Genomic DNA, 144,179 nt, shown 5'->3' on the forward strand with positions numbered 1-144,179 from the left:
ACCCCCAGGCCTGAGGTTCCCCATCCCTGGTCTAGAGTGTACCCATGATATACACGCTCCAGTGGGTCGTTAGCGACATCGCCTGTCGGCCCTACTGCAGTGCTGATAGAGGATGTCACTAACGATGTCATGCACAAGTCCCTTTCCCTCCCGACATCGGCATGTATGTATGCACTTTCCGCAAGCCGGGTCCAGTCGCCGGTGATGTCGTGCTGGGTACACATCGTCTAATATGTACCCAGCTATAGATTGAAATATTTGAGATTTTAACCTCCATTTAACACAACCAGCCACAAACTAAATATAATTATATCAGTCAGTAATTAACAAATGGCTTCAGCCAAGTCCCATCATTTATAAACAATTCCATATACAAAAAGTGACAAAGTTTTTAATTCCATCAGTGAGCCTGAGAAATCAAAGAACGGTGACAAAATCCATTTGCTTCACTGAATTTTCTCTGGAGGTAAAATGGAATTACATGTTTACTCTTCAAACTAAAATTATTCCATTAAGATTTTAGAATGAGTTAGGCACCCCGGAAAATGTGTATATAATGGGAAGGCTTGCTGTACTTTAAACAAATGTAGTCATTTGTGATCAGTTACAGGCTATTCAACAGATGACTCTCCTGAAATGTAGGATTTAAATAATTAAACAAATAAAACAAAGTGAGCAAGATAACACACCGCTAGATATATTAATAAGAAAAGCTCATTCATTTTGATCCATTCCTAAAACAAAACATAAGATAAACAAACTGTATATACTTTATAGTGTGTTTAATTGATTGGTGTTGTGTTACTATTACGCATTTGAGGGTTAAACCCAGTTTTAGAAAAGAGCACTGCACAAAATATTCCAAGACCCCCACTTGCATATAAAATAATATATACGTACCATTGGCAGCATGTAATTATGTGGACATAAAAACATTGTGTGTTTCGTGGATAGTCTTTGAATTTATTGCTTTTCTTTTTTAAGTGTCACTACAGTAAATCTGACTATGAAGTCACTCTTCCACTGTTGCGGAAAACACTATAGTACTTTAAGGCTAGAGTTAAAAGGAGGATATTTATGAAACAATTCTGTACAGAAAAAAGTGCCACAACTCAAAGCAACCATTTAGAGGTCTGCTTCTATTCCTTACAGAAATATTACAGTCTAAGGGGTATATTTACGAAGTGGTAGCTTTTGCAAGCTTGAGTTAAAAATGTAAAGTGGCATTAATATTAAGCTCAAAGTCTAGCGTACAATCCACTGAGAAGCATTGGCTTGAGAACGCCATCTTTTCGGCAATATACCCCAAAGCCGTATTGGCTGTTAATGAAATATGGAAGTTTTTTCTATACACCAGGACATAAAATGTCCTGCATAAATGATTAGCAAACATTCAAATAGAAGTCCTGGTACAGGTTCATATAAGAGCACTATGTATCCAATTGTGGAAAACTGTACTGTAAAGTTTTAAATTTTCCATCAATGTGCTGCCAACAGTACTGAGCAACACTTATAGTAGTCTCATAATTCAGTGCACTAATATTCATAATATATAAGTATTATATATAGACAGTGACCACATAAAATGCCCGACAGGATGACATATGTTTTATACATTATACATTAATGCAATTAAGAAAAAGCATATAAAACATAGTAGACTGTTCTTCAAAATGATAATGTCAGATTGACAGGACATATATAATAATACAATGACATCCTTTGTTACATATCAAGATCTGTGTGTGGCAGGTATACTGTAAACATGATCTTCACAAGGTATGGCTCTTTGCTCTTCACAATATAAACACGCCGCAGCTAAATTCTACATACAGAAACATACAACCCTGTAAACTCCATCATCATAGTAAATCAGAGAATATAAAGACATCTGAAGCAGCATTTAGAAGCAGTCTTAATGACAGTCTCCTTTGTGGCGTTTCAATAGTTAACAGCACTGTGATTTACTCTCTGCCGGCAAGGTCTCCCGATCAAGCTGTACGTTTCCAACATCATTCTCCTCAACAGGAAAATTCTTGGAGTTAGCGAGTATGTTCTCAACCAAACATCGAGCAGCTTCATCAATGTTAACATTATCCTGAAAAAAAATACATCAAGTTTAAAAATGTTGATGGTCTACAACACGTTTATATTATATTATATATATATTATGTAAATAAATCTGTGTCAAGTTACATCTCTCATTTTTGAGGGGATACAGTCACAATGTCAACACCACAATGTTGACAGTTATGTCATGAACATTATTGAAATGTCAACATTGAACATGTTGCCATCTGCAGAATATCTACATGTGAAATGCCAACATTATGCACGGACTGGCAGTGGAGGGTTGAGCTACGGGAGTGAAGGGTTAGGGTTAAGCTAAGTGGACGGTTAGGTACTAGGGGGAGGGTTAGCCATACTTGAGATTGGTATTTATTACCAGATATGTGTACTACACACTAGGCCAATGGGTCGACCTTTTGGCCAACCCGCTGACACACACTTACCAATTGTACGGGCTATGTGTCTGTGCTGTCAGCACGGACATCACAACTGAGTGGGCATTTGAATTTGCTCGCCTAGATGAGATGTCAATCCTTGCAGAGTCCCCTTCAGCATGTGTACAGGCAATCGACAGGTCGCCCGTACACAGCAGCAGATGCACTGATAGATCTGCAGATATATCGGGAATCTGCTGTGCTGCAGCACCGATCCCATATGTCTGTGAATGACGTAGTTCACAGATATATCAGGGGTACACACCCGCTGACGCACTAGTGATATATCACTCAGTATATCACCCAGTATGTAACCGGCTTTACATGCCTAACGTATCATGCCTCCCTGGCTTCACTTTTCACACCTCAAGAAAGTCTTTTTAGACTGATATTATTGAATCTAAAGCATGAAGCATTGTACCTGGATTTGCAATGTACTGTGGACCACTCTACAAGGTCCTAAGCACTAAACAACCTGCATAGAGTTCTACTACTCTTCCTTAGCCTTTTCCAAGGGAAGCAGTCGGGAAGCCGACCTCCGGCTTCCCGACTGTCTAATTCCGGCAAGGGTTAAATGACAGGCGTCAATATCCCGACGCCTGTCATTTTACCTACGCCGGGAGCACGACACCCAGCTTACCGATCGAAGGGGGGGGGGTTAGGTTTAGGGTTCCCAGGGAGGGGGGGAACTTAGGGTTAGGCACTTCCCCCGGGAGGTTAGGTTTAGGCTAGGGGAAGGGGAGGAGGTTAGGTTTAGGATAGGGGAAGAGGGGCGGGGGGGTGCTATGGTTAGGCACCCCCCGCGGGGGACTTCGGTTTAGGCACTTAGAGGATTTTCCTCCTCTGCCGGGATGCCGCTGACGGGATTAGAACCGCTAGCCATACGGCCGGCGGTAAATCGTATGAATTCCTTTTACAATCCCTCCACACTTCATTGGAAGCATTATGTAATGCACCTGACTCAGCTATTGCCTTTATTCTATTGTCATTCACACCTCATCTCTGACTCTAGACAGTTTATATGTAGTTTATTTGCTGTGTGCTGAAGATGGCTGCCTTGTCTGGTACTATTCTGGGTGGGATGAATGACCATCGTGTAGTATTCCATACTATTTCATGTAGTGCGCCTAAGATGAAGTATGGTTTATTTCTTGCAAATGTAAAGTGTTTTGAGCCCTTTTCGAGAGAGATGCTGTACAAATAATTATTATTATTAATAACATTATTAGAAGTAGAGCATCTGTCCCACACAAGCTTCATGCTCTATTCTTGTCCTGATTACTATGCTTTCAGCAGTATGCATGACGTTTGGTCCATTCTCCAGTATTTCTGCCTGGCACCAGGGTAGTCTCTAGATTCCCTTCACAGAGAGGACCCTGACGTCATCAGCTACTGTCCAACATCATTCTCTACCATCCACGTGGACATAGAGGGGAAATACAATCTTGTGGCGAGCGTAGCGAGCTACTGTGTCCAAAGCATGGCAAGCGAAGCGACCCCGCGAGGGGACAAGTTTTTCTCTAGGTGGACTTTATGGGCATGGAACCGCACTTCCGCCTCACTGCACATCACTTCCAGGTCCCTAGCGCGAAGGAGAAATAAGCTCAACCCTGGCACAAGATCCTCTAGTAACAATGCATTCTGCCAAGACTGTGCCAACTGAGGCTTTTCTGTGCATGTGACCAATGCATGCTCACAAGAGGCCTTGCCTTGTGCTTCTGAGAGCAGTGATAGGAACCCAGTAGGCTGGAACTGTCCACCTCCAAATTTTGCAATGGACTCACTGTTCCGCCCCTGGATAGCCAGTCACTACCAAGTTTCTTTTGTTTTTATGTATAATTGATAGAGCATTTAAATGCACATTGGGAAGTCATAAATCTATACCAACTCACGCACATTACCACACGTAATTCTAAAATGAATGTAAAACAAAGTGGGTGCCTCTATATCGGTTCTAAAGCCTATTGACTAGACAGATGTTTTCATAAATAACTTTCCCACAGTTTGCAGCGCAAGCATATGTAAGCATTTTATCTATATTGCTACAGCGTGATACTTTTGTGAGAACTATACCCATAAAGTCATGCGCACAGATCATCTTCTAGATTATATGCCTCCTTTCTGGTTTTTGACAGGTGACAGAAGACAGATTGCTAACCTATACAGAGAATATATATTGTGACACAGGTTAGGGGGTCCCTCTCCTGGGTAGAGGACTCCTTCCTTACACACACACACACAGCAGCAGGGAAGCAGCACACCAGTCTGGATGCAAGTACAAGCTGGTTGGCGCCAGTCTTTATTGTACAATGTCAGAAACATAAAGAAAACATAAAATATAAATCCAAGCCCTGTCGGGGCACTAACTTCAAAGGTAGTTCCCTCACTACCAGAACCTGGCAGGGCCTAATGCCCTCGCCAGCAACAAAAGCACAGCACAACACTCACAGTTAGGTATCCAAGTGTCTCTGAGCAAACTCCCTGCCTGCTCTCCCAGGTGAGACAATCAGCCCTAAACAAACTAGGCTTATATTGGCCACTCTCAGGTGGAAAACTAACAAGCCTGTTACCAGGCTGCGAGAACCAAAACCTGGAGTGGCCGTGGGTGGAGCCCTCCCTCTCCTCTCACCCACAACCCCCAGGTCCCAAACCGGCTTTTCAAAAAGCCGAAACTCAAGCCTGCTACACTGCAGACTTTCTCCTGGGGATTTAAAACACAAAAGACAGGAGTCTGGGACAAATGTACCTGCCACAGACCACTTTACCAGTGATCCTATCACAATATATATATTAAACTATCAATAAACATGGTTTTAAATTGAGGTTCTTGGTACATATTTGGCCAAAGATGTTTGCCCACCTACCACATCAAGGTGAACCTCATCAGGTGGGTCCCTAACATCCCTAATACTGACACATTGTATAACTGTAACTAGGACTTACCTGTAATAGCGCCCATTACATGTGTGTACTGCAATGTACAGGACCCATACTAATTAAAATCACCTGGTAAGAGGAGTGCTAGCACCAACAAGTGTATCTTAAATACACGCATACATAATTTAAAACCATGTTTATTGATATTTTATTATATATATTGTGATATTCACTGTTCTTAGTGCTTAGAGTGTGCATCTGCTTTCGCCCCCCTTCTATTTCTGCTGTTGAACTACAGACCTCAGCAAGGTAGCACCTCTTATTGTGTTTAATTTAGGATGTGCAGCCCAACCCCGCCCCCCTTTTTTAACCTATACAGAGAGAGACAGACAAGGAAAGCATTTACTGTTGAATGAGGAGCTGTCAGCGCTGCCTCCATCCACATGGTAGCAAAGCCGGCGTTCTTTAGGACCCTCCGTGACTCATTAGCAGGTCTGACCTCTGATATGTGCTACTGTGCATGTGCGGTACATGTATATGGATGTGCCCTCAGCCTTCCAGTATTCAGCCATCCATTTACAGCTCTACAGACCCTGGAAGTAACCTATATCACCAACACTTGTGTAGAAGGGCATAGCGCCAATAACCACTGTGTATACCATGTTAGCACCCAGAGCACTACAACACCCTTATGCTACAGACTGCATTCAATACACCTGTTTAACCCTGTATCTACAGTACATGACACTTATTGTTCTACCTAGTTAAATAAACCTGACACCTGGTTAAGCTGTACCACGTGTGGACTAACCGCCACCAGCACCTCTGCTGCGCAACTGACTTAGTACTCTGGTACCTGGGTGTACAGTATGTTATCTGTGGTTATATACATAAATTTACACCATGCCATCTATCACGTTACAGACCCCAGTGTCCATCCCTAGGCATTCTGCCAATAGGTCACATGCTCAGATGCACTCAGCTAAACTCGGATATATGTACTGACAATGCTCATGGGCACTTTACAGAGGCAAAGAAGAAGGTGTAACATGTTATACTTTTCCTATCAATGATGATCTGATGTTCCTGTGTGTACCATCAGTTCATCATCAATGATCTCAGGAGTAGTATCTGTCCTCTCTCGCTTGCTTATGTATAACAGAGACCACTGCCCAGGGATGGACTGGGGCTATTTAGCAGCCCTGGCAGTCCCCGCACACCCCCCCGCAAAAGGGGCATGGCCTCACTGAGAAGGGGTGTGGTTACGTCACACATGGGCATGCCGCTAGCCGTGGGGGGTCCCCGTCTTTCAGTATCCTGGACGAGTAGAGTGCCGGGAGGCGGAGATGCTCGGCCAGGGTTTAACACCAAAAAAGGCCCATCTTGCCATTGGCCCTTCTGGCATTTGCCGATCACCATTGACGTTAGATAATAATGGCCTGATTGAAGTTTGGAAGTAAATAGAAAATAGGTTGCTCTCAAACGGAAAAAATTGTACACATCTTGTGACGCGCTTGCCCCCTGTGTATGATCATCATATATGCACATTTGTACCTACAAAATACGTGGTGCAAAGATATGCCACTAAAAAGGCACTTTTTTGCTTACCCCCAACATAAACTGCATTTTCCCTCGCTCAACTTTGCCTACTCGAGGATGTCGTTACAACCCAGCTATACCTCTCCAGTAGTAAGTGTAGAGCATATGGAAATGCGTATGACCGAGTTATTCATACTTATGTGTTCTAGTTCCAGAGCACGGACAATGCACAAATCCACAAATTACACTCCGCAAGCCCTAAATCTGCAGTGTTAGACCTCTACAGTTACTAAGAGCCGAGAAGAGAGATGATCAGGAGCTATTTTCTGCTATATAAAAATGTGCCAGGATCCTGCTGAATCCAGCAAATGTAGAGTTTTTTTCTTCATTATCTCCCCATCACTATAATCATAATAATTAACACCCATCTTCAAAGCTATCACCAACTCCATCATCGTTATTAGCCCTCCGAATCTGGAGTCATTATTAACCACACCTTCTTGCATCATCATTAACCCTTCCACTGTGCATCATTTTTATATTTCTCTTTACTTTTCATCTCAACATTAACCCCCTCATTCTTTATTATTAGTGCCTCCCCTTCACTCACAGCCACACTGTGTCTCTGCATTTACTCAGAGGGAAACTGATCATATGTTAGTTTCTCTTTGAGTACTTCCATGCCAGAGTGTGACCAAAAACTACTTGAATGGATATGAGCTGATCTGTGCTCCCAACTCAGCAAGTTTACATGTGGTGTTCCAGTATGCTGGGCCGTGTAAATCGCATTCTGTTGAATCAATTAGATGCCAGTGTCAACAGTCAGAGCAGGGAGTTCACTCACAACAGAGTTTTCTGCAGTCAAGACAGTGGCGTATCTATAATGTCCAGGGGGGCCCCGCACCCCACACACTGCAGCCATATTTTTTTTAAACTTACCTGTCCGAGGTCCCGCGTCGGGTGTCACGGCTGCTCAGAACACCGGAAAAATGGCCACCGCAGCCATTTTTCCGGCGTTCTGCGCATGCGCAGTAGACTCTGGGCACACTCTAGTGCCCGGAGTCTACTAATGCTCCGGTAGCTGGCCAGCCGCGTCAGTCGGCTGCCAGCCACCAGGGAGAGAGGAGGGGACCCCGCACGAGTGCACACGGGCCCCATCCTCTCAAAATGCCCGTGTCAAGAGTGTTACATGACACAGTAGTGCTTGGAAAAGGAGTCACACAGGCAATGGCGGACTGGAGCATGAAGGGCCCACAGGGGAATGCAGTAATAGAGGCCCACAAAGGGGTGTGGCCAGTCACTGGAGGATGTGTGGCCAATTATAATGGGAAAAAGTATTGATATAATGTATGACCCTTTTATATACTAAAAATAGAAAACTATAAAACTCAAATATGAAAAAAATAAATAAATATATATATTAGTTGGTAAAGTTAGTAATTTTGTGATCTACTCCTGTGCATGGCAGTCAGTAATGTGGGCAAGGGAGGCTGTGATGGGCATTGAGGGGTCATGGAGGCAGTGCAGTGTTTGGTATGGAGGAGCCAGGGGGATCGTACAAACAGAGAGGTCATGTTTGGTATGGAAGTGTCAAGGGAACAGTGCAGAGTGGCAGTGGTGAATATGCAGGGGTCTGGGAGGTACTGTAGTGAAGACAAAGAGTGTTTGGTAAGAAGAGGGGTTGGGAACGGGATCCTGGTGGTTGGGATGCCGGCGGTCACAATACCGACAGCACCATCCTGACAGAATCCTGACCCAACTAGGTAAGTACCGTAACCCTAAACCCTATCCCTCCCCTGTAGCCTAACTCTAACCCTACCCCTCCCCTCTCGCAGCCTAACCCTAATACTTACTGCCGGATTCTGGCGCCAGGATTCCAAATGCTGTCGGCATTCTGGCGCCGGGATTCTGACTGCACCGGTATTCTGAGCGCCGGGATAGTAACTAAATCCCAAGGAAGGGTCAGGTGGGTAGTGCAGATAGGTAGTAGTGAGTATGGAGGTATCAGGATGGTAGTGCAGGGTGATAGTGTTTGGTAACTTGGGGTCAGGGGGTAATGCAGATAGGTAGTGGAGAGTACCGAAGTGTCATGGAAGTAGTGCAGAGATAGTGTTTAGTAAAGAGGGATCAGGGGGTAGTGCAGATAAGTAGTGGTGAGTATGGAGGAGTCAGAGTTAGTTGTGAGCCACCCAGTTACCCTTGCAAGTCTGGTCAGTTGTTAGTACATGTGTAGTGGTCTCATTTACCCACATTATACCACAAAATAATGCCCCACACGTTATACCACACTGTAATGCCCCTCACATTATGCCATGCCACCTGTAGAGCCCACACATTATGCCACTGTAGTCCCCACACATTTTGCCACACTGTAGTGCCCCTCCTACATTATACCACACTGTAGTACCCCCATTATGCCACCTGCAGTGCCCCCCACATTTTGCCACACTGAAATGCCCACACAGTGTACTCACCAGAGGCCACAGCTGCCAGCAGAGCAGCAGTCACAGCCTCACATGAGTCATTCCTATGAGGCTGCGCTGCTGTTAATCTCCACAAGTCAGAGCATGTGATGGGCTCCACCAATCAGAGCTCAGCACATGCTCCTCTGACCCCTCTGCAAATACTACTGGGATTTATTACCCAGTAGTGCAGTGCTGAGGGACTGCATTGTGCCCCGGTTCTCTGCGTGTTACTGCTGGCCGGGTCAGTCACAGCCTTGATGACTACCCGGCAAGCAGTTGCACTGCAGCCTGTGGTAGTAAACTGCGCCATAGGCCCCGCTCTCCTGCGTTAGAGACGTGGCTGGAAAACAGTGGGGCCCACCGGGGATTTCACAGACTCCCCGGCTACACAGTCCAAGTCTGCACACAGGACACCCCAGGCTATGGCCCAGTTTTTAGGTACGATGGCATTTGTCAAACCTTTGTTAAGCATTTTCAAGTAACCTATTTACTAGCTTTCTATGGCAGAACATGCAAAAAGAAATAGGACAGCGCTAAAAGACAAGAAATATATTTAATAGTATAACCCACATAAATGTGCAACTCACTATAGGGCAATATCAATTTACAATGATTAAAGAATAATGAATTGCAATAAAATCACCACTTATGTACCGCCCGTTATACTGTATATAATTAAGACTGATTGTAAAAAAAAAAAATCAAGCAATATTGCTCATAAAAAGCATTCGATGGAGCGGTCTTTTGTATTATTTTGTTTTATCCTTATGCTTGTAATTAGATAATTAGTCCCGAACTCCATAAGCCATCAGGTGTCAGATGCAGTAAAGATTTTTTAGCTGTAGCAGAAAAAAGTATGAAGCAAGTAGTTTAGTTAGAAAACGGAGGGGAAATAATATAGTTATTCAGAGATTGTTAGCAAGCTCTTAATGCATCAGTACAAATTCATGTCTGTCATTGTTGGCAAGCTGTTTTGTTAGTATGATTTTCCAAAAGCATGCATGCAAAAAAAGAAGGCAGTGGCTTTTGAACTAATATAAGTTTGTCATCTTATGAAAGCATAAGAATGCTCCATCTCTTAAAAAAATCTGTACTCACAGCTTTCTCCGTATATATAGTATATACCAGCTGGTAATAAAGCTCACAGGGTTCTTTACGCGTTTCTCCGCCTTTATGGGTAATCAGCGGCTTCCTCAGAAGTGTGGATCGTTTGTTTACTTCTCCTGGTTTTTAACTCCACAGAACAGCGCTATGCGCATGCGTTAATCATCCATATCCAAGCCTCTTTCTGATACGGAGTCACATGTTTCGTTTCAGGAACAGTTTTGCGTTCCATTTATTTTCCTTCTACTAATGCGCATGAGCAAAGACCAAAGACTGTTCATGCATTCCAGCAGTATATTTCTGCGTTCCACATATCCAAAGTGGATATATAAAATACATTATCATTCACATTTATTCATAAGTACCCCAGACATCTGATTTATATAGGAATAATAAATAATATATAATAAATATTGAAAACATACATATATAGAGAATTTTTAAAGAGAGAAACTCTATTGCTAAATCTGCATCTCATGAGGGACCACCACTTTCACATTGTATAGTTAATTTTGCAAGAAAGAACTCATTTTTTCATTTAACCCAAGGAATTCTGTATTGTTTTTTGGACTAGGGGTCACCTGTAAAGACGATTGGGTCTTGCCCCGAAGGTATAATAGCGCTTGGAGTTCAGTGGTGAAATGAAAGGTAATCAAAGTAGACCAGTGAGTATTTCTTTTTGGGTAGTGTGAAAGGTAGCATAAAGAGACATCATTGTGTGTGATGATGTCATAGAGCAAGTGTCCCACCCCCACCAACTCTTACAGAGTGGGGGACAGTCATTTAAACGGAGGGCATGTATAAATTTTAAAAAACTTTTATTTGGCTAATGTACAAAAGTGAGATTTTATATTCTCTGTGATTGCACCATCTGTCAGAAACTACTGTATTCATTCAGACTTTAAGCAAAAAAAAAATTAAAAATGTAAAACTGTTTTTGGAATATACAGTCTTGTGCTATAAATAATAATATTAAAAAAGTATAATTTGTGTGGGTACTGCTCAGAAAAATGACCAACCTAGGTGTTGGAATGTGAGCAGCCCAAAAAAAGTGACAAAATAAGTCAAGCACACTTACATGGGTTAGTATGTGTGCCATAATAAAGAATGACTAAGGATTTGATTGTTTTAGTTTACTTAATGTTGCTTATGTTATGTATGTGCAGACCAGTTACCTTTGCAGAGGTTTCAAACCATGCAACAAAACCATTTTCTTTACAGAAGTGGTCCATCTGAGAAGGACTTTGCACGTTGTTCTCCTTCTTTTGATCACATTTGTTGGCAAGAAGAATAGCTGGTATTGGACCACCACTGGGAAGGAAGACTTTATTATCCAGATCAGATTTCCACTTGGTGATAGCTTCAAAGGTGGATCCTCTTGTCACATCAAACACTACCATGGCTCCCACAGCCTCCTTATAGTATACTCTTGTCATGTTCCCAAACCGCTCTTGTCCTGTAAAATACATGAAATAAGATAGTCTATATTAGTAACCCACTTGTACTAAGATTTTGAAGTTTTAATTCTATGAAAACTAAGTATATATATTTTATGAGAGAAGAGGGTTGAGGTCAGAGTGGTTAGTACATACAGAGATCACTAGGATACATACTATAGCAAGATAAAATTCCACTTTCACACAGAACTGGCTTCTGTGATTATACCTCCTGGGATATCCTCGGTAGATCATTTTATAAGCTCTAATTAGGCTTATATTTCTACACTAATTAGGCTGCAGACCAAAAGAGTTTCACTATGTCAGGAGATTGCTCTAACTTGTCTTTTCAGGAACTTCGGGGAAAGACCAGCCTTTCTAAACTAGAAATTTTCTATAGCATGAAAACACAATTACACTTCATAACTATGAAAATATCTAAAACACAAAAAACCCACCTTACTTTGAAATTTGTATATAGCCCCCATAGGGATATAAAGCATAAACTGGTGTTGTGTGATGTTGCACACAGCCGTAAAAGTAAATGTTATGCGTGCGATCATTATTACCATTTATATTGTCTTTTCAACCAATGACCATTGCATGATACATGGTGAAATTATGTTGTCAATCTGACAAACAGGACAATCATTGTGAGGGTGTTCCTAAACAAACCTGAAAAAAACCTGGCATATGGATGGCATCAGTGTTATGCTTGTGAAACCACTGAGAAAGCACACACTGTGGATAAGGCATTAGTATTAAACATGCTGCCCTCCAGCTGCTGTGGAACTACACATCAAAGTTTTGCTATTAGGGCATGCTAAACCTGTGGCAGGACATGCTTGGATGTCTAGTTCCACAGCAGTTGGAGGACTGCATGTTGAATATCCTTTGTTCTAGAGGAGGAATGGGTACGGGATCCTGGCATTCAAAATCTCAACAGGGTTTAGATACAGAAACCTGTCTGTCGGTATCCTAACCCTCCCTCCCCGGTGCCTGAACCTAACCCTCCCCCTAGTGCCTAACCCTCACCCTAACCACTCTACTTACCTTCGCACCTGCATCCAGGGACCGGAGACCAGGGTCACAGTGCAGACCAGCTGAGCGGAGCCCCAGAGGACATCACCGGAGGCAAGCGTAAGCTAAGCAGGGGGGTTGCAGAAGGAAATGCAGGGGGGGTGTTTCAGACATATGTCTGCAACACCCCCTCCCCCCCCCCCCCCCCGCAATTAAAAAAAAAAAAAATACAGGAAGAAGTGTGCGGAGAACCTGTGAGTACAAGTCAATATCACCAACCCGATACCACAGACCGAAAGCTGTATCCTAGCTAATATGAATTGGCCTCAACAGGTAAAGCTTACACCGAGAGCATCGGCTCTGTCAGATGGGACTGCACTAGGTGTGACATATAGCCCCCGAAGTATCCACTTAATCCTGGGAACTACAGGTGCAATATAGTGGGCTTCAGGCCATTTTGGGCACAGCTTTGCCAGACGGATCTTCCACTAAGGTCTGATGAAACCGTTCCCGGTTTTACGAATATAAATTAGAGTGATATACACAACCATACCTCATCAAATTTGTCAAGTCAAGCTGAGGTTGTGATGGGAATACACTAAGCACAGTCAATGGTGCTCTTATTTTATAAGAAATTTGGAGTCTATACCTATCTTGCTATATTTTATTGTATTTAGATTACTGGGACCCAGTTTACAATATTGATAGATAATATATTAATTGTATAATTTAATCCATTTATAATAAATAATAGATTTATAACTTGCTTGGCCTTTTATCCTTGATGTTTTATATATCTCAATAAGACTCATACTAGTGGAGTGCAATCCCATACCCTTTGTTTCTGCTAGAATAACACTAGATTTGCTGGGAGGCTAGCTGTGAAAAAAAAATTGTGACCCTCTGTTCAAAGTAATTTCCTGGTACACGGCACTCCAGTAGAAGTTTGTATGAAAGGGTATTAAATTGCCTAATTAATTAAAATCTATACCTATGTAGAGGATCCTACTGTACTTCAGTATGCTTGGTGTCCCTCATTTATTCAGATGTATCCAATTGCTTTTGTGTACTACTTGTTGCAAGAGAGTCACATTAGATAATAAGAATTATGGTATAACATACCTTTGTTAACTCTTTTTCTTCGGGGTCCATGGGGTCCACAGCCATTACGTTGGGGATATCCCAAAGCACTAAACCTACGGGCGGGGACGCTCCTGACTCTCGGAAGAGAGGAGAACCCTACGCCCGAAGGAGGCATCCTAAGAGGCAAAAGTGTCAAAGGCATAACAATTGACAAAAGGTATGGACGGAAGACCATGTGGCTGCCCTGCAGAAGTATTCAGCAGAGGCACCCCAGCAGGCCGCCCATGAAGGCCCCACTGACCGTGTGGATGTATCTTTACTGAGTCTGGCACCACCAGACTATTCTGACCTGAGGAATCGTCATATGAATCCATCTGACCAGCGTCCGCTTATTGGCTGGCCAGTCTTATGACTGTCATACAGTACAAAAAGGAACCTACTTCCTCATGCTGTTGGCACGATCCACATAATTATGTAGCGCACGGCCAACATCCAAGGAAAGCCTCACCTACCGAGAGGCTTGTAGTCTGAAAGCTGGGACCACAATCTCTACATTCATATAGAACCAGAATACCACTCTTGGAAGGTATTCCGCCCTAGTATGAAGTACCGCTCTCACCCGATGACTTAGTAAAATGGGAAAGCGGGAAGAAAGTGCTGCTAGATCAGAGACGCTCCAGTCTGACGAGAAGAACATACTCGAGAATTCTAACCCCCTAGGGCCACATTTTCTCAGTTCACCCCGGAGAACATACAAAGTTTTAATAACTGCAGCCAGAAGTAAGTTTCTTATCCTCTGAACTACAGAACACCCTTTCTTCAAGGCAGAGGTCTGAAGAACCATGCCGTCCAAGATGGACGACTCAGGTCTAGATACAGGAAGGGATCCTGTATTAACAGGTCCGACCTTAGCCGAAGAGGCCACAGAGTGTCTATGGAGTGACTCTGCAGGTTGGCGAACCAGCAGTGTCTGGGTCAAGCAGGGGCCATCAGTATTACTGTTGCATATTCCCGTTAACCCTTAGAGGGAGGGATAGCGGGTGAAGCAAATACAATAGTTTGAAGTTCTACTCTACTGCCAGAGCATCCACAAACACTGTACCCGTACCTGGGGACCCTGTGCTTGTGACTCAAAGCCAGGAGGTCTACCTCTAGAAGACCCATCCATCCACAAGGCTCTGAAATACCTGTGGATGAAGAGCCCACACTCTCTAGCGTATATCCTGCTGGCCTAGGAAGTCCACTTCCAAATTAAGGACTCCTGGTATGAACACAACCGATCTTGCTGGAAAATGACATTCTCCCCATTGATAGCTGAGGCAGTCTACTGCGGTGGTGTTGATAGATTGCACCTAGACCGGCCTGCCCCTTTAGTATTTCCTGAGCTTGAAAAGCGCTCCTGAATACTGTCCTTAGTTCCAGGACGTTTTCCCTGGCCGGGCAAATAACAGCTCCCGACAGAGGAAGACTGCCCTGAAAGCGGCTTCCAATCTCCTATCAGTGGAACATTTAAAGGCGAATGCCAATGGTACTGGAAAGGGATATAAGGCCTCAACCTTTCTGGTAATATGGATTTTCCATGCCCGGAGAAAACTCCCTACTACGTTCCCCTGGTATCTCAGGTGGTCTCCCATCCAAGTACTAACTGGGCTCAATGCTGCCTAGCCATCAAGATCAAACAATCTTGGGCATGTCCAGTATGGTCTGGCTGTAGTCAGATTTGGGAGGCTTTCCCAACTTTCTGGCATTAGAACACTGGAGCCTCTCCTTATACCGGCTCCACAAGCATCGCTTTCACCCCTCTGATCAGGGAGGAGACGTACTGTTGGGAGACGGTCTTCCTCTCTTGAGAGTGACTCCTGGGAGGAGACCCGTGCCTAGACACCAGAAGATGTACCAGAATCTGAGGGCTGCATGGAGCGTGAGACCGACCGCCTTCTGATTCTTTAGGCTGTACTAGCCTAGCTGCTTGCCATAACTGCTGGAAGGCTGCTAAGGACGAAGTCACCTTTTGATCCGAATGAGCACACATGTCCCTCCAGGATAGATGCCCAGGAAGCCTAAACATGGTAGGTTGATACCTTAATATCAGGGTTAGCACAGCCTGTCGCCAACCTGTCCACAACCTGCGCTATGATCTGGTAGATTTGACTACTGTGGTGACTCTTTAGAACAGTGACCACCACAACCCATTTATATTAAGTCCAGTGAGGTCACCCTCATCGCCCCTCTCTGTGGCCTGGCCCGCGTAAGGGGCCGACGCCATCTGATCTTTGGCTGCAAAGACCTAGCAGCCTGTAGTAATTGTTGAACGGCTACTAAAGATGATGCCTGCCTCAACCACTGCCTACAGCACCTGGTATTCCCAGGTGGTCTCCAATCAAAGCACCAACCAGGACCAACACGGCATAGCCTCCAAAGTCAGATGAGACTGGGCATGTCCAGTGTGGTATGGCTGTAGGTGAAATGTCCATTCATGATGGAAATAGAGGGCATAACCATAGGGGCTACTGCTACAGGTCACACATGCCACCAACTCAGGGGCCCCAGCCATCTGTCTTACCTTTTCATTGGACATACAAGTTTTATCCAATGTCTAGTATTAATGTGACCATCATTTTACATCCAATGTACCCACATATCTTTGTAGCGGGTTACATGAGGAGAAACAGTAGTGATAGATTTATGCTGACAAGGCAGCATAATACAGCCAATTCCATAAGTCACATGTAATGCACATGATACATAGATATATATATAGATATATATATATATATATATATATAGATAGATATATATATATATATATATATATATATATATATATATACACACACACACACACACACACACATATATACATACATATACACACATACATACATACACACATATTCACTGTTCATACACACTAAGCTAACTACCAAACACCAGGTAGGACCTAGAGCTCTGTATGACCTGATCACCAGAGTGGAGGCATATATACAAACATGCAACAACATTTTTAGTCAACTACAAACAGCCGACAAGGCTAAGTAGGACATCAAGCTCTGTATAACCTGGCCATCCACAGAGAGGCACCCAGGAAGATGAACCAAATCTCCTGAGAACATTTGCAAGTAACCTACTACAAGCGTCGGCTTACAGAAAACATACATGTGAAGCACTCTCTAACCCCGAACCACAGTTTAGGGGTTTCAGGAAAATAAATTTTTTAACAGTAGCACATTCATGCCTAACTGACCAGTTTTGCAAAATCTACCTGTAGATTTGCATCAATCGGTACTGAATCCAAGCAACAAAAGTTGGTAGGATTCCAATGTTATGCACTTTCCTGGGAACAAGACATACTCAGGGATAGCCAACTTCCCTCCCCTCCCCAATCAGTACTGAACTCAGCTGAGTCTTCCTAATTAGGAGAGAGGGGGGATGGGCAACCCACTTACAACGGTTCCTATATGTGCCTCCCACTTTTTAAGGGGCCAAAAGTAATGGGACAAACTAAACAATCCTAAATCTAACTTTCACTTTTTAATACTTTGTTGCAAATCTTTTGCAGGCAATTACAGCCTGAAGTCTGGAATGCATAGACATCACCAGATGCTGGGTTTCATCCCTGGTGATGCTCTGCCAGGCCTCTACTGCAAATGTCTTCAGTTCCTGCTTGTTCTTGGGGCATTTTCCCTTCAGTTTTGTCTTCATCAAGTGAAATGCATGCTCAATCGGATTCAGGTCAGGGGATTGACTTGGCCATTGCATAATATTCCACTTTTTAGCCTTAAAAAACTCTTTGGTTGCTTCTGCAGTATGCTTCGGGTAATTGTCCATCTGCACTGTGAAGCACTGTCCAATGAGTTCTGAAGCATTTGACTGAATATGAGCATATAATATTGCCCGAAACACTTCAGAATTCATTCTGCTGCTTTTGTCAGCAGTCACATCATCAATAAATACAAGGGAACCAGTTCCATTGGCAGCCATATATGCCCACGCCATGACACTACCACCACCATGCTTCACAGATGAGGTGGTATGTTTTGGATCATGAGCAGTTCCTTTCCTTCTCTTCCCATCACTCTGGTACAAGTTGATCTTTGTCTCATCTGTCAATAGGATGTTGTTCCAGAACTGTAATGGCTTTTTTAGATGTTGTTTGGCAAACTCTAATCTGGTCTTCCTGTTTTTGTGGCTCACCAAATGGTTTGCATCTTGTGGTGAACCCTCTATATTCACTCTTGTGAAGTCTTCTCTTGATTGTTGACTTTGACACATATACATCTACCTCCTGGAGAGTCTTCTTGATTTGGCCAACTGTTGTGAAGGGGTTTTTCTTCACCAGGGAAATAATTCTTCTGTCATCCACCACAGTTGTTTTCCGTGGTCTTCCAGGTCTTTTGGTGTTGCTGAGCTCTCCGGTGCGTTCTTTCTTTTTAAGAATGTTCCAAACAGTTGATTTGGCCACACCTAATGTTTTTGCTCTCTCTCTGATGGGTTTGTTTTGATTTTTCAGCCTAATGATGGCTTGCTTCACTGATAGTGACAGCTCTTTGGATCTCATATTGAGAGTTGACAGCAACTGATTCCAAATGCAAATGTCACACCTAGAATCAACTCCAGACCTTTTACCTGCTTAATTGATAATGAAATAACAAGGGAATAGCCCACACCTGTCCATAAAATAGCTTTTGAGTTGATAGTCCCATTACTTTTGGCCCCTTAAAAAGTGGGAGGCACATATTAAAACTGTTGTAATTCCTACACCGTTCACCCGATTTGGATGTAATTACCCTCAAATTAAATCTGAAAGTCTGCAGTTAAAGCACATCTTGTTTGTTTCATTTCAAAACCATTGTGGTGGTGAATAGAGGCCAAAATCTGAAAATTCTGTCAATGTCCCAATATTTATGGACCTGACTGTAGCTCATATAGCCTACAGCTGGGGCCAATGTAATGTGTTCATCTTCACAGTCTTTCAGAAACAAAGGCAGCATAACTCAGCAAAACTCAGCAAAACTCAGCAAAACTTAACGCATTTAAGCAGTACGTTTGCCATAGACTCTTAATCAAAAATCACAGCAGCTTAATAGGATATTTGAGCATGTTCAACCTGCCCTAAGCAAGGTATTTTGGTCCATAATCTGGGAAAAGGAAACCCAAGGGAATTCCTATCCAGAAGCTGGGAGGTTTGTCTACTTAACACAGTAACCACATAATTCAGATTGTATGAAATCCTGTGGGGAAAACCCCCCCAGCACAGGGACCTTAGCCGCCTGTCCTTCAGACTCTGAGACATAATAATGACAAGTTCTGAGTACACATGTGATTTTGTTTCACCCTAATTACCCACACACCCGTAGGAAAGGGTTAAGGGAAAAGACAGTGATAATTTACAGGAGTCACAGTTTTTTTCGCATAAGAAACAGTATCCATAAAACAACAATCACATGTCATGCATAAACACTCTGCGGGTCACATGCATATAAGCTCTCACTACCACAATCAGCCTGAGCTTAGGTAGGATAGAGCCCTGTGAAAACCTGAACCAGCAGTAGGAAAGGTATACAGGGAGACTGCCCAGCGTCCTGAAGGAGCAGCATTCAGAGAGCAACTGACATACACTCTGGCTGCCCTATATGGAGGCTGGGAGGAACAACCCACAATCACTGTGCCAGAGGACTGAACTAGTGTGTGGATTGGGGAAGGGGCCGCCGGGGAAGCGCACCTCCCCTGCGCTGCTTGGACCCCTTATCCCGGCAGTCTAATGTAGGAAATAAGCTGTATGCCTCCCTACTGCAGCTTAACCTGCAGGAAAAAGGTTAAAGGGAAAGACAGTGATAGTTTACAGGAGTCACAGTTGTTTTTGTGGATACTGTTTCTTATGTAAAAAGAACAATCACATGTCATGCATAAACACTCTGCGAGTCATATGCATATAAGCTCTCACTACCACAATCAGCCTAGGCTTAGGTAGGATAGAGGCCTGTAAAAACCTAGACCAGCAGTAGGCAAGGTATACAGGGAGACTGCCCAACGTCCTCTCTTGTAGGAGCAGCGTTCAGAGAGCAACTGACATACACTCTGGCTGCCCTATATGGAGGCTGGGAAGCGCAATCCACAATCAACTGTGCCAGAGGACTGAACTAGCGTGTGGATTGGGGGAGGGGCCGCCGGGGAAGCGTACCTCCGCTATGCTGCTTGGACCTGCCCGGTAAACTGACCTGGCCGCCGCCACAAGCCCCGGCTGGTCAGGAACATCAAATCCCGGTGGTCTAGGCTAGGAGAACAAGTATGCCTCCTGACTGCAGCGCGCCTCCGGCCAGTCTCACTGCCAGAGGCCGGACCGCCACTTGGTCTCGACGTCAACGGCCGCCGCGACCACCTGCTTACCTGCCATCCCCTTGATCCGGTTGCGGTCCAGGGCCAGAAAGCCCCTGCCAAGGCAGCGGTGCGGCGCCGGAGGAGGTAGTTGCAGCGCGTGGCCGGTGCACCTCCAATCAGGCGCGAGGCTGCTTCCAGGACAGCTCAGACCACCCGCTGAGATAGAGAGTAAAACTTTTTTTTTTTTTTGTACTCGTCTGCAGGACTGCTCCAGCAGTCCCACTGTCTATGTGGTGAACACACCAAACAGGAAGAACAGGCTACCTGAGGCAGGGGGTGGGGTATATGAGGAGGAACCCCGATGCATCCTGGGAGCAGAGAGCTCGTTTGTGTTAACTGTTTGGTGACCAGGATTCATACCCCAACGTAATGGCTGTGGACCCCGAAGAAGAAAAACAGTTTATATAGAAAGCGCCTACTGTATGTCACATTGGGTTCTACCCAGAAACCTAAGAGTACTAGACATTTAGGATTATATATCTATATACATATATATACACACACACACATTATTATACATATATATTGGACACTGTGTATACCAAGTTGTTCATATAAACACAGATGAATCAGCGAAAATGAAAAAAATTATACTTTTATGAACATTTTCTATATTATTTATTTTTGCTCATTAATGTGTTTATATATGAACAATTTAGTACTCTCATAGCACCCAATAATAACACTTGTCCTAAATTTCTATTTCTATTAGAGAGTATCCAATTTTGCCTGCTTATTTAGATGCTTCAATCTATTAATTCATAATAGGATGCCTGCAATTATGTTTTGCATTTTGTTGCTGTTTTATGGTTGAAACATATTTGCACAGAGAAACAGCATTGTTGAATTGTGGCTGCCTGCCAAGTTCTACTCTTGTCAAAAGCAAAAAAAAGTGTAAATCGAGAAAAAAAAAAGATACATAGAAGGTTTTCTAGTAACTTTACTGGAGAGTTATGCCAAAAAGAAAACTTAATTTTATAAAAAGCAGTAGGTGCACAATACCAATAAAAACAAGCATTTTAAAATTCCTTGCTGCATTAAATCAGTAGAGAAATATTTCAAAAATGTTAGTAACTTATTCAGGTCATTTCTCTAAAGTCAAGAACTGTGGTTTAATCCAATTAGTGTATGGTTTGGGATTGCCGATTACACTGGAGGTTAAGATGGGTCATGTCAACACAAACAGTCACACATAGTCAAATCTCTTATTTCAAAAGGTTTTGCTAAATTTGGTTTCCTGATTAACAGGACAGAGTACAAATAAAACAAACAAATGAAACAAAAATATAAATACAATTTCATAACTGAATGAAATAGAAAGGTCTGTGACATGAAGGAGCTTATATTCAAATTGTAATCATTCACATTTACTGTGTAGTTTTAGTTTCCTGAAATTCTAAAGTTCCGTTCGCTGACCTAAAAGAAAGCGGATTACTTAAATTTGTTTGATTTGAATCTAAGCACATTATTGTTATAACTTTCATATCCTGATGAGGCCCCTTTCTGATGGACTTATTTGTAGGCAATTAGATAAATGGACTGGTCCTGGTTACTTAAGACGTATACCAGGAGATGTGTGCCGATCCTGTGGGTAGGCAATGGGCTGTGAATACACACTACAAGACCAAACGTATTTGGGATCCTAGTGCGTTTGGTTATTCCAGCACCACCCATTGCTAACAAGTGCCTAAAATCCAGCATACAGCCATACAATCTCTAGTCAAACATTAGCTGTACCAAAATCATCATCTGGTTGCAATGCACTGCATAGTTACAAACACCCCACGGAACCTACGTTAGTACAAGAACTGCTCGTAAAGAGATGCATGGAATGGAATGGCCACGCAGCCGTAGACAAGCCACAGATTCACCATGACCGATGCAAGATGGCTGTTGGAATAGTGTAAAATCACAAATGCTGCAGCATAAAATGACATTATAGAGAACTGTGACAACATTTTGGGGAATACCCTCCCCTGTTTCAGCATCCCATGCACAAAAGGAAATCCATTGAAATTGTTTTGCAGAGTGTGGAAGAAGTGAATTGGCCTTCATAGAGCCCTGACCTGAACCCAATCGAATACTTTTGGGATGAAGTGGAAAGGCGACTGCAATCCATGCCTTATGACCCAACATCAGTGTACAACCACTCTTCTATAGCTTAACGGATGCAAATCCCTGCAGCCATGTCCCAATATCTAGTTGGAAGCCTTCCCAGAAGAGTATCAGCAAAAGGGGGGACCAACTTCATATGAATGCCAACAAGCCTAAGTGATATCTGAGTGTCAACATACAGTCAGGTCCATAAATATTGGGACATTGACAGAATTTTCAGATTTAGGCCTCTATTCACCACCACAATGGTTTTGAAATGAAACATACAAGATGTGCTTTAACTGCAGACTTTCAGATTTAATTTGAGGGTAATTACATCCAAATCGGGTGAACGGTGTAGGAATTACAACAGTTTTAATATGTGCCTCCCACTTTTTAAGGGGCCAAAAGTAATGGGACTATCAACTCAAAAGCTATTTCATGGACAGGTGTGGGCTATTCCCTCATTATTTCATTATCAATTAAGCAGGTAAAAGGTCTGGAGTTGATTCTAGGTGTGACATTTGCATTTGGAAGCAGTTGCTGTCAACTCTCAATATGAGATCCAAAGAGCTGTCACTATCAGTGAAGCAAGCTATCATTAGGCTGAAAAATCAAAACAAACACATCAGAGAGATAGCAAAAACCTTAGGTGTGGCCAAATCAACTGTTTGGAACATTCTTAAAAAGAACAAACGCACCGGAGAGCTCAGCAACACCAAAAGACCCGGAAGACCACGGAAAACAACTGTGGTGGATGACAAAAGAATTATTTCCCTGGTGAAGAAAAACCCCTTCACAACAGTTGGCCAAATCAAGAACACTCTCCAGGAGGTAGATGTATATGTGTCAAAGTCAACAATCAAGAGAAGACTTCACAAGAGTGAATATAGAGGGTTCACCACAAGATGTAAACCATTGGTGAGCCACAAAAACAGGAAGACCAGATTAGAGTTTGCCAAACAACATCTAAAAAAGCCATTACAGTTCTGGAACAACATCCTATTGACAGATGAGACAAAGATCAACTTGTACCAGAGTGATGGGAAGAGAAGAGTATGGAGAAGGAAAGGAACTGCTCATGATCCAAAACATACCACCTCATCTGTGAAGCATGGTGGTGGTAGTGTCATGGTGTGGGCATGTATGGCTGCCAATGGAACTGGTTCCCTTGTATTTATTGATGATGTGACTGCTGACAAAAGCAGCAGAATGAATTCTGAAGTGTTTCGGGCAATATTATATGCTCATATTCAGTCAAATACTTCAGAACTCATTGGAGAGCGCTTCACAGTGCAGATGGGCAATGACACGAAGCATACTGCAAAAGCAACCAAAGAGTTTTGTAAAGCTATGGCCAAGTCAATCCCTTGACCTGAATACGATTGAGCACTTGATGAAGACAAAACTGAAGGGAAAATGCCCTAGGAACAAGCAGGAACTGAAGACATTTGCAGTAGAGGCCTGGCAGAGCATCACCAGGAATGAAACCCAGCGTCTCGTGATGTCTATGTGTTCCAGACTCCAGGCTGTAATTGCCTGCAAAGGATTTGCAACAAAGTATTAAAAAGTGAAAGTTAGATTTAGAATTGTTTAGTTTGTCCCATTACTTTTGGCCCCTTAAAAAGTGGGAGGCACATATAGAAACCGTTGTAATTCCTACACCGTTCACCTGATTTGGATGTAATTACCCTCAAATTAAATCTGAAAGTCTGCAGTTAAATCACATCTTGTTTGTTTCATTTCAAAGCCATTGTGGTGGTGAATAGATGACAAAATATGAAAATTCTGTCAATGTCCCAATATTTATGGACCTGACTGTACGTTTGGCTATGCTATGTACAGTAGATGCACAACAATAAAGAGTGGTGGAATATTTCTGTGTCGCTCAAGGCCCCCATACATCAGAGATAGATTGCAGCAATCGTGCAATTTGCAATCGATTGTGTATAAAAATCTGCAATGTATGGGCTTCACAGATCGCAGATTGCAACCAAAAAGTGATTGGAATTGTTTAATCAGATTGTCCAACATGTTGGATTTCACAGATGGATTGGGGCTGTGGATTGCTAGTGTATGGACATGATCAGCAGATTTGCAGACAGTTTCTAGCAAAATGATGGGCCTTTCAAGATTGCCAGATCTGTGTTTGCTGCAATCGATCTGCAAATCACTGAAATAGATCTGTAGTGTATGGGCGCAGATTGCTCGATTGGGAAATCCTAAGATCGGGCAAAAAATCTTCAAATTGTTCAATTGTGGTTTTCAGATTGCTGATGTATGGGGGCCTTATGTCATAAATTTCATTTTACCAAAAAAGCTCTTATAGCAACAGTGCATTCTGCAGCAGGCTTTTCAGTGTCGCCTTTTTTGCTTGTTTATAATCACACTTTTACATAAATAGACAACCACAAGACATGATTTACATGCAGACATATCATCCATGGTCAAATAAGAATGTGATTGATAAATAAATAAGCATATATCAGTCGATCTTCTTACATGGTATTAGAATATAAGTGCTTTAATTTAGACAAGTTTCGTTTTATTTTAACCATTTTACTTGACATGAATATAACACATTTCAATGGCAGCCAGTTGCACTTGTAAGCAGAACACCCAGAGGAATTTTTAAGCTTTAATACAGATGGGGCACATTTATAAAGCATTCTGTGCATAGAAAACTTGCGGTGTTGCTCATACCAAGCAGATGTTTGCTTTCCTTATCTAAACTACAGTACAAAATGAGTCAGGGGGGTATACAGTATGTAATAGGCTGCAGGCTTCAAGCATCGGTGATTCCCCTGCAAGACTGACCAATGTTTTAAAGTAGTAGTCATTGACCATTTAGGGGTAGGGAGTGGGCGAGGCCACTACCACTCCTGAGGGGCATATCACCCCCGTTTTTTTAGGTGTGCCGAGGCCAGGGTCTACGTCTTCCTATGCAGGTTTCCCGGCTCCGGCCGAGCTTACACTGGTGAGCGATGACTGCGGTCATTGCGACAAGGTGATCCGATACGGTGTCCATGATTTAGATGTAGCACTCGGATCTGAAATGGTGTCAACAGGGCATCTTTTGTCCTGAGATGCCTCCTGCAGCATTAAGGCCCCCCATACATCAGAGATGGATTGCAGCAATCATGCAATTTGCAATCGATTGTGTATAAAAATCTGCAATGTATGGGCTTCACAGATCACAGATTGCAACCAAAAAGTGATTGGAATTGTTTAATCAGATTGTCCAACATGTTGGATTTCACAGATCGATTGGGGCTGTAGATTGCTAGTGTATGGACATGATCAGCAGATTTGCAGACCGTTTCTAGCAAAATGATGGAGCCTTTCAAGATTGCCAGATCTGTGTTTGCTGCAATCGATCTGCAAATCACTGAAAAAGATCTGTAGTGTATGGGCGCAGATTGCTCGATTGGGAAATCCTAAGATCGGGCAATAAATCTTCAAATTGTTCAATTGTGGTTTTCAGATTGCTGATGTATGGGGGCCTTTAGATTTTACTATCCAAAATCACAGCAACAATTAGAATAGCGTACAAATCTGAATCAGGCCCTAATAACAGTATTACCAAGTCCAGCTTTCCTTCCAATGGTTCTTCCACTGTATGTAATGGTACCAAGACACACACTTCACTTCTTATATTTGCCAAATTCAAAGATTATTAATGTGGATGGGAGGGGTCACAGAGAGTTAATGACACCACATTGTGTGAGGGATGGTCCAATCATAGCAGGAACAAGCAGCCACTGGATCAGGAGGAATTTTCTACCCAAGATAAGTAACATTCAGTATTATTTGACTTATTGGGCTGCACTTAAAACTATTCAGTTTAGGAGGATGTATTTAATTGTGGGAAAATGAGCAGGAGAAGTAATTCCATTTAAATAGTTTTTTTACTTTATTTACATTAAAACATGTTTCAAATAATTATTTAAGGAAAACACGAACATGTGAAAATCATGGTATAGAACAAACACCCATTTACAATATAATAATAGATTAAAGCCTAATAACCTTTAAGTGGACTTTCAAGACTTTGTTCACATGTATGTCACAAGATGCGTAGCAAAATGTTAATCCATCTGCAGTGGCTTGTATGCCATAGCAGCAAACGCATTCTTTCATATTACTCCAAACCTCCTTTTTAGTTATAAATCAAACTGTTGTTCCACAATATAACATGACAAGCATAGAATTTTATCACTACTGTACATGCACTACTGCAGACTGCACATGCAGCGGCGGCTGGCAATTAAAAGTGAGATGATCGCTTATGCAATCACTTTACGTTTCTGTAGCTGATGGTACTTTCTTCGCAGATCGTACATATATTATATTATTCATTGGGTGTATGTTTTAATGTGAGAAGTGTATACCTACTGTATTGCAGAGGATGTTTTATTTACTCCAAATTAAATGTTAAAAAAAAAAAAAAAAAAAAAAACTTTACTCCTGTTTATGACCTGTGTATAAATATATGATACGAGTATATGCCTGACATAAACCTGGCGGGGATGCTACTGGTGCAGAAATGTAATCCTCTTGAGTGTTTATACTAAACTAGTTGCAGTACCCATACTCGGCTCGGGTGGAAGTCGGTGATCTCTCTCTCCTTAGACAGCCGGTTGCACTCTGGTGATCTCTGCCACTTGGACACCAGCTCCCTTGTACTGAGCTGCACCTCCTGCACAGGAACCACCTCTAGGGACTTTTACTGAGCTGGCTCCTCTGTTCTCTTCAGTGACTGCCCCTTGGTATTCTCATCACTGAGGGAAGAGCTGCAGCCTTCCAAGACAACAGGGAGCTCCACCGATCACCGCACATAACGGGTCTCTGAACAGCAAGTACACCAGCGCTTTTGTAATGGGTTTCCTCAGGTGGCAGGTGCCCTCCTTACTGCAGGCTCTGGACTGCTCTCATTGCTTACAGCAAAAGCATATGGCTGAAAATAATTTAGACTTGCAGAGAGCAGTGCAGGGGACCTCTCCCTGTGAAGCCCTGCCCACTGCCCCCTGACGACTGATCGGGATGATTCTTAGTCTAAAACCTGCCTGGGAAAATTACCTACGCAATGGTGAAAACAGCATCACAATCAATTCAGTGGTCCTTATCGCAATCAGACAAACAAGCAAATGGACGTTCTCATAAGATATATAGATAGATATGTCCACCTTGCTTTTTTTTTTTTTTACTCCTCTGCAGCAAGTGGTCATGTTAGGAGATCGGTGCTTTTCTAAGAAGATAGTGTGATTGACATCTTTACATGTGTATATTGGTCATGTAAGTCCATTAAGGTGATAATTATTGGATATGCTACAGATGTGTCCTTACACATCTCTGTTGCAGTCACAACAAAAAAAACCCTCTGGGCAAGCCAGGTCTCTTGAGACTCTGCTAGTGCAGGGCATCTTTTTTGCTGAGAACGTGTTTAAGTCGCAATGCGATGTGGCTAGGATACACCAGGAGACTGTGCTGATTAATTTGATATGCGACACTTGTATAGCGGTCGCAGCTTTATTCATTCCAAGTTCTGTCATGATTCATATTCAGACTCAGGTGTACACAGATATTCAAGTGTCGCATATCAAATTAATCAGCACGGTCTCCTGGTGCGTCCTAGATCTATAGCATTGCAACACATTTAAGCAAAAAAGAAGCCCGACGCTAGCAGAGTTGCATGGGACCTGGTGCCTCACTCACATTGCGTGGAGTACGAGGACACATCTGTATAATATGAAAAGAGAAGTTGTAACACACTAACTTGCAACATTCATTCATTGAAGGGAAGGGGACTTGGACTGCGTACCCCAATATGCAGCTGCATACTCTAAGCAGTAAAGCTGCATACACACGCAGTGATATTCTGGACGACGGAACGATAACAATATCGTTCTCGTTCAGTCGTCCAAAATATTGTTCAGTTTATGCCCCAATATGATGAACAATAATGACCAATATATGCTCCTGCTGGTCGATGGTCTTTGGCGTTCATCGCCCGAACCTGCTGTCCAACCTGACTATATTGTCAGGTTGTAGCATGTTCAGGGATGAGGGAGGGAGCCCGGCATTGAACGACACTGAGCACACCCCTGCCGGGGACACACTAGACGATGTCGCTCATGGAGCGAATCGTCCCCTGTGTATGCAGCTTCAGAATTCTGTCCAAACAATTATGATAAACTCTACAATTAATGGAGTAGAAATTAATTCTTAGCACATGTTTAGCCCAAAATGCTTGCCCATCCACCACAGCACGGTGAAAGCCATGTCCCTAACATCCCTAATAATAAAACACATTGCATCAATATATCCAGGATTTACCATAATAGAGCCCATTCTAATACTGTATGTAGACACCAACTTCTATACATTGGAATAATTTGCTGTAGAAAGGTTTCAGCTTTCTCTATTACTGTGGCGTAACTTAGCAACATTTTAAATCTCTGTACAACTTTTTAGAAATATATCTCTTGAATACACTTTATATAAAGGATTAAGTAAATCAATTTGCCACAGCAGAATCACATGTATTCCAAATGTGATTTCAATTTAACAGATTATAGCTGTATGGTTGTTTGTTAATGCAAGTTAATTTCAGTAAGAAAAGCTCCAAGATCAACAACTTGCAGCTTCTATCACATGTAGGAGCTGGGTTAAAAGAAAAGAAAAACCTAGAAAATGTGTAACAGTGTGTACACAGCTTTACTGCTTAGAGTATGCAACTGCATATTGGGGTATGCAGTCCAAGTCCCCTTCCCTTCTTCAATGAATGAAAGTTGCAAGTTAGTGTGTTACAACTTCTCTTTTCATATCACACAGATGTGTCCTCATACGCCGCGCAACGTGAGTGAGGCGCCAAGTCCCATGCAACTCTGCTAGCGTTGGGCTTCTTTTTTGCTGAAATGTGTCTAAAGGCCCCCATACATCAGCAATCTGAAAACCACAAATTGAACAATTTGAAGATTTATTGCCCGATCTTAGGATTTCCCAATCGAGCAATCTGCGCCCATACACTACAGATCTTTTACAGTGATTTGCAGATCGATTGCAGCAAACACAGATCTGGCAATCTTGAAAGGCCCATCATTTTGCTAGAAACGGTCTGCAAATCTGCTGATCATGTCCATACACTAGCAATCTACAGCCCCAATTGATCTGTGAAATCCAACATGTTGGACAATCTGATTAAACAATTCCAATCACTTTTTGGTTGCAATCTGCGATCTGTGAAGCCCATACATTGCAGATTTTTATACACAATCGATTGCAAATTGCACGATTGCTGCAATCCATCTCTGATGTATGGGCGCCTTAAGTTGCAATGCTATGCATCTAGGACGCACCAGGAGACTGTGCTGATTAATTTGATATGCAACACTTGAATATCTGTGTACACCTGAGTCTGTATATGAATCATGACAGAACTTGGAATGAATAAAGCTGCAACACTATACAAGTGTCGCATATCAAATTAATCAGCAGTGTCTCCTGGTGTGTCCAAGGCATTTAATTAAAAAAAAAAAAAAAAAAAAAAATTTACCCTGAGCAGTGTTTATACTAATACAATCTATTGTACTGGTAACATGCCTTAATGCATTTGAAATACGGAGTGTTACGTGCTAAAAATGTAAAAGCAGCATTAACATTTTAGAATGCAACAATCAAAAAACAGCTCACAAGAAACCATAAATCCCATTCTTAATGCAGTTTTCATGCCCAAAGCTTGGTAAACACGTATGGAGCGTACACACGGTCAGATTTGTCAGACTTGTCAGATGAACGACTGAACGATTAAACGATTTGAACGATTTTACCAAAGTTTTGAACGATTTGAACGATTGAACGATTTTTGACTGCATTAAAATGAATGGAATCGTCCAAGTCTGACTGCAAACACATCAGATATCAGAAATCGTTATCTGACCATCGGGAACGCGCATCGTTGATCGTCCATCGTTCAGGCATGTCAGATATGAACGATTTTCCTTCAGATATGAACGACTGAACGATTTTTAAATCGTTATCGTTCATATCTGAAGGAAAAATCTGATCGTGTGTATGCACACTTATGGAGCGTACACACGGTCAGATTTGTCAGACTTGTCAGATTTGTCAGATGAACGATTAAACGATCTGAACGATTTGAACGATTTTACCAAAGTTTTGAACGATTTGAACGATTGAACGATTTTTGACTGCATTAAAATGAATGGAATCGTCCAAGTCTGACTGCAAACACATCAGATATCAGAAATCGTTATCTGACCATCGGGAACGCGCATCGTTGATCGTCCATCGTTCAGGCATGTCAGATATGAACGATTTTCCTTCAGATATGAACGACTGAACGATTCTTAAATCGTTATCGTTCATATCTGAAGGAAAAATCTGATCGTGTGTATGCACCATAAGAGGGGTATTCAATATGAAAGGTTAACTTCCCTGCGAAGTTAACGTTTCATATCGGAGTTTTTTTCTGCGTAAAGGTATGGTGCGCGCTCCCGCTTATCCCCGTATTCAATATCAAATTAACGAAAACGGGAAACTCCGAAGTTGGATTTGCGTAAAGTTACGAATTTTTCCTTAAAATAATTGTAAGACCCCCCTAAAGTTGTAAAAACATGGGGGAACACCCCGTTTTAGCCTTTAATTGAAAGTCGGGGCTTTAAATAGCCGCAGCAGGTGTTTTTTTCCCGACATTGAAGAAGTGTTGCAGAAGAGCACTTAGGTTATTTTTTTCATTTTTTTAAGTGGTCCCATCAAATTTTGGGGTACATGAAAATGGGTACTAGCATATTTTGATGCCCCTAAAGTAAGTTTTTAAAAATTCTGTATTTGTGCACCTGCCGCTATAATTCTATTCTAGAAAACACCTGCCGCATACATGCAGAATAGCCCTGAACCTATTGTTTAACAATTTTTTCCTTTTTTTTTTTTTGCACCCCAATTTTTAAATAAATTTTTTGGGGTGTCCCTATTTTTTGTAAAACTTTTTTTGACACAGTTCTTTTTAAATGTCAATCTCAGGGGTGCAGGCTATTTTTTTTAAGCCTGCACCCCTAAACCCCAATTTTGCACTTCTTTTCGACACCTATTCGATGGTGAAAAGTTATCACCGTTTTTTATCAAAGACTTGTCAAAACTGCGATAAGTCTTTGAAATTGAATAGGGTGTAAAAGTAAAACAAGTGATATTAACGCAAAAACCTTAAAAAGTGCGATATTAACGCAAAAAACGATGTTATCGCAGCCATATTGAATACCCCTATAAGGTGTCTATGTACTAAGCAGTGATAAGTGACAGAGTGAAAAGTGATAAGTCTGTGATAAGTGCCAGCCAATCAGCTCCCAACTGTAATTTCTCAAACACAGCCTGTGAGATGACAGTTGGAAGCTGATTGGCTGGCACTTATCACAGACTTATCACTCTCACTTATCACTGCTTAGTACATAGACCCCTAAGATTATTGGTTCCATCAGGCTGGTTGGTACGAAAATGTGGTAATATATGGGAGCAAATGACAAATAGAGGATTTGTTCCCAAATGCCAGTGAGCGGCAGTTCTGTAGAGGAAAACACCTTGTTAATGAGAGAAGCCAGACCAGTGGTTCTCAAACTCAGGGCCTGATTCAGACCCAGTCGCTATATGCTTGTTCTCGCAAGTGGCCCGATGGTCTGCGAACGCGCATGCATCGCAGTGCGCGAACTACACATTGCGATCGCATACCGCCCGCTCACCCAGCAAAGGCAACCCAGCAGAGTGAGTGACAGGAGGGGCCGTTTGTGGGTGGTAACATGTGCAGTCCATTAAAAACGGGGGAGTGGAGGTGCGAACGCAGGAGTGCCTGAGTGTTTCAACGCCATTTTTAAGGTGTGCATAATTAACAGGCAGTGTCATAGTTCACGTCACCTGGCTGTTTTTTTACACTGAAGTCCTCGCAGTGATTGTGGTAGGGTAAGGCAATCTCAAGTGCTGCGTTAGCTTCCTATGGTGCTCAATGTACAAATGTTTTAACACACTTCCAGGAGATGACGTGCGCACTAGTGGGGGGCTCTGCATACTCTGATGGGCGGCTGCATACGCAGAGAGATTGCCTGCACAGCCAAAGTGGGTGTGCTTTTGTCTTGGCGAGTGATCGCACCCCATGACGCCAATTTTAAAAATTAGCATACGCAGGATGCAAGCGGGTCTGAATCAGGCCCTCAGTCCTCAAGGTACTCTAACAGTCCAGGTTTTAAAGCAATCCATGCTTGTACTGTGATGGTACATTATCAAATTGACTTAGGTACAGATATCACTAAAACCTGGACTGTCGAGCAGGTCACGTGCCCTGGGCACTGTGTCGGACCCAGGGGGCGGGGGTGTGTGTGTGGGGAGGGGGGGGTGCCACCCAGGAGCAGCCAGCAGCAGCCTATAAGAGTCAGGCAAATTTTATTGGCTGCTGCACCCAGGGCTGGCGCCGGGCTGTAGAGGCGCCACCCCTGCCTACTCCATTTGCCTGGCGCTAACTGGGACTTTGTTACCAGCAGGTGCCCGGCAGCTCCTTCCCTGCAGCGGCAGGCTGAGGCTTGCGTTCACTCCTGAGCTCTGCCTTCCGACTCCCGCAGTGGACATCTCTCCCATATTGGTCAGCGCGAGGACGAAGAAGTCGGACGGTGGTGGGCGCAGGAGCAGGGCTTCAGGTAAGTATAGTATTGTATTTTTTTTTGTGTAATAAGCATTACTACTGGGGGCACTGTATAAGGGGCACTGCTACTGGGGGCATTAAGGTGCATATGGAATGGAAAGGAATGTTCCTTTCCATTCCATTTTTCATCTTGCCTTGGGCATCAAAGATCCTAGTTACAGAGTGTGTGTTCTAGGTGCTGCTGCTAAGGTGTTGGTGGCGAATGCATTAATGGAGGGTGAGTGTCTTTGTGCTGCTCAAGTGTTGGTAGTGAATATTGGGGAGTGTGTGGAGGGAGGGGGGGGGAGAGTGTCTGGGTGCTCCTAGAGTGTTAACAGTGAATGTAGGGGAGTGCCTGGGTGCTTCTGGGGTTTTAGTGTTGAATGCAGGGGGAGAAAGTGTGCCTGGGTGCTGCTGTATTATTGAGGAGAGTGGGTGCTGCTGTAGTGTTAGCCGTGATTGCGGGAGGGGGTGAGAGTATATGTGTATGGGTGCTGCTTGGGTGTTGGAAATTTATGTGGTTTAGGGGGAGTGTGTGTGAGTGCTGCTGGGACTCGGGTGTTGGTAGTGAATGCGAGCGGAGGGTGGAGGATGCACAAACAAATTTCGCCTCCGGGTACCTGGTATTAACTTATGCCCCTATGTAGAAGAGTATCTCTGAACACACAGCACCACCTTGCAGTGGATGTTCTACAGCAAAACAGCTAGGAACAAGAAACTTAGGCTACTGTGGACACAGGTCTTGCTCACCAATACTGGATAGTTGAATTTTTGAAAGACATCTGGTCTGACGAATCTCGATTTCTGCTGCAACATGCGGATGGTGAAGTCAGAATTTTGCATAAACATGAATGTATTCCTACAGGTCATGGATGTGCACAAGAGCCACGACGTCCGGTGGAAGGAGTCCATCGGGAGGAGGGATCTTCGCAACCTGGGACTATTTCCCATATGGAAGGAGCTGGTTGTGGGAGCACTCGCCATCTGAGGATGGCGAATTCTCCCACAATCAAGCTCCGATAATATTGTATTTTCAGAGCTTGATGAATTCTGTCCCCATACTAATATATTGGGACAGCAGGCCATTCCACGAGAGGAAGGAAAGCGTGAGATACTGTATCTGTGATATCTCCTGCTTTACCTTCCTAATGAATGGCCCGATAACTTAATTTCTACAATTGCTTTTTTAGAAATGAAGTGATGATGAATAGGCCCCTATGTACTTCGGTGGTGGCACAATCTAAAAATAGGACTATACAAAGAAATACTCTCTCTTTCTCAACACAAGTGCTTATTAAAATTTCAATATATAGGCCTGTTGAGACACATCGTATCTAGAAAAGTAATACAATGCATCTCAACATGCCCTTGAAAGCCTTTTCTTTCACTGTATTTTACTACTATACCAAAACGGTCTGAAACAGTCTTGCTTTCTCTCCTAACTGCATGGTTCGGGGCTACATAGAAGATATGTTTCTGGCCCTTATTCAGTCAGCAAGCACCATATAATTATGCAGAGTATTCTTTTACGGATTAGATAGCAGCTGAAATTATTACATCAAAATGACTCATCATTTCGGTGATCCCCCCTTCATCTTCTCCCACTCCAAGTATAGTTATTAACAGAGGCTATTTTAATTAAGTGCTGATCTTCTGAAGTCTAACGTACAAAAGGTACTATTTCCAGCATCATTGCCAAGCTTCTACAGCGTGATTACAATAACGCTTTTATTAAATTTATTTGTATATTCAGACATACTTTTCAATATCTCTACAGCAAAATACAATTTGTAAGCCTTAAAATATATATTTTTTATTTTCACAAAAGTGCCCATTTATTAAAAACCACAGAAATGCTGCAATTTTTTTTTTCAATCTATAGTGCAATGGGAATAATTTTACATGATTGCCTCGGGAATGTACAAAACAATTTCTACAGGGACAGGGTTTTCGATAAAGCGATGTCCCTGTGAAATACTTTCCAACACATTGGAGGAGTCTTTCGGGTTTTAAAAGACTCCTCCATAGTTTCTGACACTCCTCATGCTCAAAGTGTCAGTTTGTTAAACTCCTCGGCGGCAAACTAAAGGTGTGTACACACGTAGCGATTTTAAAGAGCAATTTGAACGATATCGTTAAAATTGCTCATTTAAAAGGTCCCTACCAACTTAACAGCGACCAGCGATGTGCGGCCACGCACGGACAATAGCGATATCGTCCATCGGCCGTGCATGCCGGTCAACTTGCTCGATATTGAGCAAGTTACTACAGGGACCCGTGATCATAAGTTGGTGGTGTGCTGGATGATAGATATTGATCATGCAGCATACCAGGGAGGGTGCATAATGATCTGCCAGCGATATCGTATCGCTACGTGTGTACGCACCATAAGGCTGCCAGAGAGGGATCGCAAGACTTTTATTCCAAAAATGCATCTTTAAAGCAGCTACCGTCATACACCTACGGGACCAGGCTCCATAAAGTTGCACTCTTTGGATGTTGCATACATAGGGGTCAGACTGCAGTGGCAATTGATAATAATGGGGACTGTGGTCTTCAGCGCCAGTAAGGTTTTTGCAGGAGATTTCTGGATTTCTGTGAAATCTCCTATATAGCGGTGATACATAAAATTATGCTGAAACTGTAGTTCAAGCATGATAAATAGGCCCCCAATGAGTGGAAACTCCATCTCTCTGACAAAAGCAGCATTCAAGTGCATTTCATGTATGTCCAGGACTATGGATTTAACTCGCTTGTCTACAGCTGCCACTGATCATTATCAGGCAGAGGCTGCTGTATTAGTACCCAATATGGTCTTGCCTCAAATAAGTAAAAACTATAAAGTTAAACTGATGGGATATGAATTAACCAAATCAGGAATTAATATAGGTCCTATTCACTATTTGCCAGCTTGTAGGAACGATAGAAAAATTAGGTTCCCTGCTTTACATAGAAAAAGTTTTCACATTAAGATTGGCCTTCCCACTCAGCCAGCTGGTCAATACATGAATGCTGGTTTATACATGCAGTGTTATTATTGTAATATATTTATACGGAGGTGGTGATAGTAATGGAACTTCAATGGTGGTATTTGCAACAACACTTTTATTTTGATAAACAGATGTTAGCCTGAGGTCTTTAATAGCTAGGGGGAGATTGCAAGTGTAGGAGTGAACTCAGTGGAACACGTGCACAGCGTGATAAGGGATGTTGGGGTGGGAAGACACAAGTCCCCTTAATCAAGCATGTGTTTTGCCCATAACGCTTAGTCAGGAGGTTCAGATGACATAGGCATAAATAACAGCCAGTCTCAGTTTCCTGTGGCATACTATCATGGGATTTGCAGAAAGCAGTTATAGTGACATTAATAGCAGCAGGACATACAGTTTAAGTTTTACAAAAGAACAGAGTGCAAAAATAAATTTTTTGACCACAACACATAGTACATCTCCCCCTAAGCCTTAAAGAGAGATAAAATGGATAAAGATAAAGTACCAACCAACCAGCTCCTGTAATTTTTCAAACACAGCCTGTGACATGGAACTTAGGAGCGGATTGGCTGGTATTGTATCTCCGTTCCCTTTATTTCCATCCTAGGCTTAGTACATAGTACATGTGTTGGAAATATGACAGGAGCTGATTGGTTGGTGCTTTATCTCTCTTCAAGACTTAGTACACTAACCCCTCAGTCATGTCAGACTTATTTATATGAGAAAGTATCCCAGTATAAGTTATTGACAGTCATTACAGAGATTTACAGTACTCAGCCAGACAGGCATAATACAGCTCCTTCTGGAGTTAGAAGGATGGGATGGATCATACTGCCCAGTGACAGAACTATAGGAGACAATGGAGGCACCTGCCGCCGGGCGACAACACTGGAGGGGTACCTCCTCCATTGCCCACAATATATTCACCCCACTTAGGGTAGTAAATATGTACCCCGGAGTGTACCGTCACGGCCGCCCCATACCTGGCACCTCTTCCCAGCACCTGAGAAGCTACCATAACCATATACTAGTGTCAGACAATCAGATGCCGCTTCCATCTATAGCATGTCCCCACACATTGATGTTGCAGCTCCTCAGCAGCCTCTCATGCCAGTGTGACACGTCAGGTGCCCCCTCACCCAGCCACCCACAACTCCGTCCCACTCCTCCCTGGTGGCAGAGCTAGCCGCAGACCTGGGCGGCAGGCCCAAGCATAAGCGCGGCTGCAGATCTTCCAGGAGCTGGATGTCAAGGATACACCAGACGGAGGTAAGAGGGCATGAGAGGCGGGGGCCTGGGGCACCAGTGACTGAGTCTGGGGGCAGAACTTTGGTGGAGTCATTTCTCATCATGTGAAGCAGTCAGCAGTAGACTGGGCATTTTGTGATTTGTAGTTCCACCACGTAGCAGTCTTACAGTATCTTGACTTAAACTCAGTCCTCAAATACCCAACATCAGGTGGTTTTCCATTCTATCTGGGGTATCAGGAGGACTCCCCACCCACATCAGGGTGCTTTTGCCTCCATCAGCAGGACTCTCAGCCTCATGCTAATTGCACTATACTATCTTATCCGTGACTAACGCATAGCTGTATATACCAGAAAGTGTTTTGGGGGGATAGCCTGCAAATTTACTTTAATAAATAGGCCTAATAGAAACAGTAGAATTTATTTTCCCTTTTTTTTTTTTAGGGAGGGGGGGGGGGGCGGGGGACCGAATTATATCTTGCCTCCAGGCGTCTGGGATGAACTTACGCCACTGATATTGCCCTAATACTGTTTACTCCATTGTATTATTATGTGAATGCAGCATTATCAAAGCATTGAGGCTGATGTAGAATGAGCAGTTTGTCACAGTCTTGCTCCATTTGCAATTGGAACGTATTACAAACAAGAAATAAGAATTGGAGGAGATCATGACAACAACAAAAGAATCGGGATGGGTATAATTTTGGAGAAAAGCACTCTTCATCAATTCCATAGCATTATGAAAGCAAACAGCCCCTTCACTTCTATTTTCATGACGGTGGTTGTGATAGAATTCTTCAGGCCATTTCAGGCCAGGAGCCACCTGAAGCTGCCTGTTTTCCTGCCACTCTTATTTCTCTCAGATCAACTTTTTGGATTTTAAAAAGTATGTTACCCATTTCCATCTAGCAAGCAACATATTGTTCCTACATTTCTGTATAATGGAATTTATTTCTGTTAGCAAAGATTTAGATGTAATGACTTGATTGTATTTTGTATTACCTGGGTGGGGGATGTTGTTCAGTGATGCCTAGTTTATGGTAGGATACTGCTTGTGTTTACACAAACCCAGTGCCAAATTTCTTCATTGATTAGTTAGCATTTGTGCTCAGCTGTAGCATGTCTCAATCAGACTTTCTTTAAGTTTAGAATCAGTATAGAGGCAGCCATGGATGACGATGGCACTAAGTGTGTTATAACACAAAGTGTAATTTATATAACAGTTAAAATACAGTTGAACAAACATTGAACAACATCTACGACAAGGTAATTACAATATCATTCCTTACCAGTAGTTTGTGTGTTGTACATTTTTGAGTGTTTTGAAAAAATGTATCAGAAACGTCTATTAATGATCTCACTCCATGGAAACATCTCGAAGACTACTACATCCTTTACTCTCCCTGCAGCTCATCCTTCTGTACATATTGCTGCCTCATTACTTTCCTCTCCTCTTACAAACACATATGAGCTTTTAACTTATCTATACACACTGGCCGTAACATCCACAACCTCTTGCCATAAAAAACATTCAGACAAATCCCACAAATATATTTATATCTCGCTCCTGTTGCTTCTATTAGCTGGTGACATATCTCCAAATCCAGGCCCAACCCACATGCCACACGAACTATAAATCCAGCTAACCTTATAAACATTGCGTGCCTCCCTTCACCCTCCAAGTCACTAATGTGCCTTATGGAATGCACGCTCTGTCTGCAATAAACTAACATCCATCCATGACCTCTTTATTTCAACTAACCTCAACCTTCTGGCAATAACAGAAACATGGCTAACACAGTCAGACACTGTCTCTCCTGCTGCACTTTCACATGGGGTAGGAATATTACTCTCCCAATCTTTCACATTCACAGCTCTCCCACAGGTACCTTCACTCACATTTACATCATTTGAAGTACATTCTATCAGGACTTTCACCCCTTTCTCTCTGCGAGTTGCTGCTATCTATCGCCCGCCTGGGCCACCGCAACAATTTCTGGAACACTTTTCAGCCTGGCTCCCTCACTTCCTATCCTCAGACATCTCCACCATCATTATGGGTGATTTCAATATCCCCATTGACAGTCCACAATCTCCTCATGCCTCCAAACTACTCTCTCTAACCTCCTCTCTTGGCCTCTCCCAATGGACTGACTCCTCTACTCATAAGAAGGGCCACTGCCTTGATCTTATATTTACCAGACTATGCTCAGTTTCTGATTTCACTAATGCTCCTTTCCCTCTCTCAGATCACAATCTTATCACCTGCACACTTTCCTCCATTGCATCAACCTCAATGTCCGTAAAATCAACCAAACCTCCTAAAACCCGCAGAAATATTAATGCAATTAACTTTCTACAACTATCTACCTCTCTACAACAACGACTCCAATTTCTGCATTCACTTCTCCTGAGACTGCTGCATCACACCTAAACCAGATTCTAGTAAAAGCCCTCGATGAAGTAGCTCCAGCTACCCATCACACACCACGTAGACTTAGACGTCAACAATGGCATTCTAACTTAACAAGGCATCTACAAAAACTCTCACGTAAAGTAGAACGTCAGTGGCGAAAGTCTCGCACTCCACGTGACTTCCTCACATATAAGTCTATCTACAACTCTTATCGTACTGCTCTGGACACTGCCAAAGAAACATATTTCCAATCTCTTATCTCTGCTCAAGCTTCTAACTCCAAGTGACTTTTTAATACATTTAAACTGCTTCTTACCCCTCCCTCACCCAAGCCACCTGCTACTATCTGTGCACAAGATCTTGTCTCCTATTTCAAAGACAAGATTGATAATATCCGAAATGAAATGTTATTCTCTTCCTCAGCTAGTGACCTACTCAATTCCCTACCTGAACACTCTGGCACATTCTCTTTATTTGACCCCACAAATGAAGATGAAGCATCTACACTCTTCTCATCCTCCTATTCTATTACCTCTCCTCTAAATCCTATACCATCACAAATTAGTAAAGCTCTGTCTCCTGTACTCATCCCAACCCTAACTAAAATCTGTAATCTCTCTCTTTCTACTGGCATCTTTCCATCACTGTTCAAGCATGCAGTGATTACTCCCATTCTGAAAAAACAAAATTCTGACCATAACACTCTCTCAAATTACCGTCCTATCTCCCAGCTCCCATGCCCCTCCAAGCTACTGGAGAGACTTGTCTACACCCGCCTCACACACTTTCTTAACACCCACAACTTATTGGACCCACTTCAGTCTGGCTTTCGTTCCCAGCACTCCACAGAGACAGCACTGACTAAGGTAGTAAATGATTTGGTCACTGCCAAGGCTAATGGCCATTACTCACTCCTAATTCTTCTAGATCTCGCTGCTGCTTTTGACACTGTTGACCACTCTCTTCTCGTACAAACATTACAATCCCTAGGTCTTAAGGACACAGCTCTTTCTTGGTTCTCTTCCTACCTATCTGATCGCTCTTTTTCTGTTAGTTTTTCTGATTCTGCCTCCTCTTCGCTACCTCTATCAGCTGGAGTACCGCAAGGCTCTGTCTTAGGTCCTTTGCTATTCTCAATCTATACCACCTCTCTTGGCAAACTACTCCGCTCTTTTGGATTTCAGTACCATCTGTATGCGGATGATACTCAAATCTACCTATCCTCTCCAGATTTATCACCATCTGTATTGGTCCGTGTCACTGAATGTATTTCTGCCATTTCATCTTGGATGTCATCTCGCTACCTGAAACTTAATATTTCTAAAACAGAATTAATTATATTTCCACTGGCCAATAACAGTTACCAATCTGATCTCTTTATCACTGTTGATAACTGAACAATCCACCCCACCCCACAAGCTCGCTGCCTTGGTGTCATCCGTGATTCTGAACTGTCCTTTGTTCCCCACATTCAATCTGTCTCAAAATCATGTTACATACATCTAAACAACATATACAAAATTTGACCATATCTCACACAAGACACTGCAAAAACTCTAATCCATGCACTCATTATTTCCTGCATTGACTATTGCAATAGTCTCCTTACTGGTCTACCCAAAAACAGGCTATCGCCATTACAATCCATTATGAATGCAGCTGCGAGGCTTATCCTCCTTGCCAAACGTTCATCGTCTGCTGCCCCACTCTGTCAGTCCCTCCATTGGCTGCCGGTTTTCTACCGTATTCAATACAAAATACTGTTACTTACACATAAGGCCATTAACCGAATTACACCAACATACATCTCTTCACTCATCTCAAAATATCTCCCAACCCGACCTCTCCGCTCAGCACAAGATCTGCGTCTATCATCCCCGCACATTACTTGCTCTCATTTACGGTTACAGGACTTTCTTCGGGCTGCACCCACTCTATGGAATGCCTTACCACGCACAATAAGACTTACCTCTAGTCTTCAATCCTTCAAGCGTTCCCTGAAAACTCACCTCTTCAGACAAGCTTATCAGATTCCAGAACTGACCACATAACCTTCATAGCTTCCATGTCTTATTACATCCCCTCTCACAGTCCACACATAACCTCACATATTGTCTTTCCTTCACATACTCCTGACATTTGGCCGACATTCCTGTGTGACTGGATCATGCAGCCCACCAAGAAACTCTGCATTCTGGCTGGACCAAATTGCAATATATATAGCACCTATCCTTATGTATCAATGCCTATTTCCCTATAGATTGTAAGCTTGCAAGCAGGGCCCTCTTACCTCTTTGTCTGTCTGTTATTACCCTGTTTTGTTCTATAAATGTTTCCAATTGTAAAGAGCAACGGAATATGCGGCGCTATATAAGCAACTGTTAATAAATAAATTTCTCCAACCCACAAAGCATAGAATTATATGTAGCGTTCATATGCAGTGCATCTGGAAAGTATTCACAGCGCTTCACTTTTTCCACAATTTGTCATGTTACAGCCTTATTCCAAAATGGAATAAATTCATTATTGTCCTCAAAATTCTACACACAATACCCCATAATGTCAACGTGTAAAACATTTTTTTTTTTTTTAGATTTTTGCAAATTTAATAAAAAAAACAAAACTAAAGCTGCATACACACATACACACAACGATTTAGTAAATGAACGATTTTAGTAAACAATTTTCATTAATTTTTTCCAAGGGTTTTTGCATATTCCCTTACTGAAAATCGTTGAGTTGGTCAGTCTGACTGAACTACAAATGTGAATGGGCATGAATGATAATCGTTCATAGTTTTAACTCAGAAAGTGAACGATTTTTTCAACGATTAAACGATAGAGTTATCGATAATCGTTCAAAAAATCATTGTGTGTATGCACCTTAAGAAATAAGTATTCACAGCCTTTGCCATGAAGCTCAAAATTGAGCTCAGGTGCATTCTGTTTCCACCGATCATCCTTGAAATGTTCCTACAGCTTAATTGGAGTCTACCTGTGGTAAATTCAGTTGTTTGGACATGATTTTGAAAGGCATACACCTGTCTATATAAGGTACCACACTTGACAGTGCATGTCAGAGCACAAACCAAGCATGAAGTCCAAGGAATTGTCTGTAGACCTCCGACAAATCTGGGGAAGGGTACAGAAAAATATCTGCTGCTTTGAAGGTCCCAATGAGCACAGTGGCCTCCATCATCTGTAAATGGAAGAAGTTCGGAAACCACCAGGACTCTTCCTAGAGTTGGTCGGCCGTTTAAACTGAGCGATTGGGAGGGAAGGGACCAAGAACCCGATGGTCACTCTGTCAGAGCTACAGCATTCCTCTGTGGAGAGAGGAGAACCTTCCAGAAGGACAACCATCTATGCAGCAATCCACCAATATGGCCTGTATGGTAGAGTGGCCAGACGGAAGCCACTCCTTAGTAAAAAGCACATGGCAGTCCGTCTGGAGTTTGCCAAAATACCACTGAAGGACTCTCAGACCATGAGAAACAAAATTCTGTAGTTTGATGAGACAAAGATTAAACTCTTTGGCGTCAATGCCAGGCGTTATGTTTGGAGGAAACCAAGCACCGCTCATCACCAGGATAATACCATCCCTACAGTGAAGCATGGTGGTGGCAGCATCATGCTGTGGGGATGTTTTTCAGTGGCAGGAACTTGGAGACTAGTCAGGATAGTGGGAAAGATGAATGATGAATGTAGCAATGTACAGAAACATCCTGGACAAAAACCTGCTCCAGAGCGCTCTTGACCTCAGACTGGGGTGACGGTTCATCTTTCAACAGGACAACGACCCTAAGCATACAGCCAAGATATCAAAGAAGTGGCTTCAGGACAACTCTGTGAATGTCCTCGAGTGGCCCAGCCAGAACCCAAACTTGAATCCGAGTGAACATCTCTGGAGAGATCTGAAAATGGCTGTGCACCAATGCTTCCCATCCAACCTGATGGAGCTTGAGAGGTGCTGCAAAGAGGAATGGGCGAAACTACCCAAAGATAGGTGTGCCAAGCTTGTGGCATCATATTCAAAAATATTTGAGGCTGTAATTGCTGCCAAAGGTACATCAACAAAGTATTGAGCAAAGGCTGTGAATATTTATGTACATGTGATTTCTTAGTTTATTTATTTTTTTTATTCAATTTGCAAAAATCTCAGAAAAACTTTTTACACGTTGTCATTATGGGGTATTGTGTGTATAATTTTGAGGACAAAAAATAACTTATTCCATTATGGAAGAAGGCTGTAACATAACAAAATGTGGAAAAAGTGAAGCGCTGTGAATACTTTCCAGATGCACTGTAGGTATTGAGAAATAGGGAGATTTCCACAAGCACTCTCCTCATGCATTGATGCAGAGGAAGTAGGTATTGGACTTAACTTGCACTTCCTGCTCTGACAACAAAGATAAACAACTCTGAAAACAGGATTTAAGAACCTGCGAAGGACACAATTTAAATTACGTAGGCCCGTATTCAATTAGATACTTTTTCGCCTGCCGGACTTTTCACCTATATCGCGTGTTTTGGCTGCAGAGAGTTTTCGCGTGCGTCCACGCGATTCCCCGTATTCAATTTGAAAGTACGCGAAAACGGCATCCGTCGAAACTTGAACAGGCGGAAAATGGGGTAATCAGCCTGACACCCCCCCCAAAAGATGCACTGACATGGGGGATCACTATGGATACCCCCGAATTGGCCTGCTGAAGGTATTTGGGGTATTTAAATGGTCTCAATAGGTGCTGTTTTGCGTATTTGCATAAGGGGAGAAGAAAAGTATTTAGAATTTTTTTTTGGTGAAAATAACTAGACCCAGCAAATTTTGGGTACCTGAAAATGGGGGGTAGCATATTTTAAAGTTGCTAAAGTAAAGTTTTAAAAATCTTGAAAAATCCACCTTCCGCAAGCACCAGCAAAGTAAAAAACACCTGTGGCATGCTTGGGGGACCCCACTGAGTCTATTTCGCTAGTTTGTCCCCCAACTTTGAACTTTTTCGCCCCAAAATGAAAGTACTTCTTTGGTGTTCTAAAGTGTTTAATAATTTTTTCACACAGTTTACCTTTGGGGGACTGTCTTAAGCCTGCACAGGGGTTCCCGCAATGTTGCACCCCAAAACCCCAATTCTGCACTTTTTTCCGCCTGCAACTCATAGGCAAAACTTTTCGCCGGGTCCATTGCATTGACTTTCCGCCTAGGCAAAAAGTCTTTGAAATTGAATACTGTGAAAAGTTTCCGCCTGGCGAAATGACGTCACCCGTGATACTTTTTCACCAAAATGGACTTTTCACTTCAAATTAAATACGGGCCTTAGAAGCAGAAAACTACTGCTGAGTACACACTAGACCAGTGGTTCCCAAACTTTTTTGAATCACGGCGCCCTAGAGTATCAACATTGTTTTCGCAACACCCCTAAGTTTATTGAGAATTTCAGAACAAATATGTAGTAAAATTAAATGAAATAAATTGTGCTTACCTGTCATCCATAGGTTCAGTTATATAGTGGTGACAGGTTTGCGCTTCTGTTTGTCCACATATTTACACTACATTGACCATAATAAGATTTGGTGCTGGACCACCAACCTGAGGCACCCCTGCAAGTGTCCCAAGGAACCCCAGAGTGCCACGGCACACAGTTTGGGAGCCACTACACTAGACAATTTTTTTAACAATTTGTTAGATTCTGGCGCATCGGAATAACAAATCATTCAAATTGTCTAGTGCGTACCCACTATGTCGCTTATGATGCGCACTCCTGCGAGTTATCAGCAACATCCCCCGTTGTCCCTACATGCTGCTCCAATGTGGGATGTCGTTAGCGAGGGCCATACTGCCGTATGCAGCATGGCCCCCGCTGTCGCACCATTGCTGCCCGCATTGGCTAGTGTGTATGCACTTGCCGATGCCGGCTCCCCCGCTGGGTTCCGTCACTGCCGACGTTGGGCTGGGTACACATTGTCCCCCATTGTACACCATTGTGTACCCAGCTTATGGGTTGGTGTGATATAGTAAACATTTAGGTCCTCCCTGACCAATAATCCAATTGCTCATAGGCTAATTAAGGGGTCCATTGCTCTTATTGCTTGTAAAAAAGGTCCTAGTCCTATTGCTCCTTGACAAAGTTGGCATTAAGCACAAAAAGCAGTCGCCGGAGGAACTATTGCTCACTGCCTCAATTATCATGCCACCAATACAATCCATATGAACAAGACAAAAAAAGCATATGAGAAAGCAGTGAAGATAAAGCAATGCACTGAGTAAAGGCTACAGCACTACATGTACAAATTGCAAATTGAAATGAAACCCACCAATATTAGAGCTTTCCACTGTGGGTCTCAATGTCTTCGGCATCTATAGATTGTGTAGGAACCTCACCATTCTCATAGTCAGCAGACTAATGTATTTATGTTACAAAGAAAAACATATCTAGAAAAAGTACCAAGGAAAAAAAGTGAAACCTCAAAATATAAACAGGAGAACTAGTGAATTTGTTTAAAAGAGAAAAAGGAACAGGAACTTCTATACTGATAACTTCCTTTTTCACTTTCATACCATAGCAGACATGCAGACTGTATGCACAAGTTTATACAAAATATACTATTTGCCTGCACGTTATTTAATGTGTATTTTCTGTATAAGCCGTTACTAGGCCTTTAAAGTAATTCAGTGTCAGTATTTTATAAGCAGCATATTTTGTGCAGGACAATTCCACGTTTTGTGCTTGAAATGCATGAAATGCAGCATGTGACACTCCAGCTTCCAAATATAATTCACATGATAATGTTGTATTTAACAAACTATCTGGGTAGTAACAAATAATAAATACGGATCCAACCCAGGCTTGCCTACCCTCCCGATTTGGCCGGGAGCCTCCCGATTTTCGGGTGCCGCTCCCGGCCCCCCGGAAAGGCTGGCAAGCCTCCCAGAAGCCTCCGACCCTCCCGTCCTCCCCCCTGAAAAGACTAGAAACCCCCGCAGCGGGGGAGCCGGTGACGTGGTTTGCGTCATCGCGGCCCCGCCCCCTGCTTCACACTGCCAGGAATAACGGCATTGTGAAGAGGGGCGGAGCCACGATGACGCGATCGTGCGGCTCCGCCGCCGGCTCCACCCCCAATGTACCACCAACTGGCTGGCCCGCTCCCGGCTCCGCCCCCAATGACCGCCCCCGCCCCCCGCTGTTAGCCGACAATCAGCTCCCTCCCGGAAGGCTGGAGCTGATTGTCGGCAAGTATGATCCAACCGCATTACGATTTTGTAACCATCTTAGCCATGACTTTCAGCAATACAGTCGTCAAACTAGTGTTCATTCTTGGTCCAGCCCCGGCGCAGCCGAAAAAGCCATGAGAGAAGGGGGCATGTCTTTAAAACACACAGCCTTTCGTCACTCTTGGGGGCATGCTGGGCTACCCTCAAGTTCTCCCCTCTCTGTGAATACATGGTGAGTACATGAGCGCACAGCATGTTTTAGCAGGGCGTCGCCAAAAGGGCAGGGCGCATTCTGCCCTTTTGAATCGGGCAGGGCGCGGAGCCCCTCTAAAAAGCCTAGTGGGAACGCTACTTAAACTAGATATGTCTGGCCAGATATCACAACTGGGCGGACATTTACATTTGCCCACCCAGTTGTGATGTTAGTGATGGCGGTCCCTGCAGCTACTGTACGGGCGGTTGGCAGATCGCTCGTACACACATGCAGGTGCACAGATATACCTGCATGCTATATCGGCAACGGCTTTGCTGCAGGTCCGACCTGATATGTCTGAACGACGTCGTTTACAGACATATTGGGTGTACACACCCGATGATCTACTACCGATATATCGTTCAGAGTCCGATCAAACAATATATTTAGTAGTGTGAACCCAGCAATAGTGTACATATATTGATATATGCATACAGTATACACCAATGTAAACAAACATGAGGCTAGTTTCATTGCTGTATAACATAAAACAGATATTTGTCTGAAGAAAATAAATAAATTGTTAAAATTCTGGTCCAAGTAAAGCTAGTTACACACTTACCATCCTACTTGAAATGCCATTGTTCTTACAATTATACTTAGAATTAAAAGTCCAGGTGAACGTGCAGATTTGTGCATACACAACACTATTACAATCTGCTAAATTCATCTCCCAAAACCATCTGCTGAAAAGATTGTAACTTTTAGAGCATCAGCATAAGTATTGGACTGAATGGTTGGTAGTGCGTACACATCTCCAGCTTTGCCATCTCATCTCAGTAAGTTTAGGACTCCCATAAAACCAGATCAGCAGAGGCGAACGATTTTGTTGAGATAAAACATGATCTTGGGTGTGTAGACATACTTACAATATCTCACAAAGGGGGGATTCAATTGTTTTGCCAATGGGCACTAGTGCCATGGATGCCCATAACTTATCGCAAATGTTGTGCCAAAACTCTTGATTAGCCATGTAAAGAGGCTAAAGCCATGCAAATTACTGATCTTGCTGAGTTTGGGCCCCCATAGCTCGCTACCTCAGGAGGTTGCTAGCAGAAATATTGAGCGTCTGTGGCACTCACACCCATCGGCACAAACAATTGGTTTGCTCCTGGTAGACGGAAGCTTCGGCAGAGCTAAACAATTAAATTCCCCCCTAAGAGAACACAAATCTTATCTACAAAATGATTGTCTTGGTGTGTAACCAGCTTAAGTACTGTATATAGGCAAAACTTTCTAAATATTTAAGTTATAAAAAGGTCACCTTAAAGGGGACATACTAACAACTAAAAGTAACTAAAAAGGCTGTTTAGTAGCCATTTCACTACTAAATGTGCTCTAATGCCCATATATATTATATGGGCCTTATTCAATTAGTTTTGCATCATGAGAAAGTTCCACCTGCCTGACTTTTTGCCGCCTTCGCGTGTTTTGGACGCGAAAGCTTTTCATGCATGCTCCCGATTTACTTCGTATTCAATTGCCAAACAGGCAAAAATAGGACCTGGCGAATGTGAACCAGGCAAAAAGTGCAGGTTGAATTGGGGGAATCACTCTGTACCCCTGAAAAAGATGGGCTGACTTCGGAAATCGAACTAGTTAGGGTACGAAAGTGGTGGTAATTGCTTGCTATTAGCGTCTAGGAAAAAGTGGTGAAGAATGGCATAAAGCAGTGTTTTTTGGTTCAAATAAGAAGTTCCATCAAAATTGGGGTGCTTGATAATGGGTACTAGCATATTTTAATGTCTCTAAAGTGAAGTGAAAGTGAAAATGTAATTCTTCCCTCATACAAGCACCAGCAATCCCCAAAACACTTGACCCCTTCTCAGAGCACCCCCTGAAAGGTATTTAGCTCGTTTTTTAAGTAGTCCCCCCACTTTTTCCATTTTCGCCCCAAATTTCTAATTTCAGTGCATCGAATTTTCACATAGGCGAAAACGGACTGCAATTGAATACGGAGATAAATTTTCAGGCAAAATTTTCGCCAAAAACCATGTGAAAACGGCTTTTCGCACCGAATTGAATACGGCCCTATATTGGGTACTTATTCAGCGATTTCATATCATTGAAGTTGTTGCATTTACATCTTAAGAGGGGAACACACAGTATGATGTGCACCCAGCGATGTGATCCACGATCCAATGGCTGACATTGCGGTGGTCCCCCCACACGGATCGCCCGATATGCCAGCACCCTCTACCCCCCCACATAGACCAGCATGGGAACATTTGTCGATACTCCAGATGTCTTGTGCATGAAGAAAGATCTGGAGGAGCGGCGGATGACCCCACGGGAGCGCGCAGAGGACGAAATCATGCCCACACACAGAACAATATAGCTGCGATATTGTTCCATCCGCCGGATCGGTTGCCATATTACTCCGTGTGCGGGGGCCTTTAAAAATAAAATTTAACAGAGAAGATTGTAAAGTAACGCCCCCTTTCACATACACATTAAATATTAAAGCAAAGTCTGGGCAAGAAAATTAACAGGTTACCACACCCAGCTGTTTCATATACAAGTTTAGGAATCATCAGGGCCCTAGGCAAAGGACATCTGTGAAAAAACAATTTAGCAGACCCACACAAGCTCCCTTCTCAGACAGCTAAATTAAAGGGCTTTTTTACACCAAAAGCAGGGTTCATAAACACAATGAACATCTACATTCAAACTAAGGTTAAAAAGAATTAACAATCCTTACAACACAATTCAGGTATTGCTTAACCCCTTACAAGACCTTCTAACCCAGGTAAAAGTAGAAGGCACTACTTCAGATTTTCACACTTGTTTACTAACAATAACTACCTGGACTGAGTGAATTATCTTGAATTAATGCTGGGCACACATTGGCAGATATATTGGTCTCAGGGTGAGACTTAAGCTGGGTACACACTGACAAATATATCGGCAGATCAATTAATCAGCCAATATATCGGGTGCCGGTAGGTTAGTGTGTACCAGCGACATGTCTGAACGACGTCGTTCACAGACATAAAAACATTTAATTTGAGGGCAGATAAGAACCACTTGGTCCATCTAGTCTGCCCTTTTTAATTTATCCTTTTGGTAACTTCAACCCTATTTGCTCCTTAGGTCTCTCTTACGGGTATTCTTATGCCTATCCCAAGCGTGTTTAAATTGTTCCATCGTCTTTGCTTCAACTATCTCAAGTGGAATAGCCTCCCATCAATCGACTATCCTTTCTGTGAATTAATTTTTCCTCAAATTTCCTCTGAGCCTATTCCCTCCAGTTTCAGTGTATGTCCTTGTGTTCTTGTACATCTCTTCCTTTGAAGAATGCTTTCCTCCTGTACCTTGTTAAAACCCTTGATGTATTTGAAAGTTTCTATCATGTCCCCCCTTTCCCTTCTCTGTTCCAAACTATACATATAAAGATCTTTTAGTCTTTCCAGGCATGTTCTATGCTGTAGGCCATGCACCATTTTAGTTGCCCTTCTTTGTACTGCCTCTAATACAGGGATGGGGAAGTTCAGGCCCGGGGGCCGTATAAGGCCTTCAGAATCATTTGATCTGGCCCTTTGAGCTTTTTTTCTGCTAGCCTCATCTGGCTAGCATGGTGCCTAGAACGGCACTATGCAGCCAGAATCTATGCAGCAGTGCAGCCTTAGGACGCATCAGACAGTCACACCACTGCCCTTACAGCTCCCCAGGGCATCCTGAGGGTGCTCCGGGCATTGCTGTAATCACCGGCGATTGTAGCCCTGCCCCATGTGACATCACACAGAGGGGGACTGGCCTGCACCGGGCCCGCAAATAATGTTATGTGTATCAAAATGGTCCTCGGCAAAAAAAAGGTTTTGCACCCCTGCTCTAATGTATCTATATCCTTCTGGAGATATGGCCTCCGGAACTGAACACAGTATTCTAGATGAGGCCGTACCAAAGACCTATACAGTGGCATTATCACTTCTTTTTTCCTGCTACTGATTCCTCTCCTTATGCAACCAAGCATCTGACTTGCCTTTCTCAATGCTTTGGTGCATTGTTTGCCTGCCTTCAAGTCATCTGAAATGATGACTCCTAAATCCTTTTCCTCCTTTGTATTTTACAATATAGTGTCCTTGATACTATATTTAGCCTTTAGGTTATTGAGACTCAAGTGCATGATTTTGCATTTTGTGACATTAAACTGTAGTTGCCATGTTCTTGCCCATTCCTCTAGTCTACCCAGAACCTCAGTCATTTGTTTTACCCCTCCTGGTGTGTCTACTCTGTTGCATACTTTTGAGTCATCTGCAAAAAGGCATACTTTCCCTTCAATACCATTTGCAATATTACTAACATAGATATTAAAAAGCAATGACCCAAGTACTGATCCCTGGGGTACTCCACTGGTAACATTTCTCTCCTGTGAATACACACCATTTATTACAACTCTCTGTGTGGTATCCTGCAAACCAAGATCTTATCCATTTAACAGTAATATAATCCAATCCCAAGCATTCCAGTTTGTTTATCTTTCTGCAATGCGGAACCGTGTCAAAATCCTTATTAAAGTCTAGATAAGCTACATCTATGACCCCCTTGATCTATTACTTTTGTCACCCAGTCAAAAAAGTCAATAAGATTTGTTTGGCATGATCTCCCCTGAGTAAATCCATGCTGTTAGGGATCCTGTAAACTGTTTTATTTGAGATATTCCTCAACTCTGTATTTTAATAGGGTTTCCATTATTTTCCCCACTACTGATGTAAGGCTTACTGGTCTGTAGTCACTTGCATCTTCTGTGCTTCCACTTTTTGTACAGTGGCATTACATTTGCTCTTTTCCAGTCCACTGGATTCACTCCTGATAATAGCGACTGGTTGATTAATTCTGTTAATGGTGTTACCAGGACCCCTTTAAGCTCTTTTAGTATCCTTGGATGTATCCATTCTGGCCCCATTGATTTATCCACTTTCAGTTTTGAGTGTTCTGTTGGGACCCTCTCCTCTGTAAATGTACTTTCATGTACCTAATTTTTAGAAATGCCTCTGCATCTTAACTGTGTCCCCTTCCCCTCTCCTCCTGCAGTGAATACTGAACAAAAATAATTATTTAGATCTGCTATATCTTTGTCTCCCTAGATCAAGTACTTACTGTCTGTCTTATTATTCCTCCATTTGACTTCCTCCTTTCACTTATATACTTAAAGTTTTGCCCCCTTTATCTACTGCATGGGCCATTTTCTCCTCGGCTTCTGCCTTTGCACGCCTAATCACCTTCTTAGCCTCCTTCCTTCTGGCAAGATACACCTCTGTCATTATTATTTTAAGTCTGCTTATATTTCCAAAAAGCCATCTTTTTTGCTTTCACACTAGTTGATACCTCTTTTGCAAAACACACGTCTTCCTTTTCCTGGTGCCTTTCCTAACCCTTTTAATACAAAGGTCTGTAGCCTTTAGTACAGGGCTTGACAAGTGTTTCTAAAATCTAGGAGCCAGGATGAAAGTGTAGGAGCCAGACCCACCCTTCCTCTAGGGCAGCATTACTGAGCACCTACGACCCAGACAACCAACCCCCATGGCCACACCACTAAAGGGATACCCCAGGTAAACCCCCCCAGTAGTGGACCCCTATGCAGTGCCCCATATACAATGCCCCACTAACAGTGCCCCCAGTAGTGGTCCCCCCTATGCAATTCCCCCAGTAGTTGCCCACCTAAGCAGTGCCCACAGTAGTCCCCCCTATGCAGTGCTCCCAGTAGTAGTCCCCACTATGCAGTGCCCCCCCTAATACAGTGCCCTAGTAGCGCCCCCCTTTATACAGTGCCCCCAGTAGGGGCCACCCCACCTATGCAGTGACCCCAGTAGGGGCCACCCCACCTATGCAGTGCCCCAAGTAGGGGCCACCCCACCTATGCAGTGCCCCAAGTAGGGGCCACCCCACCTATGCAGTGCCCCCAGTAGGGGCCACCCCACCTATGCAGTGCCCCTTATACAGTGCCCCCAGAAGTGGTCCCCCTTATGCATTGCCCGTGGTAGTAGTCCACCAAGTAGAAGTCCCCCTATACAGTGCCCCCAGTAGTAGTACCCCCTATGCAATGGCCCCAGTAGTAGTGCCTACTATGCATTGCCCCTAGTAGCGCCCCCCCTGTACAGTGCCTCCAGTAGTGGCAGCCCCATACAGTGCCCCCAGTAGAGGTCACCCCCCCTATGCAGTGCCCCCTGTAGCGGTCACCCCCCTATGCAGTGCCCCACGCACACAAAAAAACCACAACTTACCCAAATCCCCGTGACCGCCACTGTCTGCTCAGAGTCCCGGCCCGCTCTTGTCCTGCACTATGGGAGAGACGTCATGTTGTCTATACCATCACCTGCTGCGGGGGGAGCCGGAAGGCGGAGCTCATGAGTGAGCTCCAGCCAGCTCACTCCGTGGACGCAGCAGCCAATGAGAGTCTGACGGCTGTGTGTTTGTAAACGGTGTAGTATGGACAGCGCTCGCGGTCTGCACTACACTAGCGATGGGTGCAGCGGCGGTAGGGGGTTGCTGCAAATCTGGTCGCCATGGCGACCTGGACCCTGGGTTTTGTCGAGCCCTGCTTTACTATTGAATTTTTTATTTCTTCCCACCTCTCCTGCACTCCTTCCAAGTTCCTCCAATCTGCCACTGACTCAGTAACACATCTCTACAAAGTCAGCATTCCAAAAATGTTAAAGAAAAATTTTGTATGGCATAAATTGGACCCGGCCTTTATACTAAACCATACTGCTTGGTGATCACTGGATCCTAGGTTCTCACCCACATTTACATCTGATATTCTGTCACAGTTTGTGAGTATCAAGGGCCTGATTCAGAGCCGGACGCAATTAGCGCTCGCTGGTCCTGAAAATAGGGGGGGCTATTCAAATGAACCGTTCGCTGTTTGCGGTCTATTCACGCCTCTAGGTCTGAACGAGCGAACAAAACTTGCCGCTTACGAGTGGCTCTGAATCAGGCCCCAAGTCCAGAATAGCATTTTTGCCAGTGGGCTCCCTCACCAATTGTTTGGAAGATGCTCCCTGAAGGGAATTTAGAAAGTCACCACTTCTAGAGGAACTTGCAGCAGGCACCTCCCAGTTTACATTAGGAAAATTAAAGTCTCCCATGATTATGACCTCTCCTTTAAAAGCCATTCTAGTAATGTCCTGCAATAGGTACTTGTCCAGTTCCTATCCAGGGGTGGGATGCAGTCAACGAAAAATGCAGTAAACTCTGTTTACCGCATTTTTCGTATGCATCATTCTGCTAGCCGCTGGGCTGCGATGTGGAGGGCAACGCCAGTTTTTGCTGGCGTTACCCTATAGAAGCCTATGGGCTTCTGCCGCATTGCACTCCTATTAGGGATCCGATCAGATGCCTCCCAGCATGCCCCGCGGCCGCCGCGTCACTCTGCGCATGCGCAGATGGACTCCCGAGTCATAAACCCGGAAGACCACTGTGCTGCAGAGATCGCAAAGGACAGCTCTTATCGGAAGAGCGGTCCTTTGCTGTACTGATCGCATATGTTAGTGCATTATCGATCAGTATTAATGCTATGTCCGGCGGTAAGTGTTAGTGCATGCCGCCCCAGGTGGTCTATAGATCACCCCAGTGCAAATTATGTCCTTGCTCCCCGTTTCTATGGTCACCCAAAGGGCCTCAGTTTTTTCTTCAATATTTTGAATTATAGTAGCATTTATGCTGTTTTTCACATACATAGCTACTCCTCCTCCAATCCTCCCCATTCTGTCCTTTCTAAATAGAGTATAGCTTGGTATAGCCATGTCCCAGTTATGATTTTCATTACAACATGACTCTGTAATTGCTACAATATCTAGTTCATCCCTTGTTATTATTGCACTTAGTTCAGAGATTTTATCAGTTATGCTCCTGGCATTTGCACACACAGCTCTAAAGGCCCCCACACAAGGAGCGATATAGCGGCTGATCTGACGGTTTTGAACGACATCGGTGCTATATCGTTCCGTGTGTGGGCATGATATCGCCCGCTGCACGCTCCCATGGGGTCTTCCGTTGCTCCTCCAGATCTTTCTGCATGTTCAATTGATCTGGGGGATCGATGAATGATCCCATGCAGCGCTATGTGAGGGGGGAAGGGAGGGTACCGGCATATCGGGCGGTTGTCCAACGGATCACTCCATGTGTGGGGACTGCCCAATACGTCAGCCTGTCGGATCGTCCGTCGCATTATGACGGTTGTTTCCGGTTTAGTGGGAATAACTTGGCTATTGGGGAGGAAATAAATCGCAGATGGGAGCAAATGAAAAAAGAAAGTAACTTTGTATATGTAACAAACCATGTTGCAATACAAGGGGTGCAAATACATTTTTGTTTTTTTTGCATGCAGGGTAAATGTTGGCCCCCTTTGCATGTAGCCCACAAATGCTGGTCAGCTTCATTTTTAAACTGCAATTTAAATTGGAGTTTGTAGACACCCCTCTCAAATCTAAAATGTCTCTTCACCTTTTAAATTTGCCCCACCTGCAGTGCAGCATGGTTTTACCCATACTTGCCTACCTTTTGGCTGCCTTCTCCGGGAGGTGGTATCCAGGATGGCACTGCAGGGGGTGGGGCTCTGCAGAGGTGGGCGGGTCTGGGGACGGAGGAGGGTGGGGCTCGGCTGAGGAGGGCGGGTCTGAGGGCATGATGATGCGATCACATCAGCAGAGCCTCAAAGATGCGATTCAATAAGAATTGCATCATCGGCCACCTGTGCCGCCAAATTCACTGGGGCAGTGGGTGGCCACGTGCCCCTGGGAGACTTGTCCACCTTTCCAGGTGGCTGGGAGTACCACCCGATTTCCGGGATCTTTCTGGCCGTTCCAGGTGGGTAGGCAAGTATAGTTTTACCAAGGTACAAAGTTACTTGCTCTTATGTTTATTGGGTGCATACACAAAAGCATTATGCCTCCCCTCTCTTTCAAGCCCTACACTGGCTCCTCTTTCCCCTCAGAGCCCAATTCAAGGTTCTTACACTCGCTTACAAAGCCCTCACCCAATCCTCTCCCATTTACCTTTCTGACCACCTCTCCCTTCACACTCCCGTCCGTCTACTTCGCTCAACAAATACATGTCTCTCCTGCCAACTGATTACTTCCTCCCACTCCCACCTACAAGATTCTGCCCGTGCTGCTACCCACCTCTGGAACGCTCTCCCTCTCCCCATCAGACTCTCCACCTCTCTACAAATCTCCAAACAGCTCTCAAGACCCACTACTTAATCAAGGCCTTCCAGTTCTCATCCTAACCAGCTACTACATGCACTCACCTCCCTGTCTACCCCATCTGTGTCACTCCTGTTTGTCTGTCGCTCCCCTTTAGAATGTTCGCTCTCTCGAGCAGGTCCCTCTTTCCTCCTAGGATTTTCCTTATACTTTTTTCTACTCCTTACTTCCCACAAGGGCACCTAACACTTGATTGCTGTATTAGCGCATATAACACTCAAAGTAAGCAGCAGGAAATCAGCAATGACAAGGACACGATTTATACACATTATACACATTGCTGATTCCCTGCTGCTTACTTTGAGTGTTATATGTGCTAATACAGCAATAATAATAATACTGTGCATTTATTAAAAGTAAAGTGTTTTGATCAAGGGTCCTAAATGTATAGCAGGCTTCATGGGCCTTCATTATCTGCTCTACATAAAACATTAGCACACTCTATGGCCCTGATTTAATTAGCCGCAGGCAAATTGCTATTCAATTACAGCCCGAGGCAGGCCGCTATAAGGGCAGTTACCACAGATTTCTGTTCGAGCCTCCCTCAGGCCACAAACGTGTTAAATCATAGCTCCGGCCACTTATCCCAGATGCTATGAGTTGATGCATGTTAGCCGTATTTTTACCACGTGAGGCAAAGGGGTTGTAATTGAATAGTCTTGGTGTAAGAGCCTGAGGCTACCACCCTTTTCCTCTCACTGTAAATAACCTCAGCTAACTGAATCCGGCCCTTAATGTAACTCTTTACTTTTATAAAAAAATGTTCAAACTTTTTTTTGCATCCGCTTTCAGTAGGGTGCTCAGTTAAAATGTTTGCATGTTTATACTCATCTACATCACAACTGTGCCAAAATAAGAATCTTTCATAGTATACTCTATGTGAGAAACTACTCCATAACAGTCCATTGAAAAATAGCATGCATCTTTTAAATAGTGGTTTACACTACAAAAACCTGCTCTTTTAAAGAATGAATGGTACTTTCAAAATTAATTCATTCCAGGCCCAGCCTAAAAATAGGGCGATCCTCCAGTGACTAGTTTTCAATGAGGAGCTTTCTTTTCTTTGCCAATTTAGATTTAAAAAGGTATATTTACTAAGTAATCGATTTTCAAAACCCACAATTTTTGCAGATTTTGTCTGCCATATTTAAAAAAGCAATAATAGTAAAAGCAAAACTCATTGCTTGTTTAGCAATAAGTATTACTGGCCTTTTAAATCTGGCAGGCAAGATCTGCAAAAAATTAAGATTTTGAAAATCCACTGCTTAGTAAATATACCCCAAAAATGTGGTATGAGTGCTCTGGTTTCTGGACATAACAAATGGGGGTTGGTGGCAGCAGCCATTTAATGTGACACTATGGTATGCCTGGCACATTACAGCCAACAGATTATTTTATAATACACACATTTTGGTAGAATTGCTGGGGGTGCTAAATGAAGGTGGACACGGGGATTACCACAATTACACTCAAAATTCCTGAATGTTTTATTTTGTATTGGATTGCCATTAAACAAACAGTATCACACAACTGTATGAAGCATAGTATCTACCGTATATACTCGAGTATAAGCCGAGTTTTTCAGCACAAAAAATGTGCTGAAAAAGTACCCCCTCAGCTTATACTCGAGTCGAGTCAAGTGTAGCGCTGACCGGACGGAGTTCGGTCAGCGCTACACACTGCCAAACACACAGCCGCCGGTGCTGGCAGCTGCGTGTTTGGTGTAATCAGCAGCCGCTGAGCGCTGCTGCTGCTCCCACTGCGGGAGCCATCTTCCGGCTCCCGCAGTGGGTGATGGGAGACATGACGACGTCTCTCCCATACAAAGCGGCCGGAGGAGCGGACAGCGGCGGGACCAGGAGCGGGAGTTACAGGTAAGTGATTTTTTTATTATTATTCTGTTCACGTCTCTCTCTACTACTGGGGGGGGGGGGGTAAGGACTACAGGAGGCACTACCAGGGAGCGATGACTACAGGGGGCACTAAAAGGGGGGATTACCACTGGAGGAACTACAAGGGGGGGATTACTACAGGGGGCACTACCAGGGGAGGATTACTACAGGGGGCACTACCAGTGGGGGTTACTACAGGGGGCACTAAAAGGGGGGATTACTACTGGGGGTACTACCGGGGGGGTTTACTACTGGAGGCACTGAAAGGGGGGATTACCACTGGGGGCACTACCAGGAGGGATTACTACTGGGGGCACAACCAGGGGGAATTACTACTGGGGGCACTACCAGCTGCTGCCATTTCCCACACTAGGCTTATACTCGAGTCAGTAAGTTTTCCCAGTTTTTTGGGTAAAAGTAGGTACCTCGGCTTATATTCGGGTCGACTTATACTCGAGTATATACGGTATATGGAAAAGTCCAAAAAGAACACTCCTGATCCTTACAACTTTGCTGCCTTTGATTGCCACAAATCCAGTTGGCACTCTTTGTAAATGAGCCTTAATGAGATATTTTTTTGCAAATGTCAAGTAGTTGTATGTTTAAAAATTTTTATAGAGACATTAAAGCTAACTACATTCTGTAGTATGCACGTCAGCCATTCAGGTCAATTATTAAATTGCACATAGTATCAAAGCTCAGAGTCCCGGCCCGCTCTTGTCCTGCACTATGGGAGAGACGTCATGTTGTCTATACCATCACCTGCTGCGGGGGGAGCCGGAAGGCGGAGCTCATGAGTGAGCTCCAGCCAGCTCACTCCGTGGACGCAGCAGCCAATGAGAGTCTGACGGCTGTGTGTTTGTAAACGGTGTAGTATGGACAGCGCTCGCGGTCTGCACTACACTAGCGATGGGTGCAGCGGCGGTAGGGGGTTGCTGCAAATCTGGTCGCCATGGCGACCTGGACCCTGGGTTTTGTCGAGCCCTGCTTTACTATTGAATTTTTTATTTCTTCCCACCTCTCCTGCACTCCTTCCAAGTTCCTCCAATCTGCCACTGACTCAGTAACACATCTCTACAAAGTCAGCATTCCAAAAATGTTAAAGAAAAATTTTGTATGGCATAAATTGGACCCGGCCTTTATACTAAACCATACTGCTTGGTGATCACTGGATCCTAGGTTCTCACCCACATTTACATCTGATATTCTGTCACAGTTTGTGAGTATCAAGGGCCTGATTCAGAGCCGGACGCAATTAGCGCTCGCTGGTCCTGAAAATAGGGGGGGCTATTCAAATGAACCGTTCGCTGTTTGCGGTCTATTCACGCCTCTAGGTCTGAACGAGCGAACAAAACTTGCCGCTTACGAGTGGCTCTGAATCAGGCCCCAAGTCCAGAATAGCATTTTTGCCAGTGGGCTCCCTCACCAATTGTTTGGAAGATGCTCCCTGAAGGGAATTTAGAAAGTCACCACTTCTAGAGGAACTTGCAGCAGGCACCTCCCAGTTTACATTAGGAAAATTAAAGTCTCCCATGATTATGACCTCTCCTTTAAAAGCCATTCTAGTAATGTCCTGCAATAGGTACTTGTCCAGTTCCTATCCAGGGGTGGGATGCAGTCAACGAAAAATGCAGTAAACTCTGTTTACCGCATTTTTCGTATGCATCATTCTGCTAGCCGCTGGGCTGCGATGTGGAGGGCAACGCCAGTTTTTGCTGGCGTTACCCTATAGAAGCCTATGGGCTTCTGCCGCATTGCACTCCTATTAGGGATCCGATCAGATGCCTCCCAGCATGCCCCGCGGCCGCCGCGTCACTCTGCGCATGCGCAGATGGACTCCCGAGTCATAAACCCGGAAGACCACTGTGCTGCAGAGATCGCAAAGGACAGCTCTTATCGGAAGAGCGGTCCTTTGCTGTACTGATCGCATATGTTAGTGCATTATCGATCAGTATTAATGCTATGTCCGGCGGTAAGTGTTAGTGCATGCCGCCCCAGGTGGTCTATAGATCACCCCAGTGCAAATTATGTCCTTGCTCCCCGTTTCTATGGTCACCCAAAGGGCCTCAGTTTTTTCTTCAATATTTTGAATTATAGTAGCATTTATGCTGTTTTTCACATACATAGCTACTCCTCCTCCAATCCTCCCCATTCTGTCCTTTCTAAATAGAGTATAGCTTGGTATAGCCATGTCCCAGTTATGATTTTCATTACAACATGACTCTGTAATTGCTACAATATCTAGTTCATCCCTTGTTATTATTGCACTTAGTTCAGAGATTTTATCAGTTATGCTCCTGGCATTTGCACACACAGCTCTAAAGGCCCCCACACAAGGAGCGATATAGCGGCTGATCTGACGGTTTTGAACGACATCGGTGCTATATCGTTCCGTGTGTGGGCATGATATCGCCCGCTGCACGCTCCCATGGGGTCTTCCGTTGCTCCTCCAGATCTTTCTGCATGTTCAATTGATCTGGGGGATCGATGAATGATCCCATGCAGCGCTATGTGAGGGGGGAAGGGAGGGTACCGGCATATCGGGCGGTTGTCCAACGGATCACTCCATGTGTGGGGACTGCCCAATACGTCAGCCTGTCGGATCGTCCGTCGCATTATGACGGTTGTTTCCGGTTTAGTGGGAATAACTTGGCTATTGGGGAGGAAATAAATCGCAGATGGGAGCAAATGAAAAAAGAAAGTAACTTTGTATATGTAACAAACCATGTTGCAATACAAGGGGTGCAAATACATTTTTGTTTTTTTTGCATGCAGGGTAAATGTTGGCCCCCTTTGCATGTAGCCCACAAATGCTGGTCAGCTTCATTTTTAAACTGCAATTTAAATTGGAGTTTGTAGACACCCCTCTCAAATCTAAAATGTCTCTTCACCTTTTAAATTTGCCCCACCTGCAGTGCAGCATGGTTTTACCCATACTTGCCTACCTTTTGGCTGCCTTCTCCGGGAGGTGGTATCCAGGATGGCACTGCAGGGGGTGGGGCTCTGCAGAGGTGGGCGGGTCTGGGGACGGAGGAGGGTGGGGCTCGGCTGAGGAGGGCGGGTCTGAGGGCATGATGATGCGATCACATCAGCAGAGCCTCAAAGATGCGATTCAATAAGAATTGCATCATCGGCCACCTGTGCCGCCAAATTCACTGGGGCAGTGGGTGGCCACGTGCCCCTGGGAGACTTGTCCACCTTTCCAGGTGGCTGGGAGTACCACCCGATTTCCGGGATCTTTCTGGCCGTTCCAGGTGGGTAGGCAAGTATAGTTTTACCAAGGTACAAAGTTACTTGCTCTTATGTTTATTGGGTGCATACACAAAAGCATTATGCCTCCCCTCTCTTTCAAGCCCTACACTGGCTCCTCTTTCCCCTCAGAGCCCAATTCAAGGTTCTTACACTCGCTTACAAAGCCCTCACCCAATCCTCTCCCATTTACCTTTCTGACCACCTCTCCCTTCACACTCCCGTCCGTCTACTTCGCTCAACAAATACATGTCTCTCCTGCCAACTGATTACTTCCTCCCACTCCCACCTACAAGATTCTGCCCGTGCTGCTACCCACCTCTGGAACGCTCTCCCTCTCCCCATCAGACTCTCCACCTCTCTACAAATCTCCAAACAGCTCTCAAGACCCACTACTTAATCAAGGCCTTCCAGTTCTCATCCTAACCAGCTACTACATGCACTCACCTCCCTGTCTACCCCATCTGTGTCACTCCTGTTTGTCTGTCGCTCCCCTTTAGAATGTTCGCTCTCTCGAGCAGGTCCCTCTTTCCTCCTAGGATTTTCCTTATACTTTTTTCTACTCCTTACTTCCCACAAGGGCACCTAACACTTGATTGCTGTATTAGCGCATATAACACTCAAAGTAAGCAGCAGGAAATCAGCAATGACAAGGACACGATTTATACACATTATACACATTGCTGATTCCCTGCTGCTTACTTTGAGTGTTATATGTGCTAATACAGCAATAATAATAATACTGTGCATTTATTAAAAGTAAAGTGTTTTGATCAAGGGTCCTAAATGTATAGCAGGCTTCATGGGCCTTCATTATCTGCTCTACATAAAACATTAGCACACTCTATGGCCCTGATTTAATTAGCCGCAGGCAAATTGCTATTCAATTACAGCCCGAGGCAGGCCGCTATAAGGGCAGTTACCACAGATTTCTGTTCGAGCCTCCCTCAGGCCACAAACGTGTTAAATCATAGCTCCGGCCACTTATCCCAGATGCTATGAGTTGATGCATGTTAGCCGTATTTTTACCACGTGAGGCAAAGGGGTTGTAATTGAATAGTCTTGGTGTAAGAGCCTGAGGCTACCACCCTTTTCCTCTCACTGTAAATAACCTCAGCTAACTGAATCCGGCCCTTAATGTAACTCTTTACTTTTATAAAAAAATGTTCAAACTTTTTTTTGCATCCGCTTTCAGTAGGGTGCTCAGTTAAAATGTTTGCATGTTTATACTCATCTACATCACAACTGTGCCAAAATAAGAATCTTTCATAGTATACTCTATGTGAGAAACTACTCCATAACAGTCCATTGAAAAATAGCATGCATCTTTTAAATAGTGGTTTACACTACAAAAACCTGCTCTTTTAAAGAATGAATGGTACTTTCAAAATTAATTCATTCCAGGCCCAGCCTAAAAATAGGGCGATCCTCCAGTGACTAGTTTTCAATGAGGAGCTTTCTTTTCTTTGCCAATTTAGATTTAAAAAGGTATATTTACTAAGTAATCGATTTTCAAAACCCACAATTTTTGCAGATTTTGTCTGCCATATTTAAAAAAGCAATAATAGTAAAAGCAAAACTCATTGCTTGTTTAGCAATAAGTATTACTGGCCTTTTAAATCTGGCAGGCAAGATCTGCAAAAAATTAAGATTTTGAAAATCCACTGCTTAGTAAATATACCCCAAAAATGTGGTATGAGTGCTCTGGTTTCTGGACATAACAAATGGGGGTTGGTGGCAGCAGCCATTTAATGTGACACTATGGTATGCCTGGCACATTACAGCCAACAGATTATTTTATAATACACACATTTTGGTAGAATTGCTGGGGGTGCTAAATGAAGGTGGACACGGGGATTACCACAATTACACTCAAAATTCCTGAATGTTTTATTTTGTATTGGATTGCCATTAAACAAACAGTATCACACAACTGTATGAAGCATAGTATCTACCGTATATACTCGAGTATAAGCCGAGTTTTTCAGCACAAAAAATGTGCTGAAAAAGTACCCCCTCAGCTTATACTCGAGTCGAGTCAAGTGTAGCGCTGACCGGACGGAGTTCGGTCAGCGCTACACACTGCCAAACACACAGCCGCCGGTGCTGGCAGCTGCGTGTTTGGTGTAATCAGCAGCCGCTGAGCGCTGCTGCTGCTCCCACTGCGGGAGCCATCTTCCGGCTCCCGCAGTGGGTGATGGGAGACATGACGACGTCTCTCCCATACAAAGCGGCCGGAGGAGCGGACAGCGGCGGGACCAGGAGCGGGAGTTACAGGTAAGTGATTTTTTTATTATTATTCTGTTCACGTCTCTCTCTACTACTGGGGGGGGGGGGTAAGGACTACAGGAGGCACTACCAGGGAGCGATGACTACAGGGGGCACTAAAAGGGGGGATTACCACTGGAGGAACTACAAGGGGGGGATTACTACAGGGGGCACTACCAGGGGAGGATTACTACAGGGGGCACTACCAGTGGGGGATTACTACAGGGGGCACTAAAAGGGGGGATTACTACTGGGGGTACTACCGGGGGGGTTTACTACTGGAGGCACTGAAAGGGGGGATTACCACTGGGGGCACTACCAGGAGGGATTACTACTGGGGGCACAACCAGGGGGAATTACTACTGGGGGCACTACCAGCTGCTGCCATTTCCCACACTAGGCTTATACTCGAGTCAGTAAGTTTTCCCAGTTTTTTGGGTAAAAGTAGGTACCTCGGCTTATATTCGGGTCGACTTATACTCGAGTATATACGGTATATGGAAAAGTCCAAAAAGAACACTCCTGATCCTTACAACTTTGCTGCCTTTGATTGCCACAAATCCAGTTGGCACTCTTTGTAAATGAGCCTTAATGAGATATTTTTTTGCAAATGTCAAGTAGTTGTATGTTTAAAAATTTTTATAGAGACATTAAAGCTAACTACATTCTGTAGTATGCACGTCAGCCATTCAGGTCAATTATTAAATTGCACATAGTATCAAAGCAAACTAGCAATTACTGATTGTCTTGAAATAGGAAGCAATAAACCGTAAAAGCTTAAATCACAGCCAATTTGTGTTGCTTGCCATACCCTTTGTGCCCATTTACTGTCAACAGAAATGTATTTTCATTTCAGATGCATTTTATAAAAGAATCCAAAGTTAATTTGTTTAACTAGACAATGTAAAAATTTTAATAACTCACTTACTAGAATGTCAAATTACAAAAATGAAAATAAAATTACCGGGCAAAGAATTATCATTTTGTAACAATACAGAGCAAGTAAGTAGAAAACTATAGGTCACCATAACATCACAATAAAAGTAATAAAGGGGCTGATTCAGTAGATGGCGCTGGGTCACCAGCCAGATGAGTAAGCCTCAGCCTACTCAGGCTGGCCGCTTTGCGAGGCCAGGAAACTGTGTCCATGAATCCAGCACTTGGCCTTGCCACTCCCGGAAAATGAGACTGGCACGCCCCCATTTCCGGGAACACCAGCACCCCGGCCCCTTAAATGCCTCTGCCTGTCAATCAGGCAGAGGTATAGATGGGTCTGCGTGCGATCATGCAGAACGGGTCCTGCACACGCAGAGATACCCGATAATCAGGAATCTGCGTTCAGCACTGCACGCTGAATTAGCCCCAACGTGCAGATCAGTGGCATCGGCAGGGGAGAAGTGAGAGGGATGGGGGCTTTGTTTAGTGGATGCAGGTGAGGTATAGAAATGCACCCACATGCAAAAACAAAATTTCATTTTGCAGGATAAAATTATTTAAAAACGAGATTTGGTCAGTTAGAAACTGTTCGCCAATGCTAATATTGGTGGATGGTTATTCATGCTTACCATGCAGTGTTTGATTATAGTTCTGGCCAATACTTTTATACTATCCACCAAAAGTAATACATATATAAATGATATTTCTTATGTTTTATGGAGGGAGAGTGAACACTGCGTCAGCCATGTCTATATACCCATTTGCAGCTTATTTACTAGAATCATCCAAACCATTAAAACATAATTTACCAACAACAAAACCTGCATCATTTATATGTGAATTTGCACCTACCTGTCCTCAGTCACTTCTGTGTCCTCAGAAAAAAGCAATCTTTTAGTACCAACCAATCAGCACCTAACTGTCATCTTTCTAACACAGCCTATAAAGTACCAGTTAGGAGCAAATTGGTTGGTACATTATCACTGTCCAAGGATTAGTGCATCTCCCCCCACCGTTAATGCCACAGCTGGAAGGGCAGATTGTGTAGAACAATTTCCAGCATGGTCTCACTGGTCTATTATGTCATTTTCATAGGTAAGAACAATCTGTGGGCTACATATACAACAATGGCAGCTTGGTGACATCCAGTTGGTGCATGAGGAGACATCCTTGAGGATCCCATTTGTGGTTTATAATTACAATAGAAATAGCCACAGCTCCATTTTAACCTCAGCAACCTAGGCCCTGGCTTGAGCCGATGGCAGAAAAGCAGAGCATGCAATTGGTCATTGGAATTATTATATGTATAAATACTCTACTACTTGGACCTGTCTTCTGCAAGAAGACGATTCAGAGTTGAATGCAAGTCCGTTGGATGGATACTGCGAAGTTTAGCACAGCGCTTACTTCAGAGCCAAGTGTATCAGTAGCATCTCCACTTGCTGCTGAAGGGGTATAACTGATCGGCAAGAGGGGGCTCACACAAAGGCAAAGTGAGGGAGTGTAGACATAACCGCAAGCTATGAGTTGTGTGTAAGAAGATATCCGTCTGATGTAAGGCAGATCTCTAGCACCAGCTATAGAGCTGCGCACAGGTAACTGGCTATTTCATTAAGATAGGGATAAGGTCAGTGCAGCTGCAGAGATGCATCCAACTCACATCCGCATAAAGTTTCATGTATGCAATATTGAACCAGCCCAAAGTGACTTTGTGCCATTGGTCTGCGATTTAAAAAAAAAAAAAAGTTGCAATTTCCACAAAAATATGTATTGCAGATTGTGAATAAGGGAACCCACAAAAAAGGTTTTGGGATGCCAACTCCATATATTTAGTCAATTAAGCATGGCCTTCAATTTCAAACATATAGTGGATTCTAGCAAAGTACTATCACCAGGTGATTCCAGCTATAAATCTCTTGAATTGCTTCACTATGGAAATCCAAAACAATAAACTTTATGAGGAAAACAGGATTTGAAATGCCTTTAAAAGGTGCAGCTCTGGCACCCTGATCATGATCTTGATATAGCTGCATATATTAACATGTGGACCGTTGCCATTTTATTAGGGATGAGCGGGTTCGGATTTCTGAAATCCGAACCCCCCCGAGCCCCCCCGATCCGAGTCCGATCCGAGTCAGGCTCGACTTTTCCCGCCTGACTCGGATCTGAAATCGAAGCAAAACGTCATCATCCTGCCTTCCGAGTCTTGCGGGTTTTGGATCCTATATAAGGTACCCGCGTTGGCGCCATTTTCTCACTCGGCTGTGGACAGTGAAGAGGGAGGGTGGGAGTTAGGGCTGTGCAGTGAAGTGTAGTGTAGTGCTGCTGTTGTCCACTACTTCAAAGTCCATAGGGGCTGGCTGTGTTGTGCTGTGCTGCTGTTGTTAATAGGGGCTGTGTCCACTACTTCAAAGTCCATAGGGGCTGGCTGGACTGTGTTGTGCAGTCAGTTACCCATAGGGGCTGTGTCCACTCCAAAGTCCTGTGCAGTGTGACAGTCCTAAAGGGGTGCTGTAGTGTTGTCCAGGGGGTGCTCTGTCCATCAGGGGTGCTCCCCCCAAGTGCTAAAAAAATAATATATTTTCTGTGTTTGTGAATTGTGTGCGCAGTAGCCGCACGTGCATCAACAAAGTAGTGCCAAGCGTGCGCCTGTGTCATTAGTAAAGGGCCAGCTGGCTTGACCGTTAAAGGGTGCTGTAACCCCCAAAGTACACTCCAGTCCAAACCAAAAAAAAAATAATTTTCTGTGTTTGTGAATTGTGTGCGCAGTAGCCGCACGTGCATCAACAAAGTAGTGCCAAGCGTGCGCCTGTGTCAAAAGTAAAGGGCCGGCTGGCTTGACCGTTAAAGGGTGCTGTAACCCCCGAAAGTACACTCCAGTTCAAACCAAAAAAATTATATTTTTTGTGTGTTTGTGAATTGTGTGCGCAGTAGCCGCACGTGCATCAACAAAGGAGCAGCGCCAAGCGTGCGCCTGTGTCCCATAAGTAAAGAGCCGGCTGGCTCATTTCTTAAAGGCTGGTGTAACCCACAAAGTGCACTACTCTCCAGCAAAAATAAAGAAATATTTTCTGTGTTTAGCCGCACGTATATATCAAATCGATATAACATAAATGGAGGACCAAACTTTCTCCGATAAAAATAAAATAGAGAAAGATCAAGAACCACTTCCTCCTAGTGCTGAAGCAGCTGCCACTAGTCATGACATAGACGATAACATGCCATCAACATCGTCTGCCAAGGCCGTTGCCCAATGTCATAATAGAGGGCACATACAATCCCAAATGACAAAGTTCAGGAAAACGACCTTGAAAAAAACATTTAAATCAGCTGTAGAGAAACGTAAACTTGCCAATATGCCATTTACGACACGGAGTGGCAAGGAACGGCTAAGGTCGATCCCTAGTATGTTCATGACTAGTGGTTCAGCTTCACATGAGGATGGGAGCCCTCCTCCCACTAAAAAAATCAAAAGAGTTAAGCTGGCAAAAGCACAGCGAAGAACTGTGCTTTCTAAGAAGATATCACAAATCCCCAAGGAGAGTCCAATTGTGGTGGTGGTTGTGATGCCTGACCTTCCCAGCACTGGACGGGAAGAGGTGGCTCTTTCCAGCATTTGCATGCCCCCTGCAAGTGCTGAAAGGAGCACCCACAGTCCACTTGCTGATATGCAAATTGAAGATGTCACTGTTGAAGTACAACAGGATGAGGATACTGGTGTAGCTGGCGCTGAGGAGGAAGTTGGCGAGGAGGATTCTGATGGTGATGTGGTTTGTTTAAATCAGGCACCGGGGGAGACAGTTGTTGTCCGTGGGATGAAAAAGCCCATCACGGTCATGCCTGGGCAGAAGACCAAACATTCCACCTCTTTGGTCTGGCAATATTTCTATCCAAATCCGGACAACAACTGTCTTGCCATATGTACCTTATGTAAAGGTGGAATAAGTAGGGGTAGGGACGTTAACCTCCTAGTAACATCCTCCCTTATACGGCACCTGCAGCCCGTTCATAATAAGTTACTGTCAAGTTCAGAAACTTTGGCTAAGACCGTAAGCTGTCCAGGGACACCTAAATCCCGTTGTCCTGTTGTATCCAAGCGCCTGCAAACCACACCGTCAACTCCCTCCTCGTCAATTTCCTCCTTAGTCAGGATCGGAAGTAGTCCTGCAGGCCATGTCACTGGCATGACTGACTCTCCTATCCCGGATTCCTCCGGAGGATCCTGCATTGCTACGCCTCCTGCTGCCGCTGCTGCTGTTGCTGCTACTGGGAGTCGTTCATCATCCCAGAGAGGAAGTAGGAACACCACTACTTTTACTAAACAATTGACCCTCCAACAGTCCTTAGCGAGGAGGATGAAGTACGACAGCAGTCATCCTGAAGCAAAACGTATAACTGAGGCCTTGACTGCTATGTTGGTGTTAGACGTGCGTCCGGTATCCGCCATTAGTGCAGTGGGATTTAGACAATTGCTGGAGGTAGTGTGTCCCCGGTTCCAAATCCCGTCTAGATTCCACTTCACTAGGCAGGCGATACCGAGACTGTACAGAAACGTCAGAAAAAGTGTCCTCAGTGTCCTGAAAAATGCCGTTGTACCCAATGTCCACTTAACCACGGACATGTGGACAAGTGGAACAGGGCAGACTAAGGACTATATGACTGTGACAGCCCACTGGGTAGATGTATCACCTTACGCAGCAACAGCAGCAGCGTCACCAGTCGCAGCATCTCAGAAACGCCAGCTCGTTCCAAGGCAGGCTACGCTGTGTATCACCGGTTTCAGTAAGAGGCACACCGCCGACAACCTCTTAGAGAAACTGAGGGAAATCATCGCCCAGTGGCTTACCCCACTTAGACTCTCCTGGGGATTTGTGATATCTGACAACGCCACCAATATTGTGCGGGCATTACATCTGGGCAAATTCCAGCACGTCCCATGTTTTGCTCACACAATAAACTTGGTGGTGCAGAATTTTCTGAAAAGCGACAGGGGCGTGCAGGAGACGCTTTGGGTGGCCCGAAAAATTTCTGGCCACTTTCGCCATTCAGCGACTGCGTGCCGAAGACTGGAGCGCCAGCAAACACTCTTGAACCTGCCCCACCAACACCTGAAGCAATAGGTTGTGACGCGGTGGAACTCAACCCTCTATATGCTTCAGAGGATGGAGGAGCAGCAAAAGGCCATTCAAGCCTATACATCCACCTATGACATAGGCAAAGGAGGGGGTATGCACCTGACTCAAGCGCAGTGGAGAATGATTTCCGTGTTGTGCAAGGTTCTCCAGCCCTTCGAACTTGCCACACGTGAAGTCAGTTCAGACACTGCCAGCTTGAGTCAGGTCATTCCCCTTATCAGGCTTTTGCAGAAGCAGCTGGAGAAAGTGAAGGAGGAGCTAAGAAGGAGCGATTCCGCTCGGCATGTGGGACTTGTGGATGAAGCCCTTCATTCGCTTTGCCAGGATTCCAGGGTGGTCAATCTGTTGAAATCAGACCACTACATTTTGGCCACCGTGCTCGATCCTAGGTTTAAAGCCTATGTGGTGTCTCTCTTTCCGGCCGACACAAGCCTGCAGAGGTGCAAAGACCTGCTGGTGAACACACTGTCAGCTGAAGCGGAATGTGACACGTCAACAGCTCCTTCTTCATTTTCTCCCGCAACTGGGGCTGCCAGGAAAAAACTTAGGTATCCTAAGCAACCCGCTGGCAGTGATGCAGGGCAGGCAGGACCAAGTTTGGACATCTGGTCCGGACTGAAGGACCTGGCAACAATTTCTGACATGTCTACTGTCACTGCATATGATACTGTCACCATTGACAGAACGGTGGAGGATTACATCGGTGACAGCATCCAAGTAGGCATGTCAGACAGTCCATACCTGTACTGGCAGGAAAAAGAGGCAATTTGGAGGCCCCTGTACAAACTGGCTCTATTTTACCTGAGTTGCCCCCCCTCCAGTGTGTACTCCGAAAGAGTGTTTAGTGCAGCCGGGAACCTTGTCAGCGAAAGGCGTAGGAGGTTGCTTCCACAGAATGTGGAGAAGATGATGTTCATCAAAATGAATTATCAGCTCTTCCAGGGAGACCAGCCTCCAGAACGTACAGAGGGACCTGTGGTGGTGGATTCAAGTGGGGACGAGTTAATACTTTGTGAGGATGAGGATGTACACACTGAAGAGGGTGAGGAATCGGTGGATGAGGAGGATGAGGATGACATCTTGCCTCCGTAGAGCCAGTTTGGGCAGGGACACATTAATTGCCAGCTTGTTTTGTGGGGGCCCAAACGAACCAATCATTTCAGCCACAGTTGTGTGGCAGACCCTGGCGCTGAAATGATTGGTTTGTTAAAGTGTGCATGTCCTGTTTATACAACATAAGGGTGGGTGGGAGGGCCCAAGGACAATTCCATCTTGCACCTCTTTTTTTTCTTAGCATTATGTACAGTTTGGGGACTAGTTTTTCAAACTGCCATCCTGTCTGCCACTGCAGTATCACGCCTAGATGGGTCACGTGTTTGTGCCGCCCACTCGTGTCGCTTAGCATAGTCATCCAGCTACCTCGGTGCAACCTTTTGGACATAAAAACACTATTGTGAGGTGTGAGGTTTCAGAATAGACTGGAAATGAGTGGAAATTAAGGTTATTGAGGTTAATAATAGCATAGGAGCAGAAAAACCTACAAATTCTGTGATTTTAGCTGTTTTTATGCTTTTTTTTCAAAAAAATACAGATCCAAAACACAAAACCCAGAACCCAAAACACGGAAGGGTGGTTTTGGCAAAACCAATCCAGATCCAAAACACGAAGAAAGATCCAGATCCAAAACACGAAAAGTGGCCGGTGCACACCCCTACATTTTATGGTTGTTTACATACTGTATCTATGGCAAGTCCAGGCTTATCGGCATTTTTTTTTTTTAAATGACAAATAGTATCAGAGCTTAAGTTACATAACAAAATTGTTTCATGCAAGTGTATCGCTGGAATATGTGAACTGTACATAAAATTAAACGGATTCCTATGCATGTTTAAATTAGGGGTGTGCACCGGCCACTTTTCGTGTTTTGTGTTTTGGTTTTGGATCTGGATCTTTCTTCGTGTTTTGGATCTGGATTGGTTTTGCCAAAACCACCCTTCCGTGTTTTGGGTTCTGGGTTTTGTGTTTTGGATCTGTATTTTTTTGAAAAAAAGCATAAAAACAGCTAAAATCACAGAATTTGTAGGTTTTTCTGCTCCTATGCTATTATTAACCTCAATAACCTTAATTTCCACTCATTTCCAGTCTATTCTGAATACCTCACACCTCACAATAGTGTTTTTATGTCCAAAAGGTTGCACCGAGGTAGCTGGATGACTATGCTAAGCGACACAAGTGGGCGGCACAAACACGTGACCCATCTAGGCGTGAAACTGCAGTGGCAGACAGGATGGCATTGAAAAACTAGGCCCCAAACTGTACATAATGCAAAGAAAAAAAGAGGTGCAAGATGGAATTGTCCTTGGGCCCTCCCACCCACCCTTATGTTGTATAAACAGGACATGCACACTTTAACAAACCAATCATTTCAGCGCCAGGGTCTGCCACACAACTGTGGCTGAAATGATTGGTTCGTTTGGGCCCCCACAAAACAAGCTGGCAATTTATCTGTCCCTGCACAAACTGGCTCTACGGAGGCAAGATGTCATCCTCATCCTCCTCATCCACCGATTCCTCACCCTCTTCAGTGTGTACATCCTCATCCTCACAGAGTATTAATTCGTCCCTGCTGGAACCACAGGTCCCTCTGTACGTTCTGGAGGCTGGTCTCCCTGGAAGAGTTGATAATTCATTTTATGAACATCATCTTCTCCACATTTTGTGGAAGCAACCTCCTACGCCTTTCGCTGACAAGGTTCCCGGCTGCACTAAACACTCTTTCGGAGTACACACTGGAGGGGGGGCAACTCAGGTAAAATAGAGCCAGTTTGTACAGGGACCTCCAAATTGCTTCTTTTTCCTGCCAGTACAGGTACGGACTGTCTGACATGCCTACTTGGATGCTGTCACCGATGTAATCCTTTAACAGACAGACGCACGCTTGTCGCTGCTGCTTTGAGGATTCAAGTGCGGCTACAGCCCACACAATTCACAAAGACAGAAAAAAAAAAGAATATTTTTATTGTTTGTGGAGCACACTTTGAGGGTTACACCACCCTTTAACAGACAGACGCACGCTTGTCGCTGCTGCTTTGAGGATGCAAGTGCGGCTACAGCCCACACAATTCACAAAGACAGAAAAAAGAAGAAGAATATTTTAATTGTTTGTGTAGAACACTTTGAGGTGTCACCACCCTTTAACAGACAGACGCACGCTTGTCGCTGCTGCTTTAAGGATGCAGGTGCGGCTACAGCCCACACATTTCACAAAGACCAAAAAAAAAAGAACAATATTTTAATTGTTTGTGTAGAACACTTTGAGGGTGTCACCACCCTTTAACAGACAGCCGCACGCTTGTCGCTGCTGCTTTAAGGATGCAGGTGCGGCTACATCGCACACAAGTCACAAACACATTAAAAAAATAGTTTTTTATTTTTTGGAGCACTTTGAGAGTTACACCACCCTTTAACAGACAGACGCACGCTTGTCGCTGCTGCTTTAAGGATGCAGGTGCGGCTACAGCCCACACATTTCACAAAGACCAAAAAAAAAAGAACAATATTTTAATTGTTTGTGTAGCACACTTTGAGGGTGTCACCACCCTTTAACAGACAGACGCACGCTTGTCGCTGCTGCTTTGAGGATGCAGGTGGAATCTAGACGGGATTTGGAACCGAGGACACACTACCTCCATCAATTGTCTAAATCCCACTGCACTAATGTCGGATACCGGACGCACGTCTAACACCAACATAGCAGTCAAGGCCTCAGTTATACGTTTTGCTTCAGGATGACTGCTGTCGTACTTCATCCTCATCGCTAGGGACTGTTGGAGGGTCAATTGTTTAGTAAAAGTAGTGATGTTCCTACTTCCTCTCTGGGATGATGAACAACTCCCAGCAGCAGCAACAGCACTAGGAGGAAGTGGTTCTTGATCTTTCCCTATTTTATTTTTATCGGAGAAAGTTTGGTCCTCCATTTATGTTATATTGATATATATACGTGCGGCTAAAGCGCACACAAACACAGAAAATATTATTTTATTTTTGCTGGAGAGTAGTGCACTTTGTGGGTTACACCACCCTTTAAGAAATGAGCCAGCCGGCTCTTTACTTATGGGACACAGGCGCACGCTTGGCGCTGCTCCTTTGTTGATGCACGTGCAGCCACAGTGCACACAATTCACAAACACAGAAAATAATTTTTTTTTTGGTTTGGACTGGAGTGTACTTTCGGGGGTTACAGCACCCTTAACGGTCAAGCCAGCCGGCCCTTTACTTATGACACAGGCGCACGCTTGGCACTACTTTGTTGATGCACGTGCGGCTACTGCGCACACAATTCACAAACACAGAAAATAATTTTTTTTTTGGTTTGGACTGGAGTGTACTTTCGGGGGTTACAGCACCCTTAACGGTCAAGCCAGCCGGCCCTTTACTTATGACACAGGCGCACGCTTGGCACTACTTTGTTGATGCACGTGCGGCTACTGCGCACACAATTCACAAACACAGAAAATAATTTTTTTTTGGTTTGGACTGGAGTGTACTTTCGGGGGTTACAGCACCCTTAACGGTCAAGCCAGCCGGCCCTTTACTTATGACACAGGCGCACGCTTGGCACTACTTTGTTGATGCACGTGCGGCTACTGCGCACACAATTCACAAACACAGAAAATATATTATTTTTTTAGCACTTGGGGGGAGCACCCCTGATGGACAGAGCACCCCCTGGACAACACTGCAGCACTCCTTTAGGACTGGGACACTGCACAGGACTTTGGAGTGGACACAGCCCCTATGGAGAACTGACTGCACAACACAGTCCAGCCAGCCCCTATGGACTTTGAAGTAGTGGACACAGCCCCTATTAACAACAGCAGCACAGCACAACACAGCCAGCCCCTATGGACTTTGAAGTAGTGGACAACAGCAGCACTACACTACACTACACTACACAGCCCTAACTCCCACCCTCCCTCTTCACTGTCCACAGCCGAGTGAGAAAATGGCGCCGACGTGGGTACCTTATATAGGATCCAAAACCCGCGAGACTCGGAAGGCGGGATGATGACGTTTTGCCTCGATTTCAGATCCGAGTCAGGCGGGAAAAGTCGAGCCTGATTCGGATCGGACTCGGATCGGACTCGGATCGGGGGGGTTCGGATTTCAGAAATCCGAACCCGCTCACCCCTAGTTTAAATACATTGTTAGGGCAATTAAACTGTATTAAAACTTTTAACTTGAGATAACCCTAAAGCTGGGTACACACTGAATAGATACCTGCAAATGATGGTCGATCATACACACTAAACAACCTTCATCTATCTCTGGCTGCGGGTCCCGCTGGCCAGGGGTCATGTGCTGCTCCCCTCCCAGCGGCCTCTGCTGCAAGTGTAACTGCCCGTACACACTGCCCGATGGACATATATATTGGCTATCGGCTGTGCAGCAAAGCTGAATGACATTGTTCACAGACATATCGCTGGTAAACACTGGCCGTCGGGCACCCGATATGTTGGCTGATCAATTGATCGGCCAATATATCTGTCAGTGTGTACCCAGCTCTGAGACAGAAGAAAATGAATATCTGAAAGAAGCCATTTTGTATTTTTAGTCAGTATATCTGCATATCAACTGTAACTTACATAACTTTACAATGCTCTTTTGTATTGCCTGCTGCCTTTATTAGAACTAACCATGTGGTCACAGAGGCACAAAATCACTAGCCAATATAAACATCACTCACCACTTACCACAATAAACAAGGGTCTGCTTATAACTTAACATACTCCTTACTTCAGTCAATTCCTGGTTTACTAATCAAGGTTTCTCAACAGTTCCTTAAATACAGCAGCACAGCCTTATTTCACAATACAACAATATGAGCAAAATCACCAGTGATAGATACCACTGTACCATATGCCAGGAGTGCTTTACAGTACAATCTAATTGACATATTCCCCATATAAATCAGATGCAAACATCACATGCAAGTCAGTCAGCCACATTCCCTAGTGACATAACTTTGCTATACAGGCTTTGTTGTATTTGTATCCTGGAGGGAAAAACATGAGAACAAAATTAATTCATTTTTGCCATCTGGTTCCAAATAAAATAAAGGTTTTTTTTACAATTATAAGAAAAAGTGTCAGTCAAATAGTAAACTTACTTAAATAGCACATATGAAAAGAAAATCCCTCTGCCAGTTTAAAACCTACAGTATGAATAATGCATATAAATATAGAGGCAACACAAGAGTCTTATCCAGTTACTAAAACAGCGGTTTGGTCATACACAGTGCTGTATAAAGATCTGAATATGACACCATCGATAGCATGAAAGCAAAAAGGCACAGGGGGCCAAATTCAGAGTTGTATGTTATTCCGATATTTACACAGTTGACCGATTGTCAATAAACTGTGCATACGTTAATGTACATTGCTGTAGCTGCTCACAGCGACTTTTTACCTGCAGTGTGATTAAAAGTCAGGGAGTGTTTGGGGGAGGTAACAGGGGAGTGGTGGCAATAACGCAGGCGTGTCGCAATCATTTTCGGGGGCATGAGGTAGCCAGTGTGTCTGTGATCCCGTTCGCAGATAAAGATCCAGTGTGTCTCAGTACACACAGCCATTCTGCACAACGATAAGGTTACTCAGTATGTCAATCATCGAAGGACCTGCGACCGATGCTGCAAAATTTTACACAGATGCTTGGATTTGCAAAGTTGCAGATGGACATCTCAATACATCTCCCAGCAGCTGCGACATTTGCATATTTTCACAGAGCAGAGGTGTACAAAGGTGCAGCAGCGAAGGCATTAGCAGACATCTAGGAATCAGACACAGTGTCCACATTAACATTACTTGAACATGGCTGTAGTATAAAAAGGCAAGGTCAATATTGCATGCAAGATAATCTGAATCATTCAGTAAGAGCACCTGGTACACTTCTGTCAATATAATTTAAAGATTTAATCCATGTACAATCCTAAACTCTGTTTTGGGTAGAAAATAGCTGAAATATAGGGGTAGATGTACTAAGCCTTGGAGAGAGATAAAAGCACCAACCAATCTACTCCTGATTTTTTTCAAATACAGACTGTAAAATGGCAGTTAGGAGCTGATTGGTTGGTACTTATCTCTTGCCAATGCTTAGTACATCTCCCCCTAGAACATTTACATGCTAAGATGCATGCATTTAGTAATACAAATGCAGTACAATATCATTTGTGTATGCAAAAACATAATTCTCCTGTTGGGCCATGATTTTGGGTATGTGGGGCATAACGGAATACAATGGAACTTTGCCACTTGTAAAACTAAATATGGCAAAAAAATAAATCATTGGAGTAAGCCACCCACACATAAAATATTTTTTTAATTTAGCCAGAACCTTTATTGGCCAACTAGTAGAGCTACCTCCCCCTACTAACCTCCTGGCACATTTACCAACAGCCTAGACAGGGCTGTCTTACCAGCATTGCAGGGCCTTTTTTCAAAACATTGCACTGGGGCCTGTACCCACCAATTTACAGGAAAAAAAATGAAAGCCAATAAAATTAAAGTTTTAGATTTATTGGCATTGTCAACAAAATCAAAATATATTTTATTAACATTTATAATGCAATCCTTGACTTTCAGTCCCCAGGTCTTACTTGCTTTGCTGTCATATTTGTTATAGCTTGTTTAAAAATGCCCGGCAATATGTTATTAGAGATACTGTATGTGTCTCGTTCAGCTAATACATATATTGATTTCAATTATTAAGCTGGGTACACACTAGATGACCTGTGTACCCAGCCGATGGCAGATGCGACAGACGACATATCGTGCTGTCCGTACACATCACACGTTTTGGTGAATGACCGCACGTTGTTGTTCCCCCGCTGCATTCAAATGCATGGGATTGTTAGTCACATCTTCAGATCGAGCAGCAGGTATGACAGATCTGAAGATGCGACAGACGATCCTGCGGGAGCGGATATAGGGCCTCATTCAGACCCTCTCGCAAGCGGGTCGATGGTGGGGCACTGCGCAAGCGCGGCGTACGCAAGCCCCGAAGCAAATGAGAAATTCACTCGCTCCGGGGCTCGCTCCAAAAGGGCTGCTGTCGATGTTGATCGACAGCTCGCCCCGTTTTGTAGGCGGGGAGAGGGGGTGGCTGGACTCGTGATGTCAGTAGTGAGCTTCCTGCTCTATTAGAGCAGGAAGCTCACTTGGGCTTGTGGCAGACGAGACCCTACCTCAAGGGTCTCGTCGCAAGCCCGAAATCGCGAGCATCACCTGGCCGCTCACAAAAGCTGTAGGTGGTCACCCACAGCTTAGCGAGCGGCCAGGGGGCCGGCCAAAAAAATAAAAAATACCGGCCGACCTCAGAGCGAGCACTCGCCTTTTGCGAGTGGCTCTGAATGAGGTCCATAGTGCATACACAATGGACAATTTGAACTATTTGTTGTTTAAAAAATTGTCTAGAGTCTACCCAGCTTTATTGAGATTTGGAGTAATCTGCCGTCCCTTTTGAAGAACAGAGGGCCACCAATGAGGCCCCTGAAGAGTATAAGGATGCCTATCACTGACCTACATACAGGGGTGCCAAGTGGGTACTAATTAACCAGGCTTGTTCAAGGGATCCAGCGCTAGCTGTTATGAGGGACAAATGCATAATATTTTCTATTGATTCTTTTCTGAGGGTGTGTTCCCATAGATTTAGTCACGCCACCTCAATATCAACCGCATGACTCAACGGCCCTGCCTACAGATGTGTTCTCATACACTATTGCCGCAGTAGAGCCAAACAACCCTTCTCAGAGCACCAGGTCTTGTGCACAGGGCCGGTGCTGGGCTGTGCTGTGCCCAGCGCCGTCCTGTGTTGCCGCCCCTTCCCTCCTCCGCTCCCTCCCCCCTGAGATTAAAAATATCCTATAGCGCTGGGAGGGAGGTGGGCCTTTCCTGCGCCCTCCGGAAGCAGTAGCGCTCCGGCCGCCAGACCGGCTTGCCTGTGCCTGGAGCAGCTACTGCTTGTGAACCTTGTCCTGATCGGAGCATCTTTTTTCATTTGCCTATACGTCTTAGTGCAATATAATGCGACAAAACGGCTTAACGAAACTGCACTGCTTCATTTGACATGCGATACTTGTACACCTGTGTGCGACAGAGTCTCAATCTGTATACGAGGTGCTACAATACAGCGCACATGGCTTTTGCTTCAATCCAGTAGATAATCACACAAATCCAGGGAACTTTTTTGTTTCCTTTAAAACGAGCTTGGGAGGCAGTTGCTTGTACACTAAACCACATAATGGGGCTGATTCAGTTAGCTGTGGAAGTCACCAGAACAGCTTGTGCGTTAAGTCCCAAAAGGCTTATTCTGTTTGTTGCCTATGGAAGGGACAGCAATATCAGCCTACCATAGCTGACCAAAACAATGTGCAACACGAATTGCCAACAGAACTAGAAGCTGGCCATACACTATACAATTATCTGTCAGATATCTGCCCAGAATGGTCTTTCAGAAAAATGGGTTAAAAAACAAAAATTAACCAATTTGAACAATTGTTTTTGTCCTTTTTCCAGTGTTTAAAACCATATGATCGACTGTCATTTGCTCCCATACATTACCAGGTTTTCATTCCAACCAGCCAGATTGGACAGATAATTGTATAGTACAGTGGTTGTCAAACTCGGTCCTCAGGACCCCACACAGGTCACATTTTCCAGGTCACCCAACAGGAGTACAGATGTACTCATTACTCACTGACATTTTAAAAAAATCCACAGGTTAAGCTAATTATTTCACTTGTGATTCTGTGAGGAGACCTGGAAAACATGCACTGTTTGGGGTCCTGAGGACCGAGTTTGAGAACCTGTGGTATAGTGTATGCCCAGGAGTTAAGGTCCCCATACATCAGCAATCTGAAAACCACAATTGAACAATTTGAAGATTTATTGCTCGATGTTAGGATTTCCCAATCTAGCAATCTGCGCCCATACATTACAGATCTTTCTCAGTGATTTGCAGATCGATTGCAGCAAGCACAGTAACTGTCTGCAAATCTGCTGATCATGTCCATACACTAGCAATCTACAGCCCCAATCGATGTGTGAATTCCAACACGTTGGATAATCTGATTTAACAATTCCAATCACTTTTTGGTTGCAATCTGTGATCTGTAAAGCCCATACATTGCAGATTTTTATACACAATCGAAAGCAAATTACAGAATTGCCACAATCGATTGCTGGTGTATGGGGGCCTTTAGATTCTAATAGTAACCCATGCACTTTAATTTAACGGAATCTTCCCACCATATTATCTGTTCTATCTTTCAGAGGAAGACATGACTCAAACACAAGAGTTTGTGTTGTGACTGCTTAGCAATGGGTGACATAATAAGAATGTTGCTCATAAGCAAAGACACTGCCACTGTTGTCACAGAAAGCTTAAATGTTATGCTTTAGTATTTAAATATAATTGACCAATTTTGGGCAACTCCATCTTTTTATGTCCTGCCCGCTTCACGAAGCAAATACAGCAGGTAGCAGCATTTCCTCCTCCAAACCCCCTGTGTGATGACACACAGCAGGATAACTAAATCCATTTTGTCTTCTCATAGTTAATAGATTAGAAGAGAATGCTTCCATTCTGGTCTATTGAGCAGGGCTGGTCCTTCTATTTTGGAGAGGCAAAGACTTCAAAACTTTAGAGAAGAATTCAAAATTAGACTATCAGTGCCATTAGAAAAGTGTAACGGTGGCTTTAACTGAGAATTAGGAGGAGGACAAATATGCTTTATATTAAAGTTATGGTGAAAAGTCAGGGTGAAAGTGAACACTAGATTTTACCTCCATGCCTCATATATTGTCATTTTAATTTTAGGTATAAGTTGTCATTCCCATTAAAAAGGGCCATTTATAATTACAGTGGGGTCAGGCATTTTAGGGAAAGTAAATTGGCAGTACATTACCCAATAGAAACATGCATGGTTTACTCCAATCATCACTCATACTTGCACCTGCCCCATACAAGGTACAAAAGACACACCTAATGGGCATATAGCGGGAGATGTATCAAGCCTTCTAAGAAGTGAAGTGGACAAGTTGCCCATAGCAACCAGCTTCTACCTGATTGGTTGCAACGTTTGCATAAACGAAAACTAGGAATAGACATCAGAAGCCGCCATAGAATGCTGTGATGCGATGGTAGTTAACCATTGCATCATAAGCATTCAATAGTAATTCAATCGCAATGGTTCACTTATGTGCAGATTTCCAAATCTGTGCAAGTGCAATACGGGCTTGAGTGGGCGAAGTAAGACTGTCTGCGACAACACATCATTGGAGGTGTAGGAACAGAATACACAGGGCCGCTAATACCGGCTCTTCCAAGTGACAACGTTTGTTCTTGTTTACTACAAGAGTCCGGGCCGCCATTCGTGGAGGGCGCATCACGTGATGCTCGCTGCTGCATGGGACTGGAGTCTCCATTGGTAACAGTCACAGGACTCGTGACAGAAACAGACAGCCAAGATTCTCTGATGTAGAGAACTGCACCCAGGAAGGATCCAGGGGCAGCAGCATTGTAAAATAAGTTAACCATCGGAACACCAACAAATCATTACCATTCGATGGCAGCAACCCAGAATGTTGCCATCGAATGGTAAAAACACTATCAGAAGAAAAACATTTAGTCTGTAACCATCGACCATTGATGTCTATCCCTATTGAGAACACACAATCACTGTCCTGTTCTACTGATCTTAAGGACAAATACATTCAGAATGCACTCATTTTCTCAGCATGCACACAGCGATATCACGCAAGATACGCTACCTAAATGGGTGTACATTCAAGTGTACATCCGCCCCTTTGTGCGCAAAATTAAACACACAAGCATGGAAATGATCAAATCAGTATTAGGGGCCCATTTAGCAAAGTGAATTTGAGGTAAATTCCCCGAAAACACCTGTTTTCGGGGGTTTCCCTCAAATACTAAGTATCCCCCGGATGTATTAAGAAGGGACCGCAGCAGGTATCGATCCCTCCACTGCCGCTGGCAGCCGCCTCCCCCATAGTTTTCTATGGGGGATGCGATGCTGCCAAATGTATCAATATCGGGAATGCGATGGCCCCAGCAGCTAACGCCAGCTGAAGATAGCGTTAGCCGCTGTAGTCTATGGCAACTTACCGCATATCAGCCGGCTGAGGGATCTCATGGAACCCTCCGCCGGCAATGTGTACTCCGCCGGACTGCACATGCGCAGCAGCCCCTACTGCCCTCCGGAGACATCGCAGGGATGGGCTTTCGGAGCCCGTCTCACTGCATGTCCTGGATAATACATCCAGCAGATAGTATCGCATTGCAAAAGTGATCCTTGATAAATGGGGCTCTTAGTCACATCACTATTGAAGCGTGCACACGGTACGATTAAAATGGACAATATGAACAATATCGATCATATAGTTATTGTTCACATCGTGCATTTTTCGGTGCCCAACAACCTGTGATGCGCAGGCACGTATGGATGATAATGTCCATCGCCCGTGCATGCAGAACCTGGTCGATTTCGACCAGGTCACTATAGGGAGCAGCGATCGTTCATCGTGGGTCTTGGGTCGTTGGTGGGTTTGTGGTGTGCTGGATGATTGATATCGATCATCCAGCACACCCGGGAGATCGTTCAACGACATAGTTGACGATCGTCCCGTGTGTATGTACCACAAGACTGTACAATCAGTTGACAAAATTGCCACTTTAATCAGACTCCATGCAGTATCAAAAGATAATATGAAAGATATTGTTTCCATTAAGCGATTTAAAAGAGAAAAAAAAATGTAAACAATCCACTTCGACTTCATTTTAGTGCTGCAGGATTTAAACCACCAATTGCAACCTGTAAACAATATATAAGCATATATTTGTCTTAACACTGACTCATGGTTGAAGTTTAAAGATAATGCCCAAGTTGTACAGTATTCTACTTGCCTGCGATGTCCCATAGCTGCAGCCTAACTAGAGTCTTGCTGTCCCAGTTAATAACTTTTAGAGCAAAATCCACACCGATGGTGGCCCTGTAGTGCTGGGAGAACAGCTGGTGCACGTAGCGTTTGATGATGCTGGTTTTGCCGACCCCCAGTTCCCCGATTACCAGCACCTTGAAGAGATATTCCTTGCGTTCCGGGACTCCTGCGGGTGCGCCCGGTTCCCCATTCCCCGATTCTCCAGCCATTCAGCCTCAGAAATGCAGCGCAGGACACGCAATCTGCAGACGCAGTATTGTGGGAAGATTGGACCCAACCAGCCAGCAACAAAGTACCAATAAGTAGATTGCAGTGTCCTTATAATCCCCTATTTCGTCTAGACACTTTATGTGGACTTGTCATTTACTTCCCATAATGTCCCCACATACGGAGTAAAGCTGCATGTCTGCTGTAGCTGTGAGAAAAGTTTTACTTTCTCCTCAGTCCAAACTTTTCTTTCCCCTCCCAGTGACTCTGAGAGCCAACCACCTGATTGTCAGTCATAGGACAGGAAACTGCTCTGATCATTGCCTAGAGCTGGGGAGGGAGGGCAATGGGCGCGGTGATGAGAACAAACATAATATATAGTGAATAAAATGTCGTGGGAACTTAGATATAGACATAAATATGTGTATGTGTATAAATATATGTTTTATTGTTAAACCGTCTTGTTTTATTGCTCTTATATTATATTACTTTAGCATATTATGAAGTAACAGAGAAGCATAGTGTTCTATATAGTTATTGATATTTAGATACATATTTGTATATATATATATATATATATATGCATATATACACAATACACATACAATATTAATATATATATATATTGGGTACAAGTACATCTTGAGCAGTGGGCCTCATTCAGATCTGCTCGCAAGCGGGTCGATGGTGGGGCACTGCGCATGCGCACGAGCCCCAGAGCGAGTGAGAAAATCACTCGCTCTGGGGCTCGCTACAAACGGGGCAGCTGTCAATGTTGATCGACAGGTCGCCCTGTTTTGTAGGCGGGGAGGGGGGGGTGGCTGGTCAAACGGAGGCGTTCCTGAAGGGGCGCCTGCCGTTTGTGGGTGGCCCTACTGACATCATGAGTGATGTCAGTAGTGAGCTTGCTGCTCTATTAGAGCAGCAAGCTCACTGGGGCTTGCGGGAACGAGACCCTACCACAAGGGTCTCGTCGCAAGCCCAATGGTCACTACCATCACCTGGCCGCTCGCAAAAGCTGTGGGTGGTCACCCACAGATTAGTGAGTGGCCTGGAGGCCGTCCAAAAAAAAAACCAGGCTACCCAGATTCAGAGCGAGCGCTCACAAAGGGCGTCCGGCTCTGAATCAGGGCCAGTGATCACTGCTTTTATTTGAGAGTGTTTAATACTTAATCTTTAATACTTATCAATAGACTTCTATAGAAGTCTATTGATGACGAAACGCGTTGGCCATGGCCTCTAAGACGTGGCTTTCCGGCACCCGAGATTTTGGTCCGTTGTGATCACATTGTGCTTGTACGGATGTTTGTCCAGTGACGGGAGACGGACTGTTTTACTATCCGGAAGTATCGGAACGGACCCCCGGGACTCACAAACTATACATCACACCTGCCGTTACTTTCTTTGATGTAAGTGAGCTACACATTTTTTTAAGTAAAACTCTGTATATATGCTCACCAGTGCGCCCTCCTGTTTCTTTTTTTTTTATGTTATCTCGTAACACCTGTGGTAAGGTGATTATCGGAGGGGCTGTAGTGCATCTTTATCTGCTGGAAAAGACTGTTAAATTTATGAACATTTAAGAACTGTGGCGCATTCTTGTGTATGTATTTATATATATATATTATATACATACACTGTAAACAAACTCTTTTAAAAACATTTAGATAGATGTATATTTACTAAAAATCGTGTCTGCCTGTGTTTAAACTAGAGATGTGCGCCGACCCCCGTGTTGGTTTTGGATCTGGATCTCCCCTGGTTTTGGATCTGGATTGGTTTTGCCAAAACCTCACCTCCGTGTTTTGTTTTCGTGTTTTGGTTTTGGTTTTGGATCTGGATTTTTTTCTTAAAAAAGAAAAAAAAACAGCTAAAATCACATAAAATCAGCCTTTTTTTGTTCCTACAGTATTAATAACCTTAATAACATTTATTTCCACTAATTTCTAGTCAATTTTGACCACCTCACAGCTCAAAATATTGATTTCTTCATCTAGTTTAGGCCCAAAATTTGCACCAAGATAGCTGGCTGACTAAGCTAAGGTGCAGCAGAGGGCGCACAAACACATGGCAGTTCAACTTAAAACATGGCACATCAGGAAACACTTTTATTATTCAAAGGAGGGAGGGATTTGGAGTATGTATGTAGTTGAAGGTAGGGCAGGGACAGGAAGGGTTGATTGGTAGTAAATTTAATTTCTTTTGTGATTCCAAAGAAAATTTATGAGGGAGGGGAGGGGCGGAGGCATTTACAAAAAAAATTGATACAGTACATTTACATCAGTCCTGCCACAGAAGAATCCTTGAGCATGACTGCTGCTGCTGGGAGTTGATTTTTTTTCATCCCAGAAGGGGACAAGGAAGCATGCTTTCCAAAAATAAATAAACAATTGACTTAAATAATGCTTTGCAAATCTGCTATAAAGGCATTTCTACTTCAGGGTCCATAGGGGGTCCACAGGGTTGACCTTGGGGGTATAGCTGGATCTGGATCCACGGGCACCACGCAGTTAAAGCTTTGCTGCTCCCAGGATGCACTTGGGTCCGTCCTCCTCTATACCCCGCCCCCGAGCCACAGCACCTCAGTTTTAGCTGGTGCCCGGCCGGAGTCGGGTCACCCTGGAGCAGTGGGGCTGCATAAGCAGCCCCTAAACTTTATTTTATTTTATTTTTTTTAAAGAAGATTTTATTATTGAATTTTTTTACTATCTTCAGAGCGGCAGCATAAGACTGTCCATCTGGACGTCCATGCTGCCGCTCCAACAAGCCCCGCTGGCGCTGCGACGCCGGTACTGATCCGGGGATCACAGCGGGACCCCGGAGTCAGTGCTAGCGTGGCTCCGGGACCTCCCACAGACTGCTGCCGGACTCAAGGGGCCAGGTAAGCCGCGTGCAGCGCTGTCAGCGCTGCGCGTGGGGGAAGTTGTGCAGTCTTTTATGCCGCCGGTCTCTGGGGACAGACCGGCGGCGCTAGTAGCGGCGGCGGGCTCCCCCCTCTGTGGATTACGCCGCGTGTCCGCTGGACCACCAGGGTGTAAGGCCGGCAGGGAACGGCGTCCCTGGGGTTCCATACTAGCAGGGGAGGCAGCCTTCCCTGCTTGAGCGGCTCCTCCCCTCAGCCCAGCGCGCCTTCTCTCAAGCGTGCTGGCGTCACTGGGCTGTGCACTCTCGGCCACTCCTCCTCAGAGCTCTCCGGCGGCCATCTTCCCAGGCAGCAACGCAGAGCTCCCAGGCAGGCTTCCAGTGGACCGGTCCCCCTGCGTACCTCTCCCATGATCAGGACAGTGTTCGCAGCGCTATAGCCCTCCCAGACACTGAATCTGGGAGGTTGAATGTAGCTGAAGGTGCAGTGAGTATATCTTCCTGCATGGTATGTGACTACTGCTAGTGCTGCCGTCTGTGCCTTTTCTACTTACTGTCAGCGTTTTACCTATCCCTTTCCTTCTCCTACGGCCCGCAGGTGCGTGGGGGAGGGGTGTTCTTTCTGTGTACCTCACTTATATAGATCTACGTATTTGTGAGGTCCGGCACATACAGCGGTGTGCTACTCAGTACCAGATTGTGGGCTGTTTGTGTTGCATACTTGGGAGTGCGTGGGTGTTATACACCTTACCTCGTTTCGGTGAGACACTTTTATTGCAAAAAAGTTTGTGTCATGTCTGATGAGGAGAATGAGAGCTCCGTGGCTCCTGTGTTGGTTTCCTGCCGACGCTGTTCGGCAGGAGTTGACGGGGCGGATTTGTCTCAGGACGGTCTGTGTGGGCGGTGCCAGTTGGTATCTGGACCTTCTAAACCCCCGGTGGCGCAGGTTCCGACTGCAGTCCCTTCTAGGGCGTTGCCCCAGCCTACCATCCCCCGTTCCCCGGGTGTGACACGTCTGGTACAGTCTCCTCCCGGGTCTCAGACTGTGGGTCCTTATGCGGGTTTGCCGGTCTACGTGCAATCCCCCACGGTGCCGCAGCAGTCGATGGTACCTTTTCAGGGCTATCCTCAGGCAGTACCCCCGCCTTGGGTGGACGTCCTCTCCAGCTCTGTTCAGAGCCTGGCGGCTTCGTCATCGGCTTTTCAATCTATGTTGCACAGTGATTTGCCCCCTCGGGCGTCCAAGCGTTCTGTTCCGGCTTCACTGGCGGCTCAGTTCACGGACACGGCCGTGTCTTCGGATGACGGGGAGATCCATGTAGACTCTGACTCGGATGCCGGGGCCCAGGAGGTGGTGGCTAAGTCTTCCATTAATGTGCCGGCATTGGTTAGGGTGGTGCGGGCCATCCTTCACATTGAGGAGGATGTGCCGGCCCCCAGGTCAAAGTACCCAAATTTGAAAAAGGCCAAAGTAGCTTCGACGGTTTTTCCCCTGTCCGATCAGTTGACGGATCATATGGCAGGGGCCTGGCAGTTGCCCAGCAAGAGGTTCCAACCGCAGAAGCGGTTGGCTTCGAACTATCCGTTTCCGGAGGCTCTTTGCAGGAAGTGGGAAACTCCTCCCACGGTGGATTCCCACGTTACCCGCTTAATTAAAAGTGCTACGCTGCCTTTGCCGTCAATCTCCTCCCTGAAAGATCCCATGGACAGGAAGGTGGAGACTTGTTTGAAGTCTATCTACTCTCTCTCTGGGGCGGTGGCCCGTCCGTCCATGGCCATCTCTTGGGTGGCTAAGGCCATCGAGAGCTGGGCCAATGCTTTGGAGGATACCTTTCCGGAAGATGCTCCGGAGATCCAGAGAGCGTTGATAGGTCAAATGAGGGATGCGGCTTCCTACATTGGGGAAGCATCGTTAGATGCAAGCCTGCTGACCTCTCGGGTGTCGGCTGCAGCTGTGTCGGCGCGTTGGTCCTTGTGGCTGAGGTCTTGGAGAGCTGACGCTGACTCCAAAAAGGGGCTGGAGGCCTTACCTTTTAATGGGGAGTTGCTTTTTGGTCCAGACTTGGACAAAATTGTGGACACTCTGGCTAAATCTAAATCAGCCTTCCTCCCTTCGGCTTCTGCACCTACCAAGGTTCGGAGCTTTGCTTTTCGGTCCTTTCGGGTTCAGGGCAAGGCCAAAGGTCAGTCCTTCCCGAGGCAGTCGACGACCAAGGCCGCTTCTAAGCCCAAGAAACAGGCCTGGAGTGCCAGGCGCCCTTCTTCCAAGCAGGAAGATAAACCTTCTGCCTGATGGGACGGGCCTCCCTCTGGGGGACCCCAGAGTGGGAGGCCGACTTCTTCTATTTGCCCAGTGCTGGCACAGTACCACCACGGATGCCTGGGTTCGAGAAGTGGTCTCCCAGGGGTACGCCCTGTCTTTTCGGCACACACCGCCCCACCAGTTTTTCTGCACGAGTCCTTCTCAGGATACAACCAAGTCCTTACAGATTCAGGAAGCTATAGAGTCCTTGCTGACAGCAGGGGTCATTGTTCCCGTTCCTCAATTACAACGAGGGACGTGGTACTATTCTTCTCTGTTTCTGGTGCGGAAACCCAATGGTTCTCATCGCCCTATCCTCAACTTGAAGTCTCTGAACAAATTCCTCAGAGTTCCCAAGTTCAGGATGGAACCGGGGGATTACATGGTGTCCCTGGATATCCAGGACGCCTACCTCCATGTTCCGATAGCACCTTCGCACCAGCGGTATCTGAGGTTCGCTATCCTTCAACACCATTAACAGTTCCGGGCGCTACCCTTTGGTCTCTCCACGGCACCGAGGGTGTTCACGAAGATTATGGCGGTCATGGCCGCACATCTTCGGAACCAGAATGTACGGCTGCTGCCGTATCTGGACGACCTCCTGTTGCTGGCAAGCTCCCCGGAGGTACTGCTTCAACATCTCCACCTGACGATCGCTTGCCTGCAAGCGCACGGGTGGCTGATAAATTGGAAAAAGTCCTCCCTGATTCCATCTCAGCTGATGGTTCATTTGGGAGCCCTGCTGGATTCTCGTCAGCAAAGGATCTTACTGACCCCGGAGAAGGTCTCCTCCCTGCAGCTGAGGATACACAGTTGCCTGAGCAGTTGCCTCCTGTCGGTCCATTCGGCTATGAGAGTTCTGGGCTCCATGGTGTCAACATTCGACATGGTGGAATTTGCCGGCTGATTCTATCGGAATGGAACGGGTTACCTCACCAGATCCGCTCTCAGTTGCTGGTGTTGTCCCCGGAGGTTCGGCAGTCTTTGGCTTGGTGGCTTCAAACAGCTCATCTGGTCGAGGGGCGCCCCTTTTGGATCCCGGACTGGGTCCTGCTCACGACGGATGCCAGTCTTCGGGGTTGGGGGGCAGTGACCGGCTCGTTGTCTCTTCAGGGTCGTTGGTCTGCGGAAGAAGCTCTTCTTCCCATCAACATTCTGGAACTGCGGGCAGTATACCGGGCCCTGCAGTCATCCGGTCCCGCTCTTCATGGAAGGGCGGTTCAGGTGCAGTCCGACAATGCCACCACGGTGGCGTATATCAACCACCAAGGAGGAACTCGCAGTCGGGCAGCGATGTCGGAGGTGTCTCGCATCCTTGCTTGGGCGGAGTGTCACATTCCAGCGATCTCGGCAGTCTTCATTCCCGGAGTCCTCAATTGGGAGGCGGACTTCCTCAGCCGTCACAACGTGCATCCCGGGGATTGGTCGCTTCACCCAGAGGTGTTTCAGCTACTCGTGGACAGGTGGGGGCTGCCGGAGCTGGACTTGATGGCCTCCCGTCACAATCACAAGTTGCCCGTTTACGGGTCAAGGACAAGAGACGCAGGCGCCAGTCTGGTAGACGCGCTGTCGGTGAAATGGACGTTTCACCTGGCGTATCTGTTTCCTCCGATATCCTTACTTCCTCGGGTTCTGCGGAAATTCAATCAGGACGGCGGCACGCTTGTGCTGGTGGCTCCGGCGTGGCCCAGACGTCCTTGGTACTCCGATCTGAGGTGTCTCTCCATCGACGCTCCGTACCTTCTTCCTCAGCGTCGGGACCTGCTGTCTCAAGGGCCCTGCCTTTACCCGGATCTGGGTCGGCTGTCTTTGACGGCGTGGCTCTTGAGACAGCCGTCTTGAGGTCTCGGGGCTTCTCCAGTTCGGTTATTGGTACCATGCTCAGGGCACGCAAGCCTGCTTTAGCACGGATTTATCACAGGGTGTGGCACACTTACTTTCAGTGGTGTGAATCCAGACATTATGATCCTCAGGTGTTCCGAGTTTCTAGGATCTTGGAATTTCTTCAATCAGGATTGGACCTCGGCTTACGCCTTGCATCTCTGAAGGTTCATGTGTCCGCCTTGTCCGTGTGGTTTCAACGGCGGATTGCAATACTGCCGGATGTTCACACCTTTTTCCAGGGTGTTCTCAGGATCCAGCCTCCCTTTGTGCCTCCAGTGGCTCCTTGGGACTTGGCGGTGGTTCTGCGGGTCCTGCAGGGCCCTCCGTTTGAGCCTCTTGAGTCGGTGGAGCTCAAGTGGCTGACGTTCAAGACCGTTTTTCTCCTGGCAATTGCTTCTGCCAGGAGGGTGTCAGAGTTGGGGGCACTTTCCTGTCGCCCCCCTTTTCTGATTTTTCACCAGGACGGAGCGGTGCTCCGCACTCGTCCTGAGTTTTTGCCCAAAGTGGTTTCCAAGTTCCACATTAATCAGGAGCTTGTCGTGCCAGCTTTTCAGTCACCTGATCTTTCCGCTGGTGAGGCTTTCTTAGATGTAGTCCGTACACTTAGAATCTACGTGGACCGGACTGCTTCGGTTAGGAAGTCGGATTCTTTGTTTGTCCTCTTCGGTTTTCACAAGAGGGGTTGGCCTGCCAACAAGCAGACGTTAGCCCGTTGGCTTCGTTCAGTTATTTGTGAGGCTTATGCACAGGAGGGTTTACCTGTGCCAGCCTCTGTTAAGGCTCATTCCACTTGTTCTGTGGGTCCCTCTTGGGCTGTTAGACGTGGCGCCTCCGCTGTTCAGCTGTGTAAGGCGGCCACTTGGTCTTCCATTCAAACGTTTTTGAGGTTCTATGCGTTTGACACCTTCGCCTCTCAGGATGCATCCTTCGGGCGCCGGGTACTCCTTTCAGCACAGGAGCATCCCCGCCCTTAGTTGGACTGCTTTGGGACATCCCCAAGGTCAACCCTGTGGACCCTGAAGTAGAAAACAAGAGATATGGTAAGAACTTACCTTTGTTATCTCTGTTTCTACGAAGTCCATAGGGTCCACAGGGCGCCCGCCCTGACGCACCTGGCTTCATATGGGCTGTGTGGCTGGTCACCGGGTTTCCGTCTTCCATTTCTGTGAGTATGGTTTCTTGTGTGTTCCAGTCTTCCTTCTCACTGTTTAGTCTCCTCCTCCGGCCTTGGCTGCTTACCAACTGAGGTGCTGTGGCTCGGGGGCGGGGTATAGAGGAGGACGGACCCAAGTGCATCCTGGGAGCAGCAAAGCTTTAACTGCGTGGTGCCCGTGGATCCAGATCCAGCTATACCCCCAAGGTCAACCCTGTGGACCCTATGGACTTCGTAGAAACAGAGATAACAAAGGTAAGTTCTTACCATATCTCTTGTTTTCCCAACCTGTACAGGGACATAAAAAAATATAGTTAGTGGCCTTCAAACTGTCATTGTTCCCACTGTCCACTTTACCATATGAGAGATTGTGAACAAGCAGAACAGAGCAGCAAACGCAACATTTCAGACTTAAGGTTTAAGTATTATGTTGTGTCTTTCTTGAGCGCAATGCCTGCTTGCTGGGAGTTGATTTTTTTCATCCCAGAAGGGGCAGGAAGTCCAGGATGGATGGTTTGAAAGAAGAAGGCCTAGCAACAGATGGGGATAGTCATTATCAAGACCTGGTCCCCCCAGTGGGTGTAGCCTGGGAGGTATTGGTTAACATGCAGGCAGCGGCATAACAAAGGCCTCCATGTTGTCTGTGCTTAGTATTCCGTATTTCAGTTTGCGATTCAGGTAGGAATAAAGGGCCTGATTCAGACCCACTCACAAGCGGCTGTCCGCTCGCAAGTGGGTCGATGTTGTGCACTGCGCATGCGCACGATGGCGGGAGCTCCGTGGTGCGCATGCACCAGACGCGACGAGCGAAGAACTTTCCTTCGCTTGTTGTGTCTGATCAAAGGGGGCGTGCTGTCGATGTTGATTGACAGCACGCCCCCTTTGGTGGGCGTGCCTCCCTGACGGGGGCGTTCCCAAGGGAACGCCTACCGTCAGAAGCCGGCCCACTGACATCACTAGTGATGTCAGTGGGAGTAATTTTGGCTCTGATAGAGCCAAAATCACTCCGGGCCTTGCGGTTGAAAAACTCAACCGCAGACTCCGGCTCGCAGTGGCGATGGTCGCGATGGTCAAGACCATCGTGGCCATCAACCTGCATGCTCGTACAGGCTGTGGGTGGTGACCCACAGTTATACGAGCGTCCAGGAGGACGCTCCATAATTATGGAGGGCGGCCCTCATTCAGAGCGTGCGCTCTGCTCAGAGCGTACGGCTCTGAATGAGGGCCAAAGTCGGCTACAGAACACAGTGACAGAATCACTGGATGTCTTAGTGCATTCAGGCCAAATACGATCCATGAATTCCCAGTCAGATTCCGGACAAATGAATCCTTTGCTTGTAATAATCTTTGGTAATTCCTGGCAAAGGTGGGTGTTATAGCCAGACACTTTGAAGGCTGTAACTTTGAACTGCTTTATAGAAAACATGTGAATGAAACCTTTTCACACTGCAGAACATGATGGAGAAATCCCTTGAAGTTCAGCACCTAGAGCATCTTTTTTCATGTTCTCTGAGGCCTCTACTGACTTTTGTTTACGTTTTTAAATAGAACAGTTTTAAAATGTATGATGCCTACTCTATATAGGTTTGTAAATAAATATAGGCTTTAGTTTTTTAGAGCATATAACTTTATAAGCTGTTAGGATAGTATTTCTGTTATGTTTCAGATTAAAAAAAAAAAACTTTTTGTAACCCGATAACTTAAAAAAAAGTTTTCATTGCAATATTCATGCAGCCCCTTGACAGACAGCATCATAGCACCCCTGCGCAAATACGCCATTGACAGTGACAGGCAGGTGTGGCTGACATGCACACAAGACAAATTTGACAAAAAAAAGTCAATATATATATTTTTTTCTTCTCCAGAACTTTGGGCCCGGAGCACAGATTGATGCGACTGGAGTCGGACAGCACTTCTAGCTTGCGTTGCTAACTTGATAGATCTTGTTCGGCTAAGCCTAACACACACAGACAATTATTAGAAAAAAAAGAGTTTATTTGATTTTTTCTGCTCCGGAACTTTGGACTGGAGTCAGGCAGCACTAGGTTGCTTGCAACAAGTTGCATTGCTGGCTGGATCTTGTGCGGTACTGCGGTTAAGCCTAACACACATGCACACACACACACAGAAAATATAAAAGACACTTGTGTTGATGGTTTATTATTTTTTTTGCACGCCTGGACTCGGACAGCACTAGGTTGTGCAACAAGCTGCGTTGCTGGCTAGATCTTGTGCGGTACTGCGGTTAAGCCTAACACGCATGCACGCACACACAGAAAAATATTACACTAAAACTTTTAAAGACACTTTTTTTTTTTACAATTACAATATTTTTTTTTTATTGAGAGTCCAGAACTTGGGCCCAGATGGACGCAGCACCAGCCCAGATGTATTCTTCTGCACCAGTCCAGATGGACACAGCAGACAGCAGAGCACCAGCCCAGAATGGATCAGCAGCACCAAGCCAGGAGGACACAGCAGACAGCAGAGCACCAGCCCAGAATGGATCAGCACTCAGCACTCAGCAGCATGGATAAGCAGTGCACCAGCCCAGGACACAGGACAAAGCAGACAGCACAGGACCACTCTCCCAGCCCTACACTACCCACCCTCCCTGTTCAGTCTCCACAGCCTGAGTGAAATGGCGTCCGCCGCGTGGTCCCTGATATACTACATTGATCATAGAGACGTAAGCTCATGAACCGGGAGATTTCACACTCTATGGTTTTGCCTCGGTTTCGAGTTCCGAGTCAGGAGGGAAAAATCGGGCCTGCTTGGATCCGACTCGTATCTGCAAATTCGGATGGGCTCGGTTTTCTTAGATCCGAACCTGCTCATCTCTAGTTTAAACATGCTGAGCAACACAGGAAGATATCGCATACGATTAGGTGCCAGTCATGTAGTGCAGTGGTTCTCAAAACTCTGGCCCTGATTCAGAGCCGGACGCTCTGACAGAGCGCTCGCTCTGAATTTTTAGAGCGGCCTCCTGGCCGCTCGCATAGCTGTGGGTGACCACCCACAGCTATAGCGAGCGGCCAAAATGATGGTCGTGATGGTCAAGACCATCGCGACCATCGGGCTTGCAATGTGACCCTGCGGTAGGGCTTCGCTGCCGCAAGCCCAGGAGTGCTTTTGGCTCTATCAGAAATGGCGCGAGACTCATAACGACGTCTTGTCCGTCGTTATTTGGGTCTCGCGCATGCGCACGACGGAGCCGCCTCCGTCATACACATGCACACTTGGGCACCATCAACCCGCTTGTGAGCGCTCAGCGCTCGCGAGCTGGTCTGAATCAGGCCCTCTGTCCTCAGGACCCCACACAGGTCACGTTTTCCAGGTCACCCAGCAGGTGCACAGGTGTGGTCATTACTCACTGACACATTTTAAAAGATCCACAGGTGGAGATAATTATTTCACTTGCGATTCTGTGAGGAGATCTGGAAAATATGCACTGTTTGGGATCCTGAGGACCGAGTATGAGAACCTGTGGTGTAGTGTGTACGGACGACCAGACGATATGTCGGTCCGATTTGGCCAATTTTGATGTCATATGTTGCCAGGGATCGTTGCAGTGTGTATGGGAGCAGCGATAAATTGTATACGATCAAACGATACAATATATCATTCGGTCGTATGCAATATTGGACAGTGTGTTCGCTCAATATTATATGTTCTTTCCTCAAGGGAAATTGGATGTAAACTCGGTCCAATTAGAAGTCGTTCATAGCTGACCATTAGGCAACATAAACTAACACAATTTTACATATTATTTTTCCAACAGTAGTGGTGGTGAGCAGTGGGTCCAACTAGTACTTTATCTAGGGCTTCATAGAGTCTTAGTATTCCAATTATAAAGAAAAAATAGTTGTGAAAGTCAAGTTTCACCTTACTGTACATCACATCATATCGGTGCAATATTGGGACTTTTTTTTGCCATTCATAAACACTACCACACTATACAAGGAAAGAGGAAATCTCCTTACTATTGCGAAGTCCATATTCAGAGCTTGCAGAAAGTCCTCCCTATTAATTTAGATGGCACATGCACACAGATATATCACAGGAGATGTTATCTGATCCCTTGTTTTGTAGCCTGCAGGAGGGTGCTGTTTCCCTTAAGGCACACATCCACTACCCGATTAAACAGAGCGATTGAACGATAACATCGGTATCGTTCAATCGCTCATTAATCAGGCACAAATCGGGCATGCAAATTTCGGAAACGACCAGCGATGCGTGCTCGCCCTGGTCGTTTCCGACATCAGTCATTGCCCGAACATGCTGGTCAATCTGCCGATAATGACAAATTGGCCATGTTCAGGGATGATGGAGGGTGCCTACACTGAATGACTGATCGTTCAGTGTATGCACTACAGAGGATGGGGAACGACGGTATATATTACGATGTCGTAATCGTACTGTCTTTCCCTAGCCGGCATGTGGATATGCGCCTTAACACCTCCACCTTAATGCTCACTTCAGCTAAAAAATACATTTATTTTGTTCCTGTTCCAAGTTGGAGCCGGCAAGGGTTGTAAAAGATATTCCTCCTGGCAACCCCCCTCTTCCCCATTCCTTCCGGTCATCCTCCACTCACCCATCCAGGTCACCTTCCTCTCCCCATTCTTCCCAGCCACCATTCTCTCCCCCATTCCTGACCACCAGGGGCGTATTTATAATGGGTGTAGGGTGTGCGGTGCACATGGGCCCCTGGGTTCAGGGGGGGGCCCACACCGCACACCCTGCACACATATTATCTAATACTTACGTCACTGAGGTCCCATGTCGGGTGTTTCAGCCCTGCACAAATCGTTTTGCGCATGCGCAGTGAGGAAATTGACGGGAAAATGGTGGCCGCTCCATTTTCCCAGCGACCTGTGCATGCGCAGTAGACTCTGGGCACAGACTAGTGCCCAGAGTCTCCTGATGCTGCAGTCGCTGGTCAGCCGCATCAGTCTGCTACCAGCCGCTGAGGAGAGAGGAGGGGGCCCCGGACAGGGAAAGCACATGGCCACCTTTCCCGCCCTCATTCTTCCCAGCCATCTTTCCCCATTCCTCCCAATCATCCACCTATCCCCCTCCAGCCTGCAATGTGAATAACACAAAGCTGGGAAAAGCCCTATTATCACAGGTCACAGCTTTATAAATGGAGCCCTTAGTCTGTTTCTGGTAGTGCCTCTGACATGGTGTACTACCATGCGGTCCTTTGCTCAAACAAAAAACACAATTCACATGCCGCATACATAAATGGCTGGTGGGTATGGCACAGCATCAGTGAATGGAACATATCCCCCCAACTGCTGGACATAATGGCAAATCAGGACAGTCAGGAGGTATTTAGCTTATAGATATATCGTCTGCCTTTTGTGATAGAAGCACTGGAATAGTTGTGGATGGCATATATGTGTGTCCTAGATTTCTCACATATGTCTTTTAAACCCCCAGGAAAAGTCTGTTCTGCTGAACAGATTGGAATGTCAGCTTTGGTGAAAAGCCAGAATGGGTCCTGGGGGTGTGGATGTGAGGAGAGGGAGGGCTCCATCCACAGGCCACTCCGGATGTTGGGCCTTTCAGCCTGGTATTAGGCTCATTAGGGCTTGCACCTGGAAATGACTGTTATAAGCTGCATTTAGTTCTGGCTGAGTGTCTCACACCTGGGAGAGCAGGCCCGCAGGCTAGCTTGCTCTGAGACATCGTTTTGATACAGACCTGTAAGTACTGTTGATGTGAACTTGTTTATAGTGTTCTGATAGTGAGGGAACCTACTGACGAGTAAGAGCCCAGACAGGCTAGGATTTTGTTTATGTTTTCTTTTTTTTATGTACCTGGTACAATAAAGACTGGCTCCGACCAGCTTGCATGAGAACCCCAGAATTGTGTCCTGTTTCACCGGCTGTGGTGTCTGTAAAGAGGGAGTCCGTCTACCCCAGGAGGGGGACCCCTATCCCGACTGTGTCACAAGTGGTGGAGAATGCGGGCAAGCACACACTGAAATTGCAGCAAGGAAAAATTTTCCTTTTTAAAATTTAAAGGAACAGACACGTAATTGTGGAATCCATGAAGGTGGCATTAGCAGATGCTTAGAGAAGCCAGATTCAGCTTCCAACCTGCACCTAAAGACAACATGGAGGACATTGTTAAGGCCTTGCGCCAATTTACGGCAGCTCAGCAGGAAACGAACAAACTTCAGCAGGAAGCTACCAGAGCTCAGCAGGAATCCACCAATGTGCAACTGTTGGCCTTGGAAGCAACAACAAGTCACCACCAAGCCCCGATGGCACATCGGCGAACTCCCATCGACACTGGTAAGACTGTTCCAGGGGAGAAGGGAGCTGGGCGATGGAATGTACTTAAGACTGAGGGTGTGGAACCTGGAGATAGGTCAGCCAGGCCAGGAAGGTTCCTACCCCGTAAAAGACTAGGTTATAATGTGAGTCAGTGTTTCCGATGTGGTGGTTTCGGCCATATTGCGGCTAATTGTTCACTTACCTCTGAACCTATGCAATGTGATACTGCTCATATCAACCGCATGATGTCTTTCTTTGTACAGCCAGCCTGTACTGCTGACTGGCAGGCTGAGACCGATAAGCACATGTGTGTACTCACTGTAGAAGGCAACCGAGTAGAGGCTTTGTTAGACTCTGGTAGCCTGGTTACACGTATGAAAGCTGAACTGGTGAACCCCTTGAAGCGTAAGGGGAAAACTGTTGGTGTGACCTGCATACATGGGGATACTAGGTATTTTATTACTGGAGAAGTTAACATCGAGACACCATGTGGTTCCACGATAGTCTCTGTGGGTTTGGTACATGGCTTAATGTATGATGCAATATTGGGGAGAGACTTTACTCACTTCTGGAAGTTGTGGGAAAGCCAATTTTGCACAGAGGTAAATCACCCTGACCCATTTGAGAAGGTTACTGATATAGTAGCAGAGGAAGTTTCTTCAGAGTCAGAGATGTTCCCTTTTTCTAGTATGATTGGCGAAGTAGAGAATGCAGAGCATGATGGTGGCTCGCCAACTGATGTGCCTCCCACTGAGATGGGAAGTGTTGTTGAGCCAGTTGATCGTCTGCCAGATTTAGAGGTCAGAAGAGAGGTCTTTGCCGTGGAGCAGTTAAATGACCCTACTCTGGTAAAAGCCAGGGAGAATGTCAAAGCGATCGATGGTAAACCCCTAGACCCCAATAGTCCTTTGTCATAACCTCACATGGCAGTATTTCAGGATTTTTTGTATCAGGTGACTAAGAAAGGGGAAGATATTGTGGAACAATTAATAGTTCCCAAAGCATACAGAAGAACAGTGTTAGATCTGGCTCATGGTCATATAACAGCAGGTCACCTAGGGGTAGAGAAAACCACTGAGCGAATCTTGCAGAAGTTTTTCTGGCCCAGGGTCCATAAAGAGGAACCTGACTTTTGTGCATCCTGCCCTGAATGTCAGTATCATGTTCCGAGACCACATTTTAAAAGTCCACAAGTCCCATTACCCATTATTGAGGTGCCATTTGAAAGAATAGCTATGGATTTGGTTGGACCCTTAATGAGGTCTGCCCGGGGCCATCAATATATTCTGGCGATAATGGATTACGCTACCAAGTACCCAGAAGCGATACCGTTGCGCAATACATCAACTAAGACCATTGCTAGAGAGTTAGTCCATGTCTTTAGCAGGTTGGGAATACCCAAGGAAATACTGACTGACCAAGGTACCCCATTTATGTCAAAAGTCATGAAAGAGTTGTGCCGCCTGTTCAAAATCGAACAGATAAGGACTTCGTTCTATCACCCCCAAACCGATGGGTTAGTCGAGAGGTTTAACAAGATGTTAAAACATATGCTCAAAAAAGTAGTCGACAAAGATCGTAGAGATAGGGATTACTTGTTGCCTTATTTGTTGTTGGCCATAAGAGAGGTTCCTCAATCCTCCACCGGGTTTTCACCTTTCGATTTGTTATATGGGAGACACCCAAGGGGGTTACTAGACATTGCCAAAGAGACGTGGGAGGGGCAGTCCAGTCGATATAAAACCGAGCATGTTTCCCAAATGCAAGAAAGAATTGCTGCTGCTGTGGTGCCGATAGTGAGAAAGCACTTGGAACGGGCCCAACAGGCACAGCAGAGGGTATACAACCACAATGCGCGGTTACTCGTCTTTGCTCCTGAGGACAGAGTGTTGGTGTTGGTTCCCACAGTAGAAAGTAAACTTTTGGCTAAGTGGCAAGGACCCTTTGAAATTTTAGAAAAAGTGGAGCAGGTTAATTTACAAAGTCTACCAGCCAGGGAAAAGAAAGCCAGAACAGATATATCATGTAAATCTTATAAAACTCTGGAAGGCTAGAGCAGCTCTGGCAGCTGTCAGAGCCCCTCCAGTAAACCCAGGGCCCTTGGTTCCTGAAGTGACAGTGGCAAAAACCCTGTCAGCAGTTCAACAGCAGGAAGTTAAGGAATTTCTGATCAGAAATAGGGTGCTGTTTTCTGACATACCAGGAAAAACCATGGTCATTAAACATGACATAATCACTGACCCAGGGGTTAAGGTTAATCTAAAGCCCTGTAGGTTACCAGAAGCCCAAAGAGAATCTGTATCGAAAGAAATTAAAAAATTTTTAGAGTTGGATGTAATTGAAGAATCGCATAGTGAGTGTCCAAGTCCCATTGTACTTATTCCAAAGCCCGACGAGAGTGTGCGTTTCTGCAATGACTTCCGGAAATTGAACAGTGTGTCAAAGTTCGATGCCTACCCAATGCCTAGGTGGATGAACTATTTGAAAGGCTAGGGACAGCCAGATATTTAACCACTCTTGACTTAAACAAAGGGTATTGGCAAGTGCCGTTAACTGAGAATACCAAAGAAAAGACAGCTTTTTCTGCACCAGAGGGGTTGTTTCAATACAAGATGTTGCCCTTTGGGCTACATGGGGCACCTGCTACCTTTCAAAGAATGATGGACAGGATTCTAAGGCCCCATAGACAGTATGCTGCTGCTTATCTGGATGATGTAGTCATTCATAGTCTTGATTGGCAGTCTCACTTGCCCAGAGTACAAGCAGTGTTGGACTCCATCTATAGGGCAGGTTTGACAGCCAACGCAAAAAAGTATTGTCTAGGGATGGAAGAAGTAAAGTATCTTGGATACACCATTGGCAGAGGTTTGATAAAGCCACAGCTTAATAAGATTGAGCCAATACAAAACTGGCCACGACCCCTGAATAAGAAGCAGGTGAGAGCCTTCTTAGGGATTACTGAGTATTATAGGAGGTTTATACCCAATTTTGCCACCATTGCAGTCCCACTGACTGACCTTACCAAAGGCAAACAGAAAGTCATGGTGGAATGGAGTCCTGAAGCAGAGAAGGCTTTTCAGGAGTTGAAAATAACGTTGTGTTCCCAACCAGTTCTGATGACTCCTGATTTGGACAGGGAGTTTGTTGTGCAAACTGATGCATCAGAAGTAGTTATAGGAGCGGTCCTGTCCCAGAAAGGTGAGAAGGTGAGGAACACCCTATATTTTACCTAAGCAGGAAATTAAATGTACAAGAGAGAAACTATGCTACAGTTGAGAAGGAAGCGTTGGCCATAAATGGGCATTGGAAACTCTCAGGTACTATTTGGTGGGAAGGAAATTCAGGCTGATCATTGACCATGCCCAGTTGAAGTGGATGTCAGAGAACAAAGAGACCAATGGGAGAATAACTAGGTGGTTCTTGGCACTACAAAACTTAAAATTTTTGGTAGAACATAGGCCAGGAAGCCAGCTGGCCAATGCAGATGCTTTGTCACGCATTCATTGTTTGGGGGCTGCAGTTGTTCCGCCCCACATGTCGAAATAAAGGGGGGGATATGTGATAGAAGCACTGGAAAAGTTGTGGATGGCATATATGTGTGTCCCAGATTTCTCACATATGTCTTTTAAACCCCTAGGAAAAGTCTGTTGGGTCCTGGGGGTGTGGATGTGAGGAGAGGGAGGGCTCCATCCCCAGGCCACTCCGGGTGTTGGGCCTTTCAGCCTGGTAGCAGGCTCATTAGGGCTTGCACCTGGAAATGGCTGTTATAAGCTGGATTTAGTTCTGCATGAGTGTCTCACACCTGGGAGAGCAGGCCCGCAGGCTAGCTTGCTCTGAGACATTGTTTTGATACAGACCTGTAAGTACTGTGGACGTGAACTTGTTTATAGTGTTCTGATAGTGAGGGAACCTACTGTCTAGTTAGAGCCCAGACGGGTTAGGAGTTTGTTTATAGAATACAAGAGAACAGCGCTTCAATTAAAATTTACAACCATTTAATAAAACTGATTAAATATCAATTGCATAAATAAATCATAAACACATAAACTAAAAACTGGATATTAAAAATCTTTGAGTGCGATGAAAAACACAAATGAAAATTTCAGACATGCATGTCAAAGTTCGAGCTCCTGATAATAGAAACCCTTTTATGGCACCGTACAAATGTATGCTCAATCGGATTCAGGTCAGGGGATTGACTTGGCCATTGCATAACATTCCACTTTTTATCCTTAAAAATATCTTTGGTTGCTTTTGCAGTATGCTTCGGGTCATTGTCCATCTGCACTGTGAAGCGCCGTCCAATGAGTTCTGAAGCATTTGACTGAATATGAGCATATAATATTGCCCAAAACACTTCAGAATTCATTCTGCTGCTTTTGTCAGCAGTCACATCATCAATAAATACAAGGGAACCAGTTCCATTGGCAGCCATACATGCCCACACCATGACACTACCACCACCATGCTTCACAGATGAGGTGGTATGTTTTGGATCATGAGCAGTTCCTTTCCTTCTCCATACTCTTCTCTTCCCATCACTCTGGTACAAGTTGATCTTTGTCTCATCTGTACATAGGATGTTGTTCCAGAACTGTAATGGATTTTTTAGATGTTGTTTGGCAAACTCATATTCACTCTTGTGAAGTCTTCTCTTGATTGTTGACTTTGACACATATACATCTACCTCCTGGAGAGTGTTCTTGATTTGGCCAACTGTTGTGAAGGGGTTTTTCTTCACCAGGGAAATAATTCTTCTGTCATCCACCACAGTTGTTTTCCGTGATCTTATGGGTCTTTTGGTGTTGCTGGGCTCTCCGGTGCGTTCTTTCTTTTTAAGAATGTTCCAAACAGTTGATTTGGCCACACCTAATGTTTTTGCTATCTCTCTGATGGGCTTGTTTTGATTTTTCAGCCTAATTATGGCTTGCTTCACTGATAGTGACAGCTCTTTGGATCTCATATTAAGAGTCGACAGCAACTGATTCTAAATGCAAATGTCACACCTAGAATCAACTCTAGACCTTTTACCTGCTTAATTGATAATGAAATAATGAGGGAATAGCCCACACCTGTCCATGAAATAGCTTTTGAGTTGATAGTCCCATTACTTTTGGCCCCTTAAAAAGTGGGAGGCATATATAGAAACCGTTGTAATTCCTACACCGTTCACCTGAGTTGGATGTAATTACCCTCAACTTAAATCTGAAAGTCTGCAGTTAAAGCACATCTTGTTTGTTTCATTTCAAAGCCATTGTGGTGGTGAATAGAGGCCAAAATATGAAAATTCTGTCAATGTCCCAATATTTATGCACCTGACTGTATGTTTATCTTGTTACATGCTAAGCATGGTCCAAACAGTGCCAACACCTCTGTATACCATATTGCATGCTACCCACTGTTCAAAGAGTGCCAACACTTATGTGTACCCTATTTCATGCTACGCACTGCACAGACAGGCCAACACATCTGTCTACCTTGTAGCACGCTACCAAAATCCCAGACTATGGGGTATATTTACTAAAGTGAGAGTTTTTAGAAGTGGAGATGTTGCTCATAGCGACCAATCAGATTCTACTTCACATTTAAATAGCACCTTCTAGAAGATAATAGCTAGAATTTGATTGGTTGCTATGGGCAGCATCTCCACTTATGAAGACTCTCACTTTAGTAAATATACCCCTTTGTATATTCAGCTGTACCTTTGGCATTTATGCCAACTGTGTTAAACAACTCAAAGTATTACAGCTATACCTCTTTCGGTGTGTGTTCCCCCATAGAAGCAAAATCCCAAAGCTTCACAAGTAGTTCCAGCCTGTTAGTGCCCACACACACAGCAAACGTAGGCAATTCTGGTCTTAATGTATCAAAGCCTTGAAAGTTTCTATGTGTGTTGCCTTTCTAATGCCTGATGAATAAAATCATCATTACTATGGCTCACTTGCATCTTGGTTTTTGAAAATCAGTTGATTTACTGCATTAACAACCAGTCACATGATTTCTGTTTTGAAAAATTGATTATGTACATATTCTCTAAAATACCACAAAAAAGTCACATGGAATGACTGATGAAGGCAGATTTGTAGCCACAGAGCTCCTAAGAGTACAATTTTAGCTTTGCATACTCAAATTTCCCCTTGCACGGAAGCTCTGCATTTGATCCCTAGATATACAGCGAGTCGTCTGTAAGCTGGTAAAGGATGCCCAATGTAGTCAATTTCCTCAAATGTCTCTAGTCAGCATGAAGCAGGGATATTTATGCTCTTCAATAATACTGGTGTAAACGCTGGGTCCATAAAGTTTGGAATCAAGTTTATTTGTAACAAACCTGTATAGTAGGTGACACAATCTTTTAGCACAGGATTTTCCAGAATTGTACTATTAGCTTATATAATACCTTTTCAGGTCTAGGGCAGAGGAAAGAGTGAAAAGGTGAGTATAGGAAAACTTTAGCCTTATTACCACCCACCAGATTAGCCATGACTAGGTAAAGCGCAAAGCACTCTATCAAACGTCTCCCTTGTTAGTAGATTAATCCTAACCGCACACAGTGAAAGCATGGCTCTCCCAGCCAGACCTATGACCACAGATAATTTGTATTGAAATGCTGTAATGCGTATTGTTTAACATACTACATCAAATGGAATAGGCTGAAGAGCCAGGTAGTACCTTGTTAACATCACATTAAGATCTTCCATATAGTTTAACTACAGAAAATGGGCATGGTAGGTGATAAAGTGGAAACTTATATATGATTTTAATATAATGAGAAATCAATAGCCTATTTTACAGATAAATAGTGCTGAGTACCCCACATGTTCCAAAACCCGAAATAAAACAGTTTACAGACACATATCAATGGCACTTGTTTGATTAAAATAGGGTTGTGAAAAATGAGGCCTCTTGAACAAGACAGACTTAGGCCCGTATTCCATGCTGGACTTTTCGCTCCACATCGGAGCTTTTCTGGGAATAAGGATCGGTCGCGTGCCCGCTTTATCCCCGTATTCAATTTAAAATGAGCGAAAACGGGACCCGGCGAATTGAGATTTACAAAAAAAAAACGGGAATTTTTGGGAAATGTGCCTGGGACCCCCCTAAAGATGTCCAGACATGGGGTATCATCATGGGTACCCCCGTTTTTGCCTGCAGAAGAAAGTCAGGTTTTAAAATAGCCACAGCAGGTATTTTTTTCCCGTCATTGAAGAAGTGATGCAGAAGAGCACTTAGTTTTTTTTTTTCAGTTTTTTAAGTGGTCCCATCAAATTTGGGGTACATGAAACTGGGTACTAGCATATTTTTAAGTCCATAAAGTTATTTTTTTAAAATTCTGCAAAAATGCACCTGCCGCTAATAGCCTATTCTAGAAAACACCTGCCGCATACTTACAGAATACCCCTGAACCTATTTCCCTATTTTTAAACACTATTTCCCCTTTTTTTTTTACCCAAAATTTTGAATAAATTATTTTGGGGTATCCCTATTTTTTTTTACAATTTTTTTTGACACAGTTAAATTACATTCCCAGGGGTGCAGGCTACTTTTTTTTAAGCCTGCACCCCTAGACCCCAATTCTGCACTTTTTTTCACCATGTAAAACATGGTGAAAAGTTATCCCCGTTGTTTTTCAAAGACTTTTCGTACCTGCGAAAAGTCTTTGAAATTGAATACGGGGATAATTGAAATAGGCGAAAATTACGTAATCGGCGATAAATTATCGCCGATTCTGACTTTTCGTAGCATATTTGAATACCCCCATAGGGTTCTATGTACTAAGCTTTGAAGAGAAATAAAGCGGACAGAGATAAAGTGCCAACCAATAAGCTCCTAACTGTCATTTTTCAAACACAGTATGTAAAGGGAAAGTTAGGAGCTGATTGATTGGTACTTTATCTCCGTCCACCTTATCTCTCTCCAAGGGCCGTATTCAATTAGCAGCGAAAACTGCCATTTTTTTGCCACAGGCGAAAACAGACGTTTTACGACAAAAAAACTGCGATATTATCACCAGAAAACAGGCGAAAACTCAATTAGCGAAACAAAACTGGAGAAAAGTTTTCTCCATCCCAGACCAGGCGAAAAAAAAATGCAAAATCCCTATTTTTGGCTAAAAATGTGGGGATTTCTTTCAGAACCCTTTGGACAGCCCCCCCCCCTAATGATAAATGACTCAAAACATTTTTCGTAAGTTGCGCACTTTGGCGAAAATCGACCACGCAAATTTTGGGTAAAGAAAAAAAAAACCCGTTGAAAATGGGTTTAATGTATTGGGTCTGATTTTTTGTGGGGCAGTATGGATGCGTCAAGTGTTTTAAGCATCGCACACGGTCGCAGCAGGCACTTTTTTATGCTTTTAAAATTTCTTATTTACGACATGAAAATATACTTGCACCCATTTTAACGTACCCCCAATTTACGTGCAACAGTAATTTCTTGGAAAAAAAATTGCTTTGTATCATTTTCAACGGTTTTTATTTTTTTTCACACAAAATTGCACGGTCGTTTTTCGCCAAAGTGCGCAACTTACGAAATTTTGGTTTTGGTAATTTATCATTAGGGTGGTGTCCAAAGGGTTCTGAAAGAAATCCCCACATTTTTTGCCAAAAATAGGGTTTTGCATTTTTTTTTCACCTGGTCTGGGATGGAGAAAACTTTTCTCCAGTTTTTTTTTGCCAATTGCATTTTCGCCTGTTTTTTGGCGAAAAACGGCCGTATTCACCGCTAATTGAATACGGCCCCAAAGCTTAGTACATAAGAGCCATTAGTGAAGTAAAAAGTATTCTAATCAGTCAGTCACCATATTTGTAATACAAATGGTTGGTTAATGGACACGTTCTTGGTAAAATAAAGTGGTGATGATAACTGGTTATTCCAGAAATTATTTATATTTATGTTTAAGGTAGAGAAACCTTGGTCATGTCTCCAAACATTCAAACAGGGTTCACCATGCCATTACCCAGCAAGTAGCCTGCATTTTTAGTTACTTATTTTAAAAAGGCACACTTCTTTGAGTTGGTTGTCAACCCTGCCTGCTTTAAGGGCTGAAGCACCACCTTCTGCTTATTGAAATGATGTCTCCAGTGTTAGTCATCAAAATATACTACAGCATCCTTTTAGCGAGGCCATACATGGTGCATCACATCAGTCTCTAAAGGACAAACAGTACAGTAAATTGAAAAAGCCCAGAGGAAACTGCAAAAGCAGTATTATGTTTTGAAGTTGCTTCTAGTTTGTAAGGTTAATAGTTGTAAAAAACTTGGCCAATCCAATCTCATCCATTAGTTCACTGACCCTTGGCATGGAGGCAAAACACAAACTGCATTTGATATCATGAAAATCAATTCTGAATACTGTGCTCCTGTCTGGGTTAGCAACCACTATAACCAGATTACACCACTCACTTTGGGATCTTTCTAAACTCCCAAGCAGATAATTTCCTCAATTCCTTATTTTACAATTACTGCACTTAGGTTACACTTCATTTTTCTACAAAGTAATATAATCTGTGAATAAGAGCTAGTAGATTCTTCCGGCCTAGCCTAGTTAGATAGGTTTTATCTCTCCCACTGAAATAGGTAGCTTATTGGTTGGTACTTCATCTCCATCCACTTAATCTCTCTCTAAGGGGTCTATTTACTAAGCAGTGTTAGGAGACAGAGTGAAAAGTGATAAGGTACCAGCCAATCAGCTCCCAATTGTCATTTTTCAAACACAGCCTGTGAGATGGCAGTTAGGAGTTGATTGGCTGGCACCTTATCACCGTTCACTTTATCTCCTAACACAGCTTATTAAATAGACCCCCAAGGCTTAGTACATAGACCCCTATACATTAAATATTTGGGTATTTGTATTCTGTAAATTTTTTTTAAAAGTGCCAGGAGTAGTGGGTGCAGACATGCTTTCCATGATCCACATCTCTTTCTGCAGCTGCTGGATTGCTTAAGCAGCCCACAAGCTGCCAGACAATCAGTGCAGTGTTATGATCACACAGTAGCTAACTGAGTAATGGCTCAAGTCTGTACGGGATATAGTCTAAATCCCAGGGGACATAATCTCGACATCAAAATCTCGACACCCATAATACCAACATGGCCAGAATACAACATGAAATACCGACAATACCGACATGAAAAAATACCGACATGAAAATACTGACACGTTCAAAATCTCGGCATGGTTAAAATACCCGCAATCAAAATCCTGACACATCAAAATCCTGGCAATGTATATATATATATATATTCCATATATGTGTCAATTATGCAACAAAAGAAAAAAACTACATATGTGTCCTCATAAACCCATATTCACAATAATTGACACGGCCTGATTCAGTCCGGATCGCAACTTTCAGATGAGAGGGTCAATTGAAGTCTGATGGCAATCCCCATCAAATATTTTCTGTCTAAAACCCCATTGGATTACCTAATAAACAGGTAATTGAGCCCTTACAAGTGCCACTGGGGACCCGACACAGGGGAGACATGCTTCACGCTGCAGTACCATGCAGCGGCTGGGGAGGGAGCCAGTCAGGATGGAGCGCAGAGAGGGAAGGGAGGAGGGGAGTCCTGCTGTGGTCCCACTGCTTCACAAGCTGTCATGCAAACGCATGCAAAAGCCGTTCGGGGGCTCTATGCCATCTGAGGACAGTAACACCAGCAAATTCCAAAAATACATAATTTTAGGAATTTAATGAATGCCATAATTTCTACATCCCCATGGGGCCCATACTAAAATATGTGGATTGTGGAAATTAAAGCAGCAGGACTGTAACCAGGAGATATCTCATGCGTTACTAGTTTAATGATTGGCTCCCTTATTTAAACATTAGAAATGTTTGTAAAATGTAATTAAGTTATGATGAATGGGCCCATTAACCAAATGGCATTTAAAGGTGAGCAAGGATTGCAATATTCCTCTTTGCTGATGTTTATTCAGTCACTCACTAATGTACAGTGTTCCCCTAATTATGATGTGTTGGGAACCTGTTAGGCAATGAATTAAATAATCAAAAGTCAGAAGCTCCTCAATAAATATATCTGATAATCTTAAATAAAAACTTAGAATATAATTTTGCATTTCAATGGTTCGACAAAAAGATTATTTATTTGGGAGTCTTCATTAATCATTGATATGACCAACTACCCTACCTGAGAGTGTCGGACTGGGGCATGAACGGCCCACCGAGGGAATGCTGTGGCAGGGGCCCTTGCTTAAGGGGCATGGGCAGCCTACAGAGAGGACAGTCATTCTACAGAGAACATGGCTACTATAGTGCATGGCCTGGGCTCCTTTATAGATATATAATTCGTAAACACTGCAGTGAATACACTATAGTCCTGAGAATGTATAATAAATAATATGGTATTTCTGTTTAGTCTGATGGTCTATATACTGTATATCACTTTAGTGATAAAGGACCCCTGTACTCAATAGGCAGTGTCTGCAACTCAGTGAGAACTGCATTAGGTCTAGTAATGGCAAATATAGGCCACTGTAAGTAAAAATAGTTCCCATGTTAATCCAACTGCTAAGTAATGGTTTCCCAAAGCATGTGTTGTAAGAGTTTGGGGGTCACAATTATACTATAAGTTGCCTGGGATAATTTGCTTTCTTGTTATTCATCATTGCCATCAAATTTTCCTTACTTTATATCCATTTAACCATATCCCACATTGCCAAGTGAAGAATAAGTTAGGGAGCAGGGGCAGGATGCACCAAACGGAAAATGCGGTAAAACCCCTGTTTACCGCATTTTCCGTATGCAGCAATCTCCTGGCCGCTGGGCTGCGATGCAGACAGTTATTGCTGGCGTTACCCTATAGAAGCCTATGGGCTTCTACCGCATTGCGCTGGTATGAGGGATCCGATCGGATCCCTCCCAGCATGCCCCGCGGCCGTCCCATCACTGCGCATGCGCAGATGGACTCCCGGGTCATAAATCCGGAAGTCCACTGTGCAGGAGAGATCGCAAAGGACAGCTCTTATGGGAAGAGCTGTCCTTTGCTGTACAAATCGCATATGTTAGTGCGTATGCGATCTGTACAATGGCGATGTCTGGCGGTAAGTATTACTGCATCCCACCCCTGGTGTTCAATTCAGTAATTTGTTTACTGTATATTGCTAAGTGAGCTGAAATTTGTTGTGCCTATTCCACATGCATATGGTTTACATAAGCAAGCTTCCACTTAAAAAAATAAAATAAAATCCAAGACAGTCATCTACCACCGCTACATGTGACTATAGCCAGCTATGCCATACTTTAGGTGGAGGCTCGCTATGCAGTATACCTAAGATTTTACCCCAGGCAGACCCATCACTTCAGGGATAAATTCATTAACGTCATCACTTTCACAGTGCATCGACCATTTTTTACAGAAGTATGTGAAGGAACAAAAATCATACATTAGGGACACAACTCAAATTCTCAACATTTTACAAGAGGTAGAATGGAAAAATGAATACTGGTTGGCTACCAGTGACATTACATCACTGTATACGGTGATCGACCACAAACAGGGTCTAGCAAGTGTTAGATATTTTTTGGAACAAGACAAAGATCTCGAAAAGGAACAGACTGACTTTATTTTACGAGGGATTGATTTCATACTCACGCATAATTATATGTGGTATGAAGATGATTTTTTCCTACAGTGCAGAGGCACTGCAATGGGGACCAAGTTTGCACCGAGTTACGCAAACCTATTTATGAGTCTTTGGGAGATTAGGAACATCTGGAGTAGGCGCGAGCTCGGTGCAAACTTGGTCTTATGGAGGCGTTTCATTGACAATATATTTTTCAGATGGCAAGGGGATGAGGATTCCTTGAGTAAATTTATACAGGATATCAATGTTAATGATCAAAATTTAATTTTCACCACTAATTATGACAAAGAGAGGGTAGAATTCCTTGACTTGGAAATATTCATTGAAAATTCAGGGATTCAAACTAGGACGTACTATAAGAAAGTGGATGTGAATAGCTATATTCTCGCAGAGAGTAATCACCACCCAAGCTGGATTCGGGGTATCCCACAGGGTCAGTTCACACGTATTCGTAGAAACTGTAATAATATTAAGGACTATGAGGTACAAGGACAAAACTTGATGAAACAATTTAAGGAAAAACATTATGACGAAGTACAAGTGAAAGAAGCATACGAGAAGGTTAGGGAGAAACCAAGAGACCAATTACTGACTTATAACGATAGGAACAAGGGGCAGAAAGACACAGATGGTAACAAAATATACTTTATTACGAACTATACACGATCAGCTCCTAAAGTTAAAAAGATTCTACAGAAACACTGGTCCATTTTAAGTCTGGACAACAAACTAACGGCAATTCTACCAGACAAGCCTGATGTAGTATATAGGAAGGCACTAGACCTGAAAAAGAAATTGGTTAGAAATCATTTGAAGAACAACAAGACTAATAAACAGACAACATTAGATGGGAAGAACATGAGGCTAGGCTTTTATCACTGTGGCAGATGCCAACCATGCAAACATCAAGGCTATCGCAGCACCATCCCCATGGAGAGTTTTATTAGCAGTCAGACCAATCAGGAGTACAAAATACGACACACATTAGGATGTGACAGTAGGAATGTGATATACTTGCTGGAATGTCCATGTCATTTGCAGTATGTAGGGCGCACCGTCAGGAACTTGAAGACTAGGATAGGAGAACATATCCGTAATATCAAGGTTGGTTTCGAACAACACAGTGTGTCAGAGCATTTTAAAAGTAAACATCAAAGTAACCCCAAGGGATTGAAATTCATGGCTATAGATCGGTCATTCCCAATTGGAGAGGAGGAGACCACAGTTGTAAGATAGATAAGACTGAAAGCAGGTGGATATTCAATCTACACACGTTGATTCCAGAAGGGCTAAATATAGATCCATGATCCCATAGAAACAGTCCTCTAGTAAAATATTAAACACCTTATTTTTGACAACATCAGATTCGTACATGTGTAGATGTATGTATATGTGTATATGTATATACATATATATAGATATGTATATGTGGATATATATATATGTATGTGCATATGATATTTTTCTTAATATTTTTCTTAATAATTTACTGACCATACAGAGAACAAACAGAGAATAAAGAGGTTTTACTTGATGGGGTTAAATCAAATGTATGTAGAACATTTACAAATACATGAGTGCTGTTCTGACATCTACCACTAGGATCAATGCTGTAGGGAGAAGTGTGATAACCCGAGTCTTTGATTATAAGTCAGATCCCCTGTAGAATAATGAGTATGATTTAACTTGATTAAGCTTCAATTAACATCTAATCAATATGAGGAAATATGTTACCGTTAGATAGGTCAAGTAAGATCAGTATGAGATGGTGAGTGCCATCTATGAGAATATATAACCTAGAAAATGGCCGCTCACCACTGAGGGACATATTTCCAACACATCTACATTGGGAGAATAAGCAGAATAATCAAGAAAATGGCCGCCGCTTGTCATTTAATACTGAAAATCCCTAACAAAATGGCCGCCGGATGACGCGTGCGCACCACAGATTTAGAGACATGAATGCACACTCTAGTGCATGTGATAGGACATAGCGCAAGGGAGATGATGCGCCCACGAACCCGGAAGTGCGGGTAACGCCGATCACAACGGCAGAGACTGCTACAACAGAGGGTATATAAGAGAGGCATTATAGAAGGGCAGGCACCTTGAAAAAGTCAGAGATTTGGATGAAACGCGTTGGGCCACGCCCCCTTTTTCAGTATAGAGACTCATGCATAGGATACTGTGCAAGGCAGCAGTGGACACTGTTATTTTAACACCAGTTGTAACTGGCTATTAATTGCATTAATAAACAAGTGTTGTATGAGACCAGAGTATTGAGTCTTGTATAGTGCACAGCCACACAGCATCACCTCCATACCATCCAGCACCACCATCACTGCAAGCCCTGGGACTTTGGATACCAGCAGGAATCGATTACTCATTTGGTAAGTACTCACCATAACTTACCTATCCTGCAATATCGTGTTTCAAAGTTCCTGATACTGTGCATATGTAATTATATTTGAGGTGGAGAGGAGGAAGAAGAGGCGTAGCACTGACATCAGAACACCCTTCCTACAGACATCACGAGTTACACATTCCTTTCTGGAACTATCCACAAACTCTCTATATATTTACTGCTCCCCCTAGAGCAGTTCTGAACTCTGGGATACAAACAGTGACACTTTCCCGTTTAGGGATAAGATAAAATTAGACTTATATTCAATTTCTATTAAGAACACCCCTCCTACAGATTGACTTTGACTTTTTTGGATAAAACTTAAGTATACACTTCTTTTTTACCGTAATACAGTAAGATACACAAGATTTATTAGGAAGATCTCTAAGCGCACCACAATTATATATGATTTGTGTTATTGGAAGGGATTGGGATATCTCTTGAGGTGGAGCGGCTGGAGAAATTCCGACTAAAAGATTTAGAGCGCTGTAATCTTTACCTATAATATATTAGCTTTGCTATCCCAATTTACAGCAGCCAGATCTGCATGCGACCAATCACATATGGGCCTGTTAGATACAAGAAACACAAGGAAAAACAGAGCTACCACTCTGTTCTCAGAACTAGCAGACAGGGAACATTTACAACCACAAAATGACACATTTTGCCATTCCTTTTTGCGGTTAGAGAAACTCTTAGCTAAAGAAACCAGGTTATGGTGGGATTTGAACACGCTCAAATGGTACCAAAAACAGAAGATTATCCCTAAGGGACTTAGAATAAAGAAAACATCAACACATAACCGAGAAAACAAAGAGTTTATGGGGAAATGGGAAGGAATATTGGAGGAATGTTCCCAGAAACTAGTAGATCTGATCATCACCACGAGAGCAACAGAACTAGATAAAATTGATCTGGAAATTAGGGAACTAGACCATCAACTAGAACCACATAAAGTAGACGATGAGTACAAAACATTAGAAACACTTATCTCCAATAGATTGAGGAAAAGAGAGGATGATATTGTAAACACAAAAAAATCTAAAATATTGAGAGACAAGTTTGGGATCACAAAACCTGTACAGAAAAACAAGGGAGTTAAACAAATTCTCACTAAGAAACGAATTAATCAGTTTAACACCAGGCCAGGAATTAAAAATACTCCCATTTATAAGAAATTACAGTTAACGTACCAGCAGTACATGACAAAAATACATGCCCAACCCGAGAAGGAGATTTTTGATATAGATACACTGAACTTGACTACCCATAGTGAGGAAGACACAGACAGTTTCTCTATCTATACAATAGATCAGATTAATGACATTGATGAATATGCCAATATAGCAAGACGGTCCTTCGAACAAGGATGTAGGGATCTTCCCACTACTGATATTGTAAGAGAGGTTGAGACACAGAAGGATGATATAGTGACAGTTGCTTGTGACACTCCAGAAGTGAGACAAAGGAACACAACACAGACTTTATTTACAACTGTACAAGAGAACTTGAATACAGCTAACAAATGGGCAGATCATTTTTTAGAATTAGGAACCAACACACATACACTGGAACAGAAAATGCTGATAAACAACAAAAGGAAATTAGAAGACATAGAAGGGGATGTAGGGGAGGAGAAAAAAAGCAGAACGGAATTAAGAAACCAATAGATGACCCACAACCAAAGGGGATTTTTAACCTCAGTGACAAAACATTGACACCTTCACAAATCACACTTCTAAACAAAGGGCTCAAATTTGCTCCCAACAACCAACTAGATAAATTTGAGACATATTTAGACGTTAAGCGTTTTACTAGAAAATTAGCCTTGAAAAAGTATTTTTTGGATAAAAACACGTCTATAATTGACAATTACCAGATAGACAGATATCAACATACTAATCTAAAACTGCCATCCAAATTCAATCCTTGCCATTTGAAGGGTGATTGTGTAAAAACTTTTGAAAAAGCAGTTATACAAGACATACGGAAATTGAACATTAATTCAACAGTGGCTCAGAATAACTTGACACGAAAAGAGAAAATCGCATTACAGGAGTTAGAGAAAGACACCACGATAGTGATTAAACCTGCAGACAAAGGGGGGGGGGATTGTGATACTGAATAAAGAGGACTACATGAGAGAAGCAAATAAGATCCTCATGGATATAAACACATATCTCAAACTCAAGGGAGACCCCACAAGTAGGTTCAAGAAGGAATTGGATGTAATACTAAAAGAAGGCAAATCATTGGGAATCCTAGACAAACATGAATTTGAGTTCATCAGTATACAACAACCGGTTATTCCGGTCTTCTATTATTTGCCAAAAATTCATAAGAACAGTAGCAACCCCCCAGGCAGACCCATCACTTCAGGGATAAATTCATTAACGTCATCACTTTCACAGTACATCGACCATTTTTTACAGAAGTATGTGAAGGAACAAAAATCATACATTAGGGACACAACTCAAATTCTCAACATTTTACAAGAGGTAGAATGGAAAAATGAATACTGGTTGGCTACCAGTGACATTACATCACTGTATACGGTGATCGACCACAAACAGGGTCTAGCAAGTGTTAGATATTTTTTGGAACAAGACAAAGATCTCGAAAAGGAACAGACTGACTTTATTTTACGAGGGATTGATTTCATACTCACGCATAATTATATGTGGTATGAAGATGATTTTTTCCTACAGTGCAGAGGCACTGCAATGGGGACCAAGTTTGCACCGAGTTACGCAAACCTATTTATGAGTCTTTGGGAGATTAGGAACATCTGGAGTAGGCGCGAGCTCGGTGCAAACTTGGTCTTATGGAGGCGTTTCATTGACAATATATTTTTCAGATGGCAAGGGGATGAGGATTCCTTGAGTAAATTTATACAGGATATCAATGTTAATGATCAAAATTTAATTTTCACCACTAATTATGACAAAGAGAGGGTAGAATTTCTTGACTTGGAAATATTCATTGAAAATTCAGGGATTCAAACTAGGACGTACTATAAGAAAGTGGATGTGAATAGCTATATTCTCGCAGAGAGTAATCACCACCCAAGCTGGATTCGGGGTATCCCACAGGGTCAGTTCACACGTATTCGTAGAAACTGTAATAATATTAAGGACTATGAGGTACAAGGACAAAACTTGATGAAACAATTTAAGGAAAAACATTATGATGAAGTACAAGTGAAAGAAGCATACGAGAAGGTTAGGGAGAAACCAAGAGACCAATTACTGACTTATAACGATAGGAACAAGGGGCAGAAAGACACAGATGGTAACAAAATATACTTTATTACGAACTATACACGATCAGCTCCTAAAGTTAAAAAGATTCTACAGAAACACTGGTCCATTTTAAGTCTGGACAACAAACTAACGGCAATTCTACCAGACAAGCCTGATGTAGTATATAGGAAGGCACCAGACCTGAAAAAGAAATTGGTTAGAAATCATTTGAAGAACAACAAGACTAATAAACAGACAACATTAGATGGGAAGAACATGAGGCTAGGCTTTTATCACTGTGGCAGATGCCAACCATGCAAACATCAAGGCTATCGCAGCACCATCCCCACGGAGAGTTTTATTAGCAGTCAGACCAATCAGGAGTACAAAATACGACACACATTAGGATGTGACAGTAGGAATGTGATATACTTGCTGGAATGTCCATGTCATTTGCAGTATGTAGGGCGCACCGTCAGGAACTTGAAGACTAGGATAGGAGAACATATCCGTAATATCAAGGTTGGTTTCGAACAACACAGTGTGTCAGAGCATTTTAAAAGTAAACATCAAAGTAACCCCAAGGGATTGAAATTCATGGCTATAGATCGGGTCATTCCCAATTGGAGAGGAGGAGACCACAGTTGTAAGATAGATAAGACTGAAAGCAGGTGGATATTCAATCTACACACGTTGATTCCAGAAGGGCTAAATATAGATCCATGATCCCATAGAAACAGTCTTCTAGTAAAATATTAAACACCTTATTTTTGACAACATCAGATTCGTACATGTGTAGATGTATGTATATGTGTATATGTATATACATATATATAGATATGTATATGTGGATATATATATATATGTATGTGCATATGATATTTTTCTTAATATTTTTCTTAATAATTTACTGACCATACAGAGAACAAACAGAGAATAAAGAGGTTTTACTTGATGGGGTTAAATCAAATGTATGTAGAACATTTACAAATACATGAGTGCTGTTCTGACATCTACCACTAGGATCAATGCTGTAGGGAGAAGTGTGATGACCCGAGTCTTTGATTATAAGTCAGATCCCCTGTAGAATAATGAGTATGATTTAACTTGATTAAGCTTCAATTAACATCTAATCAATATGAGGAAATATGTTACCGTTAGATAGGTCAAGTAAGATCAGTATGAGATGGTGAGTGCCATCTATGAGAATATATAACCTAGAAAATGGCCGCTCACCACTGAGGGACATATTTCCAACACATCTACATTGGGAGAATAAGCAGAATAATCAAGAAAATGGCCGCCGCTTGTCATTTAATACTGAAAATCCCTAACAAAATGGCCACCGGACGACGCGTGCGCACCACAGATTTAGAGACATGAATGCACACTCTAGTGCATGTGATAGGACATAGCGCAAGGGAGATGACGCGCCCACGAACCCGGAAGTGCGGGTAACGCCGATCACAACGGCAGAGACTGCTACAACAGAGGGTATATAAGAGAGGCATTATAGAAGGGCAGGCACCTTGAAAAAGTCCGAGATTTGGATGAAACGCTTTGGGCCACACCCCCTTTTTCAGTATAGAGACTCATGCATAGGATACTGTGCAAGGCAGCAGTGGACACTGTTATTTTAACACCAGTTGTAACTGGCTATTAATTGCATTAATAAACAAGTGTTGTATGAGACCAGAGTATTGAGTCTTGTATAGTGCACAGCCACACAGCATCACCTCCATACCATCCAGCACCACCATCACTGCAAGCCCTGGGACTTTGGATACCAGCAGGAATCGATTACTCATTTGGTAAGTACTCACCATAACTTACCTATCCTGCAATATCGTGTTTCAAAGTTCCTGATACTGTGCATATGTAATTATATTTGAGGTGGAGAGGAGGAAGAAGAGGCGTAGCACTGACATCAGAACACCCTTCCTACAGACATCACGAGTTACACATTCCTTTCTGGAACTATCCACAAACTCTCTATATATTTACTGCTCCCCCTAGAGCAGTTCTGAACTCTGGGATACAAACAGTGACACTTTCCCGTTTAGGGATAAGATAAAATTAGACTTATATTCAATTTCTATTAAGAACACCCCTCCTACAGATTGACTTTGACTTTTTTGGATAAAACTTAAGTATACACTTCTTTTTTACCGTAATACAGTAAGATACACAAGATTTATTAGGAAGATCTCTAAGCGCACCACAATTATATATGATTTGTGTTATTGGAAGGGATTGGGATATCTCTTGAGGTGGAGCGGCTGGAGAAATTCCGACTAAAAGATTTAGAGCGCTCTAATCTTTACCTATAATAACTAAGATTTTAGCCAGACAGCACAAAAGGTGTGTAATGATCAGCTCTGCACACACTACCAGTGGGGCACATTCAACCACCACACATTTCCTACCCTTATACTCCTGACTCTCCCCAGAATCACAGGCCACTCCCTTTACAGATTGAGCCACTAGGCCCAGCCCACTGCTATTTATAGCTAATGCTATGCCACACCCTCTCCTGACAGCAGCTGGAGACCTGCATTAACCACTTCTTCCCTGTTAGTAAATGAATGCAGAGTTGCAATGCCACTTCAATCACTTGCAGAAACCAGTTTGTTCATTATGTCAAGAAGATGGGGCAGGCAGAGGGGCCTACCAGGGATTTCCCCTGTACATCTGTGGGCCAATCCGACCTTAGCTACCTGATCAAAGTATTCTGTCTGCAAACCTGAAGTGTGAATATACAGTATATGATTCCCTATTCATGAGACATCACTGAAATAACACAAAGTTGTCCAGCAAAGTACTATTCTAAGGGGTATATTTACTAAAGTGAGAGATTTTAAAAGTGGCTACTGCGACCGGTGTTGCAGGATCTGATCTGCACATGCACAGTGCGGCTCCTACATATGTGCAGATCTGAAAAAAAAAATCAGATTTGTGTGAATATCGATTCAGTGTAATTCTCTAAATCAGCTCCTGTGTTGCGAGCATAGAGATAATCACATATATGACTCACATTAGCAATGCTGAATTGTTTTCTACTGCCCTGCACTAAATACTGCTGTACAATGCACATCAGATGCATTGCAATGGGTAAAAAAAAACCTCTTGTTCCAAAATTAACTTTATTTATCATTTATTTTGCTATCTAACCAGTAGAGAAATTATACAAATATAAGCATTTCATATATTGAGAAGGTGACGTCCATGGGTGGTACCTGGCCAAAATTACAGTAGTACAGTATATAAGATCACATGATGCTCCTTGACCAGGTACACCCTGCTGCTTTGGAGTTCCCTTGCCAAGTGCAGTACATATTGACATGTTGATAGAGGTTTCCATCCCCTTTAATATGAAATAAAACAAACTTAAATAAACTTAAGTTAATACGAGTCTTACCTGCAATGTCCCACAGTTGCAGTCTGATCAGTGTACCACTGTTCCAGTTAATAATTTTGAGAGCATAATCCATTCCTATTGTAGTTCTGTAATGCTCAGTGAATAGCTGTTGCACATAACGTTTGATGATACATGTTTTGCCAACCCCTATTTCTCCAATCACCAGTATCTTAAAGAAATAATCTCTATGCTTGCAGACACCAAAGGATCCACTCAGTACCTTGGCCATGATGATAGTACAATGTTTTTCTTTAGTAGAGCACAAGAGAGGCCACCTGAGCCTCAGTAATAAACACAAAGTCTGTGACGCTTCCTTTTGATCTCTTACTAAGCACGACTACCTACATACAGACCAGTCATTTGTTGCATACGCATAACAGAAACACACAAGTCATAATGAGACTGAAAAAATGTTTATTTTTCACTAATCTGTTAATCGTTTTTTGTTTGATTTATTACTAAAACTGTTAAGGAGTGAAGCAACCACAATCACATGGGAGGATATTGCACATTGCCTTGTGCTGAAGCAATGTGCAGGCAGTAGGAAGAACTGTCAAGGCCTCTGTGGTCACAGATATTGTGATAGCATTAAAAAATATTATGCAAAGCAGTCAAGGAACATCATACTCCAATATCAGTGAATTAATAATAATAATAATAATAATAATAATGATGATACTAATAATAATAATAAGTTTGGAGGGGGTCACATTATAATTCAACACTAAATTATAATGCTAAGTAAAATCTGCCCCATATTTGTGTGCTGCATACAAAAACAGACAGTTTTTTTCTGGCAAGAAAAATATATAAATAAATTCACTCCTTGCATTGCAATAAGGTTTGTTCAAATGTAGATATTCAACCATTAGCTGGATTTACTCCTAACTCTAACTTTGGCCCTTACTGAGCACCACAAAATGACCTGCGTTTGCAATCAGGGTGCATGGATGGTTCTGCAAGGTACATGCCTATTCTTTGCACTCTGCAGACAGTACTGTAAAAAAAGAAGAGTCACACTGTGCAAAAGTGTGAATACTGTTTAACCACTTAACTGACGATTTTTATTTCTAAAAACCGCTCCGAAATTGTCTGTTTTTTTTTATGAGTGAATTAGGTGAGGAACATCTATTTCAACTTATCCAAAATGATTTAATTTAAAATGATATGTAAAGATATGCAGAAAAAATATATAAAAAAATTGTTTTTTTCAATCATCGTAACATCGGAACCTCCATCGAAACATCAGAAACATTGGAAACATTGCGACTTTCAATTTGAGACTGGTTTCAGGCACCCAGTACACTAGGGGGGTAAGGAGGGAGGTTAATTGACTTTTTCCCAGCGGTTGCTAATCTTTGCAGCCGCTGGGTGGGGGGACCTGCTTTGCTGACCGTTCAGCAGTGATCGGCAGCAGAGCAGACACAGGGGGAGAGGGTGCAGTCAAGCAGAGGGACTGGAAGGTCCCTCTGAGAGCAGGAGCTGCGGGAAGATTCTCTTCCTGCAGCCGTCCTCACTGTTTACCTGACTGGTTGAAACTTTGCGACCAGAGCAGATAACGCACTGCCTGGTGTGGTCGGAAAATTGCGACCATGCCAGGGAAGTGGTTAAATATTGAGTTTGTTATTGTGCTACCTCCATGATTGTTCCTTATGTGAAGCATTCTTCTTTTCCAAGATGGCCACCTATGGTCTTTAGTGCATGTGCAACGCCAGCTTATCAGCACCACATTGGGATACTGCCACTTTATACTGGTGCTCTGTATGTTCTGCTCAAGCTCCGCTTCATTCATATTTAAAAGTGTATTACTGTGAGTGCGGTTGTTAGCAGAGGTGTCATCGGGTGTGGTGACACACAGCGCGGCACTCATCTATTCCTAGTGCATGCCAAAGGCGCGCACGCAAGCAAAAGGGGTGTGGTCTTGTATCCGTGAGGCCATGCCCCCTGATGGGTAAATTTCTGGGCATGACCGCATGTCATGCCCCGTCCTCATCCTGCTGGGGGATTGCCCAGTGCTCAGGGAGCTGCTGAGAATTTCCTGGATTCCCTCAACACTGTGTGGATAACACGAGCATGCTTGAGTCATCCATCACCGCTGCAGCTCTGTTCTGTGACCCCATCCAAGAGGGTAACACCAAAATAGCAGGGCAGCTCTGCTATCTTGGTGTCACTCCCTCAGATGGTGTCACCCGCTGTGGTCCGCACCCCTCTAGTTACACCACTGGTTGTACCAGTAGCTACTGCTACACTACAATAAACCTGACACCTGGTTAAGCATCGGGACTGTTTAGTGTATCTAGAATTCTGCTAGTGTTGCTATTTAACTCTGCATACCACCGCCAAATAGCACACACATACCAACAAATACTACATCAAAATCCAAACTCTCCCACTTTGAAATTTCTGCTGTCAATAAAATGTTCTAAAATAAGGATTTTGAGCCATGGAGTATGCTTGAAAAATCATCTTATCAGCCAAACTGCAAATATTGAGGCGCAAAAACCGCAAATGGTTATAACCGTTCCAGACAGCAAGGAGCACCTCTCAAACTTTTAAACTACTTACGGCAGAAGCCGAGTTGTACACTTTAAGAAAAAACACCTTCACCATAATCTTTAAAAAACACTTACTTAATTCTACAAATAAAAACACAGACAACTGTAATTGGCATTAAATTAGGTCATCAATTTAACAGGACAACAGGAATCAAGAAAATTTGGTGATGAGGTAAAAAAGTGGGCAGGTAGATCAATATGCTAATTAGGAAGATAAAAGATCATCAGCAGAGTCTTAAGACCTCAAACAGGGGTATAATCGACCATCCCTAAAAGTTGCACAGCTACCAGCATGCTCTCTTCCATAATTGTGCCTATATAGTAAGACCCATCCAGTAAGATGAAGTAGCCGGCCTCTAGAGTAGAGGCTAAGATTCAAAATGCACTACGCATAGTTTGATCAGCTGGTCATCTTTCGCTACACCACATCTCACTCTATGAGCCGTTGCCCTGCCACCAAAAAACCAAAGCTAAAGTCAACAAGCTACCAAAAATCAAAAGAATACACCCACGAAAAGGGAGAGACTGTCATTAGTCAAATGGACCCCATCAGGACGGTAAAGATCAAATGTTCATGTATGAAATTGGGCCCCAAACATGTATTCAATATGTGAAAAATATTTATTTTAGAAGAATGTTAGTCAAGAAAAAAAGACATAAAATATATGCAAATGTCTACATAAATATGAGAATTCTCAAATAAAAAAATAACACAAAAAATAGATCAAATTCATCCAATAAAATACATCATAAAAACAATCAGTATAAAGTGCCAATGCAAGTGTCAATCCTTCAAGCAATATAAACCTACATAACGGTATATATGCATCACAGAAGGACAGTTTAACGTTGCTTATGTAGAATTACTTATGGTCCGTCCGCAGATTGGGAAGGTTAGGCTCTTTAAGTGGGTATATGAATAATATGGCAGTACTCCCTCGTTACTGCGTATTGGGATCCGTTTGTACAGATAGGGAATCCCGTACGATGTCAAAACAAACTTCAGTGCATACAGGCTGTGTTTAATCCACTTTAATAGTTTCCTACTTTATGCTCTGTCCTGATATTATAGTCTAATGATCAGTCACCCATCCGTGTGTGCTGGTAGTGTTTAAGAGCGGCATCCTGCCTTTGTGTGGCTTACTGGCAAGCAGTCCTCCTGTCCTTGTCCTCCTGCCGCCTCAAGCATATTAAGGATGTACAACAACATCAAAAGGTTAAACAAGTCCTAAAAAGATTACAAGAACATTACTATTTGTGAAAACAAAAAGTCAAACTGAGTTGAGAAAAAACTGAATAGATTTTAATTGGATATCTCAAATCTGGAAAAGGTTTCATATTCTCAGTAGTCCTGGATTGGTCGTGGTGGAATAAACCCTATTCAATGTTTTATTGGATATTCACATATGTTTTTGGAGATTGATTTGGAATTTCTCTAAAATTACAGTTACAATTGCTTCCTTCATCAAGTCTTCCGCTAAGTCTCCAGCAGGGACGAATGTAGGTGTAAGCCCATCCCATGGCTCCTCAAGTATAAGTAAATAGCCCTTCAATCAGCAGTACTAGCAGATCAGTTCAGAAAAGGCTGGCCAGGAACAAACTAAACCGATGGTGACTGCATCATGGCCTGGGCCATGTGGCTGGAGAACAAATGTGTACAATTGCACCTGTGCTGGATATGTCCTGTGCTGCGTCTAATCCCCAGGCTGAGCTGCACATATGATATGTGCACCACTTGCAGGAAGGACCAGCACTCATACAGTATGCTTGTTTTATTACTATGACCAACAGTAATAAAACAAGCTGATATACCTGTATAGTCGCAGTCTGTCAGTTTGGAATTACATAATATATACAAAATATTTCCACTGTAGTGGATCATACACCATCTCGGAGTGTTTAATGTTAGGTTCAGTCTTACATTGGGCTCCCAATGCCAAATTGTCAGGTCGTCTATGTCGCCCAATCAGAGAACTTCCTGGTAACCTGGTTTAAACAAGGATGTGAAAGACTTCTGTAGCTACCTAAAATATTTGTGCCAAGCACAAAGTAACAATTTTTTTGCCCTGTGGTTTTTTACAGCCTTTACCTGTCTGTCCACATCCATTCTCACAGATTGCAATGTATTTAACTGTAGAGCCACCTCACTTGAAATAGTGTGTAGTTACTTTGTCGGCATTGACTATGTCGACAGTGACTATGTAGATCCCAGAATACTGGCACCAATATCTCGAGATGGTTGTTATGCTACCTAATGTATTTTCATAAAGAAGACATTATAACTTTAAAAAGATGCTTGTAAAGCAGTATGTTTAAAGTTAGAATACTCACACGGTTAAAATGCATCAAGTAGCATTACAACCGTGTCAGGATAATGGCGCTGACATTCTGAGTTCAATAAAGTCACTGTTGAACTATCAATGCTTATATATAATCAACAGTGGGTATTACTGGGCTCCTGGGCCTCTGGTTGTTCTTGTATCTGGTCTTACAATCATGCATACTATACTTTGTAGTACTCTTTTCCTATTGTTTCTTTAGGCAGGCCCCATAGCAAAATTTTTTTGGGGGAGGGCCTGATGATGTGTAGCTGCTTCCGGCTCCAAAGGCACCCACTCTGTTCTATCACATGTGCAGCGGAGCCCCATTTAGACTTTCAGTTTCATCTGTGGAACTGATTGCCTACTGCACATTCATTGGCCCAATGCATGCTCAGAGAAGAAGAGGGGAGGTGAGGGGAGGCCTCAGGAGCAGACACATATGCATTGCCATCATACACGCATTACTGGACACTATAGCTGTTACGATCCTCTAGCAATTGCTAGGACCGAGATGGAGGTATTGGAGATACGAGACACATTGAAGAACAGTCACAAGCAGAATATTAAAATCATGGCAGTTTACTTTATAAATGATATGGTGGACCTGGAGGCCCAGTACAAACACAACATGTCAATGGTGATGTAAGGAGCTGATACAATAGGATACAGGGCCGGCTCCAGGGTTCTGAGCACCCTGGGCCAGCTCTTGAGAGAGCGTCCTAACCTTGTGCGTGGCGAAATTGGGGGAGTGGCCTAATTACAATAGGCCATGCCCCTGTGTGATGTTATTTGGAGGCGTGCCCACATGGCACGCCTCCAAATAATGTCAGGCTGGGGGTAAAGCCCAGCACTCCGTCACTGGCTGGGCTTCCCCCAGCCCTCTCCCGTCAGTGAATGGTTGCCGCACGCAGGCGCGCGGCATCCATTCACTCTCTGGGGTCCGGCACCGCAGCACACTGCGGCAGTGGGGGTCCCCAGCCTCCCGATTTAAACACCCGCGGGCCACTTTGGCCCACGGGTGGAACAGTGGGACAGTACTGTCCCGCTGAAATCGGGATGCTGGGGAGGGGTGGCGCCCTCTACGGGTGGCGCCCCTGTGCGACTGCACTGGTCAAATACCCCTAGAGCCGGCCCTGATGGGACATTCAATAGAATATACTGTAGACTTACAGCCCAAACTAAAGTTGTTGAATGGCCAGGAGGCCTAGTTGACAGCGATGCTTGAAACATGGTATAGAAGAAGGATTGCTGGATGGCCTGGAGGGCCTAGTAGACAGTGAAGCTTGAAACGTGATGGATTGTCTGGAGGGCCTTGTAGACAGCGATGCTTGAAATGTGGTGTAGAAGCAGGATTGCTGGATGGCCTGGAGGGCCTAGCAGACAGCAATGCTTGAAATGTGGTGTTGAAGCAGGATTGCTGTATGGCCTGGAGGGCCTAGTTGACAGCGATGCTTGAAACGGGCTACTTGGGACACCTAGAAGCCGGTGAGCAGAGTACACGCAGCATGTGCAGATTATAACTGGAAGTCTGGATGCACAGAAAGCAGGTTGCATAACCAAAAGTTCCACATGAAAACTCTATAGCCGACAGGGCGGCGACAGTCAAGGAAGTTCAAATAGGATCAGCTGCCAATCAGGCAACACTAGGACGAAACATGTGAAATCCTTTGACGTCTGTGTCTCCTAGCAACCGGCAACCTAGAAGCATGGTCAAGAGCAGGAGGAATACAGGCAGGAGACAAGTCCTGGACTGGACTTGTAAAAATAGCATGGGTTGTAGTTTCCCACCTCTCCATAGGCTTAATGCTAAAGTGGAAATGTTACCATGGCCATGTGTGTGGGTCATTAATGTGCTTGGATTGGAACAGGCAGAGTAGATGATAATTACATTGGATTGGACAGGCATATGGATTATAACCAGTATGAATAATCAGAAAAAAAAAGATTAATTAAATTAAAAGATTACAGTTAATACTGTGCAATTCTAACATTACCCTGGGTGCCTAAGTTACCCGTATAGCTCTCCATTTAGTGATCATTCAAAAGTATGTATCAGCACATGTGTAGCCATCTTAAAGTTCTTAAGAGGCCTATCCACTACGCGACCTGAAAGACTGAGCGTCTAGCATTCAGACCTTCAGGTCGCCGAGGTGCGATGCCCGCACTGAACAGCGTTCACTGAATGTCATTCAGTGAAGGAGCCCGACCTCCTATCTCTGAACATGCTGAACCTGACAAGCGTCGTCATGTTGACGGGCATGTACAGTAGATAGTAGGGGACAGCAAGGACCCAGCGTGCACGCACATCGCTGGTCCTAGCTGTTTATCCATTACCCGACTTTGTGAACAATGCGACCAAAACCTCCTGGATTTGGTCGGATTGTACACAAAGTCGGGTAATGGATAGGGCCCTTTACTGTATAATAACATGAATTACTTAGAAATAATTTTTTCTTTGATGAACAAATTTATATCACCAAACAGTATAACTTTTATTATTATATTTAATTGAGCATTCACAATAGAAAGGGAATGGGTATGATATACCGCCGGCGCATGGCCGGCGGTTCGATTCCCATCAGCGTCAGCCCGACAGGAGCAGAGTGCGAAGCAGCGGAAGCCCGACAGCGCTGGAAATCCAGATCGTGGAGAGGTAAGTATACACTAACCTAACCTAACCCCCCTAACCCTAACCCTCCTTAGGGGTGCCTTACCCTAACTTCCCCCCCAAGTGCCTAACCCTAATCCCCCCTCTAAGTGCCTAACCCTAACCACCCCCTTCCCCGCTGTCTAAACCTAAGTCCCCCGGGGGGGTGTCTAACCCTAAGTCCCCCCCGGGGGTGCCCCGCTGCCTAACCCTAAGTCCCCCCTGGGAGCCCTAAACCTAACCCTCCCCCCCGCGGCTGTCCACTCGCGGCGCCCGGCATCACTACGATCGTGATGCTGGGCGCCGGTCTCCCGGCATCGGGGAAATGCGGGCGTCTACATCTAAACACCCGGCATTTCACCCATGCCGGGATAAGACAGTCGGGAAGCCGGCTGCTGGTATATAGGCAGTCGGCTTCCCGATTGCTTCCCATAATGCAATTTATTACTCAGTAAAACATTTCCAGCAAGCCAACATAGATGGAGATAGAGTTGTAGTGAATTGCATCCTACTGATGGATACAAATTGTCTGTCATTGTACAGCTATTTTACTGCAAATGTTGAAACATAAACATATTTAGAAATTGTTACTGGATTACATTATTATAGCTAATCTATTAGTTTTCATCACACAAATGAGAGAATGTACGGTATTAAACCTATCATCTCTCCCATTTCAGATATTATTTGGACACTATCATTTTATAGTTCTTGAGACCAGATTTTTACTTGCAGGTTGCAAGACAGTTCCTTTTTTTTTCAAGAATGTTTTTATTGAAAATAGAATAGAAATAATACAATGAATGTCAAAAAGGATTTTCACAAGTTTTGAGTACATAAACAGAGGTGCATGACTTGTATTATGTTGTTTGAGTTGGATCAGTAAATCTATAAACACAATACAATCTAGATAAGGATCGTGGATCATTGTATATCACTAGTTATAATACAGGTATATGTAGAGTAATTTGTATACTTTAATTATATTATTGTGTAATAGAAATTATGTCAGCTTTGATTACAGCAATAATAAAAACAAATAGAAAGAATACAAAAAGAAAAGGAAAGAAGAAAATAAAACAAATAAAGAAGTGAAAAGCAGTTACAGAGAGAAAAAGGAAAAGAGGGTAAAGAATAAGTTGCGCGTGCCCAGATCAAGATTCCATTACCATTCATCCAGTAAAAGTAATGGGGGGATCTTGGAGTAACAATCTTGTCTTATTCCATTAAGTTGACTTAAAGCAGTATTGTATTTGCTTCTAATAAATTTTGAGCTCAATATATTCATACAAATATACCAGCTCTGAAACATATAAGAAGGATGGTTAAATACTGTATTAAAAAACGAGAATATCAGTATTGTAGCTATATATTAACCTCAATACATATTTAAACTAGGGGTGAGCGGGTTCGGATTTCTGAAATCCGAACCCCCCCGAGCCCCCCCGATCCGAGTCCGATCCGAGTCAGGCTCGACTTTTCCCGCCTGACTCGGATCTGACATCGAGGCAAAACGTCATCATCCCGCCTTCCGAGTCTCGCGGGTTTTGGATCCTATATAAGGTACCCGCGTCGGCGCCATTTTCTCACTCGGCTGTGGACAGTGAAGAGGGAGGGTGGGAGTTAGTGCTGTGTAGTGTAGTGTAGTGTAGTGCTGCTGTTGTCCACTACTTCAAAGTCCATAGGGGCTGGCTGTGTTGTGCTGTGCTGCTGTTGTTAATAGGGGCTGTGTCCACTACTTCAAAGTCCATAGGGGCTGGCTGGACTGTGTTGTGCAGTCAGTTCTCCATAGGGGCTGTGTCCACTCCAAAGTCCTGTGCAGTGTCCCAGTCCTAAAGGGGTGCTGTAGTGTTGTCCAGGGGGTGCTCTGTCCATCAGGGGTGCTCCCCCCAAGTGCTAAAAAAATAATATATTTTCTGTGTTTGTGAATTGTGTGCGCAGTAGCCGCACGTGCATCAACAAAGTAGTGCCAAGCGTGCGCCTGTGTCATAAGTAAAGGGCCGGCTGGCTTGACCGTTAAAGGGTGCTGTAACCCCCGAAAGTACACTCCAGTCCAAACCAAAAAAAAATTATTTTCTGTGTTTGTGAATTGTGTGCGCAGTAGCCGCACGTGCATCAACAAAGTAGTGCCAAGCGTGCGCCTGTGTCATAAGTAAAGGGCCGGCTGGCTTGACCGTTAAGGGTGCTGTAACCCCCGAAAGTACACTCCAGTCCAAACCAAAAAAAAAATTATTTTCTGTGTTTGTGAATTGTGTGCGCAGTAGCCGCACGTGCATCAACAAAGTAGTGCCAAGCGTGCGCCTGTGTCCCATAAGTAAAAGGCCGGCTGGCTTGTCCGTTAAAGGGTGCTGTAACCCCCGAAAGTACACTCCAGTCCAAACCAAAAAAAAAATTATTTTCTGTGTTTGTGAATTGTGTGCGCAGTAGCCGCACGTGCATCAACAAAGTAGTGCCAAGCGTGCGCCTGTGTCATAAGTAAAGGGCCGGCTGGCTTGACCGTTAAGGGTGCTGTAACCCCCGAAAGTACACTCCAGCCCAAACCAAAAAAAAAATTATTTTCTGTGTTTGTGAATTGTGTGCGCAGTAGCCGCACGTGCATCAACAAAGTAGTGCCAAGCGTGCGCCTGTGTCATAAGTAAAGGGCCGGCTGGCTTGACCGTTAAAGGGTGCTGTAACCTCCGAAAGTACACTCCAGTCCAAACCAAAAAAAAATTATTTTCTGTGTTTGTGAATTGTGTGCGCAGTAGCCGCACGTGCATCAACAAAGTAGTGCCAAGCGTGCGCCTGTGTCATAAGTAAAGGGCCGGCTGGCTTGACCGTTAAGGGTGCTGTAACCCCCGAGAGTACACTCCAGTCCAAACCAAAAAAAAAATTATTTTCTGTGTTTGTGAATTGTGTGCGCAGTAGCCGCACGTGCATCAACAAAGTAGTGCCAAGCGTGCGCCTGTGTCATAAGTAAAGGGCCAGCTGGCTTGACCGTTAAGGGTGCTGTAACCCCCGAGAGTACACTCCAGTCCAAACCAAAAAAAAAATTATTTTCTGTGTTTGTGAATTGTGTGCGCAGTAGCCGCACGTGCATCAACAAAGTAGTGCCAAGCGTGCGCCTGTGTCATAAGTAAAGGGCCGGCTGGCTTGACCGTTAAAGGGTGCTGTAACCCCCGAAAGTACACTCCAGTCCAAACCAAAAAAAAATTATTTTCTGTGTTTGTGAATTGTGTGCGCAGTAGCCGCACGTGCATCAACAAAGTAGTGCCAAGCGTGCGCCTGTGTCATAAGTAAAGGGCTGGCTGGCTTGACCGTTAAGGGTGCTGTAACCCCCAAAAGTACACTCCAGTCCAAACCAAAAAAAAAATTATTTTCTGTGTTTGTGAATTGTGTGCGCAGTAGCCGCACGTGCATCAACAAAGTAGTGCCAAGCGTGCGCCTGTGTCATAAGTAAAGGGCCGGCTGGCTTGACCATTAAGGGTGCTGTAACCCCCGAAAGTACACTCCAGTCCAAACCAAGAAAAAAATTATTTTCTGTGTTTGTGAATTGTGTGCGCAGTAGCCGCACGTGCATCAACAAAGTAGTGCCAAGCGTGCGCCTGTGTCATAAGTAAAGGGCTGGCTGGCTTGACCGTTAAAGGGTGCTGTAACCCCCGAAAGTACACTCCAGTCCAAACCAAAAAAAAATTATTTTCTGTGTTTGTGAATTGTGTGCGCAGTAGCCGCACGTGCATCAACAAAGTAGTGCCAAGCGTGCGCCTGTGTCATAAGTAAAGGGCCGGCTGGCTTGACCGTTAAGGGTGCTGTAACCCCCGAGAGTACACTCCAGTCCAAACAAAAAAAATAATTATTTTCTGTGTTTGTGAATTGTGTGCGCAGTAGCCGCACGTGCATCAACAAAGTAGTGCCAAGCGTGCGCCTGTGTCATAAGTAAAGGGCCGGCTGGCTTGACCGTTAAAGGGTGCTGTAACCCCCGAAAGTACACTCCAGTCCAAACCAAAAAAAAATTATTTTCTGTGTTTGTGAATTGTGTGCGCAGTAGCCGCACGTGCATCAACAAAGTAGTGCCAAGCGTGCGCCTGTGTCATAAGTAAAGGGCTGGCTGGCTTGACCGTTAAGGGTGCTGTAACCCCCGAAAGTACACTCCAGTCCAAACCAAAAAAAAAAATATTTTCTGTGTTTGTGAATTGTGTGCGCAGTAGCCGCACGTGCATCAACAAAGTAGTGCCAAGCGTGCACCTGTGTCATAAGTAAAGGGCCGGCTGGCTTGACCGTTAAGGGTGCTGTAACCCCCGAGAGTACACTCCAGTCCAAACCAAAAAAAAAATTATTTTCTGTGTTTGTGAATTGTGTGCGCAGTAGCCGCACGTGCATCAACAAAGTAGTGCCAAGCGTGCGCCTGTGTCATAAGTAAAGGGCCGGCTGGCTTGACCGTTAAAGGGTGCTGTAACCCCCGAAAGTACACTCCAGTCCAAACCAAAAAAAAATTATTTTCTGTGTTTGTGAATTGTGTGCGCAGTAGCCGCACGTGCATCAACAAAGTAGTGCCAAGCGTGCGCCTGTGTCATAAGTAAAGGGCTGGCTGGCTTGACCGTTAAGGGTGCTGTAACCCCCGAAAGTACACTCCAGTCCAAACCAAAAAAAAAATTATTTTCTGTGTTTGTGAATTGTGTGCGCAGTAGCCGCACGTGCTTCAACAAAGTAGTGCCAAGCGTGCGCCTGTGTCATAAGTAAAGGGCCGGCTGGCTTGACCGTTAAAGGGTGCTGTAACCCCCGAAAGTACACTCCAGTCCAAACCAAAAAAAAAATTATTTTCTGTGTTTGTGAATTGTGTGCGCAGTAGCCGCACGTGCATCAACAAAGTAGTGCCAAGCGTGCGCCTGTGTCATAAGTAAAGGGCCGGCTGGCTTGACTGTTAAGGGTGCTGTAACCCCCGAAAGTACACTCCAGTCCAAACCAAAAAAAAAATTATTTTCTGTGTTTGTGAATTGTGTGCGCAGTAGCCGCACGTGCATCAACAAAGTAGTGCCAAGCGTGCGCCTGTGTCATAAGTAAAGGGCCGGCTGGCTTGACAATTAAAGGGTGCTGTAACCCCCAAAGTACACTCCAGTCCAAACCAAAAAAAAAATTATTTTCTGTGTTTGTGAATTGTGTGCGCAGTAGCCGCACGTGCATCAACAAAGTAGTGCCAAGAGTGCGCCTGTGTCATAAGGGCCGGCTGGCTTGACCGTTAAAGGGTGCTGTAACCCCCAAAGTACACTCCAGTCCAAACCAAAAAAAAAATTATTTTCTGTGTTTAGCCGCACGTATATATCAAATCGATATAACATAAATGGAGGACCAAACTTTCTCCGATAAAAATGAAATAGAGAAAGATCAAGAACCACTTCCTCCTAGTGCTGAAGCTGCTGCCACTAGTCATGACATAGACGATAACATGCCATCAACGTCGTCTGCCAAGGCCGATGCCCAATGTCATAGTAGAGGGCACATACAATCCCAAATGGCAAAGTTCAGGAAAATGACCTTGAAAAAGACATTTAAATCAGCTGAAGAGAAACGTAAACTTGCCAATATGCCATTTACGACACGGAGTGGCAAGGAACGGCTAAGGTCGATCCCTAGTATGTTCATGACTAGTGGTTCAGCTTCACATGACGATGGAAGCCCTCCTCCCACTAAAAAAATCAAAAGAGTTAAGCTGGCAAAAGCACAGCGAAGAACTGTGCTTTCTAAGAAGATATCACAAATCCCCAAGGAGAGTCCAAGTGTGGTGGTGGTTGCGATGCCTGACCTTCCCAGCACTGGACGGGAAGAGGTGGCTCTTTCCACCATTTGCACGCCCCCTGCAAGTGCTGAAAGGAGCACCCACAGTCCACTTGCTGATATGCAAATTGAAGATGTCACTGTTGAAGTACAACAGGATGAGGATACTGGTGTAGCTGGCGCTGAGGAGGAAGTTGGCGAGGAGGATTCTGATGGTGATGTGGTTTGTTTAAATCAGGCTCCGGGGGAGACAGTTGTTGTCCGTGGGATGAAAAAGCCCATCACGGTCATGCCTGGGCAGAAGACCAAACATTCCACCTCTTTGGTCTGGCAATATTTCTATCCAAATCCGGACAACAACTGTCTTGCCATATGTACCATATGTAAAGGTGAAATAAGTAGGGGTAGGGACGTCAACCACCTAGGAACATCCTCCCTTATACGGCACCTGCAGCGCGTTCATAAAAAGTTACTGTCAAGTTCAGAAACTTTGGCTAAGACCGTAAGCAGTCCAGGGACACCTAAATCCCGTTGTCCTGTTGTATCCAAGCGCCTGCAAACCACACCGTCAACTCCCTCCTCGTCAATTTCCTCCTTAGTCAGGATCGGAAGTAGTCCTGCAGGCCATGTCACTGGCATGACTGACTCTCCTATCCGGGATTCCTCTGGAGGATCCTGCATTGCTACGCCTACTGCTGCCGCTGCTGCTGTTGCTGCTGCTGGGAGTCGTTCATCATCCCAGAGAGGAAGTAGGAACACCACTACTTTTACTAAACAATTGACCCTCCAACAGTCCTTAGCGAGGAGGATGAAGTACGACAGCAGTCATCCTGAAGCAAAACGTATAACTGAGGCCTTGACTGCTATGTTGGTGTTAGACGTGCGTCCGGTATCCGCCATTAGTGCAGTGGGATTTAGACAATTGATGGAGGTAGTGTGTCCCCGGTTCCAAATCCCGTCTAGATTCCACTTCACTAGGCAGGCGATACCGAGACTGTACAGAAACGTCAGAAAAAGTGTCCTCAGTGTCCTGAAAAATGCCGTTGTACACAATGTCCACTTAACCACGGACATGTGGACAAGTGGAACAGGGCAGACTAAGGACTATATGACTGTGACAGCCCACTGGGTAGATGTATCACCTTACGCAGCAACAGCAGCAGCGTCACCAGTAGCAGCATCTCAGAAACGCCAGCTCGTTCCAAGGCAGGCTACGCTGTGTATCACCGGTTTCAGTAAGAGGCACACCGCCGACAACCTCTTAGAGAAACTGAGGGAAATCATCGCCCAGTGGCTTACCCCACTTAGACTCTCCTGGGGATTTGTGATATCTGACAACGCCACCAATATTGTGCGGGCATTACATCTGGGCAAATTCCAGCACGTCCCATGTTTTGCTCACACAATAAACTTGGTGGTGCAGAATTTTCTGAAAAGCGACAGGGGCGTGCAGGAGACGCTTTGGGTGGCCCGAAAAATTTCTGGCCACTTTCGCCATTCAGCGACTGCGTGCCGAAGACTGGAGTGCCAGCAAACACTCTTGAACCTGCCCCGCCATCACCTGAAGCAAGAGGTTGTGACGCGGTGGAACTCAACCCTCTATATGCTTCAGAGGATGGAGGAGCAGCAAAAGGCCATACAAGCCTATACATCCACCTATGACATAGGCAAAGGAGGGGGTATGCACCTGACTCAAGCGCAGTGGAGAATGATTTCCGTGTTGTGCAAGGTTCTCCAGCCCTTCGAACTTGCCACACGTGAAGTCAGTTCAGACACAGCCAGCTTGAGTCAGGTCATTCCCCTCATCAGGCTTTTGCAGAAGCAGCTGGAGAAAGTGAAGGAGGAGCTAAGACGGAGCGATTCCGCTCGGCATGTGGGACTTGTGGATGAAGCCCTTCATTCGCTTTGCCAGGATTCCAGGGTGGTCAATCTGTTGAAATCAGACCACTACATTTTGGCCACCGTGCTTGATCCTAGGTTTAAAGCCTATGTGGTGTCTCTCTTTCCGGCCGACACAAGCCTGCAGAGGTGCAAAGACCTGCTGGTGAACACACTGTCAGCTGAAGCGGAACGTGACACGTCAACGGCTCCTTCTTCATTTTCTCCCGCAACTGGGGCTGCCAGGAAAAAACTTAGGTATCCTAAGCAACCCGCTGGCGGTGATGCAGGGCAGGCAGGACCAAGTTTGGACATCTGGTCCGGACTGAAGGACCTGGCAACAATTTCTGACATGTCTACTGTCACTACATATGATACTGTCACCATTGACAGAATGGTGGAGGATTACATCGGTGACAGCATCCAAGTAGGCATGTCAGACAGTCCATACCTGTACTGGCAGGAAAAAGAGGCAATTTGGAGGCCCCTGTACAAGCTGGCTCTATTTTACCTGAGTTGCCCCCCCTCCAGTGTGTACTCCGAAAGAGTGTTTAGTGCAGCCGGGAACCTTGTCAGCGAAAGGCGTAGGAGGTTGCTTCCACAGAATGTGGAGAAGATGATGTTCATCAAAATGAATTATCAGCTCTTCCAGGGAGACCAGCCTCCAGAAGGTACAGAGGGACCTGTGGTGGTGGATTCAAGTGGGGACGAGTTAATACTTTGTGAGGATGAGGATGTACACACTGAAGAGGGTGAGGAATCGGTGGATGAGGAGGATGAGGATAACATCTTGCCTCCGTAGAGCCAGTTTGTGCAGGGACACATTAATTGCCAGCTTGTTTTGTGGGGGCCCAAACGAACCAATCATTTCAGCCACAGTTGTGTGGCAGACCCTGGCGCTGAAATGATTGATTTGTTAAAGTGTGCATGTCCTGTTTATACAACATAAGGGTGGGTGGGAGGGCCCAAGGACAATTCCATCTTGCACTTCTTTTTTTTCTTTGCATTATGTACAGTTTGGGGCCTAGTTTTTCTAACTGCCATCCTGTCTGCCACTGCAGTGTCACTCCTAGATGGGTCACGTGTTTGTGCCGCCCACTGGTGTCGCTTAGCATAGTCATCCAGCTACCTCGGTGCAACCTTTTGGACATGAAAACACTATTGTGAGGTGTGAGGTGTTCAGAATAGACTGGAAATGAGTGGAAATTAAGGTTATTGAGGTTAATAATAGCATAGGAGCAGAGAAACCAACAAATTCTGTGATTTTAGCTGTTTTTATGCTTTTTAAAAAAAAAATACAGATCCAAAACACAAAACCCAGAACCCAAAACACGGAAGGGTGGTTTTGGCAAAACCAATCCAGATCCAAAACACGTAGAAAGATCCAGATCCAAAACCAAAACACAAAACACGAAAAGTGGCCGGTGCACACCCCTAATTTAAACTAAGCCATAATTAAGATATACAGTAGAAGGCAGCCATATTTAAGTTCAAATTCTAATTTTTTTTAAATCCTGCTTTCTATTTAAACCAATAGCAGGACAAAAAGCCAGGACTGATCATGCTTTATATATGAATTTTGTTACTTTAAATCACGGCTGGAACCCTGTATTAAATTAACAACCGTTTAAGTGGCTATTTACATATTTTCTCTAAATGCTCATAAATTATTTACTTACATTTGGAAAATATTTAATTAAAACATATATATATATATATATATATATATATATATAGACACACAATTGGTGGCACTCAGGGATTTAAAAGACACAATAGACCACCAGGTAGCAAAAGCCAACGTTTCAATGCTGGCGCATTTTCATCAGAGTAATGCACCAGCATTGAACCGTTGGCTTTTGCTACCTGGTGGTCTGTTATGTCTTTTAAATCCCTGGGTGCCGCCGATTGTGTGACTTTGTGTAGAAGATAGTGGTTACCATCATCTTCATGACGGAGGGCAACGGGGTCAGATCTCCGCAGCATGCAGTGAGTGCCAGAAAATCCATATTTGTATATATATATATATATATATATATATATATATGCATTCAGTATGAAATGCCGGCTTCCGCATGACCGGCAGTTCGATTCCCGGCAGCGGCAGCTGACAAAAGAGTAGAGCCCAGCAGCGGAAGCCCGACAGCGCTGGAAATCCTGATCATCCCTAAGGTACGTACTTACTAACCTAACCAACCCCCCTAACCCTAACCCTCCTTAGGGGTGCCTAACCCTAACCTCCCCCCAAGTGCCTAACCCTAACCTCTCCCCTCTAAGTGCCTAACCCTAACCACCCCTTCCCCGCTGCCTAAACCTAAGTCCCCCAGGGGGTGCCTAACCCTAAGTCCCCCCCCAGGGGTGCCTAACCCTAACCCTCCCTCCCCCTAGCCTTGCCCTAACCCTCCCGGGGGGGTGCCTAACCCTGAGTCCCCCCCGGGTGCCCTAAACCTAACCCTCCCCCCCCGCGGCTGTCCGCTCGCGGTGCCCGGCATCCCTTCGATCGGGATGCCGGGCGGCTGTCTCCCGGCATCGGGAAAATGACAGGCATCTAGATATAGACGCCTCTCATTTAACCCTAGGTGGGATAGAGGATTCGGGAAGCCGACGGTCGGTATTGCGGCCCCCGGCTCCTTAAACATATCCCTATATATATATATATATATATGTATATATATACACATATATTAGGTGTGTCTGTCAGCTTGCTTAGTCTCATCTTTGTCACACTACCTGGAGAGCATTTTGGAAGCTTGCAGTTGCACAGAAAGGCATTTGCCTTTGATTGTAAATGCTCTGTTTATGTTTGTATTGTGCGTTGGATGTTAGGTTTTGTTAGTTCCGGACAGACTAGGATTTATATTGCTGTTTTGCTTTAATTTTGTGCTGCTGATTAAAACGGATTCGCCACACACACTATAATCATATCCACAACGGATGTCACCATGGGGAGGGATGCCACTGGGGAAACGTGCTCCATAACTGTAATTGTGATCCTATTTGGATCATATTAATGTTCATTGTTTAAATGCTTAGGGAACAAGATGAGGCTGTGTGAGGTTCTGGTTTTGTTGTGGACCCGGGGTGGTAATACGAGCAGACACTGAAGCAGGTTTAAAAGTAAATGTGGCATTTTTAATGAGTGGCTTAACAGACATGACTGTGGTAAAACAGAAAGTCCGGGTATAGCACTAAAGTGCACTTGGGAGCTGTAGTGAGGCAAATAGGAAAAAGTCCAGTTAGTGACAGGCAATGGAAAATGTCCAGGTAGTGACTGGTTAATAGAAAATGTCCAGGTAGTGGCAGACAAGGGGAAATGTCCAGGTGGTGACTGATTAATGAAGAGTGCTGACTGAGGAAGAAATATCCAGCAGAGTGTCAGTGGAGGCAAGGTGCAGGGTGAACAGCAGGACTCAGGTACTCAGGCAAGGAGAAGGTTATGGAGGATGCAGGGTAGTCCAGTGGGGTTGGAGCAAACAAGCAGGCAGGCAGGTAGCATTTCACAGGTAACAGGTGGTGAGCACAGGGAACTCTCTCTCAGCTATGCTGAGAAACACGTTGCACTGGCAATGAAGTGAGGCTCTGAACCTCCCTAAATACCAAGTGCTGTGCCGTGACTGACCAGAGAGAGCATGTGACAAACCAGGATTGGGCGAGCAAATCACATGGCCGGAGGCAAGATGGCGGCGCCCATGCCAAACGGAACGGAAGCACTGCCAGGCCTCACCAGCTCAACGTGACAGCATGCCCGCGCAGAACCACGCACAGCCAATGCCCCTCGCCACACACCAGCATCACCGCCAGACACCCCCCACCACAGTGACCTCACAGGTAATACCCGTCAACCACCATGCCGAGAAACCCTGGTCGTGACAGGCTGATTCAAAGTTGAATGCAAGTCCATGTTGTGGACGGATATTGTATTGTTTTAGCACTGTGCAAGCTTCGCAGCTGAACGCATGCATCTATGCCCAATTCATATTTGCATGCATCTCAGTCTCATCTCCAATTAATGAGGGCGTAACTGGGTGACAATGGTATGGTTGCATGTAGACTAAGTTTAGTGAGGGCATGTCAAGGGCATGTAGATACAACTGCGGCAGTGCTGAGTTGTGCGTACTCAGAGATCCGTCTCATTTCAGAGGCAGCGCTTGCACCAGCTTATAATGACAACTATATGGAAACGCACAAGGATAGAGGCCTCATTCCGTGGGATGAAAAAGCCCATCACGGTCATGCCTGGGCAAAAGACCAAACATTCCACCTCTTTGGTCTGGCAATATTTCTATCCAATTCCGGACAACAACTGTCTTGCCATATGTACCATATGTAAAGGTGAAATAAGTAGGGGTAGGGACGTTAACCACCTAGGAACATCCTCCCTTATACGGCACCTGCAGCGCGTTCATAAAAAGTTACTGTCAAGTTCAGAAACTTTGGCTAAGACCGTAAGCAGTCCAGGGACACCTAAATCCCTTTTTCCTATTGTATCCAAGCACCTGCAAACCACACCGTCAACTCCCTCCTCGTCAATTTCCTCCTTAGTCAGGATCGGAAGTAGTCCTGCAGGCCATGTCACTGGCATGACTGACTCTCCTATCTGGGATTCCTCCGGAGGATCCTGCATTGCTACGCCTACTGCTGCCGCTGCTGCTGTTGCTGCTGGGAGTCGTTCATCATCCTAGAGAGGAAGTAGGAACACCACTACTTTTACTAAACAATTGACCCTCCAACAGTCCTTAGCGAGGAGGATGAAGTACGACAGCAGTCATCCTGAAGCAAAACGTATAACTGAGGCCTTGACTGCTATGTTGGTGTTAGACGTGCGACAGCCCACTGGGTAGATGTATCACCTTACGCAGCAACAACAGCAGCGTCACCAGTAGCAGCATCTCAGAAACGCCAGCTCGTTCCAAGGCAGGCTACGCTGTGTATCATCGGTTTCAGTAAGAGGCACACCGCCGACAACCTCTTAGAGAAACTGAGGGAAATCATCGCCCAGTGGCTTACCCCACTTAGACTCTCCTGGGGATTTGTGATATCTGACAACGCCACCAATATTGTGCGGGCATTACATCTGGGCAAATTCCAGCACGTCCCATGTTTTGCTCACACAATAAACTTGGTGGTGCAGAATTTTCTGAAAAGCGACAGGGGCGTGCAGGAGACGCTTTGGGTGGCCCGAAAAATTTATGACCACTTTCGCCATTTCAGCGACTGCGTGCCGAAGACTGGAGCGCCAGCAAACACTCTTGAACCTGCCCCGCCATCACCTGAAGCAAGAGGTTGTGACGCGGTGGAACTCAACCCTTTATATGCTTCAGAAGATGGAGGAGCAGCAAAAGGCCATTCAAGCCTATACATCCACCTATGACAAAGGAGGGGGTATGCACCTGACTCAAGCGCAGTGGAGACTGATTTCCGTGTTGTGCAAGGTTCTCCAGCCCTTCGAACTTGCCACACGTGAAGTCAGTTCAGACATTGCCAGCTTGAGTCAGGTCATTTCCCTCATCAGGCTTTTGAAGAAGCAGCTGGAGAAAGTGAAGGAGGAGCTAAGACGGAGCGATTCCACTTGGCATGTGGGACTTGTGGATGAAGCCCTTCATTCGCTTTGCCAGGATTTCAGGGTGGTCAATCTGTTGTAATCAGACCACTACATTTTGGCCACCATGCTCGATCCTGCTGGTGAAAACACTGTCAGCTGAAGTAGAACGTGACACGTCAACAGATCCTTCTTCATTTTCTCCTGCAACTGGGGCTGCCCGGAAAAAACTTCGGTATCCTAAGCAACCCGCTGGCGGTGATGCAGGGCAGGCAGGACCAAGTTTGGACATCTGGTCCGGACTGAAGGACCTGGCAACAATCTCTGACATGTCTACTGTCACTGCATATGATACTGTCACCATTGACAGAATGGTGGAGGATTACATAGGTGACAGCATCCAAGTAGGCATGTCAGACAGTCCGTACCTGTACTGGCAGGAAAAAGAGGCAATTTGGAGGCCCCTGTACAAACTGGCTCTATTTTACCTCAGTTGCCCCCCTCCAGTGTGTGCTCCGAAAGAGTGTTTAGTGCAGCCGGGAACCTTGTCAGCGAAAGGCGTAGGAGGTTGCTTCCACAAAATGTGGAGAAGATGATGTTCATAAAAATTAATTATCAACTCTCCCAGGGAGACCAGTCTCCAGAACGTACAGAGGGACCTGTGGTGGTGGATTCCAGCGGGGATGAGTTAATACTCTGTGAGGATGAGGATGTACACAACACTGAAGAGGGTGAGGAATCGGTGGATGAGGAGGATGAGGATGACATCTTGCCTCCGTAGAGCCAGTTTGTGCAGGGACAGATTAATTGCCAGCTTGTTTTGTGGGGGCCCAAACGAACCAATCATTTCAGCCACAGTCATGTGGCAGACCCTGGCGCTGAAATGATTGGTTTGTTAAAGTGTGCATGTCCTGTTTATACAACATAAGGGTGGGTGGGAGGGCCCAAGGACAATTTCAACTTGCACCTCTTTTTTTTCTTTGCATTATGTACTGTTGTGGGGCCTAGTTTTTCAAACTGCCATCCTGTCTGCCACTGCAGTCACTCCTAGATGGGCCACGTGTTTGTGCCGCCCACTCGTATCTCTTAGCATAGTCATCCAGCTACCTCGGTGCAACCTTTTGGACATAAAAACACTATTGTGAGGTGTTCAGAATAGACTGGAAATTAGTGGAAATTAAGGTTATTGAGGTTAATAATAGCATAGGAGCAGAAAAACCCACAAATTCTGTGATTTTAGCTGTTTTTATGCTTTTTTAAAAAAAAATACAGATCCAAAACACAAAACCCAGAACCCAAAACACGGAAGGGTGGTTTTGGCAAAACCATTCGAGATCCAAAACACGAAGAAAGATCCAGATCCAAAACCAAAACACAAAACACGAAACGTGGCCGGTGCACACCCCTAATTATAATATATAAACAAAACAATTTTACTGGAAAGCTTTCTTACAGTATAAGCCGCGTAAATTGTCCTTTGTGTGTTAGCTACTAATATAAGTTATTAGAGTTAGGGTGAGAACTATCTGCCATAAGGAGAATCTTTGTGTCAGGGGATTTGGGGTATAAATTGGTAGGTACTTAGGGCCTGATTCAGACCCGGACGCAAGTGGCCGTTCGTTCGTTCAGCGTACGAGCGAAAAAATGTACAATCAAGCACTCGCTCGTATGTTCGCTCGCAGCTAATCTTCCGCCCCATAGTCTCCCAACCCCTCCTCTAGCTAGCGAACGTTCAAAATAGCGACCGTCCGTCTCCTCTTTGGATGCAGGGAACGCTCGCACAAGTCAAATCCGGAAGTGGGCCTGTCATTTATCGTTTGCCTGCTATTTCATTCTGCAAACATACTTGAATCGATTAATAGCAATCAGTATAATCATTAGCTTAATTGGTATTCACATCTTTGCAATCGTTTTTTTTTTACAATGTCAATAAACTTTATTTTTGTTCGTGTGTGTCATTCCTTCCGCAGAATACGTACGTACGGTTTTTCAAATGTTACAGTTTGTTTGAATGCTACTATTGTTTTGCGTTTGTTTGTATGCAGATTTTTCAGCTTTATTAATAATATTTTAATTAGCTTACGCATGTCACTGCATCAAGCCTATCATAACTCACATTATATTTGTGAGGGTGTAGGTCACATGACTCATACAATAACCAATAGAATGCTTTCTGTTAATTTTCAAAGTACATTAGCCAATCAAATTTTTTCTGGGACCTTTATTAAAACTGTTTTGTGTGGAAAAAATCATTGCCATCATGAGAGCCGCAGCATTTTGTCGCAGCGAACTCCTGGTCCTCACAGATGTGATGGACCGGAGAATAACAGAACATCCGGCCCCCATCACTATCCTCCGCAAGCGGAAAGCCTATGCGGAGCTGCGGCGCCGGCTGCGTACATTGGGCTACCGCCGCAATATCGGCCAGCTCGAAAGGCGATGGTCTGATCTACGTCGCAGATCCCCATGCCTTTTGGCCAATTTGCGTCAGCAAATTATTGAAAGTAAGTGGTTTTTTTTTTAACATTTTAAATGTAAGCATACCTGCGTGTGCATGTTTTCCGTATAGCCCTGTTTCTTCATTTAGGACATACCTGCGTGTGCATGTTTTCTGTATAGCCCTGTTTCTTTATTTAGGACATACTTGCTTGTGCATGTTTTCCGTATAGCCCTGTTTCTTTATTTAGGACATACCTGCATGTGCATGTTTTCCGTATAGCCCTGTTTCTTTATTTAGGCCATACCTGCGTGTGCATGTTTTCCATATAGCCCTGTTTCTTTATTTAGGACATACCTGCGTGTGCATGTTTTCCGTATAGCCCTGTTTCTTTATTTAGGACATACCTGCGTGTGCATGTTTTCCGTATAGCCCTGTTTCTTTATTTAGGACATACCTGCGTGTGCATGTTTTCTGTATAGCCCTGTTTCTTTATTTAGGACATACCTGCATGTGCATGTTTTCCGTATAGCCCTGTTTCTTTATTTAGGACATACCTGCGTGTGCATGTTTTCGGTATAGCCCTGTTTCTTTATGTAGGACATACCTGTGTGTGCATGTTTTCCGTATAGCCCTGTTTCTTTATTTAGGACATACCTGCGTGTGTATGTTTTCCGTATAGCCCTGTTTCTTTATTTAGGACATAGCTGCGTGTGCATGTTTTCTGTATAGCCCTGTTTCTTTATTTAGGACATACCTGCGTGTGCATGTTTTCCGTATAGCGTTTTTTTTTTTTTAATTTTTGGGTGTGTCAATTTTTAAATTAAAAAATAAAATATGTAATAATATTAATTTTTATCCATCATTTAGGGGCTGAGCACAGACTACGACGTCAACGATGTCGGGCTCGTCCCCTATCTCCCACTCCCACCCGAACCTCCTCTCCCCAAATTCCCCCTCCACCCCAGACCTGGCAGACCATGATGCCCCTCCCTCTCATCACATTCCCATCCCTCAAAATTCACCCTCCCCTCCACCCCCCCTCTCTTTTCATCACCCTCCCCTCAACCCCCCTCTCTTTTCCTCCCCCTCAACTTCAAGCCAAATAACCCCTCCTCCATCCGACCACCACTGGCCCACCCCTGAGGAGGACGACGTCGGGGCTCCAGGCCCAGTCATCATTATGACCGGTATGTTTCCCTTTTAAACTATGATTGCTTTTGCATAATTTTGTTTTTGGTTGATGCTGTCCTTTTGCCTGTGCATTTCAAATTTGTTAAGTATTTCTAATGTTTGGGATATATATCTTTGTGAAACAACGTCTAGGATGTTTTCCCCTTACACATATGACACATGTCCAAACACTCATACTTGTGTCTTTCTTGTTTACGGTACCAACAAATGTAGTATTTTTGCGTAGTTCCCCCTATCTTTTGAGGTTTTTTTTTTTTTTTTAGTCAATCTTTGCGTTTGGCATTACTTTGTTGTTGTTTTTTTTTTCTCTTTTTTTTTAAGTATAGTCTGATTTTTAAGTTGGTTGGCAACATATAAATTAAGGTGTCATTTTAGTAATCCACACATTTTTATAACCCACAGAGGACCAGAGGCGGATCCAAGACCTGTTTTCCGGATTGCAGAGCTTGAGGGGCCATGTAGTAGGCATGCTCGTGGTCCTGATCATTTGTTGGCGC

At 44.3% G+C, this 144,179-nt stretch overlaps 1 protein-coding gene across 1 annotated transcript; it reads right to left on the reverse strand.

Annotated features, from left to right (window-relative positions):
- Positions 1 to 767: 767 nt before the first annotated feature.
- On the reverse strand, positions 768 to 83,529 carry RAB32 (RAB32, member RAS oncogene family). Its single transcript, XM_088474498.1, has 3 exons — positions 82,961 to 83,529; positions 11,665 to 11,945; positions 768 to 2,098 (listed from the first exon to the last, which is right to left on the reverse strand). The coding sequence occupies exons 1-3, from the start codon at positions 83,202 to 83,204 to the stop codon at positions 1,949 to 1,951; spliced, it is 675 nt and encodes a 224-aa protein (XP_088330624.1). The 5' UTR covers positions 83,205 to 83,529; the 3' UTR covers positions 768 to 1,948.
- Between the last annotated feature and the right edge of the window lie 60,650 nt (positions 83,530 to 144,179).

Source organism: Taudactylus pleione, unplaced genomic scaffold (assembly GCF_031769625.1).
Source record: "Taudactylus pleione unplaced genomic scaffold, aTauple2 ptg000154l, whole genome shotgun sequence".
Taxonomy (NCBI): Eukaryota; Metazoa; Chordata; class Amphibia; order Anura; family Myobatrachidae; genus Taudactylus; species Taudactylus pleione.

Bases quoted from the DNA above. Each gene is read 5' to 3' on its own strand.
- RAB32 (XM_088474498.1), bottom strand. From the start codon at position 83,204: ATGGCTGGAGAATCGGGGAATGGGGAACCGGGCGCACCCGCAGGAGTC. The intron at 11,946-82,960 runs GCAAGTAGAATA...TGTATTTTACAG, and splicing joins GCAGCTATGGGACATCGCAG to GACAAGAGCGGTTTGGGAAC. The intron at 2,099-11,664 runs GTAACTGGTCTG...ATTTTTTTTCAG, and splicing joins GGTTTGAAACCTCTGCAAAG to GATAATGTTAACATTGATGA.